The 107,844-nt window shown below is 41.2% G+C and overlaps 12 protein-coding genes across 31 annotated transcripts; 6 read left to right on the top strand and 6 right to left on the bottom strand.

The window, feature by feature from the left end:
• Positions 1 to 18,372: 18,372 nt before the first annotated feature.
• On the bottom strand, positions 18,373 to 24,175 carry LOC115770727 (RAC serine/threonine-protein kinase). Of its 3 annotated transcripts, none has more exons than XM_030716129.1 (7): positions 24,119 to 24,175; positions 20,800 to 21,650; positions 20,528 to 20,725; positions 19,503 to 19,892; positions 19,190 to 19,423; positions 18,981 to 19,127; positions 18,373 to 18,917 (listed from the first exon to the last, which is right to left on the bottom strand). In XM_030716129.1, the coding sequence occupies exons 2-7, from the start codon at positions 21,478 to 21,480 to the stop codon at positions 18,834 to 18,836; spliced, it is 1,734 nt and encodes a 577-aa protein (XP_030571989.1). In that variant the 5' UTR covers positions 21,481 to 21,650; positions 24,119 to 24,175; the 3' UTR covers positions 18,373 to 18,833. The 3 variants fall into 3 exon arrangements, with proteins under 3 accessions (XP_030571989.1, XP_030571987.1, XP_030571988.1); XM_030716127.1 differs by lacking the exon at positions 24,119 to 24,175 and adding an exon at positions 23,816 to 23,895; XM_030716128.1 differs by lacking the exon at positions 24,119 to 24,175 and adding an exon at positions 23,816 to 23,887 and having other exon boundaries at positions 20,800 to 21,636.
• Positions 24,176 to 24,305: 130 nt separating this feature from the next.
• On the top strand, positions 24,306 to 24,975 carry LOC115770728 (cAMP-regulated phosphoprotein 19-like). Its single transcript, XM_030716130.1, has 2 exons — positions 24,306 to 24,388; positions 24,451 to 24,975. Exon 2 carries the CDS (start codon positions 24,457 to 24,459, stop codon positions 24,835 to 24,837), a length of 381 nt encoding a protein of 126 aa, XP_030571990.1. The 5' UTR covers positions 24,306 to 24,388; positions 24,451 to 24,456; the 3' UTR covers positions 24,838 to 24,975.
• Positions 24,976 to 25,240: 265 nt separating this feature from the next.
• On the top strand, positions 25,241 to 63,791 carry LOC115770750 (unconventional myosin-XVIIIa). 10 transcript variants are annotated; one of them, XR_004018894.1, is made up of 18 exons: positions 25,256 to 25,309; positions 26,845 to 27,354; positions 27,419 to 28,225; positions 28,299 to 28,442; positions 35,107 to 35,511; positions 35,599 to 35,785; positions 37,400 to 37,566; positions 37,629 to 38,539; positions 38,604 to 39,207; positions 39,275 to 39,469; positions 53,288 to 53,422; positions 53,482 to 53,709; positions 58,664 to 59,029; positions 59,088 to 59,366; positions 61,354 to 62,312; positions 62,381 to 62,764; positions 62,820 to 63,114; positions 63,496 to 63,573. XR_004018894.1 is itself a non-coding variant. In XM_030716156.1 (18 exons), exons 2-18 carry the CDS (start codon positions 26,899 to 26,901, stop codon positions 63,493 to 63,495), a joined length of 6,402 nt encoding a protein of 2,133 aa, XP_030572016.1. In that variant the 5' UTR covers positions 25,256 to 25,309; positions 26,845 to 26,898; the 3' UTR covers positions 63,496 to 63,573. The 10 variants fall into 10 exon arrangements, 9 of the variants coding, with proteins under 9 accessions (XP_030572019.1, XP_030572021.1, XP_030572020.1 ...); XM_030716156.1 differs by having other exon boundaries at positions 62,820 to 62,978; positions 63,480 to 63,573; XM_030716155.1 differs by having other exon boundaries at positions 25,260 to 25,309; positions 62,820 to 62,978; positions 63,496 to 63,791.
• LOC115770753 (lipase member H) lies at positions 41,541 to 43,293 on the bottom strand. Its single transcript, XM_030716165.1, has 3 exons — positions 42,818 to 43,293; positions 42,487 to 42,736; positions 41,541 to 42,422 (listed from the first exon to the last, which is right to left on the bottom strand). The coding sequence occupies exons 1-3, from the start codon at positions 42,855 to 42,857 to the stop codon at positions 41,579 to 41,581; spliced, it is 1,134 nt and encodes a 377-aa protein (XP_030572025.1). The 5' UTR covers positions 42,858 to 43,293; the 3' UTR covers positions 41,541 to 41,578.
• Positions 49,198 to 50,978, top strand: LOC115770752. Its single transcript, XM_030716164.1, has one exon. The coding sequence runs from the start codon at positions 49,198 to 49,200 to the stop codon at positions 50,935 to 50,937; it is 1,740 nt and encodes a 579-aa protein (XP_030572024.1). The 3' UTR covers positions 50,938 to 50,978.
• A 2,513-nt stretch (positions 63,792 to 66,304) lies between the features above and the next one.
• LOC115770954 (NACHT and WD repeat domain-containing protein 2) lies at positions 66,305 to 74,589 on the top strand. The gene is made up of 14 exons (XM_030716422.1): positions 66,305 to 66,407; positions 66,478 to 66,887; positions 66,945 to 67,089; positions 67,151 to 67,376; positions 67,438 to 67,879; positions 67,985 to 68,185; positions 69,183 to 69,769; positions 70,641 to 70,902; positions 70,963 to 71,355; positions 71,407 to 71,720; positions 71,769 to 71,872; positions 71,936 to 73,060; positions 73,132 to 73,331; positions 73,391 to 74,589. The coding sequence occupies exons 1-14, from the start codon at positions 66,305 to 66,307 to the stop codon at positions 74,072 to 74,074; spliced, it is 5,196 nt and encodes a 1,731-aa protein (XP_030572282.1). The 3' UTR covers positions 74,075 to 74,589.
• Positions 74,113 to 85,123, bottom strand: LOC115770952 (protein mini spindles). 8 transcript variants are annotated; one of them, XM_030716414.1, is made up of 17 exons: positions 84,757 to 85,083; positions 83,147 to 83,917; positions 83,018 to 83,088; positions 82,861 to 82,962; positions 81,937 to 82,256; positions 79,362 to 81,874; positions 78,703 to 78,940; positions 78,124 to 78,644; positions 77,551 to 77,631; positions 76,868 to 77,290; positions 76,623 to 76,812; positions 76,293 to 76,546; positions 75,903 to 76,233; positions 75,663 to 75,848; positions 75,467 to 75,605; positions 75,175 to 75,353; positions 74,113 to 75,037 (listed from the first exon to the last, which is right to left on the bottom strand). In XM_030716414.1, exons 2-17 carry the CDS (start codon positions 83,833 to 83,835, stop codon positions 74,957 to 74,959), a joined length of 6,318 nt encoding a protein of 2,105 aa, XP_030572274.1. In that variant the 5' UTR covers positions 83,836 to 83,917; positions 84,757 to 85,083; the 3' UTR covers positions 74,113 to 74,956. The 8 variants fall into 8 exon arrangements, with proteins under 8 accessions (XP_030572274.1, XP_030572273.1, XP_030572275.1 ...); XM_030716413.1 differs by having other exon boundaries at positions 74,114 to 75,037; positions 75,175 to 75,377; positions 84,757 to 85,081; XM_030716415.1 differs by lacking the exon at positions 77,551 to 77,631 and having other exon boundaries at positions 74,957 to 75,037; positions 75,175 to 75,377; positions 84,757 to 85,081.
• A 100-nt stretch (positions 85,124 to 85,223) lies between these two features.
• LOC115770715 (methyltransferase-like protein 23) lies at positions 85,224 to 86,366 on the bottom strand. Its single transcript, XM_030716115.1, has 3 exons — positions 86,156 to 86,366; positions 85,926 to 86,092; positions 85,224 to 85,867 (listed from the first exon to the last, which is right to left on the bottom strand). Exons 2-3 carry the CDS (start codon positions 86,073 to 86,075, stop codon positions 85,250 to 85,252), a joined length of 768 nt encoding a protein of 255 aa, XP_030571975.1. The 5' UTR covers positions 86,076 to 86,092; positions 86,156 to 86,366; the 3' UTR covers positions 85,224 to 85,249.
• Positions 86,367 to 86,637: 271 nt separating this feature from the next.
• On the top strand, positions 86,638 to 89,891 carry LOC115770802 (inhibitor of nuclear factor kappa-B kinase subunit beta). Its single transcript, XM_030716224.1, has 6 exons — positions 86,638 to 86,811; positions 87,228 to 87,494; positions 87,595 to 88,793; positions 88,859 to 89,037; positions 89,104 to 89,520; positions 89,583 to 89,891. The coding sequence occupies exons 1-6, from the start codon at positions 86,700 to 86,702 to the stop codon at positions 89,614 to 89,616; spliced, it is 2,208 nt and encodes a 735-aa protein (XP_030572084.1). The 5' UTR covers positions 86,638 to 86,699; the 3' UTR covers positions 89,617 to 89,891.
• Positions 89,892 to 90,507: 616 nt separating this feature from the next.
• On the top strand, positions 90,508 to 91,558 carry LOC115770805 (protein takeout). Its single transcript, XM_030716228.1, has 3 exons — positions 90,508 to 90,665; positions 90,719 to 91,093; positions 91,153 to 91,558. Exons 1-3 carry the CDS (start codon positions 90,569 to 90,571, stop codon positions 91,461 to 91,463), a joined length of 783 nt encoding a protein of 260 aa, XP_030572088.1. The 5' UTR covers positions 90,508 to 90,568; the 3' UTR covers positions 91,464 to 91,558.
• Positions 91,559 to 91,593: 35 nt separating this feature from the next.
• LOC115770804 (protein takeout) lies at positions 91,594 to 93,780 on the bottom strand. The gene is made up of 3 exons (XM_030716226.1): positions 93,571 to 93,780; positions 92,112 to 92,352; positions 91,594 to 92,046 (listed from the first exon to the last, which is right to left on the bottom strand). The coding sequence occupies exons 1-3, from the start codon at positions 93,683 to 93,685 to the stop codon at positions 91,608 to 91,610; spliced, it is 795 nt and encodes a 264-aa protein (XP_030572086.1). The 5' UTR covers positions 93,686 to 93,780; the 3' UTR covers positions 91,594 to 91,607.
• A 3,250-nt stretch (positions 93,781 to 97,030) lies between these two features.
• LOC115770770 (GATA-binding factor A) lies at positions 97,031 to 103,814 on the bottom strand. 2 transcript variants are annotated; one of them, XM_030716183.1, is made up of 4 exons: positions 103,788 to 103,814; positions 99,496 to 100,095; positions 99,162 to 99,432; positions 97,031 to 98,076 (listed from the first exon to the last, which is right to left on the bottom strand). In XM_030716183.1, exons 1-4 carry the CDS (start codon positions 103,812 to 103,814, stop codon positions 97,403 to 97,405), a joined length of 1,572 nt encoding a protein of 523 aa, XP_030572043.1. In that variant the 3' UTR covers positions 97,031 to 97,402. The 2 variants fall into 2 exon arrangements, with proteins under 2 accessions (XP_030572043.1, XP_030572044.1); XM_030716184.1 differs by having other exon boundaries at positions 99,505 to 100,095.
• Positions 103,815 to 107,844: the final 4,030 nt, after the last annotated feature.

Raw genomic sequence — 107,844 nt, 5'->3', positions numbered from 1 at the left:
CCCGTGCCGCTGTCTGGGTCTGGTCAAGTGTCTTGGCCGCAGCTTCAACTACAGCTGGCTTCGGTTGACTCAAAGTGCAGTTAGACTTAGTTGCGCTCTCTCGCTTCTCTCTGCAATCTCTTCTCTTTGCAAGACTTTGCATAATTTTAATTTGTGGCATAACTTGTTTCGTAATTGAGAATTACATTAATTTTGTGGCAAGTGCGTGCGTGCGTGCGTGCAGAACTAGCTCGACGCTGTGGCACACAGATGGGACTGCTCGCACGGGGCTATTGAGTCATTTGGGGAAAAGCGGCAATAAATTGACCAAGATAAGCAAACGTATGCCAATATTTATACCACTTCGTGCTCGCGATACACCGTTGTTAGACGTTGTCTGCCGGCTGTCGAATATTTCTCTAATGATCAACGCGTTGATAGCTCGCCGCAAACATATCTATCTTTTATTGCACGCAATTTCCTTCCAGCACACAATTCGTTCTGCAAATCATTTCGCATTGCGCATAGACAAACATTTTTAGTGGATGCTGGCGGCGCACTCGCCACGCTCTTGAAGATAATCAGTGGGTAGGCAGTTAGCCAGCAGCAGCAGCAGCAACAGCAGTAGCAGTAGCAGCAGTGGCAGCAACAGTTGCAGCAGAGCTACCAGCATTGCAAAATGTGGACCTGGCACTTGCCAATACAAAATACCAAAGGACCGCAGCCACTTCTATCTGTGTTTCCATGGGGGCATTAGCATAAGTAATCAGAGTTTGTAAATTGCATGTAATTATTGTGATCGAAGCTGGCATTGCATAGCATCAAATCCAAATATATCTTTAACTGTCTGCCTGTCTTCCACGTCAACAAGGTACTTACAAAGCCAATCACTCAAATTAATTTCTAAATAGCTGATTGATTTCCTAAAGCAATAATAAATCTATGAGCTATGATCTAACTGAATTTACTGATTAAGTGTTTTCCATTAAATTAAATCTGGACGCATTAAAATCAATAATCTTAATAGTACTCTAACACGTGTTTCATAATAAGCGAGACTTTAACTTCGTTGAGTCACGAAGGGATCTGTTTAGAAATGAATTGCTCCTGATTGATACTTAGGTCCTATTATTAATTTCCAAATTCCCAAAATACTTAGTTCTGATAGACACCTATGTTTCCAAATTTAAATAACAAATGACTTATAATTGTGTGTGTAATATTTCACTTTATTGCTTTTATATCTTTTTCTGACCCATGTTGTTAGATACAATAAAAGTATATGTTAGAAAAAGACTAATCTCTATCATGGCTAACAAATAAGCGAATTTTTTTTCGGCTTCAAGCTTCAATCCACGGAACTTAAATAAGCGTAACACATTAATTCCAACCTTTGATTCCTTATCCGATGGACAACAAACTAATTTTCAAATATCTATATTTATAAACAAAAAAATGTACATTTAAAATCCTAGAGCATTGTTGATGGTAATCACTAAGAAAAGTATATATTCTGGTTGATATCATTTGCCAACACCTATATTACATTACTACATTTAACATATTATCTATATTAGTCTACTTATAAAAGATTAGGTCAAGCACATTTCGTTTTAAAATTCTTGAAAATTTCGAAGGATAATATCAAATATACCCAATCTAAAATAATCTGTACTTCTTCAAAATCAATAATCCTTAAAATACTTGTTAGAATTGTAAAATCCAAGTGTAACAATGGTAATTTTAAATACCTCACAGAACAATTTTAATCACTTAATACAAAACAAGAAGATAAACAACAACAAGCCATCTTGTTGGCTTTATAAATATACGTATTTATGTCTAGCTGATTAGTTGGAAAAACATAGAGATCTTAACTTGTTGAACTTCCTGTGAAGTGGTTACTGCGAAAAACCACAGAAACACACACACACACAAACACATAAGCATTCCACGCATACACCTATTTCGATATGGGCCAATTGATTTCATTGCTAATGATTGTTAACGGTTTCTCAGACACTTGCAGCGTCAGCTGCGGAAATCAGTGGTTACCAGGGAACGCCTGATTCTCTAACTGCCACAGGTGCAGCAGCCAAGAACTGCAAGCTCTACTCTACCCTACCTCAACTAACTTTATATAGACGGACACAGAGCGTGGCTGGCCAGTTGGGTAGTTGAGCAGTTCTCAACTAGCAGTTGGCTTGGCCGGTTGGATCTCCATGTGCACTGGTGTTGGTTTATCGGGGCAATGATTTGGCACACGTTTGTGTGTGGTTTGGTCGATGGTTGTCTGATTGATTGTGCATTTCGTTTATTGTCAGTGGCTGGGCTTATCACATCAATTGCAATTTGTTAACCATTTGAGGCTCCAGGCTACACTCGACTATTCGGCTTCACTACCTAAGCGGGCAGACAGAGGACCCAAGTCAAGTTGCGCACCTTCAATGCTTATGCAAGTTTTTCCGGTCTGGTCTGGACATGTGATGACTTTTAAGCCGGCAACTTAATGACCCTCGCGACTTAATTAAGGCCTAAACTAAAGCACTTTGATTGATTTACATACACGCCACATAGACAGTCCCCTGAGGGTTTTATATGTGTTATACAAGAGTAAGAGTAGCATGCTAAAGTCAACGAACAAGGGACGCGATTCCTGACGACTGCATAATTACCCTATAAGACTCAATTAACTGTAAATTAAAGAAAATGCTCGATTACATTATGGCTGCACTTAATGTCGCGTGTGATAATGGACCAAGCCCAAAGAACTGAGACTGAGGCACCGAGACACTGCGCCAGAGGCAGTCAGGCAAAGACTGCAGCGACGACAACGAAGGATGGAGACGAGCACGACAAGATCAACTCTGGGGTAAAAGCATTTTTTTTTTTTGCTTTTTCTTTTAACAGCCAGTCGAATTAGAGCGGGAAAATGTACGAAAAAGATAAAAGCAGAGAATTAAATAACAAGGCACTTAACGTTTACACTTAACAAGGCGACGCTGTCGAGTTGGCCATAAACTGGGGGGACTAAAATGCCATTAAGTGTCATTGCTCATTCCTGCGAAAGATTGATATCAAACTTTAAATATGCGTACCAGCGAATGGAAGAACCCATAATACAGAACAGAGCACAAGCTCAAAAATCAACAACAACAAGCACCGAGTCCCGAATCCCGAAACTTTAATCCCGATCTGCGCTATGTACATACCACAAACTGATGATGTTCGCGAATGCTTTAGTCCGATGGAGCTGCAACTCAATGTTGCAATCGCAGGTGGCGACTCTGGTAATGCGGTCAGTTCGTTAGTTAATCACATTACGAATAGCATACTTCCGTTACCGTCACCGTTATCGTGGTTGCACTGTAACGCGACACAAAGCTGGGCGGGCACACACAGTATCCTGCTAGGATCCTTGTGCTGTTGTTCTATTATTTTGTTGTTCTGTTGTTCGCGGTTGCTGTGCCACTGGCCGGTCGCACTTGGCCTAGACGAGATCTTGACAAAACTAACTCGATCAGCATTGATCAAACGCATTTCAACTGAAAGTCATGTGCCGGACGCCGGCGCTGCCGACGCTGCCAACGGAGCGGCAGCGATCCGCCTTGCATCCCAACTGCAGCACCACAGCTCACTCCCGATCTTCAAATGTGAGCAGCGTACAGAAATTTATGGCTGAGCTAGCCGCACCGCGCAATGCGCTACATGATGGGCCGCAGCTAATATATTTCGGTCTGTTAATGAATAGAAAGCCCCACTTGCACTCCCAAATGGGCTGATACCACATACTAAGTGGTTTTGGCCACAGATCAATCTGTAATGGCAAAAGAAAGTCGCAAATGTAGCACCCAAAGCTTAGGAGTCTACCAAAGGTTACTTTCATTAATGGTCCAAAAATGAACGTGAGAAAATATTATCTAATACTTAGTATTCAAAACAAGGCTGTTAAATGATCCGTAGTTTGGTTCGAAGTTCGAGTCAACTATCTGGTTTAAAGTGCACTATTCAAACATCCAGGCTTTGATTTAAAACTTGGCTTTTCATATTTTTTGTAAACAATTTAATATAATTTAAATTTATAATTCGACTGGACAGTCTGGTTTAAACCCAGTTTTCATTGAAACTTAAACTGTCTAGATGGATGATAATAAATAAAAATCATTGTATAATCGAACCGCCGTTCTTTCTCAAATTATTAATCGAAAATTAATATTAAACAAAAAAATACTTTTCTAAAAAAATATGATCAGTACAGGGCTAAGGCTAGAAAGTTAGACGTAAGTTAAAATGAAATTTCTGTTAAAAAACACAATTTGGAAACATCAATATCAATTTGCAGTCCGTATAACCCACATACTATTAGCCAAGTAGCGCATTACAAATGTGAAAAATCTTTTCACAGCAGCGTCGTCAATGCCGGCATCGACGTCGACGTCGACGTTTCAGCTCGTTTTGCTGCTTCTCATTTTGTGCATGGTTGGAGCAACAGTACAATCAAGTTTCCACCAATGTGAATTAAATAGTTATCCAAAAGAGAGGCGGCAGAGAGCTGGCCAAAGCCGCAGAACGTAGAACGTAGAACGCAAGAAATCCCAGACGTAGACCACAAAGTAATGGAAATATTGAGAATTCCTTGGCAGCTGTGGCACTACTGGCTCTTTTGACTGTGACTGGGATTTTGACTAGGATTGGGTCTAGCGCAGTTACTCAAAACGACCATTAGAAACGAACATTAGCAGAAAGAGCAGCACCGGCAGCAACAACAATCACAGCCACAACAACGACGACAACACTGAAAAAAAAACTAACGAACCTTGACAATTAAGTTTGCGCCACACTGACAAACCCAATTGGAATTCAATGTGCATGCAACGCCGGCAGCAGCCGCAAATGACGTTTGATGATGATGCTACCCATGCCCAGTCCCAGTCTCATCATTAGCTAGCAATACCGATAATGAAGTTGGTTAAGATATTGCCATACACTAGCGCACAACACAAAACACAAAACGCACACACTCACATACAATTGTATGTTTAGAGACTCGTCTCTAGCTGCTGTCGCTTGCTAATTCTCCAACAAATGTTTGTTTATTGTTGTTGTAGCTGATGTTGCTGTTGTTGTTGCTGTTATTGGTGTTGTTGCTGATGTTGCTGTTGCAGCATGTACATGTGTTGGTACAAATCGATGTGACGCCAACATTGACTCGCAACTCGCAGCCTCCTCGCAGCACGCTCGAAAGTCGCGTGTTGATGCGCCAGGTGGAAAAATCTCGTTAAAGGTCGTGTCACAAATTCTACCCCAACGCCAGCAGCAGCAACAACAACAACAACACCGCACAATGCGCATGCAGCAACCACCAAGTGCCGAAAAAATGCAAACTCGTGCCGTCGCTAACACAATAAATTTTCTCTATCTGGCCGCAATCTGGCCATAGAGCCCATAACCATTCAAGCTGCGTAGTTGGGTGGCCAGCAGTTGGTTCGCCCAAGTACTTGCAGCTTTGTTGCAACCTCCAACTGTTGCAAGTGGTAGCCGCAGCAATCACAACCCATTTGTCGCACGCCGTATTCGCTGGATTGAGATTAGGTTTCTAGCTTTGCAAGATTTATGAACTGGTAACTTTGATAGAGGTGAAAGGCGGTATTCCAGTGCTGCCAGTGGAGCAAATCAAGCAGTTAAATTTAAGAGCTATGCAAACATTGTAACACGCTTGTTTTAAGAGCCCTAATGCAGTTTCCGATGCAGCTATACACGGATATACATATAATATGTACGTATATATTCCAAGTGTGGAGAATAGCTCCGACAGGCAATCGTCTACTTACAGACAGATGAACATAGCCTTAATGACATTTTCTTTCTTCCCCTTTACTTCCTAATATCGGTGTAAGTCCAAAATTATCATTGTTCCCATCATCGGAACGAAGCTTGACATTTTGCACCTTTCATATGACATTATTGAATGTCTGAAAGACCGATGCTTTTCTGCTAATCAAGCTACTTACATCGAAACTTCAAATAAAAACATCGAGTTTAGCTAGGTTATTAGCCTAATCTATCACTAATCTAGTCTAGTAAAATAATAGATTTGATAGTCATATTACGTGCACATAAAACAGTCTCCTTCTGGAGCTAACCGAGCGAAAACATCTTCTTGCTCTGAAATATTTTTTTTATTTATATTTTGTTTTATATCCTTTAACATGTTTCAAATAACTTTTTTTATGCATACTTTTTATCACAACTGTGTATAAGGGTATATTGTATTTGTGCAAAATCCAAATGTATGTAACAGGCAGTAGGAAGCATGTTCGACCCCATAAAGTATATATATTCTTGATCAGCACCAATAGCCGAGTCGATCTAGCCATGTCCGTCTGTCCGTCTGTTACTTGTTTTGTTTATCATACTTTCGAATTTGCGTACGACGGGCTGCTGATGGAGATGGTGTTTTGAGTTTGTGAATTTGTATTATCTATTAAATGTCAGCAGAGTAGTTTGTACAAATATATGCAGTGGACTTTAATTTTTATGAGCACGTCTCCCCCGAGGATAGTCAGAACTATTAAATTCTGTAGTTTTATTGACCAAAGTGCTGCTCGACAGCAGGCCACGATATTCTTAAAACCTATAGCATTATGGCTTGTGAATCGCAATTATAGTACGTAAGTATATAAATATAAACAAAGAAAAATGTGCGAGGGTAGAACATATTATCAACCAAATAGGTTAAAACCCCGTTAATGCTGTTGTAGGGGATTTCTACCATTAGTCCACGAAATATGTTCACATGTAAAGTATTGTTATTCTACTTGTTGAAAGAATTTAGCAAATTAAGAAATGGGTTATTGCTTTTACCTTATTTCTCTATTATGTCAAGTCATATTAACAGAAGGGCATAAAGCTAGCTAGACGACTAGTTAAACTGATTAAGCTGTGAGCGACTGTTTTTATGCTATAATAAAACTTGGAATATATGAAGAACTGAATTCTGGTACCACAAGATTATTTTTTAGGACACTTTTCAAACTCGGTATAAAAATTACTATTATAGTTTTATAGAAACGTTCTTATTTTTGAAGTTTCGATTTATATTTCTTGCCGCTATAATTCTTTTAAATTTATTAAGTTCCAAAAAGAGCTCGAATTTCAAAGTGATCTAGATGGCGTATAAACCAATCAATGTTAAATTACCAGTTTGTCGATTTAGCTGGCAAGTGGGCAACATAATCAAATAGAACACTTTTAATTATGTTGATTTTAAGTCCAGCTATAAATTTTTCTGCAATTTTTTTTTTTGCCTGGACTTATACACCTTCCTTTTTTACGTCTTGTATCCAGACTGCAACTAATTATGTGCAATCATCCTGAGCCTGGGTCTTGTCGCTGTTATCTCAGTCGTTGTGTCTACTCCGATCAGCCGGGGGCCTTTCGACACGCCGGAATGCGTGACCCCAATTTGGAAAGAGGAGAAGAACAGAAAAGTGGCACAGGTTGTAAAGGGCAAACGGCCGAGAATGAGGATGTATGTGCATGTGGATTTGTGGGCTGCGATAAGCGATCACAAAATGAGGGATAACTGGTCAGTTAATGGATGGGTTCGCTATAATTGATGCCACTTTAAATTGAGCAAATGGTCGAGCCAGAAAGAAAGTGCGCAAGGGACTGCAGGCGAGGCTCCAACTGGTGATACTGTAACTGATGCTGCTGCTGCTTATGCTGCTGGTGATACTCAAATCTTAAGTGATATTTCACATCAACCTTTCTCCTGAGCCGCAAAAGCGGACCCGCCGGCCGTTAAGATGCAGACCAACCCAAGGCTATATGAACATGCATTAAATTCCAATGCGAACGTGTCCGTAGCTACAGCCTTTTAATCAAGCACATTTCGAGCAAGTGATTTTATTTCATTTGTTTGCTGTTGTTGCTGCCTTTTGTGCATTTTTGCTCACTGACCAATTTAACCGCTTGAGCACAAAATTTCACCGCAAGATCATCGCACTTTGCACGCAACCCAAACAGTCAAAAAACAAAACACAAAAAACAGTAAAAAAAATTTAACTTAAATTCCAACTTAAACTATAAAAAAAAAGTAAACGCCAAAACAAAAAGATGTTCCTGAGCTACGTCCCAAAGTTGGACATGGGGCATGTTTATGTTTATGTATGAGTTTGCACACATTTTGGGGCAAAAACTAAAAAAAAAAATAAAGAGAACAAACAGTTAGCTGGCTGGCATGTTGCAGTCTGCATTTGGAAATTGGTGCAACGCTGCGGTGCGCCTCTGAGTGGCACTCGCATGCTCCAATTATTTGGGCTTTGGGCAGTCCTGTCATTGGTTATATCACTCCGGAGCTGGGTTGAATGCACCCCAGAGCATTGCATTTGAAAAGCGCCTTTCATTAGCCTCTGACTCTGACGCTAATAAATTGGTAAAACGTAGAAATCGACTGCATCATAACGCAACACTCTTCCACTTGAATGATTGAACGATTGCATGAGCATAAGGCACACTCCAAATGCATCAACATCCACATTCACATCCATATCCACCTGGGCAATTCATCTGCTGCGACTGGCGGTTGCATGAATTTGCGCAAAAGCCTTAAAAATTAATTAAAAACAATTATTTAAAAATAAAATTTAATTAATTGCAATGTTGCATGAGTAGACACCTCGCGTATTGTTGTTGTTGTTGCTGGCTGTTGCCGCTGTTATTGTAACGGTGGCAGTGGCCTCTTCACGGTGCATCCACACTTCTTTTGACTGCAACTCACGGGTGGTAAAACTCATCGTATGCATATTTTCCGTCCAACGTCCGCTGTCCGATTATATTGTTGTTGTTATTCTTAGCTTTGAAATTCAATACACTGTGTGGCCTATATAAAATTATGGGAATGTTGAGCTATCCATGGCCATGGGATGTGCTCATGCTATGCTTCGATGCATGCCGCATGCCGCATGCCGGGAGCTCTGCAAGTGTTGGATTAGTGCATTATTAACTAATTAGATTGACTCTGGCCAATTGGCTGGCAGTTTATCTTTTGAGTATTATCAAACTAATCAATATCTATTCCTTAGTGTCTTATGCATGTAAAAAAAGATTGTTGTTCTTTGGCAGAGCCAGGACTCGAAGCATAGATTTATGTATGTGGCACATTTGCGTCAAGAACATACAAAATATTCAATTTTATTTCGAAATATATATAAATCATCTAGTAAACTTTCAAGCGTCGCAGCTAAAGTTTTTGTATACTAGGTTTTAGAACTACAAGATGTTCTAAAGATGGCAGAAGAAATCTTTATAACATCTTCTGGTAGGTAATAGTGTACTAGTTAAGGAATGTCATTATGTGAAAAAGAGACCTTAAACTGGATACCATAGAAGAGATAATACAAGGATGTGCAAGATAATGAACAGAGCTAAGTCCTTTCGAACTCACAGAGGTTTCATTTCGAACTGCTTATTCCATGCAATTTTTTCTTTTGTCTGAAATTGTTAAGACTCTAATAATATGCTTGAACATTTAATCATATATTATATTTTGTATTCGCTTTGCAAAAAGATGATTTATAATTAAAAAAAAAAAAACAATTTATGTCTAGCTTTTATAGTTTCTCAGATCGCAGATGCGCGATCGCACTTCCTTTTCCCCAAAAATATAAAAAATGCCAACAAAATTTGTTAATTTTTACACACAACCTAAAAGAAAGCAGTGGCAGTTAAGTTCTCAAAAAATAAAAATTAGCATATCTGTGCAACGTGTTGGCAATGAAGAAATTAACATGTTGCCACAAACTGCAGTTATGCATGCCCCGAAACAAGCGACAAGCGAGCGAACAGCGAACGGAAAAAACTGCGAACATCCCACGGGCAGCGGCAGCGGGCAACACATTTCAGAAATGCGCCCAAAATATGCCGAGAACAAGGAAATGTTTACTTTGGGCAGTTAAAATGCCAGGTCCGAGTCCAAAGTGACCGCTGGCCAATAATTGCGGCCCAGAAAGAAGGCTCAGTTGCCAGTTGCCAGTTGGCAGTTCGCTGTATTGGCCGAATGCTGTACGCATAAATTTAGCCTTAATTGGCTTTAATATTATGTTGTCAGTAAAAACGAAATCAGCAAACGCCAATCAAAAGCAACAACAACGAGGACAATCAGGATGGGAATCTGAATCTGGACACGGACAGGGACAGGGACAGGGAAAGGTAAAGGGTTAGCGAGTTGCCAAATGTGGCACGTTTTTGAATGTTGCGGTGTTGGGCTTAATCAGCGGTTTCCACGCCATTCCCAAAAAGAAAAAGAATAAACACACAAAAAGTAAAACACAGGGAAAGAAATATGTGAAAGCAAGAAACAGGCCCTTCCATAAGCCAGATGATTGTGATTATGGACGCGCTCCGACTGGTCACTCAGCAAACCCAACCATGTCAATGCGCCCAGCCCTTTTGGGGCTTTTTGGCGCATTAACGGCTAGGCCGAGATCTTCCAGCCCAAGTTCGGGTTCAGCTTCAGGTTCAATGCCACCCAATGCGACGTGCAATAAAAACGAACTACCAAATTTAAAAAAAAAAAAAAATAAAAGTAAAAAAATGGAAAAACGTTTATAAAGCAATTACCAACACTGCTCGTGTTTCAAACCATATGCAAGCTACCTAGCTGTGTGTGTGCGCTTGTGTGTATGTGCCCACCCTAGAGATGACTACGTGATACTTCTACTGGAACCTTATGATTATACATGTATCCTTCCCTAATCCCCACAGAACTAGTCAAACTGAGAGAACCAACAAATTATTGTATTTACATCATATTTATTGAAAATATAGACTTTTTTGACATTAATATAAATACAAGCAGCTAAAAGTCCTTGGATAATTATCAAATTAAGAAACCATCTATAATTAATAAGGTTGATCTCTTTCAATTCCTTAGTCCACTTGCTTATAAATACCATATACATATATTTGATTAACCCGAAATCAAATTTTGATAACACTAAACTTCTTAGGAGAAATGGTTTTTTTAAGGTTAGCATTAATATATATATTTAAATTTATAAAATAAAACTTCACTGCACAGATTAAGTAAATATAATAAACCCATGTGTATCTATGTACAATATTTTCAGCATTGTTTATATGAAAATAAAAACACACTAATGCAAATAATACTATTAGTTAGAAAATGTTTTATTAACGGTATATTTCACTCACGCACGCACGCTACGCTCATCTCTAGTGTTGTGTGGAACCTGTGCGGCCGGCCAATTGTTGTTATTGTTGGTGTTGTTGTTTCTGCTCACAAATGAGCTATATGTATGACCATGACTGTGGATAGACCTAGTCTAGCTATGTGGCAGTAACTACATCAAAAGTTCATTATACGCGCCCGCGAATCGTGACATTGCATAATGGACGCTGCAAGTGGCCAGCCTGCCGGCCGGACATGCAAGGCGCCGCCGCCGCAGCCGCAGTCACCGGGCCCCAGTCTTGGTGGCAGTCAAAGGTGGTGTGGTGTGTACACACATATATTACGGCAATGCCACACCTACTTGGGATAGGAGGAACGTCGACCAGGTAAGCTGAAGCGTTGACCAGGAAAATTGATTCTTTGACTAACGGACCTCAGTCTGGCGCAGAAGATCCGTCAGCAAACAACAGCTCATCAGCCAACAGGCAGGCGGGTGGGCGTTTACGGCTACCTCATATATTGGCCATGGTCACGGTCATATATGCCTTCCAGTTGCCCAAATCCGTCACAGATGGCTTCATGTCTTAACGCTGTCCAGTCTGCAATTAGAAACCTGGCAAATGTTTCCCCTTATCACCGCACACTTTTCGACATTTTTAAGGTGTGTTCACCGTTTTTTTTTTTTGGTTTTTTTTTCTGGCACAGCCTTAGCCTCGACTACATCCAAAGCTCCCAACCCATTCCATTCCTTAGCATCGCAGCGCCTTGTCGGCCAAATGTTTTAGTTACAACAAAAAAGATGAGGAGGAAAAAATGTGTACGAGCGTTTTTCTTTTTTAGGTTATCGCATGAAGCATGGACTCGTATAGCTACATACATATAACTCCTACATGGTTCTCTTTTTGTCATACTTATAATAAAGGCGTTCCGTTCTATGCTCAAAAAATGTCCAGCGTCTTTATTTGGCCAGTGTTGTGGTTGTTGTGTTTGTTGGCGCATTGTGCCGCAACTTGGTCAGCAGCGTCGGCCCAAATGGGAGTAGAACTACGAGCTGTTGCAATGTTGACCCGTTTTCCTGCCTGCAACAACAACTCGGAACTGGACCACAGTCCGACACAGGGGCAACACGGGCAACCACTGGCAAGTGGCGTTGACATGTGCAGCCATGCTTATCCGCCAGTTGTACACCACATCCATATCCAAATGCATATTAACAATTGTGGTCAAAGTTGAAAATGTTCGCCCAGGCAAAGTGAATGCTTTAGATAATCAAAAGCTGCTACCGAACGAGAAATGCATAATATTCTTTTAATAAAGAAATCAATTGGGCTATCAGCTACACAAAAGTGCTATAACATGTAGTAGAAAGTAGAAATATGCTAGTTAGCGAAAAATGATTAGATATGACAGAGCGAATGAAGAAGGAGAAGAAAAATCTATTACTGGCAGATAATCTGTGTGCAAGTCTGAATTGATATGAAAAATATTCAAAGAAAACTAAACCACTTATAATGTCTAAAAATCTGTAAGTCTTACGATTCATGAGAATCGCATAGGTGGGTACTATTTAAAGGAAGTATCCTATGCGAATGAAGTATCAAAATAGTGACAATAATCAGCATACACACATACCTGTATTTATACTTACTCGGCCATGCCCGACAAAGAATTTTTCCATTTTCAAAATATAATTATAACACTATATTTTCTTCGAAATTACAGCAGAGACTCTCAAAAGCTGTGCACAGGATACACGCACCCGGCCAACTAAAATGCATAACTTTCCCCAAACAGCCCATGGAGGCATATTCGAGCACGTTTGTATATAAGTTCGCATTGATTGGCAATTGGCAGCGTCGAACAGCTCAATCAACATCATGTTTCAACCTTAAAAGCCATAAACAAAATTGCAGCGAAATCTGCCAACAACTAAATACCTCGAAACAAACAATAATAATTGTCTGATCCAAGTCAACAAATCTCTGTACACCGAAAAGGAGTAACACAGCAATCACAGGCAACAATGCAAGAGCGTTTAGACGATGACGATCCACAAAGCAGCAGCAACAACAACAACAACAACAACATCAACAGCACAAGCAGCAGCAAAGGCAGCAGGGAACGCAGCGATCTCAGCGATCAATCAATCAATCATTTTCACTCAAATGCCGCTGTCGATGTCTTGCCCTATAGATTTCATTATGGTCATAACCATAACCCATAAACACTGAGACTCAGCCTGAGACTGAAGAGACGTGTCTTATACATCAGCTGCTCGAGCTGTAGCCTTCTTTTGCGCTTAGACATGGACTCTCCCTCTCTCTGTCTGGCTGCTATGCAATTAAATAAACGAAAGTTTTCATTAATTTCGATTGCAGCGACTGCAAGAGACGACACTGAGACCAAAGCTGATGTTGAAGCTGCTGCTGCTGCTGTTGCTGTTGCTGTTGCTGAAGTAGCCCCTCGCCGCGCTCTTTAAACAATTCCAATTCATTAGCGACGCTTTTGGGCCTGGTTGTCAAACATACCGGCGCGCTCAGCCCGTTTGCTGGGTATCTAGTCTTGGCCAACCTCTAAGCTTCAGTTTAAGACTGGCTCTGGGTTTGGGTCTGGGTCTGGGGCGTGCTCTCGTGCTGCTCATAATGTCTGATGGATGTGACGTGCTTTGATGTATTTCACTTTTTAGTCAGCCAACGGCTCGGGAGGAAGGAGCGGGCACTGGAGCTGTTAAGTGCCAGCACATACGAGTACTCACAAGTCTCTGCTGCCCAGTTGCAGTTCCATTGCCAATGTTGATGCTGCCGCCGCTGCTGCGGCTGCTGCTGCTGCTGCTGTTGTGCTGACCATTTTCTAGTTTGAAGACATTTTCACATTGCTATAAAGCAAACAGCTTAAGCCGAGGTGAAAATAGAAAAATCGTTTCGCAAATGAAAAGCGCGAAAAACGCATTGCAAACAAAGAAAACGAGACGCGGTTAGCGTTTCCTCACGCCCCGAACCTTCAATCTTGCTGCTAATACACTTAACAAAGGGTCCAACAACTTTGTCATAACTAGCTGCCAAGATATGCTATATGTTTAGTTATAATAATGATAAGTTTTTTTATCGTTAAAACTTTAGTTTTACCGTGGGATCAATTGGTCAGCCACATTTTTTCTTCAAACTAAATTTTAATCGCAAATTTCGTTATTTAATTATTCCCATAGTTTTAGACCTTGGATGAAATGCAGAACTTAAACTGATTTGGTCATTTTGATTTATCAAAAAATTATAAGACATTTACTCAAGTAATTATACGTCCTTACGAAAATGTTGTATTACAATTTTATAAAACGTCATAAATAATGCTTAAAATGAATAGTTCTGAAACAAAAATCAAAACCAAAACTCAATAATAGTTGAATTTTTGTAATTAATTATATAAGTTTAAATTTTCTTAAAATCATGAACATTTTCACCAATTAATAAATAAAATTGTTCGTCAAACAAGTTTATTGTTTAAATCATGCAAAATGTGCACTGGAATGTTAAATTATTTAATTAAAATTGTACTTTGGTAGAATATTTTACATTTTTGGTTTTGGCATTTCTCCAAGAGTATCTTCTCTTCGGCTTTTTGGCTCCGGCAATGCCTTGTGTTGGCCATTTCAGTTTTTGTCATCCGTCATAAGCTGTCGTAGCATTAAAAGGGAAAGCACTAATCGCACTTTTCCTAGCACGTCTTTCAAGGGCCTGGCCTGGCTTGGTCTGGGCTTGGCAGCTTAAGGATGCACAGCGCCCGGAACTGGGCCCCAGCCCAAGTCCAATCTACGTACAATTCAGGTATATTTTGTATACCTTGATTTACTTTCGCTTTCGTCAAGCTCGCGCTCAATTTTAATTTTGTTTTTTGTTTGTGGCAAGTGCTAAAAATTAATAGCTTCATGTCACAGATAATATATCCGCCTGCTGTCGCGACACACATTCTGTCTATGTCTATATACACATTTGCAATCGGTATACATATATATATATATATATCTGAGTGTGTGTGTGTGTGTGTATATATATATTCCTATGCACACACACATATGTGGATTTCTGTGCGTCTTTACACATTTAGCTGTTTGCTCGTTTGGGGAAAGCGGCGGCGGCAGCTCTCTGGCCTCCAAGATTGTGTTGCAATTAATCATCAGACAAAACGCATTGTTCGCGGGCGCACACACACGACACACACACAATACACACGCGGCACATACCTGGCACACACAGCGCGCTCCATGGACACCTTCAAAACGCGCCTGTCACGCACTCGCTGCGCTGCCAGCCCACCTTCAGGCTGCTCCCGAATATTTAAGTCGGTCAAGTCCGACATTTCGCTTTATTTTTTTATTTTGGGCAGCGCATGCTACATAGTTAACGCTGTCTTGACCCAATTTGCAACAGCCTGACGAAGATGCCGAAGCACGGGAATTGAGGTCTATTGCGTTACAAGCCTCCTATTACCCTGATGGGTGTGTCTTTCATTTTGTATCATCAGGGTTGGGCAAAGTTTAATTTACGAGCTAGGCACTCTCTTAAATAGAATATTTCATAGAATTGCTTTATAATCAAAATATTACTTGCATGCAAATTATAGTGAGTATTCCTTTATACTATTGGGCGGGAAATCGTTTAGTACATATCTGTACAGACATTGCAAATGCTCGCCCATAAAAACAAAGAAACGTGCCTCAATCATTTGTTTTTTTTTTATATCAAATATCTATTGTATGTAAATTTTATTTATGTATTTTAATTATAATTGTTTTTCACATGGTAACTTATGTACATACACATGTATATGGTATATGCATAAATCTATGTGTGTGTGTGTGTGTGTATATGTATATATATATTATTATTATGTATGCATATGCATATGTATGCGTAAGCGCGTATTAATTATTCATATCATAATTATGTAGATCGTATATTATCTACAGGTTCCTGTTCAGTTGTTGATCTTGTTTTACAAATAGATATTTTATCATTTTAATATTGTATTTTTTACTTTATAAATCAGCTTAAGGTAATTATTAAAACTGTACGAAATTACATTGCAAATTTCGCTTATCAAAAATTACAGCTAATCAATTTTAAGGTTTTTTCGTTTTTCATTATTTCGTTTCTTATTTGGTTTTTACAATAAAAAAAAATTAGGTTGCTCGACTTTATCTTCGGTCTGACACGAAATTTAGTCAAGTTTTAAACCAACTTTTTTTTAGAACACATCGTAGTTAGCAGTATACAAGTATAAAAGTCTAAAATCAAAATTATTGTACAAACAACTCATCAAAAGCAACAAACAATTTATTTTATTATCTTTGTGGGGCTGGCAAGGGGAAATGCTTTGATAGTGGGCACCGTGAGCTTCATCAGAATATTTAAGTGCCCCCAATGAGGGATCTAAGCCGAACAGAGGGTGATGATGCATTTGAATGGGGGATGGCTGATATAATTATGCCCCAATAGCTAATTGTCTAGGATGCAGCTACATATCTCAATCTTTGTTTCACTACGTGGTTATATGTATATAATAATGTGGTTGTTTTTTATTTAATTTTCCCATTGTTTTGATTAGTTATTATAAAAGCTTGCCGTTTCAAAGGCATTGGCAGATTTCTGTTGATTGTTTGGTCAGCTATTTGAATTTTCAGTTATTTGCATGAGTCAACGGAAATATAATTATATATAATACGAAATGCTTCTTAACTCAAACTAAGTATTGTACCTACAAAATTTGCATAGTAGAAATCGTTGTGAAGTCGTTATAATAAGCTTTGCTTATGTGAGTTTCCCTATGCGCAGCATGTTCGATCAATAATAAAAAATACATGGATCTCTATTTTGATATTTGCCTAGCTATATTTCTGATGTATCCAGTATTAAACGAAGCGCTCTATCCTCAATTCTGAGTTTGAACAATTTTGTAAACTGTGTTCCTCAATCAACACACATTGCCGCGTTAAGCAGTGAGAGATTGAAGCCCTCTGCATAACATCGTTTCATGAATTGAAGTGTATAAATAGTGTATATTAAGTCTTCCTAGTGTATATTAAGTCCAAGTCAGGACCTATGGTATGCCTACACGCAACTCTAGGCAAGCTTTCGGTTTGCCTCATCTGTTAATCGACTACTGGACTTTTTATCATTATACATTTTATATGCTAAACTCTAACTCACCTGTCCAGCTGTTCAGACTGGTGCCTGTTTTTTTAATGAGTTTTATTCACTTTGCCGATTCTTTGGCATTTTATATTTAGTTTAGTTGCAAGCCGCTTTCGTATTTTGATTTTATTTAAGAAAATATGTTTGACTTTTCTTTGTTTTATTTTAATTGATAAGTTTTTATATTGTATTGTATTTAGTTGAAATGCCCGAACATTATTTATTTTATTATAGTTTTTATTTACATTTTTAATCTTTTTATAAAAATATCATTTTTTTTTTACTTTTTGTAAATCTTCAATTTAAATATTTTTTTGTGTGTGTAGTTGCCTGATCTGATAGGTATTCAGAACATTACAAGCTTAATGGTTTTTTTGTTTTATTAACTCTGCAAAGCCGAAACTTAAATGACAAACATTTTTAGGTGTTATAGTTTTTAATTTTTTTTTTCAAATTCAAAAATGGAAATTTTTGTAATCATTTTTTTTTTTTGCATTTTGGTAAAAAGTATATAAATATGTACAAATATTCGTGTATAAAAAGCATATGCCATATATAAATTTCTTGGTTTTTTTTAAAATTATTTTCTTAAATTTTATTGGCGCTCATGCAGTTGACATATGGTTTAACGGTTTTCATGCGTTACTATTAGTTGTTGTTGTGTTCTGTTCGTGAATCAGAGGCAACTTTTCATTATATATAACTCGTAATTTTTTTGTTTTTTGCTTCTTTGGAGTATAAATAATGCGTATATTGTATGTTCAGTGTTTGTTTGTGTGTTTGTGTTTGTTGTGTGTGTGGGTTTGTGTGTGTGTGTTTGTGTATTTCGATTTGTTGCTTCAGTTATATAAGGGTGTATTTTGGATAGGTTTTTAAGTGTATAAGTGGGCTGTGTGTGTGTGTGTGTGCGTCTGTGTGTGTGTGTGTGTGCGTGTGTGTATGTGTGTGTGTGTGTGCGTGTGTGTGTGTGTGTGTGTGTGTGTGTGTGTGTGTGTGTGTGTGTGTGTGTGTGTGTGTGTGTGTGTAGTTGTTTAAATGTTTTACTTGCATTTAAAAATTAACTAATCACTTTAAACGTTACGCTTAAAATGTATTATTTAAATGTATATATAGGTATATATGTATTATCATATGTAGTAAACTATATTTTTTTGTTTCTTTATACACCGCGTTAAACGTTCTCTTATCTTCGCTATATGTTTTGCAATTGCGCGTTGCTCTTGTTTTTGCAGCTGTTGTTGTTGAAGTTAAGAAAAATAAGTTACTATCATTCAAATTATTATTATTATTATTATTATTATTATTATTATTATTGGTGTATAAACTTAGCGGTAGTAATTTATATCTGTTTCGCTCGCGATTTTCCCATTTATATATATTTATATATTATGGGCATAGGTGATGAAGCAGAACTAGATGTGTTTATTTTATGCATGCATGTGGGTTTGGGTGTGTGTGCTTGTAAACTTGTTCTATTGCATTGATGTGAGACTTGTGGAAGTACTTATGTGCGACGAGGTGCCCAACGTTGAGGCCATGTCTCCTTGATAGCTGAACTGTAAATTCAAAAAGGATTTAATTCCGTATCGAAACCAGATTTATACAAAGCGTAAAATTACCTGCGGGAAGAGCGGCTCTTCGGCTATGGAGCCTAATGGACCCGTGGGATCTGGCGGCGTTAATTCAACGCTTTCGCCAGTAAACTCTTCGTCAAAATATCGTGTGTCTGTATCTGATGTGACCTGAGGCTTGAAAGGCGGCGTTATCTGTGAAAAGTTAATTTATATTCGTTAAGTTTTTTGTAAAAGTATTTTGTTATTTGCTGTACCTTCTTCTGCACCAGATCTGTCCAATTAATACTCGCAAAAAATGGATGCGCTTGTATTTCCTTAACATCATCCTGACCGCCGCCCAAGCGATTTCTGGGATCCTTGGCCAAAAGACCAGATAACAGACTTTTTGCTTCATCAGTTATATTGCGTGGAAATTTCACATCCTCTACCAATATGAGCGTGAAGAGCACATCGTGATCGCGATTATAAAAAGGTAGGCGGCCACAGATCTGTATAGTATAGATAGAATATATATATGCACACATAAATTAGTATTTAGTATGATTTGTAATGTGTTCTCTTTCTCACCATCTCATACATAACGACACCGGTGCCCCACCAATCCACCGCGCGTCCATAATCATTATCATCTAATACTTCAGGCGCTAAATATTCCGGTGTGCCACAAAACGTTTTCGTTGTACGACCGTAGGTGATGTCCTCCTTGCACAGCCCGAAGTCGGCTACCTTTATGTGACCATCCTTGTCCAGCAAAAGATTCTCCAGCTTTAAGTCACGATAAATGATGCCCTGTGAATGCAAGTAGCCCAGCGCCGATATTATTTCTGCTCCATAAAATCGTGTGCGCTCCTCGGTGAATATGCGCTCATGACTCAAATGCCAGAACAGCTCCCCGCCATTCACATATTGCATGACAAAACAGAGACGATCGTTGGTTTGAAATGAATATTTCAGAGACTGCGAAAGAAGAATAAGAGTATAGTGGGTTTTCAATAGGTATTTTCAATCGATTAAAATAATATTCGCGATACTACAATTACGAAAACGTGAAAATCCCTTTGAAAATGAATAATACACAGATCGATCGCTTGGGCTTAATGCTATATGATGCTAAGCGATGATAATGCTATATTTCAGCTTCATGATTTAAGTAGTTCAATGTGATATAAAACCAGATATTTTTGGTATTATTTTTGTTAATATTTGTTTTAAGCCTTATAATACTTTTTATACCACATATTTATTTTGTATATTAATTTTCAACTTGACTTTGTTTTGGTCTGGGAATTTTAATATTTTTCCCATTAGGATTAACATACATATACTCTATACCGGTATGAACATACTTGTATGTATACGTACATATAATATATAAAAAATTCAGGTTTGAATATTTTTTGCTAGCTAACCTTTTCATCAGCTTGCGCCTTATCTTTGCTTTCATAAGAAACAGTTAAGTCATATGTGATTTTTAAGTGTCCAAACAATATGAGGTAAACAAAAGTCAACGGGGAATTCCCCTGAGTGAGACTTCCGATTTCGCTCTTGGGTTTTCAAGCAATTTTAAGTGTGATAGAATAAAATTCACTTACAATCAGAAACGGATGATTTGTTGACTTGAGCACACGACTTTCGGTTAATGTGTGTGCGACCTCATCCTTTTGAATGATGACCTCCTTTTTGAGAATTTTGATAGCGTACAATTTGGCAGTGGCTTTCTCGCGGCACAGGATCACTTTTCCGAATGTGCCCTTGCCGAGCACCTTGAGGAACTCAAAGTTCTCAAGGGTCTATTGAAAAATAAGAGATCAGCAGTTAATACAAGTATGCGAACAAAGGGATCTATAAATTTCCGATTACGTACCACTTTCTTGACGCCGCTGCTGTTGCGCGTGGTGCCCTGAACGGAGAACTGTTCGGATAGTTCAACCTCAGCGATGCCGGCCATGTCCACATCGCCCATATCTGTTTGGGATGAAGGCGACATGGCCGTTTCGCCCATTTCAGACAGTCTGCTGGCCACGTTTCGTATGGCCTCGGTCCAGGCCTGGCGTTCAACTTCTGTATCGACGGCAAATGTGCGCTCAATCACCGTCGTCCACTGCAGTCCGCGTATAATGAATGTGAAGGGCTTTGGCCGATCCACGGCCATTATCTGGCAGCCGCGTACGGTAAAGTTATTGAGCAGCTGATCCGACTGCGTGTTATCCGCCGGCCTGCTGCGATAGCCCATGAGAGCACCATCAGAGCGTAGCACAAAGTAACGTTGGCGCCAGGTCTTGATGTGCTCGCCGCGCTTCATGAGCCAACCCTCCTTGACGGTCTGTGGGCGAGCCGCCACAAAGGGCTCAATGGGGCTGGTGGGCGATGTGCCAGTCGCTGTCAAGGACATGATGGCTTCTGTTGCCGTCGCTATTGAATGCGGCACTCCAGTCACGTCGTTGTTTAACAGTGCGTCGCTCAGTTGCGTGGCGTTGTAATAATTGTTGTTGTTGCTGCTACTGCTGTTATTAAAATTTAAGCCCAAACGACTGCCAGTGGGCATTAACGTTGGCGTAGGCGTAATTGAGGCAGATCTTGTTGCGGCGCTGGCAACCACAGTCGATCTCCTCTGCAGCGCAAATGGTAGGTAATTCGTGTTGAGGCTGTTCCCAGTTCCGTGTGCACCAAGAAAACAAAGTCCGCACACCCCAGTCCGAGTCTACAATGAGGGCACTTGTTGAAAAACAGAAATAAAAATAATTGAAACAAAAAAATAAATAAAAAAAAACGGTTTCTTAGCATTTTAGCGAGTGCATAATGCAAATTTTTACAGGTACATATATGTATCTATGTAGATTCTAGAGATGGGCGCGTGACTCGGTATAACGCTTATTGTTATTTGCATTAAAAAAGAAATTCCCAGAAAGCTAGTTACCGACAAGAAACTAAATTAGTCGCAGGTGTCGGTTCTAGCGGTAATCTAATTTGCAAAAACTGAAAATTGCAGTCAAATTATTCTACAAAAACAAACGATATTTATAACGAACAATTATGGTATACTAAAGTGCATAGCATAATTTCTAGAGATTATTGAATCTGCTTAATGGGAAATTATATTATCTTTCGTGTCACGCAAAGCCCTCGACAGACACCCATCTCTAATATGCACATACACACATATGCATATGGGTATTTTGTTATTGTCTTTTGGCGTGTTTATGGCAAATTGCAAAGCCCTTTGTTGTTGTTGTCGTTTTTGTTGTTGTTATTGTTATTGTTGTAGGCGCTTGCGTCAGCAGCTGCAGAAGCAGAAGCAGAAGCAGCTGCAGAACTGTTGAAAATAGGATCGATCGTTCAAAAAAATAAAACTGGGCATTTACGGCATTTCCGTTCGCCGAAGGGCTGAAACGGCGACGGCGGCCTCCCTGGGGTCTCTCTCTTTCACTTAGTCATAGCGCGCCCCACATGTAGAGGCGCCAGCATATTGGCATCGCGGCTGTCGCAATTGTTGTTGCTGCAGTCGTGTTGTTATTGTTGTTTCTTTTGCTGTTTTAGCTTCAAACAAAATTCCCCGCAAAGCGCAGAGCGGGCCGTTGCGATATGAGCAAATTTTTCGCGATTGCATTTACCGCGAAATTAAATCAAAACAAGTCGACGGAACGCGGCTGTTCATGAACTTACACGCATACACACATACATATGTACATACATGCATATATGTATGTGCATATGTGTATGCATGCATGCATATGGGCAAGTGTATGTATGATTCTACATGCTTGCATGTCTCGCTTGCTGACTCTTGTGTGGCCCGCTAGTTGAGATCGCAGCGAGCGATAAAGGTGCGAGGGGCACGTGTGCATGTGTGTGTCAGAGAGTGCGGCAATGATCGCAACTGAAAAAAAAACATATTCATTTGCAATTTGCGAAAATGTCAACGCCGTGCCGTGGCGACCGCTGCCGGCTGTACAAATTTCGCTATCTAAAACTGTAAACAAATGTACATAAAATAAAATCGACAAAATACAAACACAGTTGCACACGTATGCATATACATATACTGATGTCTGTCTGCATTGCAAAGTGCGAGGCCGTGGATATAGGAAAGCGTGTAGGCGGACCAAGGGAGGTTGGCGAGCAAGACGCATTTATGTCTCGACAGACAATATGTACACACTAAATGTTGGGCTCTCTGTACGAGTGTGTTTTAATATATATGTATACATGCATATATACATATATGTATGTATGTTTGTGTAGGTCGGCGCATCAAGTGATCAACAGCAACAGCAAAAGGCTGCATGCCAGCTCGAAAGGGATTCAGTCCTCAAAGTGAACCAACACAAGTACATTCACATACACACGACACACACACACGCACACACACAATATATATACGCATTGATTTTGCATACTTGCATGCATGTTAACGACTTAATGTCAGAGAGTTTTTTCCGCCAGTTTTGATTGACTTTTAATATTGTTGTAAGACCAACAAGCTTTTAAGAACAAGAGAACAAGGCTGCGCAAGAGCCGAAACATTGATTCGAACCGGCGAACCGAACCGCAAGCAAAAGTTTTGAATTTGCAGCCTTGTCAGCAACATGTCTAGACACTAATACAGTTATCAAATGCACATACATACGAACACGCACGCACGCATACATATACCTATATACGTGAATATACATGCACGCAAACATACAGCCACACAGAGATAGATTACCATCGGGGGCAGACAACGACGTCGACGTTGACGGCGACCGCAACAACGACGACGCAACGACGACGAATCTGTAAGCGAGCAAGCGAGCAACAATAACAAAGGCCACGGCTGTTTATTGGAATTTGGCATAAAACACTTGCATTTTGCAGGCTACTGAAAATTTGGAACCCACCTATTCGTGCAAAAGAACCGACTTTTGCTTTTGATTTTTACTTCGCAAATGTAAAAGGCACACTCTGCTGAATGGTGACGGTGACGGCAGCGACAACTCACGTATGTTGTTTTTGTTTCTGTTGTGTTAAGAGTGAGTGTGTTGTGAGTGCTTGAGTATGTGTGTTGCAGACACCAGGCCACACACAGTTAAATACGGATTCGCCACACAATTGTTGAACTGATCGAAAGTTTACTTTTCTCCTGGTGCGCATAATATATTCATATGTTGAAAAAATATTTTTTCATAAACACACGCACTCACACAATTTTTCCATGTAGATGTACCGTTTGGTTTTTACGCTTCACTTTTTTAAGGCTTGCGATAGACGAACTCTGTATATGTGGTGGTCGGTCGAAAACGATGGTGGTCGGCCGATATGACTCATTGCAACAGTTAAGCATTCATTATGATGGGATGACAATCAATTTTATTCACAATTTTATATTGCCACAACAAGCCTTCAACAATGTTGAAACACAACATTTTTGATATCACATTGGATTAACTGTTTTTATTCTAACAAGCAACTAAGTATATTCTGTCAAATCAATTTTGAAGTCATATTGGTGTTACAATATTTCTTTTTATTACAGAAAAGCATGGATTTCACTATGAATAACGAAAGCGCGGCTAAGACGCCATTGAATTGCACATCTAAAGAGACAAATAATTATCGTCGTTTGGAGAAAATCGAGGAGGATAAACTGAACTGCAAATATCCAAATAATATACATGTGCCGGGTGGCCATTCATCATTCCTCGAGAAGCGTTTGCAAAAGAAACCCAAGTTCTTTGATTCTGGCGACTATCAGATGGCCAAGCAGAAATTCAACAGTTCCAAAGCACTATTCGATACCACCGGAGAGGCTATACCTACTCCGGAAACGGTCCCTGTGCGCAAATCTTATTATACAACCGAGGCTAGAGATTCGTCGGAAAAGCTGTCTGCCAGTTTTGATAGCGAGCCCAAATTAACATAATACTTCATATACAAACACCAGTTAATTAGTAACTAATTTCTAATTTGTGTTTGAAACCCATCGCTGTGCATGGGAATGTATGAAATCCAAATCTAAATCGGCGGTGATTCGTAATAAAGCAATTTAATTGTTATCTATGGCGTGTAATCTATATATCATTAGGATAGTGGAATCTGATCTTTAGGTTAATAAACCTGCGTTTCGCAACACTACTGTACAATTTTTAAATAAAATAAATTGGCACATTGATAATTTGCTGTTGTGTACACACTAACATTGTCATCGATATTGCTGTTGTTGCTATCGATATATTATTTTACCGATTGACTCCCACCTCTACCCAGCAGTTGTGTACACACTGGCCGATCGGTGGTCGTCGGTACGGTGAAATTTTGTAATTATTAGAATTTAAATTGAAGGCATTTGCTTATGCCAAGCGCGCAATTGTGCGCATTAAATAAATAGCAAAAAGGTAAAGCCTACAATTCTAGTGGCATTCATAAAAATGAAGTCACTGGCCGCGAGAAGTTTATTCATGACAAAACATTACCGTCTGTGTCTGTGTGTGTGCCTAGCTTATCAAAAGAGACAGAAAACTGCAAAAACAAAGGTGTTATTGACTTCGGTAGTGGCAGGCAACTTTCTTTTTTGCTTCTGGCTCGTAGCACTAACCGATTCCACACTCTGTGTCTATTGGTTTTTGCCGAATAAGCACAAATTAAATTGTATAAATAATAAAGCGCAGGCTAAGGCAATTGGGCATAAAATAAATCAGCTTAAAGCAGAGCAAAATGTGAAATGCAATCGAGTCTGGGGCAATCAATACAAACACAAATACAAATACAAATACAAACGCAAATACAACTGCAATAACAACGGGCCCCTTAAGTATTAAATTTGAGCGTGTGTGTGTGTGTGAAAACAAAACAAAAATTGTATACAATATGGAAAAAGAAAGCGCATAATTGAATAAATAATAACAAATGGGGGCGAGTCTCAATGACAAAAGCCACCGTTGGTTCCAAAGCGAAATGCAAGATAAACGAAAATATGCATGCCTGACGCATTGTTTACGCGATTTTGCAATTACACACACACGCACGCACACACGTGCAGACAGCAAGAAACAGTTAACTGTTGTGATTGTGGTTGTGCGGGTGCATTGGTCCCAAGGTTTCTTTTGCAGCGAAAGAAAACGAAAAGAAAAATGTAAAACTAACCGCATTGCAAAAAGGCACGCACAGCAGGACAGGGCAAATCAAATTAGCAGCAGACAACAAAATGTGCAAAATTGTTGGGCACGCCCTTGAACTTGCGATACTCCCCAACCCTCTTCAAAACAGGGAAGTGAAAACCGGACCAAAAGCCGAAGAGCACTTCGCTCAGGGGCTAAAAAATAATCAAATCGTTAAATTTGGATATTAACACTAAAATTCAGTCTCGCCTATTAATAAAACTTTTATTATTATCATAACGTTTTATATATTGATTTGCTGCTGGCCAACGATTATCAAAAATATGCATTAAACCAGGGATACCAAACGTGCTGGAAATGTACCAAAACTATTTGATTTTTATGCAATGGTACACTGCCCATTTTATTTCCACTATATATTTAACAAAAGTTTTGCAAATAGTAATAGCAAGTATATTTTAATAAAAGGTACCTCAAATCTTTCATACTTTCTTGAGAAAGAGAGAATCGTTCTACACTTCTTAACGGAATTGTAGTCTTCGGGATAGAGTGAGAATCCAATTGTCATTTAATGTTGTTCAATGCCATAATGGTATATGTCTATAAAAATAGCTTTATTTAATAGTTTTTGAAAATTTGTTGACAAATTTTAATTACACATTTGTTTCCCTTTCCCTTAGAGCCTTTTTGCTAGATGGCCCTTTTATACAATTTTAATGATATTAATTAAACCTTCAAGAATCTATTTTATTCTGTCTTCCCCTTTTGCCCAACTATAAAAGGGTACTATAGTATTTTCCTTGTGCTTACAGTTAGCTTTCTAAGGACTCTCACACACACACACACACATACACGTACAGAAAAAGATGTTTAACTTCATGAAAAAGAGCGCCGGCGATGAGGAGAAGGAGCGTCGCAAGCGTGAAAAGAAACTGCGCAAAGAGGCTAAAGGCGTCAGCGGGGGTGGCGTAACTGGCAGCATGAGCACCGACGAGCTGCTGCGACTGGAGGAAGTGCGTCGATCGCTTAAGATACGCGGTCGCCGCAAGGAGAAGGAAAAGCTGCCCAGCGGCATTACAGCCGACTACAGTGCGGATTTCTTTGCGGCCCTCAACGCCGATGCGCCCAGTGGTAATGGCAATGGCAATGGCAACGGCAACGGCAATGGAAACGGCGAGCCAGAGCAGGATCGTGGCAATGAGGAAATTGTAGCATCTGTGATGACACACATCGAAAGCCGCAGCGCCACCAATGGGGCTGGCATGGGCATTAATCTGAACTACGCCGAGGTCACACATTCTCTGCTCTCCGGCGGGCTAAAGGTGAGTATCGATTGGAATTCGAGCTTTCAGAGCATATTTAAATAAATTATTGATATACTGACAGAATCGCTTTTTGCCGCCGGTGCCGCCAAAGCCGCCCAAGCGCGGCATTTTGAAGGGGTCCCGCAGCAACATGACCAACGTGCATGAGGAGATTGTCTTCACCGGCAGCAGCGGCGGCGGCGGCACGCCCGAAATGCTGATGCGCAACACCTTGCAAAATGAACAGCTGTTTGAAGGCAACCGTGGCGGCGGCAGCGGTGGCTCCAATTCTAGCCAGCACGGCACCTCGTTCACCTCCGTGGAGAGCCTGCGCAGCGATGGCGACCATGCCCCACAGCAGCGCGCCATGACGCTGCCGGCGAATGCACGCTATTGTGCACCACAGACGCCCACACAGGCTGCCCATTTGCATGTGCTGACATCGCCGTCGCCGAGTGCGGACAGTCTCACAGATACCACAAACTCCTCGTTCGCCACGCCCCCATTCTCGCTCAGTCCCGTGGGCGAATCGCAGGGCATCGATCGCTGGGCCCGCGTGCATGCCTTTGAGGATGTGCAGCTGCCGTTGCCACCAGTGCAGCTGGTGCAGCTGCCGCCACCCAGGCAGCTTGTAATCAGGCGACAGAAATCACCACGCCAGGACTTTGGCTTCAGTCTGCGCAAGGCCATTTGCTTGGATCGGACCGAGTCACTGATGTCACCCATTTTCCGGCCCGTCATCTTTGCGGAGCCGGGTGCAGGAGGTGGCGCCACGGGCCTCTTGCCTGGCGATCGATTGATCAAGGTCAACGGCACGCCCGTGGGCGACTTATCGCGCGAGATCATCATCGAGATGATACGCAACAGTGGCGATGCTGTCACCGTTGAGGTTCGTAACACAGATTTTCGAATCCTTGCCACATAGTCACATTTGTCAAAATCCTTTGTTTTTCCACACCCAGGTTCAACCCGTGGCGGAGCTGGTGGAGCTAAGCAAGCGCTGCATGGCGCCCAGCACAGCCACCGTCGAGGAGGTCGATCATTCCATTAACAATGGCAACTGCAACACTTTGCGCCGCAGCGCCAGCAAACGCTTCAAGCGTCAGGTAAGATCACAAGCCAGGTCTGCAGCTCAAACCTAATCCATTAGCGACTTGGTGATTAATGTGAATTGCGGTCTGTAACATACACAAAATCATAATTGCTCGTAACTGTTCATTAATCACGTAATGCTCATACAATATCTCAAGTAAGACTGGTTTCCAAGAACCCATTAGTATTCACGGGTAAGGGTATTCACGTAGATTAGGTCAGGTTCAGATGGGAGTCGTTCAACCAATTGTTTTAAGGCGTGAATCTATATTTTCCCCTTTTACGCTAGCAAAAGGAAGTCCATACAGGAATAATGCTAGTACTAGAAATTCCAGAGGAGTCTTCACAGGAAAATACCGACATTATTTTTGGTGTTAAGGAACTACTCCTTATAACGATGTAACTCAAATGTGGATACAAAACAAATGTAACAAATGTAAAGCAAATTGAAAGTAGATTCTTTGGTTAACCTTGAAGATGGGCTATAGTAACTGGTTAAATCATTCAATTGTTCGTTCTTAGACAAAACTTCCTTACATGGAGTTTTTTACATTAACTATATTGATTTATATTATTCGATTTTCTTTTGCTCTCAGTGCTTAACAATTTAGGCAAATGGATTTTTATTTGTAATATGGTGGAGGCATACTTTTAACATAAATACCAAGCAAGAAGAAGCAAAATTATATTCAAATGTTAACTTCGTTAACTAATCTCACCTAAGCAATAATTATTGAGGCTGGTTAGGAAAGTTTGTAACTTCAATATTGTTAAAATTTACCTTTGTTATTGTTATTTTACAATGTTAAGTGTCACCAAATCCTACCTCACCAAATCTTGCTTAAGATTTTCATATATTTATGATTATTTTTATTTCCGATTTGAATTTTTGTCACAATTTTGATGTCCAAGTTTTGTTGCATAAGCTGACAAAACTCGCAAGTAGCAAGGTTTATTTTGCTTCTTACTTTAACAATATTTTCAAATCGGGATTTAGTCCTCGGGAACCCAGTATTATTTAATAAAAATATGACCAAGCTCTCTATATTTTGGAACAGTTGCCAGCGAGTCTAAAGAAAAGCCTACAAAATATGTCGCAGATAAATCAGTTTTTGATTTAAATACAGTTTATATAATCTCAAGAATTACGGCTACAATTCACACATAATTTGTTAAAAAAAAAACAAATAGCAGGTCATAATAATAATTATTTTTCATTGCCAAATCTCAAGCTATATGCTTCAAATTGAAAGCCAACTCCTAGATAACATGTTTTTTAGCAAATTTCGATCGAGGCCTAATGTACAGGGTAACTCACCGTCGAGCACTTGCAATTGAAATCCCTATTAACTTGTTGACTTTAGCCGCGGTTAGAAACGTGTTTGACATTTTTCACTCTGTTTATCTCTGTCGCAAATGTGCTGTAAAGTTGTCAGCACCTGAACGATCAGTCGGCTGAAATTCCAGGCCCAACCCTTTCCAACACTAGACGCAGCCCGTTTCCAATTGGAACTTTGTTGTTGTTGATGTAGTTGCTGCTCTTGTTGTCGGGCTATGTCATAAAGGCGTCGACATATTTGAGCGCCTTATTCACTTCATTCAGCAGACGAAAATAAAGCGATTTGGCAACACTGTGGAAAAAACTCGAACTGCATTTTAGTAAACATCATTAACAACATGCTGCATGGCTCCCCAACACGCTGCCGATACCCCAGACCGCCATGTGCCAGCGGCAACACGAACAGCCGCAGACAAGCAGCGAACATTGACGACGACGTCGACGCCAGCAGCAGCAGCAGCAGATTCAACAGCAGCAGCAGCAACGTCGACGGCAGCAGCTGCAGCTGTGTGCATTTTTCTACACCCACTTTAGACTGCGGCGGCTGCCTACACAAATAGCCGCAGTCGCGGTCGACGTCAACTATGCAGCGCTGTCTGCTTGCTTTAGGTTTTTTGTTTTCCTTTTTTGTTGTTGTTTCTCGCTTCGTCGTGGCTGTCGTTGGAGCAGTGCTGTCAGTACGCTGCAAACTCTGCCCAAGTTCGGTACGGAAATCGAAGCGCGAGACACCCACTGTGAAATTTCTATACGGGATTACAGCAGCAGCAAAGCAAGAGCAACAACTACAAAGACAACAAAAACAACAGCAACTTCAAAAATTCTTGTCATTCAAGCTGGCTTTAATAGTTAATTCATAACTCGCGTTGGATTCGCGTTCGTGACTCGAGTCTTGCATTTCAATCAATCAATCAATCGCTGATCGAACGATGATTGGCCATTTTCAGCTATTTCAATTGTCTCTAATGTCAAAGCGCTAAGTGCCCGAACTGACAGAGCCACACACACACACAGAGATAGAGCCACAATAAGATTGTTGAGTCTGTGTTGCGACTAACGTTTCCAAGGTTTTGGGCGCGCTCCAGTTTCGCACTTACTTCCCGTTTCACATTGTGCGTCTCTGGCCTGATCTTTGTGGGTCTGGTCATGCTCCAAGCACTGCTGGCAGCTGGCCATGACAATTGTTTGCATTTGGCTTAGATCTAAGTACTAGGCGATCACATAACAAGCACACATACACACACGGACCAACAGTCAAGCAAACAGACTCGCGCGTTTTTCTATTTTTTTTTTTATCATGTTTCTCAAGCCCAAGAGCTTTGAGCAAACGCTGCGCGGCGGCATTGTGCCTGCCGTGCCCGCGGCGCCGGGCTCCGGTCTAAATCCATCCTTTCATCGAGGCTGCACGGGCAAGGCTCACGCCTGCGGCACCAGCAAGTCGCAAAAAAACGCGGCCACGCCCATTAAATCAAAGACCACACCGAAGGCGCAGCGCAAGAACAGCATTAGCTCGGAAACGATCAGTGAAAGCGGCTCGGAGAACTCCAGCAGCTGGCCATCAACAACAACAGCGGCTGTCACGCCCACGCCCGCGTCGGCAACTGAGCCGCCGCCACCGCCACCCAAGCCACCGCGTCTGGCGGCCAGCAGGCAGGGAGCCAAGGAGGCAACTCCAATAGCTGCTGCCAGCCTCGAGCGCAACTCCATACGTTCGCGCAGCTTTCGCCAGAGTGGCAAGATCAGCACAACAGCAGCAGCAACAGCAACTGCTGCAGCAGCAGCAGCAGCAGCAACAACAACTACCGCAGCAGCAACGACAACCTCGATACGTCCGCCCTGGAACAGCTCCGCAATAGCTGCATCCAAATATGTGGCAGCAGCAGCGCCACCTTCGCCCGTACCCAATCTACGCAGTTCTTATCGACGCCGTCGCGATGCCCAAAACGCTGCCCAGCAATGGCCGGCCATCTGGGCCAACTCGCTGGCTTGCAACTACAAAAACTATGATGCAAGCGTCAGGCAAAAGGTGCGCATAATATGATTACACTCGACTACACAAAAACAGAAACCAAATGTTGACACGCAATGTTTTCTTGCAAATCGGCTGACATAAAGAGACTTGGGAGACTAACAAAATGTTTCAATAGCAATTAGGCCCCAAAAATTAGATCTATAGATGTCTATAATGAAATCGTCTGCAAGTATTTGAAGAACCGAATTCTGTTTGTATTTCTGTTTTTATTTTAATGCAATAACTATTGGTTGTGGCTACAATCGTGTTTTTGAAACTCAGATACTATATAGTTTCTGTGGACAATTATGGTCATCTTAATGAAAGCTAATATAAGTTTCTACAAAGGCTTATAACATTAATGTTATTTCTTCAATGATTTACGTACTACAAAAAAAATGTATTGAAAAATTAAGTTTTTGGGATCGTATTTCGCATATTTCTCTCAACTATTTTTTTCAGAATACGAACAATTTTTGTGTAAAATATTCTCTAGTGATCCGTTAATTATTTATAGTAAAGAGATAATCATTTGTGATTATTAATTGAAGTTTTCATAATACACAGTTTTCCAGACTTCTTAAATGATATATGAGATGATAATAGCTGTAAATTTTTGTCTTTAAAATAAGAACTTAATTGTTCTCACTCATATGTACTTTTGCACTCTCCCTTTGACCGCATTTCATATTATTTTAACCTAATTATTGTATTATCTTGAAATTTTCGGTAGAAAAAACCTAGCCTAACTGTCTGGCCTAAATTCTTTTGGTTTACTTACATATAAGGTGTCTAAATATATTCGCGAAGGTGGCGCATTTGTCAACTTTAGGTGTGTGGCTCACGCTTGAGGCGTGGCTGGATTTCTAGCAAACCTTAAAAATTAATATAGCGTCATAGCTCGTTATTAAAATTTGAAGTGTTTTCAGTTGTAGTTAAAGTAAAATATTGTAATGGGTTTCACTCGATTAAGAGTTGACCAAAATTAAAATCCTATTTCTCATCTATGTCGTTTAGTGTAGGAAAAACTTTCTTGCCTCTTATGACTCGATCGATGAACGGATCGATAGATCGTCGAACCGTGACCCAATGTACGATTTAGTTGTTAGTTATTTTATTATGCTCAGACTGTTGGACAAACGAACTGCGTTTGGGTTGGGAACAGGGAATGGGAATGGGACTGGGACTGGGGCCGGGACGGTGCGTGGGCAAATGCCCAGCTCATAATTTACGATATGGTCGTCTTGTCGCTGCATTTATGGTTTTATGGCTCACTACGCCGACGATGGCCGCGCTGCCCTGCCGAGCGGAAGTGTTCATTTACGCTGCCCGCTTTGTTGTTGTCTCTCTGTTGGGCTCCAACTTGGACAGTTGCATGCCGCAAAATAAGCGATAGTTTTAGATATGAAATCTTAACAATGAGTTGCGTTTCGTTTCGGTAAACCTTAGCATGAACTTAATTGGCGGCCTGCCCTCTGTTCTGCCTCTGTTCTTTTTTTCGCGCTCTATGCTCTTTGTCTCATATCTGGCGATGCCCTATACATGTTAATTAGTTGGGCCTGTCTGCACATTCCTTGTCTAATTTGTATATTTCATCAACTTAAACGGTGGCGGGTTCATTGAACCACAACTGCCTCAGCGATCGATGACTGCAGCTATTGATTGACAGTGGACAGACGCTTGTCAGTTCATTTTGTTTATAAAACTATACATGTGAATGAATGTGTATACAAATATGTGCGGTGCTTGTGATTTGTTGTAAATAAAATTATTATTGGATGGAGTTGTGAAAAGATCTTAAATCATACTCAGGTTTAATATATCAGAGTGAAATAGTGTTTAAAGTTGTCCTTCAGTCGAGCTGAGCATGGTTTAATCTATTGTGAATTATGGACACATACCATATTAAGTGCTTAAAGCTTTGTATATATAACTGTTAGAGACGTCTGAACAATTGTGGGTTCAAGGTTTCATAGTTAGAGATTCGCTCAAAATCAATATTGCTCAAACAAAAAAAAAAAAAGATCAATCAACTTTTTTAAGTATTTATATGTAAATATGTATGTATGTTATCTCATATGAAACAGAAAGCAAGTTTATTTCACGCTCCGCTGCAATTTCAAATAAATATTTGTAAGTGTTGCCCTTCTGAGTGATTCTCAAGAAGGCAAGTAAAGCTCACAGGTGTTAACTCTTTAACATTACATATGACTTAACAATTTGTGTTGCTCATTTAAAAATGTTAATTTGCGTGCTTGTATGTATGTAAGTATTCATGTATGTATGTGTGTATGAGTATGAATACTTAAAACAAATATATTTTTATGCCCTCCTAACGGGTCATAAAAAACCGAGTAAAAATCTACAATTTTCGTTGTTTTCCACACTATTATAATTTCAACATTTGTTGATTGTCCCACATGCCTACATAATTCAGCCAAACAGTTTTAGTTCTGGATATGAATGAATCTCGACATTTGTTTCCTGTAAACAACTTATAAATCGGTATATACTTCTGCTAGAGGCTGCACAAATTGCCGATCCATTAACTGCGCATAAATAATAAAATGGATCTAATTACGGGCTATTGAACCTTGCACAAAATTTTCATAATTACGCCACAAAGTACGAATGCAACAACAACTACAGACATCTATAAGTTAATGCAAAGAGTTGTATTTCCGACTGAGGGCGGTAAGAGAGGGGCGTGGTGTGTGCTGAGGAGATGCAGCAGATGCATAGATAGGAGCACACAAAATGTAAACTGCGTCGGCAGCAACGAGTAAATGCCATTTATAGCTCCAAATGTGAACTGAACGTGTTGGCAGCGCCGACGAACGCTGATGGCGACGTTGGCGAGTTGCATAACGCAGCCGCTCATCCACGTCCACGTCCACAGCCACATCCACACCAAGGCAGCTGCCTCGCCGCAATATTATCCACAGAGCTTGTCTAGCCCACTAGCATTTGCATGGGAATGGGACTCGGATTGGGAATGGGCAAGGGCATGGGGAAAGAGGCTGCCACTGGCAATGGGCCTCACTCTCTATGGGCTGGTAGTCGCGTCTGGGCAGCTAATTAGGATTTAGAAATATCGTCAAATTTAGAAATGCACAAAAATAAAACCAAAATCCACGAAAAACTGACGACGCGTGGAGGTGAACTGAGCTGAAGTACCATAATAAATGGAATAAATGCGTGAAAATGTGTGCACACAAACAAAAAAAACAGAAGGAAAGAAGTACACAAAATATCACTTGAAGTTGCGCCGCTAAACCAAAATGTTGACCCCAATTTTGTTTGATTTTTATCGAATATTCATATTTTGCAGAGCCGGCACGAGAATGGTACGGGCGGCATTGGCAAGAGCGCCAGTGATGTGGATATAACCGATGATGCCTCACAGCCGGAACGTGTGTGGTTGGTGCATCGTGGTGGCTTCACCGCTGCGCTGCGTCTGCCGCCCAATAGTGGCATGCCGCACGAGGAGCATAAGCTGAACGTGCGACTGCTGCACAATGGCGAACAATTGACCGTTGATGAGGATGACATCGAGAAGCAGAACGACGCCGCATTGGATCTGGCCGAGGACATCTGTGAGCTGAAGTATTTAAACGAGGCGTCGGTGCTGCACTGCCTCCGGCAGCGTTATGCCAGCAATCTCATACACACCAAGGCGGGGCCCACGCTGCTTGTGGTCAATCCAATGGCACCACTGTCGCTCTATTCCGAGAAGGTAAGACTGAGACTGGTCTGGTTTATTGGCCTGTACTGGTTTGATTTGATTTGTTTCGGCTTATTTATCATGTCTGCTTGCTTGTAGGTTGTATCCATGTTTCGCGGCTGCAAAACGGAGGACATGCCACCCCACGTCTACTCGCTAGCCCAGACCGCCTACAGGAGTTTGGTTGAAACGCGACGCGATCAAAGTCTAATATTCATGGGCCGTTCTGGTTCTGGCAAGACCACAAGCTTTAAGCATGCGCTCAACTACTTGGCGTTGGCTGCTGGTATGTCTAGACATTGTTGTTGTTGTTGTTGTCACAGCAGATATTGCTGCTGTGGGTTGGCCTCGTTTGTGCCACACCAAAATTCAATCTGGCGTTCGATTAACTCATTTGCATTTTGTGTTAAAACGCAGCTGCAATTTGTCAAGCCATTTCGCATTGTTCTATCATTGTAAAATGGCATAATTTAAAAATATTATGACGTAGGTTATACCATATATGGCTAAGTCGAAACCAAGACCAATCAAATCGATCATGAGTTGTCTATTGGGCTACATTTGTATTTCATTTATTTGATTATTCCCTACTCTTTAGAGCTCTTAAGCAAATTAAGATTTTTAAAGACTAATATTTTTATACCCCGAACCCATTGAAAATGGGTAAAAGGGGTATATTGTATTTATGCAAAATCCAAATGTATGTAACAGGCAGAATGAAGCATTTCCGACCCCATAAAGTATATATTTTCTTGATCAGCACCAATAGCCGAGTCGATCCGGCCATGTCCGTCTGTCTGTCCGTCCGTTTGTCGGTATGTATGAACGCAAGGATCTCAGAACCTATAAGAGCTAGAGACCTGATTTTGGATGTAGGTCCTCCTAGTGCCTGCGCAGATCGAGTTTGTTTCCGATAATGGATAACTTACTCCGTGTGCAAGCAATCGATAAAAATCGATATCGACATCATGTTTTTGGAGCAAATTGGGTAAATAATAAGAGCTAGAGTCACCAAACATGATATGTTGCTTCTAGAATATTATATATATATCAAGTATCTTTCATTTTATACCTATAGCCGCCTCCCCGCTACCACCGCAGAGCTATAAATCAAGTAAATAACCAAACTTATATTGCCAACCAATCTAAGCATCAATTTTAATGCAATTGACTTTTTGAGAATACACAAATATTCTATGGTACACTAAGATATACTGTTAGAAAATTTCATTAATATCGGTTAAGAGAAAACCAAAGTTATATGTAACTGCGCAATTGGATGGCACAGCTAGCGAAAACATCAAGAATTTGTGTATAGATGTACACACACACAAATTCATGCGCGTCTGTTTCGCATTCTTTCGCATTCTAACATTATTGTAATTGCGACTTTTTTCTCTAATGCTATTTAAGTACGTTTTCTTTTCGATAATACTTAATTATTGGTGTGGCTGTTAAGTAAAGGCATAGCAATTGTTGCGGTCTGTCGCAAGTTCGAGCCCTACCTTCCCTGCCAAGGGAACTTTTTTTTTTAATTTAACTTTATTACTTCAAACGAGCGCGTTGCGCGAACTGCACTTTGGCGATGGAATAAGAGGGTTCAGGGTCTAGGGAATACGGGAGCTCCCGACTAGAACCTCTTACTTGTTTAGGTTTCCATTATTGACAGAGTTAAAGGTATTACAAGGATATATCGCTATATACCCCTTTACGTGTAGCAATATAATGACTTATAAATGACTTAATCTTGAATATACAGTATTTTCTATTTTTTATTTTCTGTATCTAAAAGAATAAACATTATTTTAATAATAATTTACATTCAAATAGATTATTCACAACGTCTCTGACACGTTTTATTTACTCTACTAACTAATATTTACTTTCACTCATTGTACAGGTGCATACAATAATTTTATCAATGCGGAAAAAGTGAGTGCCCTGTGCACAATTCTGGAGGCCTTTGGCAATACGAAAACATGTCTCAATACGAATGCTACGCGTATGACGCAGCTGCTCAGCCTGGATTTCGATCAGACCGGGCAAATAGCATCAGCTTCGTTACAGGTGAGCCGAGTGTGTTCACATCTCAACTAGACTGCATTGCTCATGCCTCAAAATGGCTACAGGTTCTTTTGCCGGAGCGTCAACGTGCGGGACGCCGGCTGTCGCACGAGCACAGCTTTCATATTATGACGCGACTGTTGGCGGGCGCCGCAGGGCTGCTGCAGAAGGAACTGCACTTGGAGAACATTTCATCTGAAGACAGTCATCCGTTTATATCGCTCTCTCAGCGACTGGAGGATCGCCATCGGGCGGCGAATGACTTTTTGCGTACGGTGCAGGCATTCGAGACACTTAACATTGATGCAAAGGCCGTGCGGGGAATTTGGAGCATACTGGCAGCCATTTATCATCTGGGTATTGCGGGCATTACAAGAATGGGCACCGGCTCAACGGCACGAACTCAGTTTGCCAATCCGACAGCAGCGCGCAAAGCGGCTAGCCTGTTGGGAGTCAATCTGGAGGATTTATCGGCAGCTGCTTTTGGTCTGACGCAGCCCAATGCAACGGGCGGCAGTTTGAGTCCCTCCAAGTCGCCTACCTCAGATGGCGGTCAAGAATGGGCCTGGGAATGCCTAGAAGCGCTCGTCATTGGCCTCTACTCGGAGGCCCTGGCCGCTGTGGTGGCTCTCATTAATCGCCAGATCTGCACATCAGCACATACTATTGCTTCGATTATGCTGATCGATACGCCGGGCTTCCAGAATCCAGCCAGCTGTGGCCAACAGCTGGGCGCCACGCTAGCCGATCTGCGTCACAACTATTTGCAGGAACGCCTGCAAATGCTTTTCCACCACACAACATTGGTAGCGCCACGTGATCGCTATGCCCAAGAGCTGGTGGAGATCGAAATGGATCATGCTTCCGAGTGCCATCCTGGTCCACTAATATCGCTGATTGACAAGGCACCACAGAATCATGTGGTCCGCTCCTCACAACGGGATCTGCGCGAGCACGATCGTCGTGGTTTGCTTTGGTAGGAACTTTTATTAGTATTACTATCTATCTCATTTTAATCAATCTTAATGTTCAATTTGCAGGCTATTGGACGAGGAGGCCATCTATCCCAACTCGAATGATGACACATTCCTAGAGCGTTTGTTCTCTCATTATGGCGATCGTGAGCATCACACGTTGTTGCGCAAATGCGCCGGACAGCGTCAGTTTGTGTTGCATCATCTGCAGGGCACCAACCCGGTGCTGTACGCCGTCGATGGCTGGGTTCGACACAGCCGCGAGCATCCTGGCATACGAAATGCGGTGTCGCTGCTGCAGGACAGCAGCCGGGAGGAGATCAATCGTCTGTACATTGGCTCATTGACGCGTGGCTCCGGTGCCATGGTCTTTTGCGGTTCCTTCGCGGGTCTGGAAGGCACACAGTCATTGCGTCGCGTTTCCAGCATACGCCGCTCCTTCACTACGGCAGGTGTCAAACGCAATTCAATTATGCTGCAGGTGAAGTTCACCGTGGACGGCATCATCGACACGTTACGTCGCACAGGTACCCACTTTGTGCACTGCTATCTGCTGCAGCACAATGCGGGCAAGCATGCCAAGTATACCGCGAATGGCTCACCCAGCTCAGTTTTGGGTCAAGCAGCTACAGAGGAGGAATTGGTCAATGTGCCACTGTTAAGGAGTCAGGTGAGACAACGAGAAGCGATCAATTCTCAAAATGTGTGCTGACGTTTTACTCCATTACTCCTTTCAGCTACGTGGCTCACAAGTCTTGGAGGCAGCTCGCTTGCATCGTTTGGGCTTTCCCGAATCTGTACCATTGCTGGAGTTTGTGCGTCGCTTTGGTCTGTTAGCCGGCGATCTGGCGAGTAACAAAGATATTAGCGTAGAGCAAATACTCGCCGTCAATGAAATGGACGTTGCCAGCTATCGTATCGGACCAAGTCAGGTGAGTTGAATACTAATTACATTATATACCGAAATTCTAGAATTGGCTAATAAACTGGTTTTAAAAATAAGACTCAAACTAGGAAATCCAAAAAGAAAAAAAAGGTGGTGCATATAAAAATAAGGGAAAATGAAATAAAATATAGGTTATTGAAAAGTCAGTTAAAAATGTGATGCCCTTGGGAGATGATAATCGATATTCGGAGAAAAGGCAGAGCTATCGATTTAATAAACTTGATACGAGAACCTATATCGAATTATAATTGGTCCGATAATTATCAGCTCTTAATGGCTTAGACAGGCGAAAATGTTGCTCCCAATAAAATATACATTATTCTTAAGCAAATGTAAATGTTGGGTGGTTATGTTACTCGAGTGACACAAATAGTAGATCTGTGCTATATTTTAATACATTTTTAAATTCAATAAAAAAAATTGGATTGGAGCTTAAAGTAATCGGTTCTCTGTCGACATCTTTGTGGTGCATATGGTGAAATTTGAAACTAACTGATAAAAAATTGATTAAAAAAATGTAGTTTTGCAGCCTTGCACGAAGTTTTGAAAACTCCTTTCTCCTTCGCTATGATGTTTCTAAAAGATTAATTTAATATTTGTGTAGTACAACCTCTTAAAATCCTCTTCTCAATGAGAACGAACTATTAAACCTTTATTTTCCAAACCATTGCGAACAAACAATGATCAATATTAATATACTATTTCAAGTAGTGCCCCTAGGTACAATTAATGTAAGGGTATTTATTACTCGACACACAGATTAAAACTATTTTGTTTGTTTTAATGTTTGTGTCGCTAGTCTTCAACCAATATAAGTAAAATAATAAAATAAGTAATTGGTTCTTGTGATAAAGTGCAAATTTAATTACATACGTGCAGTTTATGGCCCGACAGTTTTTTAATCGAATTAAAACCAGTCTGAGCCGCACTTTTAAATGAACCGAATGAAAACTTCAAATGCATTAAAACGATGTGTGTATATAGTATTTTATTCGTTGCAATTGTGTGTATAGCTCCAAACTGCAATGTTTTGGAATCGCAATAATTATTTGTTTTACCGAAGCAATGGCTAACCAGTTTTTATGTATTATAAGCAAAACTACATTTAAAGAAGGTTAAATAGCTCTAGGCCTAGCTCGTGTTGCATTTGATACTGACGCATTTTGATTTTTAAAATTCTGCACTGAGTTTTCATTGCATGGCTTCAAACTAAAATGTAAAAGAAGTATTGGATATAATATATATATAATAAATAGAAATAAATAAATGTATGCCACATTATCATAATAAGCACCGTAAAGCGTTTTAAGATAATTAACATCGAACTGGAAACAAGGAAATCATAATAGAATTTACTGGTACCATTGAATTTTGCAAATGTGCTAAATACCATACCATAAACGTTTTAATTAATTCTTGTCTAATGTAGATAAAAATGTAAAAGATATACAGTTTTCCATATAATGAAGCTGATCGAATTACAATCGTAGATGTTATAACAAAATGATCAGGATTAGGACTATAGACTCATGTAAATGTGTAAAATACTCATACCATACACGTTTTTGTATCTACTTTCCAAAACGGTTCAATGCACTTGGTTGTAAAAATGCTTTAACAAGAGCTCAGTAGAGCCACGCATAAAACGCAATCTCATTTAAAAAGTAGGGCTTCTATAAAGTAAGAACAACTAGCGTATTTTTTAAAAATACATTTACTTTATTTATCATAAAAGACAGGAAAATAAAATTTTGCTAACAGGAACCCGTTTGTGACTCCCAGGATAGACACCTAAGTTAAGCAGGATGTAACATTTCGATAGCAAGGCACAAATATTCATATGACAGCATTCCAGTTGAATGATTTTCATACAATCTTTGACCAAATTGCAGTTCGAAATTTTAAAACCTGGTCTTGATGCTCACTTTCGGCCCAAAAGGAAGCTTCTGTAAAAATTTCAGCCCACACCATTTCGGCTGAGCGTTAATAACCAATCAGTCTGTTAGTCAGTCGGGACAAACTCCTTTATATATGTAGATGTACACTAAGTTCATAGATTACTTTTTGGTTATTCGCCTCTATTTTTGCGTGCATCTTATAAAAGCCTTCGATACGTTCTTGTGTTCAGAATAGTTGACGGCTTTGGAGGTCGTATGTGAACTAGACCATCGGCAATGCCGAATGGCGGCTGCTCCAATGTGCTGAGGTAATAGACACCCGCTTTGGGCACAGCCGGTTCACCGCCCATATATGCATCGGCGGCACAAGCCACTGCACTGGTGTATTTGCCGTTGATGTTGCAGCCACATGTGGCTGTTAGTATGCTCTGAAGTGAGCTGCAGCGAAGCGCACCAAAGATATTGGGCTGGCGCACAGACTCGGCAAAGTAATAGACGGCCGCAAAATGATCACAGGCAAAGTCAAACTCGGTGGCCGTGGCATTTGGACATTGCGGCTGTCCGCGGCCCCAGTTGGGAAAGATGGCGGCCTGACTGAGTTGATTGCCCTGCGGATTGCCCAGCAGCTTTAGATCTGTGTGTATGGACTCCACATAAATGGCGTCAGTGGGTGCCAGTCGCTCCTCAGGTCCCAGCCTAAGCTGTGTGAGACCCGCTGGATCTAGCGCAAATATGGCGCCCAGGCGTGCGGGTTGCAGCTGTTTGCCAGTCAGGCCGGCTACGTGACTGCCCGCACTGTGGCCCACCAAATAGATGTGCTCGTAGGGCACGCCCGTGTTGTCGTGCAGGAAGCGCAGAAATTTGGCAATACTGGCTGCAATCGATTGCAGTTGCTTGGACACACGATAGTAGTTAATGTCCATTGCCTGGCGGCTCCAGTCCACGATGATGACATTGAAGTTGCCACGCGACAAATAAGCATCCTTGATGGCAGCATTGTAGCAAGTGCTGCTCTTGCCCGTCCAGCCGTGTATGGAGACTCTGTGAATATTCATATTTTGTCAAATCCATATGAGGGATCCGTTATATTTCTCACTTAACCCACCTGACTGGCCACTTGCCGTTGAAATACGAATTCTTTAGCATATTCACATCGCCCGGACGCAGCAGCTGGCGCTCTTGTGGATTAAACGGCGTATAGAGATCATATTGCAAAAGGCTGGCTTGGGATCTGGGCCTTGGCGAATTGGTCAACCTTTTCAGGCTCGTTTGGACCAAGCCCTCTAAAACGGTGCTTATTGAAATTTCGCACTTGCCGCGCTCATAAGCAAACTGCCTTTGACCAGCGGCCACTTCTAAAAGAGCAACAACAGCAATACAAATATATCACAGATTACAGATTACACCTGAAAGAAACACATCACTGGCACACTTACTCCCAGCTGGCAACAGCAGCAACAAACACAACAAGTGCATTTTGAAAGCAATAAATAAAATGAAATAAAATTCAGGTATATTAAGAACCGAATCAAGTTCCAAAACTCGCGACAAAGCGTCAATTAAAAGCCACTTTTATTCAGCACAGCTCACTAAAAAGATCTCACAGCAGCGAATTTTTCTGAGCACGACGATCGACAGCTCCGACGCGTTACAAGTTCTGAGCTAAAGTATTGCAAAATTCTAAACGGACGCTGTGTTAAATACCATTATATATAGTGTTTTATAAAGCTAACAGCGCAGAGCGTGCTGAGGACGACGGCGCAATCGCATGCGCTGGACGTGGACGACGGCGCCGGCCGGCCGGCCTGCCGGCTGGTTGGCTGGTCGTCTGTCGGCGATAGCTCCACAGCTCGGTCACTGTCATGACAAGCGCCCATTTAAGCTGCAAACTTGTTGAGATTGAGCGGTTGCTGCTGCTGCAACAGTAGCAACAGTATGCAGTTAACAACAATTGCAGATACAACTAAGTAAGTGCAAGCAAATACTCGAGCACTTGGGCTGTCATGTTCAATTAGCTGCCAACTGGACCCTAGCCACTTCCGTTGCTTGAGCCTAAGTTATTTTAGACGGCTGTTCATTCTGACTGACGATTTCTTTTTGGCGTTCCAATCCTAAGTTTAGCAGCTCACAATTCACAGCCTAGCATTGGTGTGGGTCAATAGGCTTTCACTGTCTACGGCCAAGGGGAAATGTTGGTTCATTAGCCTGGCTAACGAAATTCATTTATGCGTTGCATAATTATATATATTAACAAGTCTATACATCTATAGATACACGCGTATATTTGACTTTTAAATATGTTTTATTCGGGTTTCTAGTTTTCATCGCCTTACGATTATTAACTTAAGACTTTCTTATGTAAGTTGTCCACATATAATTGGCCAATTATCTGGTCATTTTCAAAATGTTAGGTAATTTGAGTGTGAATTTGAATCATTAGTCATGGTATCCATAACTAATTTTATAAGTGCAAACACAGGTGCAATAGTGTACCTCGATTTCATTAACATATTCTTAATCATGTGTTTAAACATGGTATATTATGAGCATAATTTTTTTTATCAATGGTTCAATCCGAGCATAAATACTTTGCCAGCCTGTCTGGCGCCTTGTTGCTGTAGCACCTTTCAAATACTATCAAGCCGCATTTGAATTTTGGCTGTGTCATGTTTCATACTCAAATTCAAGCCAAGAATGCTGTTAAACGGCCAAACTAAGTAATTATGCATACAAAAACAGATCGTGAACCAAGTCGTTGATCTTTCGCTACGACCTGCTACTAACACTTGCCACTGGCCCGCCTCGCTCAGCAGGGCTTTCAGACACATTTGCGTATAAACTGTGTGAGTTTGGAGAATTGACGTTTCATCACATCTATGGGCTATGAGCTATGAGCACATGTATTTACACTTATTTAAGGTTCAGGTTCAGCAATAATTTCATATCGTTGTTTTCCAAACCATTTAGCGGATCTCTCAGGTCGTAGCATAAGTGTGAGACTTGGTTTCTTTTTACGACAGCGACATTAAAATGTTTGACTTAAACATTTGTCGCTCTTCCTCTTTTACTATTATTGTTGTTAATTTTTATAAACATATAACAGATCGTTCAACTCGTGCGTGCCAAGACATGTGTCGGTTGAGACTTATTACAAAGTTTATTGACAGGATTTACGTATTAAAGCAAATAATGCATGCTTATTACGCGAGATGAAACCTGTACATTATTGATCATATTGTTTTGTTAAGCTGTTTAAAGGCATATTGAATATTTTCGAAAGTGGGTGAGTACTGGGCTTACGGAGTGCACACGCATCTAAAATAAACTTCACCTTAAACTACAATACAAATCAATAAGACCTTGTGCAGTTAACAAGTGTATTCTTTAGCCCAAGTGCACTGTGTCACGCCAGTCGTACAGGGTATCTACTCGTTAATCAGCAGTATGCCTCATACTCTTACAGTGTTTATTCCACAAAGTAAATTAAGAAAACAAGTATACATCTTATGGGAAAGGGCAAAAGATTTATGCATTCTTTTCATTTTTCTGCTAGTTCGAATCACTTGAGACAAAAATAAAGTCCCAGTTCCAAATTAAAAGATAAAATGAATCTTATAAGCCTTGTTCTAGTATCATACAAATCAGTTAACTAAATAAATCTAGGTAAATATTTTTGTAGGCGCATAAATTACTCTTACCTGCTTACCTGCTAATTTGATACTAGTGTTTACAATCTGCTTTGCAATTTATATATTTGTTAATGTAAGTTAATGGTTCCCTTAACAGATTTTTGTAAGAGTTTTTGCCCTATTATTTATTAATTGCAAAATATAAACAAGCGTAGGTAAACCCACAATTATTGATACAAATCAATTTGAAAGTAAAAACACAGCACGCATCACATTTTGAATGAAACTTGCTTTTAATTATGAATAAACTTCCTATTTACGGTTTATCTTACTGGTTTTTAGGCTGTGTTCCTGAAGCTGGAGGCTTTATAAAACTTTGAACCCAATAGTGTATCACATGATAGACTTGAAAGACCAGTTGCATTATTATATTAGTAAACAGCGAATCTGAATCAGATTGGAAAGGCTAATTTGCAAGACAATAGAAATAGACACTCTGATATAAAAAATTCGAGAAATTCCTAAAATTTGTGATGGATTAAGAAAATGTATATGTATTTACTTAAATCACTTTTACTAAATTGCTTTTAATTTTTCTCCCATTATTTATTATTTTGAATGTTTTCTCAAAAAACTATGGAAGCTCGTATATTTTAACATATTCAAAAATGATCTCGTTTTACGAATTAAAAAAAAAAAACAATAAAAAAGTGATTTGTTTAGTTCTGCATATAAATTTCGAATTAAGAATGTTTATATCGAAGTCAACGTTCTTAAAAATCACCAAAAATAAAGTAGACGTTGAGTCATAGACATTTCCTCATTGTGAAATATTTAGCACAATTAAACGAATACTAATTTGCAACAGATTAACACATTTGATACTTATAATTATAGTTTTTAAGTTTCCTTTCTTAGCTTTCACTTTCTATTAAAATTTAACTGTTTGCATTTTTGTTTTTATTTGGTTTCTGAACTGTCGTAAATTGATTCTAAACTGCTGGACATGTGTGTAACTCTCGATGCTTCTTAAAGGTATTACTTACTAGGGCTCTGGCATGCGCTCGGTTGGCTGCTTGGTTGGTTTTTGATTTCCTGTTCTCATGCAACTGTGAATCCCTGCTTAATGCCGGTAGGTGCCTACAAAAACTGATCGCAATAAACTAACTTCTGACGTCACTTGTTGCAAGTCCACTTTTTTTTCTCTTCTTGGGTTTCTGTGCTCTGTTGCGATGACGCTGACAACTTTCACGGTCAAGTTCATCTGTGAAGCTCCCGCCTCCATTGTGGTATAGAATTCCGAGCTACTGTTGTTATGGTGTGTGTCTGTCGTTGGCTTGTCGAGCTATGGGTCCAGCCTCTTGGTCTGATTATGTCTGATGCTCAGTTGGTTTCCACAAATGGAGAACGCTGCAGCGAGGCAGGCAAATTATTTCATCGACGCATAATGTGGCCGGACAAATCCAAAGCCGTGTGCTTATCGAATGGCAATGAGAGTGCCAGATTTAGCAGCTGGCTTGGAGATAGTAACACGAACGGCAATGGCAACGGCAACGGCAACAGCCACAGCGATTATTTTCTAAACATCTTTGTGCAGCTTTGCGGCCAGCGGCATGCGGCAGACGATATTTGGCGTTTGATATTGCTAATCTATGGACTGGGCAGCAGTCTGTGGCTCATCGGACGCAGCGCACGCAGTGTACGTACCATTCCGAAACCAAATTCAATTTCAAATCCAAGTCCGAAACTGTGCCCAACCCAATCCAATCCAGCCGCGTGCGTCGTTTGACTTTCACCAAAAAATGACGTTGCGTTTGTCGAGCTGCGCGACCCGCTGCAACCTGCAGACAACTCGACGATCGCAGACAACAACAACAACAACCACATTTGTCCAATGCACATTAACATTTTTTCCATGCAAACGTTTAAAGTGAAATTTCCCAGCGTTCGCTTTCATTAGAAATGAATCGCGGTTTGTGTTTCTGTGTGCAGCTTATAACTTGCATAATATATGGAAGCGGGTTCTGTCAATGGGGCTTAAGTCCAGTGAAAAAGGTTTTCAAATTGGCTCGAAGCGAGAAAACACGAAAACTTCATTAGCGCTTTGACATGCAAGCGCCTGCCGACCTTTTGGGAAGCAAAAGGGGCGTGAACTTAATCAATTTACGCATTAATCTAAACCGGGCCAATTGGCCCTTTAGGCTAACTCTATGTAAACTTGTTTTCGATTAATTATGAAATAACAATAACCAGGAAGCTGCCTACATGCGTTTCTCAAAGCTGCAGTTCTTTTAATTAGTTACAAGACGTGTTTCTTTTTTAAACCAATTGGAAATTCTGTGAGACTCTTGTTAAGGTGCACAACTGACGTTAAGCTCCGCTCTTGGTCGCTTCCGAGGTGTACGTAATTTGATAAGTGAATGCGGCGAGCAATTTTAATTTGAATAATTAATAATTGACTCCAGTGCCAGTACAGACCGTGGACATTGCAATAAGGAAGAGCCACAAAGTTCTATAAATCATCCACTTGATATCGAATGTGGTTCAGACATTAAGATATCGTACTTCATCACTTTGACAATCGCCACCGACACTGACCATCGCAGCGCTCTTTCCATAAGATTTAGGTGTTTATTACTAAAGAGCTAAAGGCATGAGAATTTCGATTTATGAAATAAGGATAGTGGAATGCAATTCAAAGTGAAAGGATAAACGTAATTGATGATGTACAAAATAAGACAACGGAATAGTTCAAGATTTTAAAACACTTAAAATGGAAATGTCTTATAATTCAGAAAGATGCTCCAAAACTAAAAAGAATAAGTTTGGAGGACAGTTTCGAGCGGTTGTGAAGTTGGGCAAATGAATGGCTAAGGCAGGCCATGTTATTCCCAGGTCTTCGACGGTTCAAGCTTTATTACAATCTCATTGATCTTTTGATGAAAAAAAATGATATTTAAAAATCAAGTAATATTTAAGCCGACGAAAATTGGTTTTTATTAGTTTATGTCTTAGCTTAAAACAGATCTCAAATAAATTGATCTGAAATACAAGATGCATTTTATATAGTTATGTGCAGTTATTGTTCATATTGTAATTAATAATTTATATTAATTAATAATATAATTTAAAATTTTAATTAGAAAAAGTTTAGTTGAATCCATATCTGCTTAAATCAAAGAGTATGAATTTGTTGCTTAAAAAAAGATGTCATATTTAAGATTCTTTGGTGTTAGTTCAAAGTGTTTTCTCGAGTTTCCTGGGCATGCTGTTGACTCAATATAGAGTATAGTCATGCCTGCGCTAGGGCAGTGCAATAACCTTTTTAACTGACCACGGGCAAAGACAGATTCTATAGAACCTGCACATATATCAATATTTGTCATTGTCACGGACGAGCGTTAAAGCATGTGAATATGCTCTATGGGTGATTTAATACCCGCTGAAGTCCAATTGCTGACAATGAAAAGTTCAAATGGAAACATACATGAGATTTTTTACTTTGAGTTATACATAACTGGGATGATTATGATGTTAAAGCTGATGATGATGATGATGATGATGACGATGAGTATGTGTAATTGTTCTAATATCGCTAATGAGGAGAGCATACTATAAATCGAGCATATGACGACTGAACGAAAACAGATTTGTTGGTGCTACTTATTAGCATCGAACCTGCAGCTGCAACACGTTGCATACAGCTAAGATGTCTGGGCCGCCGACATGCCGCCTCACCCCACCATATGGTTAACCATGACCGCCACCAATTACGGTAAGCCGCGACCATGTCCACGGCTCTGTTTGTTGATAAGCCACTTTCGAATGCACAGCGCACTTGGCTATTGACTGTTTTGTTGCTGTTGCTGTTGTTGCTGCTGCTGCTGTTGCTGCTGGTCTGCTGGCTGTTTGGCTGCGTCTGGCGCGGCAAGAAATTCAGTTGCGCCGTTGAGCTCAAAGAGAAAACAACACACGAATTACGCGCCAAGCGCCCAGCAGCTGTGAAAGTGTTGGCACTGCTGTTGGTCAAGTGGCCACAAGCGGCGACCGCCAATCGAAAGGAAATTTCGCAACGACAACAGCAAAAATTATATGCACTTTTACTTGTTGCCAGTCTTTGCATCATCATCATCGTCATCATCATTTGCTATCATCGCCATCAATATCTCACAATAATTATTGTTATTATGTACAAGCACACGGTCAAATCAAAGCTGTCGCAGGTGCGTAGCACACCGCCGTTGCCAGCTGCCACGCCCCATAAACAGGCCCACGGCCTAGGCGCTGGTAAAAAATTCTTCTCGCACATACGTCACAAAATCGAGGATAATTTAACGCCCAAGCTGAGCGGAAAACTCTACTACAAGGGCAGCAAGCACACGCGCTCCATGAGCGCCCTCAGCCTAGTGGACAGCGGCGGCTGTGTGGGCGGCAAGTACACGTCCAAGACGACGACAGCAGCAGCAGCAGCAGCAGATTCGCCGACTTGTGCAACAGTCAGTGGCAATCCGCTGCTGACGTTGAGTAGCAGCGTTTGCAGCTATGTGGACAGCGATGAGGAAAGTCACATGAGCCTGAATCTGACACAGCAATCCCTCGAAGATGAGATCTTTGCGGAGCTGGAGAAGGTCGCACACGATGAGAGTAAACTGAACGAGGTGCTGCAGAGCTTCGATCAAATATTGCAGGAGTATCCACCAGTGGAGGACCTAGATTTGCAGCTGGAAAAGACATTGCCGCTGACGCTAACGTTGCCACCGCCGCCAGCTGAGTTCAGTGATCGCCAGCTGCTATCGAAATCACATAGTACGCTGAGCATGGCATCGAGCAGGCGACAGATCTACCAGACACCCGAATTGGCCAACTCGATGCTGTTGCGCCGCAGCGACTCCAGCGCGAAACAACGCTACAATTCTCTGTGCGACATCAGACAGTTAAGCGGCAGCCGCATACCCATATCCAAGCACTCTAGTCTGCGTTGCCTGGAAAAGACCAATGTCATGAACAAACCGCAGCAAACACAGCCACAACAGCAGCCAAAGCAGCAACGCACCAGATCCATGCTGACACTTAGCAGTCGCAACTGCAGCAGAGCCAATGCGGCAGCCAAAATGAAGCCGCTGCCGGCGCCACCAGGGTCTGTTGTGCCGCCCAAGCGGACCAACTCAACGCTGGAGCGTCGCCAGTTGGCGACCAAGCCGCCCAGACGTGCCAATTCGACATTGAAAGCGGCGGCCAACCGATCACCGAATGCGCACAGCGATGAGCTGTTGGTCAAGTGCCTGGCCAAGGGTCATGACCTGCTGCGTCAAGTGGAGAGCCTAAATGCCGGCAAACCACGGCCCAGTCGCGGCGTGAGTAAGGAGCACACGCAGTTGCTGCGACAAAAAAAGAAACAGCAGCTACAAAAGCTGCACTACGCCAACGAGGAGAAAGTGGGCAAACCCAAGCTAGAATCGTGCAAGATAATACCTCCCAAGCTGGGCGAGACCTCCGATAAAAATCAAGAGCTGCTGGTCAAAGTGGTGCAACAGCAGCAGCCGCCGCCGCAACATAAGCCAATAAAAGCTGTTGAACATAACTCAAACTCTGACTCGGATGACTCGGGTCACATAAGCAACACTGTGTTGTCATCGGCATCCAACTCCACCAGCAATTCAACTGGCAGTCTGTGCGAGTCTGAGGGCGAGGGCGAAGGCGATGTTGAAACAGAGCCGGCCAAAAGCTGCTGCAAGCCCAACAAAATTGCTCAGCTATTGCAAAAGTTTGAGGCCAGGTCGAAATGCCAAACGGATTGCAACCATATGATGCCAACGATGACGACGACTACGACCAAAGTGGCGCAGGTGCGGGCGGTGCGCTGCATACAAACACAGGTGGAGATCTACCCCACCTATATGAAAGAGGTAACTATGCAGCTGCACTAGCTAGCGACTCCCCAGCAAAGGCCCTACCATAACTTAACCACTCTATACGCTCCGGCTTTATCTATTAGTTACAAATATTTCTTAACTATTAACTGGAATAAATATTGTTACGAAAAAAAAACAAACAAACCTCTTTGCCGCTTATCTTCTGTTCTATATTTATATTTTATATTATTTAACACCTGGTTTTGGCTACTTGTTGCTTTTGTTTTTCGTAGTTTTTTTTTAGTGGTGGCCTCTTGTCCCGCCTCACCTCAGTCGTAAAACTCGCACATACACACCCATTTTCCCGGCTAGTCGCAATTTCACATTGGTTTACTTTCATTTTTGATCTACGTGCGCTGCATAATTTAAAATTTTGAAATAGTTTCTCGAAAAACGTCGCAAATTCAGCGAAACACCGTTGACACACCCCGCAAAGGTGCGTCCAATCCCAAGCAAAATCCAAAGACTTTCAGCTAACTAATTTGTAGTCTCAATGGAGGCTCGCGACTTTGGCTCGATTGCATTTGTTTGTAGAGAGTCGGGCTGCCTAATGGAATTGACGCTTTTGTTTATTTTTAATTTTCTATTTAGTGGTGAATTTTTATACCCTGTACCCCATGAAAATGGGTAATAACGGGTATAGTGGTGTTGTGCAAATCTTGTAAGAACCAGAAGAAAGGTTTTTTGATCCCATAACGTGTCTATATACTTGGTAGGTAACAATGATCAGATTGATCTGTCCGTATGCATGATTGAGCCAGTATCAAATTTCATTTCAAATTTGTTGTTTTTTGAATTATCGATAACTCGACCGAAATCGATTAAGATCGATCTAAAAAGATGTTATATGTTAAGGTTTTTGTGTAGTATAAACAATTCGGAGAAATGTTTAAGAATGTTATTTTTTTTATTGATGTGATGATATTATGTATATATATAAAGTACGAATGTTTGTAACGGTAGTTTTGGACTAGTTACAGGGTATCTGCGAGGCCGGCATTATTAACGAAAGCCCTCGTACTGGTTTTGTTCAATTTTTTATTACGTTCCTACCTTTCTGCATAGGTGTGCAAATTGGTGAGCTGTGCTCTTGTCCAGCTTCTTGCCTCTGCTGCTGTCAGCCACCTTGAACACCTTAACCTACACTTCCTTGAATTGATTAAATTTTGCTTTATTTGTAAGCGCAGCTGCTCTCAAACTCCACATACAATATTGTGACTATTTGAGCTTAGGATGGGGCTACTTCACTTTATGTATAAGTCTGTCAGCGGAAATCCATTTTTATATTCTGTATTTTGCCATTTTCTACTGCAAGTCTAATTAGGGTATAAATTGGATTTCTGTTCATGAATGTTTTTTGATATTATTGTTTTATGCATAAGCAATAGAGAAATTTGCAGCTGTCAACATCTGAAAAAAATTGATTATTTTCATCTAATGCCAAGTTGAATAAAACTCTTGCATTTCGTATTAATGTCAATCTATGGAGACTTTTCGGCTGCTTATGACAATACTAAAGGCACTTGAGTTTTTGAAAAAACTTAACTTAATTGCTTAAAATCTGTTAATAAACATAATTTTCTGTTTAACGAAAATGTTTGTTAGAAAGTTTGAGTTTTGATAGAGTTTATCTATAAAAATTAATTATTTGCAAAAATCATTAAACATATTTCAGAAATTATCTAAATATCGTTAAATTATTCGATTGATCGAAATATGATTGAAATATTTCTATATATTGTATTTAACTTATAAGAAAATATCATTAAATCATAAATTTATTTGGAAGTTCCTCACAAAATCAATTAATTTGATTCTTTTATTATATTTAGTAGGGTGGGTTACACATGATTACAAATAGGCTGTAAATATTTTTAATATGATATAATACAATATGCACAAAAATCTGAGTACATTTACAAGATGCAATAAGATAGATACACAAAATGTGGCATACAGGCGTCAAGTACCGAATCCATATATAGGATTTTTTTTGCTTTGATATGCGAATATCAAGGGTATATCTTTTATTTATTTTGTTTAAAATTGTGGTCTACATGTGGTTGTCAAGTAAGTTTATATGTATATGAATATAAACTCCATGTCCAATTAAGCTATAGAAATAATGCAAGAATAGCACAAGAATAAAACACCAATAAGAAATTTCATGAAAACAACAGACATTAAGAGAGAGGGGCATTTCTATATCGACTTTATGAAGTGCTAGATATCTTCTAAAGCACATAGTTTTACATAGTTTTTAAGATCAAGGATTTAGATTTTATTTACCAAAAAAAAAAATGTAATTTCAATTCAATAATTTCAATTCTTATTTTCGTACCATATACTTCTAATCATATTTCAGATACTTTTCCGTTCCGGTGTGCTCAATGAGCTGGAGGCCAAACGCGATGTGTTGCTTTCGGATCGCATTATACAGTTGCAGGCGTATTGTCGTGGCTATTTGGCACGCAAAAAGATGTCACAACGGCGTATTCAGGTGAGTTAAATCCCCCCAGGAGATTCCAATAAGCCTGGTCTACCATCTTGGCCTTACAGGAGCTGGCGGTGCGTTGCATTCAACGCAATGTGAAGGCCTTTTTGGCTGTGCGCGACTGGCCCTGGTGGCGTCTGTTGGTTCGTGTGACGCCTCTGCTCAATGTGCATCGCACCGAGGAGCAGCTGAAGATCGCTAACGAGGAGTTGCTCATGCTGCGCGCCAAGCTGGAGAAGATCGAATACGATCGCAGCGAAGTCAAGAACGAGAATCAAAAATTGGAAGCCAAGGTAAGCTATTTTTCTACCCATATCTCAGACAAGGCAAGACTTTGCTTCTAGTCTTTAATTAAAATTGCGCAGCCGGAGATGACATGACATGTGGCTGCTGCCCACGTTAGTTGAAATGACAACTATCTGGGGCGCCAAGATTTGGCTAGTCTTGTGGTGCAAACAGTTTGCAGAGTGATGCTTTATGTTCCGCTCGCTGTTGCTATGAATGATGTGTGTATAAATGCAGATATTTGTATTTATGTTTAGTTGCTGCACAGTGGAACTAGTTTTTGTAAAACTCATATAATTTATATTAATTAAACATTTTTGTAATTTATATTATCTGCTTTCTAATGAAAATTAAAAACAGATTTTAAGTTAGCCTCTGTTCAATTGATTTAATATCTGGGGCTCTTTGTATACCCTATTTTCACTGACAGGTCGACATTGATGTATGGCTTTTGCTCTATTTAAAATGAAAATATTTAAACAATTTTCTTTATTTTAAATGACAACAAAATGTACAGCTATGCACAGCCTAACCGTTGCAAGTGAAATGCTGGTTTTTTTTTTTAATCCTTAGCCAATTTGTCATTTTTTTTTTTTGCCAAAATATAAATGGTATACTTCATTTACTTAATATTGAAGAACATTTTTTATATATATAAATGAAGTAATATATATATATTTTGCATATTATTATATGGTGTAGGCTCAGTGCGTGAACCTAGTTTTTCAGATCCAAACAATTTTATAAACCATGTTTCTGTCCAGGTTTCGTATCGCCTTTGTTCGGTTACTGGTTTGGTTCATAGTAACTAATCCATTGGAGTTCAAACTTTTTGATTCTGTTCCATTTAATTATAATAATATCGTTCCAATAAAGAGCAGAAATTCGAACATAAATTATACAACGATGATATAACATGCTTAAAGTGCAACTAACCCATTGAAAATATAATGATAAGAATGGCCTATCTATCTTAAATAGACAAGGCAGCTGCTTTCGAACTATGTGTTACCATTTGCTTAGTAGTCAAAAGAAACCAAACAGAACGAAAGAAGCAACACGAACAAATATGTCAGTCGAAAATTAAAACATATAATTTGTAACCATATATTAAAGAAATTGTTTTGTTAAACATTTTTTTAGATAATGGCTGACCTTTTTAATTAAAATATTAATATCAAATTGCATCAAGGTCAAGCTTTTATAAATAAAATTAAATTGTAAGTATTGTAATTGTTATAATGTTTACGTTAAGCGTTTGAATGCTTTAATGCCATTGAAAACATCGTCTGGATTGTATTTGACCAATAGAATTTTCGCAATGAGTGCATTTCTGTGATATATACGATTGAGTTAAGACTGCGATCTGGCGATATTTCCGCCTCTTGTTTGGTTTATTGTAAAATATAAATAGCTTCTGGGCAATGCGTGAGTCCATTGAACACTGACTGGGGATACGTATTTATGTAAAAGCACGCATGTTTATGTATATGTATATTGGTGTATCTCTGCACTTAAGAATAGCGAGTTGTATATGTATTTTTAAATGCTGAGAAAAATCATTAATAATACTTTATTGTGCTGCTGTGTACTCGTGTTGCAACTTCGATCCACATGCTGGTCATTCATTTATATAAACGTTGAGCAAATCAACAGTTGTCTCGACTTATTAAATACATTTGTACATGTAAACATATATATTTATAAGTATATATATTCGAGATTATGTCAATACCGAGGCGGCCCATGTTGCAATTCTTTTGCCAGACGCTCTCGGGCTTTCTCTCACTCTCAGACTGTGAAGAGCAGTTTGCCAAAAAGCAGCTGCCCGGCGAGCTTTTCTGGTCACGCATCGCAACTGGCCGCCATTCCCAAAGAGATTCACTTAGTTGCTGAGCAAACGTCGCGACGCGAACGCCGGAGGCGCCCAACACCGTGTACCGTGCCGTGTCGCGAGATCCGTATCCGAATTCGTATGCAAATCTGAGTCCGAATCCGATACGTTTGCGTGCGTGTGTGCGATAGAAAAATCGGTGCCAAAAGAAAAGCAAGAAAGGGGGATAAGAAACGAAGCATATTGGCAATTTGATGCTGAAGCCAAAATAAATAGCATTTTCGCGATAAATTTAAATTTTTGCTTGCAAGCGATCTCAAGTTTTTGACAGCACGTAAAACCACACAAACCTACCCCCAGAACCGAAATACACAACCAAATCACAAAACGATTTAAAAACGAACTCAAAACGAATTTAACGAATTGGCTCTACAAATCCAGATTCAACCAAAACGAAAACTAAAACACAATTAAGCTCACTAACCCACTACTGGTTATTTCACCCCCTGCTCCTGATTAACACGCATCCAACCCGCAAGCTAGCCCTCCTTCCTATCCCCCAATGGCACCGCTGGCGCCTGTTGATGCAGCACTTGCTGACAGTGCTGACATTGCAGCTCCGCCAGCTGCCAAAGATGAATCTAAAAACGAATTAGAGTGTGAACCAGAGCAGGAGAAGGACACTTTTATGGCACGCGTATTGGCCGCCATGAATGGTATTACGAGAAACAATAACAACAGCAGCGGCAGCGGCAGTGGCTCCTCGCTGGGCACACTAAAGCCACCCAAGCCGCCCAGCAGCCAGGCACGCAAACAGCTGCGTCTGCTGCCCAAGCAGCGCGAACAGAGTCCCGTCCATGTGCTGACCAATGGACACAGCAACACCAATACACGCAACACACACCACACCAACCACAACCACAACAGCTACACGGCACGTGCCACAAGCCACAGCAGCAGCTCGCAGTCGCTTTCAACGTCCGGACTGGGTAATTACCAGACTAAGGACACTGAAAGCCACTACGAGATCTCGCTGAAACTGCCTCTTTCAACAGGCTCAGGCTCAGGCACGGCAACAGGCACAGGGGCATCTGGAGATGCTGCCATGGATCGATTGCGCCTGCTGACTCGCTCGCCCAGTCCAGCTTATTCAATTTCCTCACGCTGCTCGACACAGTCAAGTGTTTCGCGCACATCGCGCCTGGAAACGCCGCCGCGTCGCGTATTTCCGCAGAGTTACACGAAGGGCAGTGGCTTGGATCCGTATGAGATGCGTCAGCTGGAGAGTTCACCAGTGGTGTTTGATGCGAATCTGTCGTTTGTTCTGGGTTGCCAACGGCAACCGGTGCATCAGACGCTGCGTCCGACGCCCTCGTTCGAGGATCCGCGCACCTCCTCCGCCTACCTAAGCGAGAAGATACAAAACTTTCTCAAGCGCACCGACCACGTGCAGGAGGAATGGACAGCCATGGGACGGCGCACGCGACGCCACAACAGTAGCAGCAGCAATGCCAGCGCCACAAATGGAGTTGGGGGCGGTTACAGCAGTCGCTGCAGCACGCCCAGCGGCAGCTCGGTGTACTATGATGATTACGATACCATCTCGTTGATTGAGCGACAGCGCGAACGCAACAGCATGGAACGCTGCGGCTCGGTGGGGCGCACACGTTCCGCCCAAAACATATTGACCAAGGCGTTTCAGCTATCCAAACAGCTGCCGCACACGCCAACGTCGCGTGGCAACTCCGTGGCCAGAGAATCATCGTTGCCCACCACTGCGATGAATGGAGATGATGACGATGACGATCGCACCATACGTGAGGAGGATGACAATCAGCTGGATGAGGTAGTTGCTGCTGTTAACCTTGAGCTTGTCGGTCTTTTGATTTCTTATTTAATTCTCTATGTGCATGTGTGGGCAGTTGACATCATTTCGAATAATGACTCCGATCTGGCCATGTCTTGTCAGTTCTTGAGCACATTAATATAAATGATTCTTAAGTAAACATATGGTTGAAAAATTCCAATTCCATGCAACAACGCCGGCGCTGACATTGACTGCGGCATCCTCCGACATCGACGTCGAGGTGTTGCTAAAGTTAGCGTTTCACTTCAGATACTCGGGTCGATCTATTTCTGGATAACAACAAAATAATGCGTGAATCACGCCGCATGAATTCTAGAGGGACTTGGCGAGGGAATATTCCATAGATTCGTTTCTTGTTTTTAGAGGATGACATGATTATTGAATAAAATTTATTAGTACTTAAAAATGTTCTGATGCATATTTACGTTTGAAGACCGTATTTCACTGATCGAATCAAAAGATATAGATTGCATATATATGGTAGATACATATTGTCGCCTTTGTAACTAGACGGCGAAAAAACATTTTGTTATGAATTTTTTGTCTATTCTTGCGCCCTTAAATAAAAATTCACCTAGATTAAAATTAATATCCAATAGCACCTTTCTCCAGCTCTTTTACCTTTTACAAGTTTCTTATAGCTTAATAATAATGTACGCTCTCCAAGATTTTCTTCTACCCGCAAATAGTTTTTAAAAAAATTATTCAAAAGTCCCAATATTTTACTGAAATTCACCTAAACAATATTGTTTACCCCTTTTTTTATTTTTACCCTTATATATATGCATATGTATATATAACATTTATTTATATTATGAATATTTCAAAATTTAAAAATATTTAGAACCTTTTTTGAAAGTGATAAAAATTTTTATTAAATTAATAATTAATTTCTTGCCTTTTAAGGAAATTAAAATTGAAATTTTATCTTATCACTTTTAAGCTTCTTATTATGTTGTACTCAAAATTAATACAATTAATTTTTCTTTAAGAACTTTTTAATTTTTCCATTGACAATCTGTGGGTCGAGGTCATTTGCGCAACGCCTCTATTGCTCAACTTAGCATGCCGATAGGATAAATAAATATGTATTCCAACTGTTTATAAATATGCCATAGAAATGAGTTCAATATGAAACACGTAAAACAAAGATTTTTCACGCGAATTTCTGACGAACATTAGGAACTTTTGGCAAACTAATACGATTTTGCACATAGTAATGCCAAATTGTTTGATTTCCCTTCACGCTTCTCATTTGCAGTTATCCGAGCTGACCGTGGATCTGGCAGAGGAGCGTTCCACGGCGCATATTGCCACCGAGCGTCTGGAGGCGGAGACTGCTGAACGGCTGAAGCTGGAAAAGGAGCTCGGGGAGCATCAGACCAAGGTGAAGAACCTACAGGAGATGAGCGAGAAGCTGGAAATGGAGCTAATATGCGCAAAATCCGACTTGAATGGCATCTCTGAGGATGAGGACGTCGAGCACGAAGAGGGCAGCGGTGGTGTTTACAAACTGAAGTACGAGCGCGTAGCCAGGGAACTGGAGTTCACCAAGCGGCGACTGCAGACACAGCATGAGCATGATCTGGAACAGCTGGTCGGGCTCAAAAAGCAATTGGAGAAAAAGGTGTGTTGTCTGAACACTAGCTCGAAGTAACTTGATCTGAGCTTTCCCACATTCGCAGCTATCCGATGCCTACGAGGAAGTTGAGGAACAACGTCAGGTTGTGGGCCAATGGAAACGCAAGGCACAAAAGATGACTAACGAGATGAATGATTTGCGCATGCTGCTCGAGGAGCAAAATGCACGCAACAATTTGCTGGAGAAGAAGCAGCGCAAATTCGATGCCGAGTGTCAGTCCCTGCAGGATGCATCGCGCCAGGAGCGTCAGGCCAAAGAGCGCTACGGACGCGAAAAAGATGTTCTCCAAGCTGAGAAATTTACGCTCGAGCAAACGCTGGCGGTGAGTAAGACGAAACAGATATATAATACATATATACATGTTTAATGTATACAAAAGTAGCAAAATAGTACAGGCGAGACTCGAAAATTAGAGCATTGTTATTTTCTTCAAGAGTTACTTTTATTTGGGAAATATTTTTTGTTATTCTTGTATGCATTGCATTTTAAACTTATTGATAAGTAAAGAAATTAATATTCAGAAATGCAAGAAAAAACATACGAATATAATATATATCTATAGAGGTTACAATAACCAAGCAAACACTGTACGCGGACATGCTCTATTAGTGAAATCACGACAAGCAGAAACTTTGTGTTGCTCAGCGAAGTGGACAACCAAACACCTGGTTAATTGAGCAACAATTATCTATTACAATATCAGTCCAATTTAATTCGTAATTTAAATTGAGCTCAAAATTCCAATTAATGATTCACTTTCGATATTGCACACAACGTGAATCATATACATCACACAAAATAATGGCCTTGATTTGTTCCCTAGTTCACGCTTCCATCTCTAGTTGCGCAAGCAACATAAATGTTGCCAACATATGTTGCTAAGCAGTTGACAATGTTGCAGAACGCTTAGCACGCTTCTGGCTAGAAAAAAATCGCTGAAAGAGGCCAAACAAAAAATAATAGGCAACATTTGGTGCTCGAGAGCAGGACAGAATGAAAACTCAGGCAGGCAAGCAAACAAATCGGTTTTATAATCAGCTCCGGCAACAACAAGTGGCAGTGCCAGTTTCAGTGGCAGTGGCACATTCAACATTTTGCGGCAGATACAGATATATGCAGTATCTGAAGACCTACCTCTTTGAAAACTCGTTCGGCTTGTTTACCCACGCCGCTGGCCGACTGTCTGCCCGACTGACTGACAAACCATCTGCGTGTATACAATGGCAATTTTCAACTACCTGCCCACACCATATGCATGCAACTTGCTACACGCTCCACGCAACATACTCCCTGCCACATGCTCTTTCTTGTGTATTCTAAGAAGGTTTTCCTTAGATGCGCTCAGTTGAGTGCGATTCGAGTTCAGCTGAGTGGTTTTTGTTGATACCCTAGAAGAGGGTATTTCCATTTGCCACGAAAAGCGAAACACATAAAAGCAGGCCCCTACGAACCCATAATATGTTCTTGTCGTCGGATAGAACCACTATCTCATATAGCTGCCTTGTTTTTTAATATATTGTGGCCAAACATGGCTCTGTTCATGTTCCACACATATTTGTCAAATTTTGTCAACATCAGTGGACTTCTAAATCATATATCTTCAGAGGACAAATTAATCGAAAGAGCTTATCAAGATATCTTGTCATACCTTGAGAGCTATAATGCTCACTTTCTAATTTGGTGGACAATTTTTAAAGAAGAGTAGAAAACTACTATATCAATATCGAAAGTCTTATGTCCGCAAGGGTATTTAATCTTCGCTTTGGCAAAGATAGCGACTCGTTCTGGTTTTTCTTTTGTGGGTTCTCATGTTTTTATCGGCCTGTACTGAGGCAGTTTGCGTCACAAGTTTCTGTCTCTGCTCTTTGTGACTTTCTTCAGCGACGATCGCTGGCGATGACTGTGGTCGGGTCAGTGGTTGTATGGACGTCGAGGCGCGATAACTGGAGTACGTGCATACAGACAAACGCACATCTAAGGGAAACGACCAGTTCCACGAAAAAATAATAAAAAAACAACAACAATTATAATAATTATTATAATCATAATAAGTAGAATTTCGACTCGGGCCGCGTGATAACTGGCCGGACAGAGCTGTGCCCCGATTTTTTTTGTTTTTATATCCAATTCCATATCCATATGTGAAACAATTTACTCAGTGCTCGCTCAAGTACAGCCATGAGTATCAGCGCCACATGTGCAACTCGGTTGATAAAAGTACGTGCATTTGGTGGAACCGGGGCGGGTCGAAGCTATCGAGCGGCTTTCTCTGGTTTTTATCGGATTTGTAATTGATATTGTACTTGTAGGATACGCGTCTGGATCTAGAGCTAAAAGAGGAAAAGCTGGCCTCGCTGCAGCGTGAGCTGGAGGAGATGACCTTTGGCGGTGGCACTGAGGAGGAGTTTGCGCAGCTTCGACGCTCCAAGAACGAAACCGAGAGGCGCGCCAAGGAACAGGAGGAGGAGCTCGACGAAATGGCTGGGCAAATACAGCTGCTGGAACAGGCCAAGCTGCGTCTGGAGATGACCCTAGAGACAATGCGTAAAGAGGCACGTCGTGAGTCACAGCAGCGGGACGAGGAGCTGGAGGAGGTGCGTGGCAATGGCTACAAGAAGATCAAGGCGCTCGAATGTCAGCTGGAAACAGAACATGAGGAGCGCACGCTGCTGCTACGCGAAAAGCACGAGCTGGAGCGACGCCTCTCCTCAATGGAGGATCGCGATCGTGTGGATCGTGATGCCGAGGAAGCGCTTAATCAAAAGCTGCGTCGCGACTTGCGCAAGTACAAGGCGCTACTGAAGGATGCTCAGACGCAGCTGGAGCGACTCAAAGCGGATACGCCTGGCAAAACACTTATCCGGCAGCTGCGCAATCAGCTGGAGGATGCGGAATCTGCGCGCACTTTGGCCATGAAGGCGCGCCAGACAGCCGAAGCGGAGCTGGCCGAGGTGCAAGCCATGTTTGAGGAGTCGCATAGGGCGCGCAACGATGCCGAGGAACGGGCCAATGCGGCGCATCGCGATCGCGCCGAACTGCAGGCGCAGATCGAGGAGAACGAGGAGGAGTTGGGCGAGCTAATGAAGAAGTACAGCGCCACCGTTAAGCAGCTAAATGCAGAGCAAGTCAACGTATCCGAAACAGAATTCAAGCTCACTGAACTCGAAGCTGAGCGCAACAATCTCAAAGAGCAGGTGGCTGAACTGCAGCACAGACTCGATAATGTGGAGAACCTGGGTGATCCCTCCATTGCTGTCATGTCCAAGCGGTGAGTTGATAAACAGTTCTAATAAAAGAAATAGTTTCTTATGATTTCACATTTTATATTTTACACAGTTTGGAAATGCGCACAAAGGAACTGGAGTCACGTCTGGAACTGGAGCAGGCGACACGTGCACGTCTCGAAGTGCAGGTGAGCCGGCATAAGGAAGCGCTGGAGAAGCTGCAAAACGAAGTAACCCAGTCAAAGCTGCGTGAAATGCAGTCACAGGATGTGCTCAAAAAATCTCAAAAGAGTTTGCGTGACATGCGCGAGGAATATCATTCGCTCTCCAGCCGTGAACAAGAGTCTCTGACGCGTCGTAAGGATCTGGAAAAGAAAATGGAGGTTATGGAATCAGAGGGCACGGCGCTAAAGAACGACTTGCGCTTGGCGTTGCAACGCATTGCGGATCTGCAGCAGGCCATGGAGGAGGAGGGAGAGGAGGAGCTTAGCGAGAGGTAAACACGTATATATGCTCAGTAAGGAGCTAAACTAATCGGTTTATATTTGCAGCGAGGAGAGCATCAGCTCTGTGGGCTCCATTAGCGATTTGGAAGAGCGACTGCGACCCGTGCATGTCAAACGCAGCTCACAGCACTCATTAAACGGCCCCACCATCCCACCCAGCACCACACGCACGCTGATCTGCGAAAAGGACGACAACAGCCCTAGGTACGCTGATAACGAAGTCAACTCAAACAGCAGGCAGCACAAGCACTAAGCACCGTAGTCGCATTAGCTCGATAATACCTATATATGCATATGTATAACTATCACTAGTTAGCTAGCTAGCTACTTAGCTTATAAGGTCTGTTTTTGCCGGCTTATCTAATTAACATAATTACTTCATACATGCAAACTACAAACTACAAACCATGCCAACCACACATCCGAAACTGACCCAAAAAATCAACAAAACAAACGCCGCCTCCCGCCATCAACCAAATGCCAAACGAAATTGAAAAAAAAAAAAAACTAAAAAACAAAACAAACTCATAAAAACAAAAAACATAAACTAATATGCTTTGTAAATATGTTTATGCAAAAAAAAAAAAAAACAAAAACACATCCCGCCTTCCAAAATGCCTATCCAAAAACAACAACAAACAATGCGCCCCCCTCTCTTGGTGTGCGTGCGTATGTGCGTGTGTGTGTGTGCGTGTAAATCATTAGCTTTTTCTTATTGTAGAATAACAGTGACGTCGCCGTCGTCGCCACACATACATAAACTGGCACTGGCGGCTAAAGCCATACCGGACCAAAAACCGGACACGACATCTGCAGCATCCGCAGCTAAGAAAACAACAACAACAACAACAGCAGCAACAACAAGCGCAGCAGCAGCAACAATAGCAACAAAGATCCTGCAAAATGGACTAGAAACCGCTGGCTAAATACCCTAGAAACATCTCTATGCACTGGAGCTGCAGCTGTACGTGTTTCTTATCCCTCTCTCTCTCTCTCTCTCTCTCTTCTCTCTCCTTCTATGTAATATTAATTAGTTTTGTTTTTTTATTTTTATTTGATTACTGTTTAGTTCAATATGTTTAACTATTTATTATTGAAATATAGCTACATATATATAAATATATATAAATATAATAAACACAATATGTAATGCAGTTTCCATTCGTATGGAATCGTAGTTAATTTAATTTGCGCGACAGTCCCTATAAACAAGAACAAAAGTGATTAACATGTTTTATCCTTCTCGAAAAGAAACACTAACGTTTGATATTTAAAAATGAAATATAAAAAACACCTATAGCATATAATCCATTTTCCTATAGCCAACTTAAATGAAATTAGTTAAACGCGTTTCAAAATCATAGACAAGTATGCATAATATGCGAAATAATAAACGTTTTACTAAACTAAATTCAATACTTAATACATTTATATAAACAAATATCAACAGGCCTATGATCAATATTTTACATACAGCTCTCATGACAAATGCATCCGATAGTCAAGAAACATTAGCAACATTTTTCACATAAATCATCAAGAATCAAGAATATTATATATTCGTAAACAAAACATTTGCAAAATTAAATTAATCAGAAAAATACACATAATAAAATATAAAAAACAAACAAAATTTGAAAATAACAAATAAACATATTGTTATAAAAGCCAAGATTTTTATTTGTATGGGTTTCGTTGAAATGGAATGGTATGCTTTAAGGTTGCGGAATCACATTTTTTTTACGAAAATAAATAATTATTTTTTCGATTTTTTTTTCGATAAATTTGCATAGGATTTTGTGAACAACCTTTGCACAATAGTAGTGGGAGTAGATGTAGGAATTATCCTTTTGTTTTAAAGACTATAACTAAAAGCTCGAACTTAATTCTTTTCATTGTCAAAATGGATTTATTTTATAACGAGAGAGTAAGGATATCTTCAGCATGTTAAAGATTTTATGCCCTGTAGACATTCTACTTACGGGCTTAGCTGATCTTTATGAATATATCTTGGAAAACACTCTATAGACACTCATGTTTTCGACCGAGACTTCCCATAGAGTTATATAATAATTTATCCAGCTTAAGTACGGATATCTTTATAAACAAAAAAGTTCTTTAGATATGAACCTACTTTATTGCAGCTATAATAAATAGTATATATAACACATTTCACGACAAAATTATAATACCGTCCAAAATCGTTTAACAAGTGTAAGCAGTTATCATTGGGGTGCTCAAGATTATATATTTTAGCAGACATATACATACCCCCATAAAAGTGTTTTTATACAAAAAGTCAATTCCCCGCCGATCTTTACTACGATATGGTATAATATATTTTCAATTTGTTCGACCAGCTACCATACGGCAATGGATTTATCATTTACCATGGAGGTCGAATATATCTTCTTCATTGTGTTACTTATTTCGTAACAAATAGCTTTCTCTATTCCGTCCGTTAAAACAAATACTTAACCTTTTAGCACGCCAATAAATATCTCCGTTAACTTTTAATACGAAATTTGTAATTTATTTTAACGTGAAGGATAAGACTAAAATTAGCTTTGGAAACCACTACACTATACTACATAAATCTTGCGCAATTCTGATTATCTAATGGATCACATTTTCAAAAACCGATTGCTTAAAGTGAAGTACTTATAAAAGTTGTTGCCACGTGCCAGGTACTCAACTGCAATTGCTTGACCCCAAAAGCTAAATTGACTTTCGTCAAATGTCAGTGCAAGTATGAAAGGGCCTCTGAATTAGCCCAAATTGCACCACTTGCACCATTCATTGATTCATTCGTATAAGCACGCACGCCTCTAGGTCGAGGTCAATGATTGAAGACTTGAAAGAATTGTAAGACATGCCCATACCCATGCCAAGGTGAAGGGGAACAGGTGGTGTAGCTAAAGAAGTCGCACCCGCAACTGAAGGCCCATTAAGTGGCACCGTTTGTCAGCCGCGAACGACTTTGAAAGTTGCAACAACGCCAACGCCTGGGAATGTTTGGCAAGCACGCAACTGTCGACGTCACGGCTGCGGCAACTTCAGAGCACTTGAAGACACTTGTTGTACTTGTACCTTGAATAAAAACAACACGGCTATCATCAATCAGAATAGCGGCAGCTGTCAGCTGCAGATGCGACTAATAATAACCACTGCAACGACTTTCCAATCAAAACAATGCCCTCGCCGGGCCGCAACAAGTGTTGCCCGTGGCTACTGGGCTGCCTCAAGAGTGGGTGGTGCTGGACTACCTGGCCTGCATGGCCTGACAGTTGAGCTGAACTCAAAACAACCCGTCAACTAGGCGACTGTCAAATGCGCCACATATCCGTAGTTCGTAATATCGACCAAACAGCAGCAAGCAATATAATGTGAACTTTAAGCGACTTTCTGGGTCTCCGCTTGGCGCAGACATAGATTGGATTTCAACCTATACGGAACGTCCTAGAAAGAGCAGCACCGAAACCTGCAACACACATAGGTGTCAGTTGATTGGTCCATATTAAATCCAAATCATGGATGATCGCACTATAGACTCGATATTTCTGGGCTCCCTGGAGTCCCTGCCGCCGGTTAGTTCGAAGATTGTGCGTATTTTTACCAGCTCCACGTTTACGGGTGTGTTACAAACTACATGTGTTTCATCATGTGTGAGCTCTTATGTAATCGCGTATATTCCATAAAATAGATACCACAATGGAGAGAAACACACTGATGGCCAAGTGTTATCCCAGAATCAAGGACTATTGTCGCGAGAAGCACGGTCTCGAATTCCAGGTGGTCGACATGCGTTGGGGTGTTCGAGATGAGGCCACAGACGACCATATGACCACGGAGCTTTGCATGCGTGAGATCAAAAATTGTCAGCGTCTATCGATGGGACCCAATTTCATTGTGTTTTTGGGCCAAAAGTATGGTTACCGGCCCATACCCACATACATAGTCTCCTCGGAGCTGCAGCTGATATGCGAGGAGCTGACATCCATGGGCGTGGATCGTGCACTGCTCGATCTGTGGTATAAAAAGGACAGCAATGCCGTGCCGCCCATATCAGTGCTGCAGCCCATATCTTCGATATTGATTAACTTTAACAACAAGGTAAATTTTGACAGCCGGCAGACAACAGGCCCCGAATTAGCCTCATCTCTTTTACAGCGCGTGCCCAAGCTTCAGGCGGAGGATCAGGCCGTCTGGTGGGATACGCTAAACAAGATGCAAAAGCTGCTGCGTAAGGCCACCGCCTCGCTGGGCGCCAGCAATAAGATGTCCAAGGAGGATGTTCACAACTATTTCATGTCGGGTAAGTCGGGAGATGGACAATAAATACCGGAGATCAACTCCACTTTGTTACGTTCATTTAGTTACGGAGAGGGAGGTGATCAATGGCGTTTTGAATGTGAAGAATACCAAGAATCATTGTCTGGCCTATGTGCGCTATATAAACAATATCAATTTGCAAAACTTGAAGAAGGCCTCGCTCTTTGTGGACATTATTAATCGTAGCCTGGACACGGAGTCTGCCAAATTACTGAGTGACCTAAGGGATACGCGCCTGCCCGCCAAGATCGAGGCGAGCAACGCACAAAAGTGAGTAATAATATTATAATTTGGGTCGCTGCTTTGAGTTTAATGGCTGCTCCATTTCCAGATACACTGTGGAGTGGATTGGTCGTGAGGGCCTAGACATTGAGACGCACGAGGAGTATTTGAATCATTTCATTTCGCACTTCTATAAGAACGTTGTTAAGCTCGTGGATAGGGCCATGCGCAAAGAAGACTCCAGTGCACAGGGGCAGATAGTAACTGAGATCCTTCAGCATTTGCATGCTTGTAACAATTCGGTGAAAATCTTTTACGGCCGCGAAGAAAGTTGCGAACGTATCAAGCGCTATATGCTGGGGGATTCAGATAAGCCACTTGTCCTTTTTGGCGACGGAGGTTGTGGAAAAACTTCCTTGCTGGCCAAGAGCGCCTCGCTGGTAGCCAGCGAATGGTTTGCCGATAAGCGACCCATCAATATAATCCGCTTCCTAGGCACAACCCCGGACTCGAGCGCCTTGACGGCCACTCTCATATCAATATGCCAGCAGGTGATATCAATCCATTATTTACAGCCACAAAATGTATTCATTTAGTTTTTCTACTACCCTAAAAAAATATATATATTTTTATATGTATATATATGAACTATGCAGATATCGTACAACTATATGCTACCCTTTGAGAATATACCAGATGATCTTGTACCCCTAACAGCACATTTTAAGCAATTACTAACTTATGCTAGCCCCACTCAGCCGTTAACCATATACTTAGATTCAGTCGATCAATTGACGGGCACTCAAGACTCAAATAAGGTATCCTGGATACCAACGCGCTTGCCAGCCCACTGTAAGGTGAGTGCGAGGACTATCGCTGGGTTAACTGCTGTTCACCTAGCTAAATGTCCCCATTTAATGCATGTACTTACTACATACCATTTAATGCATGCCCCTTGTATATACATATAAGGTCCTCTTTCTACTGATTCCACTATGTACACGGTTAGATATCTGAGTTCTTGATTTTTTCATTATTTCCACTATTTACTCAACGTTTAAATAATTATTCTCAAATTAAAATTTTTTGATGGAAATATATTAAATTGAGAGCTAAGAGATATGGACAACATTTATAGAGATTTTGGAAATTCTATAACAAAATTTGGTTTTAAATTAATTACAATAAAAGCAATTTCCCAAGAATCTAAATTTCAAAATTTGATTCGGATTTCTCAGACTGCAGTATATATTTATAAATTCTCAATTTTTAGCCAAGTGGAAAGTCCAAGATTTTTTCCGTGTAATTCTAAGAATTGTTGCTAGCCGAAAACTCACTTTGTACATATTCTTGCACAGACAATCTAATCTGTAATATTTAAATTTTTTACTGTTTACCAATCGAGTCAAAAAAACCCAACTATATTGGAATGTCGCGAATATGCAATAAATTTTCTTGTTTCTATTTAAGCTCTATTAAGTTAGGCGCTCCTTAGTAAGCACTGCATGAAAATACATTTAAGAAACAATAATTTTTAGAATTATTTCCATTTTAAGTTTTCAAAAATTGCATGCTGCTCATATCAGGTATATGTACATACTATATATATTATGTATCAGCTAATATAACAATTTTCTATGGTTTTTCCAATCGGTGTAAGTTTTTCCAATTGCTTGACATGTGCGTGCTAAACAATATCACTCACACATAACACGCCAAATAACTTACTCTTGGCACCCTCACCCAAAACGACTCCCGTAATGCCGTTCTGCATGAGGCAAATACTGAAGTATCATATACTTCTACCCTATCTGCTGTGTGTGTGTGTATAAATGCCATTGGGATTGCTTACAGATCATCATTTCGTGTGCAAACGAACCGGCTAATCCGATTGTTTCCCATGAGTATCATGTGCTGTGCAAGATGATTGATGTGGAGGAGAACTTCATAGAGGTGACGGCGCTGGGGGAGGAGCTGGCCATGAACGTGATCAAAATGTGGATGAAGACAGCGTGTCGCGATCTGAACAACTATCAGTGGCGTTTGGTGGCCAATGCGATTAGCAAATGTTCCCTGCCCATATTTGTGAAGCTGGTTTTTGCCGAGATATGTCGATGGCGTAGCTATACGCGTCCACAGGAGACCCATCTAGCCAATACAGTGATGGACTCAATTATGTTGCTCTTTGAGCGTGTGGAGAAGCAGCATGGTCGCATCCTGGTCTTTCATGCCCTAGCCTACATAACGGCCTCCAAATCGGGCCTATCCGAAAGCGAACTTGAGGATTTGATCTCACTGGACGACAAGGTCTTGGATGATGTCTACCAGTATCATATGCCACCAGTGCGCCGTATTCCCCCACTGCTGTGGACGCGCATCAGAAACGATCTGCCCAACTACTTGAGTGAACGGGAAGCGGATGGCGTCAATGTTATGAACTGGTACTATTAGTGCGGGCTTTCTAAACATTCGGTTATGACTTGAAAAGGCGAGGGAATCCATCAAACGACTTAATTGACAGTATTTTTTGTTCATACTACTAGTTCGGAAAATGAGAAACTATTGCCATTAATCGCTTTCACTTTCGCATCCAATCGAGTTTTTACTCATTTGCATAGACCTATGTGAAGATAACGTCTTTCAAAAACATCTTAAAATATGTACATCCTATAAGTAGTAAATCGGTTACAAAGTTGTATTAGACATATTTTAATAGGTTTTTGAATATTTAGAGAACCTACTACTAAAAACTAGTGTCGAACATAAACTTGTTTTCGGAATTGCACTTTGTTTGTAATTTGTTAAATAGTCAAATATTTATGAAGAAGACACTTTGAACTTAACTTTTAAAAAATTGGTATATTTATATATCTTAATAGATATAAGAAGACAAACTAACCTTTAAAAATGTATCAAGAGTTATATTAATCATTATTATATAGTGTTGATATTCTAGATCAGCATCAACAGCCAAGTTTATATAGTCATGTCCGTCTGAGCGTCTGTCTGTTTCTATGCAATCTCTCAGTCTTAAATCTATATCACATATGTAGGTCAGTTCTTCTGTTGCAGGCATTACATACATATAGCTGTCATGTGAGCGATCGGTCGAAAACTAAGTTCTTGTATGAAAATCATTTCTTTTTCAAGCAGCATGGTCGCATCCTGGTCTGATATTTCGACCAAATCTAAGCCAAATCTTATCAAGATCGCATTAACCATTATAATAATACTATTTTTACTATTACTATTACTATTTTTGTACAAGACATAATAATACATCTATATTGTACAACATCATGTGCTCCACAGGTACCACAGACAGTTCAAGGACACAGCCAAGGAACGCTACTTTAAGAACATGAACATGGCCATATATTTTCATTCCATGATTGCAGATTATTATTTGGGGATCTGGGGCGGCGGCATACCGAAGCCGTTTAAGTTTACGGAGATTCAGAGACATCGTTTCGGGCTGGCTGACAAAGAGGGCTCCGCGGATCGCAAGGTGCCCATACAGCCGTTGGTCTTCACCAGCAAGGATGGCCTTTCCAAGCGTTACAACCTGCGTAAGGTATGTGAACAATGCCTATCCAAGCCAAAACCTCGCCTGACTCTGGCCATCTCCCTGCAGTTCGGAGAGCTGCCTTTTCATTTTGTGCGCTCGCGGCGCTTCAAGGATCTGTTCGAGCACGTGCTCTTCAATTATGAATGGCTGCATGCCAAGCTCTCGAGCTGCCCCCTGCAGGCGGTGCTGGCTGACTTCGAAGATGCCTCCACCAACACAGAGGACAAGGAGTCGAGGCGTGAACTGATGCTGGTGGCGGATGCATTGCGCTTGGGCGGCGCTATCTTGGCCATATATCCTAACATGCTGGCTCCGCAACTTATCGGACGTTTGCTGCCCGAGATTGGCGGCAATCCCAATATCAAGATGTTGCTACGAGCTTGTGATCGTAGCGGACCCAAGGACTGCGCCTTAATTCCGGTCAATCATTGCCTGCATACACCCGGCGGACCACTCAAGGTGGGTATAGAGTTGGTTTCCAATCGTAGCTTATTGGACTTCCTTTTGCAGTACTCACTGGAGGGGCATCAGTTTGCTGTGTTTGCCTTCTGCCTGACCAGCGATATGCGTTACATGGTCTCGATATCGACGCACTTCATTACCTTTGATTTGTCCACCTCTGATCTGACGCGAGATGTGAATCCCGGCATCGAGGGTATCATGCAGCAGCTGGTGCTTAGCCCAGACAACAAGTGGGCAGCTGCCTACTCCAACAACAATCAGACGGTGCTGCTCAACATGCTTTCCAGTGAGTTTGTAGTGATTAACAGTCCATTCGAGGAAAGCGACGGACCAGTTAGCGGCCTGTATCTGCTGAACCAAAAGTAGGTTGTCATGTGGTTGAATTTACCCAGGTACTAATCGCTCTTTAGCTTATTTATCATTTGCAAGCTGCGTTGGGCTAAATTTGATATGCGTGGCAATTTGGTGGATATATTTGAAGTACCGGGCCAGATTACGGATTGGGAAATCTTGAGTAAGTGGCTATTCCTACTGTTGCCTAGGGAACATCGAATACATATTTATGCTTTTCATGCAGCCATGGAATTCTTCAGCCCAAAAGATTACAATGTCATCTTCTGGTCGGGCTCCATTAATGAAATACGTTTGCGTTTGGACTCGTGCCGCTCAGGCAACTACTCCAATTCGGTGCACTTCTTCAGTGCTTTGGTCATGAACAAAGGACGCACGCGCGCCTATGGCTGTGCCAGCAACGATAACTTTGAAGTATCCGTCTACGAATTCACTGAGAACGAGGAAACTGGTGAAATATACTGGACCTACCTGGAGAAACTGCCCCGCTATGAGAATGATGACAAGGAAATGCTGCTGCAGCTGCGCTTGGATCAGCATCAGCACGATCGCATGCTGCTTGGCACCGCCGGCAAGGGCTTTGTCATCTGGGATTTTGGCAGCCAGGAAAAGGAAAGTGAGCGTGAACCCATAACTGAGGGCGCAATGTACCTGGCTCTGCCGCATGGCGTCAGGAACATAACCACCCGCATCATGCAATCGAATTCCATTATGGTCAGCTCCAAATTGGACTATGCGGTGGCTGGCGTACGCAAGAATCTGTACGTTTGGTGCCTCCACACCGGACAGCTGGCCAAGGTCTTGGATGCACATTTCGGACGCATTATACAACTAGAGCCGCTAACCATTGGCAATTGGAACAATTTGGTTACTTCCTCCATAGATCGCTCCGTAAAGGTGTGGAACATAAATAATATATTTGAAAAGGTTCACGTAATTGATCGTCATGAGCTGCAAATCGATGACATCAGTCTCTCCGAGGTGGATATAGCTGTGACGGTGACACGCAGCTGTGTTGGCGTCTGGGAGACGCGCTCCGGACGCCTGCTAGCCAAGCTGGCCGACAGTCCCTTAGGCGCTATTGTTACGCATGCTGAAATCACGCCAGACGGTCGATATATCATCTCTTCGGAAACGGGCAAATTTTTAATCTGGAATCGTGTATCCGAGCAAGTGGTTTATCGCGATGATCAGCCGGGCATACAGCAGATAACGCTCATGGATTATGGATATAAGGTTCTCGCCGTATCGGTGCCCAACATCAATCAGCGAGATATCATTGCGGCGGCGTCGGCGGGTGCCGATGAAGCGAACCGCTTAACGGCCATAACAACACTTCGTTCGATTCCAGGTTGGATTCAATATGAACCTACGAAACATATAACTTGAGAACTAACATAACTTTATACTTCTTTCTACCAGAGGGAAATATACTATTTCGCTTTGATTTTCCCATACGCATGGTGACTGGCATGCCGTTTCGCCAATCAGTTATCACAGCTGACAAGGCCTACATCATAGTGGTTACTTTGGACAAATCCAACAAAGATTGCCTGGGGGTTTATAGCGCCACAAATGGCGCATTCGTATCCAAAATACTGCTCAAGGGTTGTGCCATTAAGGTGGGTCAATCCTCTCTTTGTCCATTCCATATTTTATTCCATATGTACTGCAATTACAGGAGGTTTTCTCGCTGGTGCCCATGCCGCACAAGGCCAATCAAGTGGCTGTGATCAGCAGCGAGAAGGGCAGCATTATGGACATTAAGAGCAAGAAGCATGTCCGCTCCATAGCTAAATGGGGTGGCAGCCTCACACGGGATGGCAAATGCGGTCTATATGCCCCAACGAGAGGTGGCCTGGAACTACTAGAGCTGCGCAAAGGCACCACGGTAAAAACATTTATACCAAAGGTGGCCGAGGGCGTCTTCTCCGTCATTTGCATATTTACGGAAAACGATGAGTATGTGGCGTATTATCATAGCGGCAGGAAGACAATTCGCGTCTTTCGCACCGCCGACACAGAGATGTTAGCCAACTATAGGCTTCAAGCCGAGCTTACCGCCATCAAAAGCAGCAAAGATGGACGTGCCATTGTGCTGGGCACTGTCGATGGCTGTATGTCAGTGTTGGCCATTGTGGATCCCAAAAAGGAGGAAATGATGGAGTACTTGAATGAGCTGCCGTCGCGCGATGAGAACTGGAAGGCCAAGCTAGCTAAGATGAAGGCGCGCGTTGGTTTTAAGGCGGCTATACGAGTAGCTACCATTTCCTCGCGCTATGCCAGGCCCAAGAATGGCGAGGGTGACGGCGAGGATGAAGAGCTAACGGAAATAACCGAGGACATGGTGCCCGTGGCGGATTAGATGAAGTATAAATATAACATTTATTTTTTCTTTTGCATAAATAATGGGCATGGTACAAAAAATACGTGTACGTGGATGTGGATGTGTGTGTGTGTGTGTGTGTTGCGGTTGTTAATCTTGATATAGCTTAAGCTAAATAATTGTTAAAAAACAAAACGAAACTGATAGCGTAGTAAATTGTTTGTTATATAGTTACGAGCTTGCATGTAGCATATTTGTAAAGTTTAAATAATAGTTTTTCTTTTTAAATCGCACTGCGCGCTTCGGCCCTTTGTCTGGCCTGGCTTAAAACAATTTCAATTGGAAACAGCGACATAACAAGGTTTATACATAATATGTTTCGAGGAAAAAACAGTTTTTTATTAACACACAAATCTTTAACATATGGTAACTTGTATCAACTTGAAATTTTAATTCATTAATAGGATAAGCTTTAAATGATTGTAAAATAAGCAAGGAACTAACTTAACGTCATGTGGAACATACTAAAAATTGTAATCTCAACTCAGGCAATCGAAATACGAATATGCCAATACCAAATCTAACCCAGTGCTAATACGTAGATGAATTTTTGCAGTACATTTGTTAGTAGTAATTAATAATAGTAGGTATTGTAGTATGCAATTGTTACTCATTATTGTAGTTGTTGTTAACCTGCCTTTTCAAGTTTTGCTTCGATTTGTTATTAAAAATTATGATTATACCGATAATCTATAAGCATGTTAAATAATAAATTGTTAATGTGGTTTAAGCTGGCGCCCTACGTGCTAGAGAGCTTATCTCGTTGCTGCTCAGCAATAATATGTAATATAAATATATATCATAATCCGTAGCAGAACAGCTATACAGTGCTAACTAAATAGTAATACGGCTCGTCCACACTTATTGGGCATGATTTTCCTTTTTAATCTGCGCCAGTTTTGCCTGTATGTGCTGCAGGCGGTTGGGCGATAGTTCGGGTTTCTGAAGAAGAAAGAGAATACATTGTAGCTTGTATAAGGCAAAATATTTTAATCGTATCATTTAATTAACTATGATTTAAATCAATTATTCTATGAACAATTAAATGTAGCTCGTTAAGGAGTTCTGACCGCACCCACCTCACGACGGATGAGCGACACTTTCTGTGAGTTCATTGAGTTTAGGCAGAGATTCTCGTCGGCCACCCTATTGTCCAGTATATTGGAGCCATCATCCACGTTGTGCCGTGTGGACATCATGTTCTGTAAACGGTCCATCCAATAGTCTGGGTCATGCACGGCATTTTGATAGTTGACATCTGTGAGATAAGAACGTGTAGCAGCTGCAGATTGATCCATTTCATATACATGTTAGTAGAGAGGCGGGGGTGGTTAATAAGGATATTGTGTGGTACTTCTGGACTTAACTAACCTGTACGATTGTCAAGCGCCTGCGTGGAGCCTGCATTCTGATTGCGTTCGATTTCAGCGAGCCCCTCCTCAATATATTTATGGAAAGTGGCGCTAGAGCCTTGCAGGAAAGTACTAAGATCTATATCCGGATTTTGCTGCTGCAGTGATGGAAGTTGGTTTAGTATTGGTCTGAGCCAAGCAATACAGGAACGTACCTTAAAGTCATAAAGCTTTTGCAGGCCTTGCTGTTTGGTATCTTTGTCCGAAATCAGTTTGAAGATCTGCGATACTGTGTCATGTGTTTGATGCGATATCCGCTTTCCGCCAATATCCTTAGCTGAAAATTGCTGACGCTGCGGCGAAACACCAGTGCCGGACACAGTGCTATCCTTTTGGAAATTCTATAAAAGGCGATTTTCTCTAGATTAGGACATATGCACTGTTCGCAAGCTTACCTTTAAGATGCGTATCAAATAAGTGTGTAGTTCCGAATGTGTGGGTATCTGATTGAGATGCTGTAAAATAGCATTACCCTTCACCTTGGCCATGTTGTGTATTATCGTTTTGACGGTGCGCAGTGGCGTATCTGAAGGTCGATTCTGCCACCAGGTGCTGGGCAGTGCCAGCATGAATTCATGCACCTCCAAGATGACCGCATCATAGTTAAGTTCGTTGGAGCGCTCAGGTAGCATTTTGATATTGCGCCAAATGCACTTCATCAGCAAATCCGTGAATTTGGGCAGACCGGCAACGGGGCAGGTCTCTCTGAGCAAACGAATTAAGGCGCTGCAGGAGATTAGAAGAGTGAGCATTTTATGTCGAACTCTGTATCACGTTTCGCTTACCAGTATATATTTGTAAAGTTGACCTTGTCCAACACTTTGAGGCATATGCCATTTATTACCTTATTGTATTGGCTATCATCCCCGCTGGTCAGCTTTTGATCAGCCAGCAAATGGAGCAGCGATGACATGAGATTCTTAATACACGCAACGCTCAGCGTTTTGCCGAGAATATTGGCATTGAAAAATGTGTACAAGATGGAAAGCAATGGCTGATAGACAACCAGCGCCTGCGATAAGGGCAGCTGCGAGAGGTTCTTTAAGGAAAAAAAAAAAAAAAAAATATGCATAATGTAGGGTACATTAGGAGTTCAACCATCCTAATCGACTCACCTTTAATTGTGCCAGCACATTTTGTATAAATATTTCCTCGTAGTCGCGCAATACGGCCTGTTTTTCGGGTGCCTCAATAATCTCCGTTAGCTCATTGATGGCGGCACGCGCTTTAAGTGTGTCCGTGCTGCTGACTGCTTTGATGATCTTTATCAGCTGCGGATCATGCTTGGGCAGCACATCGGCCAGGCTGTATGGGTCAGCGATTAGAAAGAATTTCAATCAGTTAATGATTTTTAACCTACTTGGGAACATTGTTTTCCAAATGGGATTGGTTTGTCAACAAATGCTGCTGCGGCAATCGCATGGGACTGCGGTAAGGTGAAATGCCGCTGGCCATGCTGGGATTTGCCTGCGGTGATGTGGTTAGATTTTGCTGTATGTAATGCGAGCGCGAAACGAGCCGATCGAACTTATCCTGCGGATACTGAAAGCCGTCTCGTGTTGGTATGACCTTGATGGGCTCGTAGAGCAGCGAAATGTCCACTGTGGGTTGATCATGAAAAACCATTTGATCGACGCGCACCCAGTTTTTCTCGATCTCGGACATCACCTGCGGATCAAGGCCAAACGGACCTGTTGTCCGCTGCTGCGCCGCCTGCTGCTGTTGGAGCTGCAGTTGTTGCTGCAGTTGCAGCACCTGTGCGGATGGCGCCTGATCAAATGTACTGCAGAAAGCGAACGAGAATGTCAATTTATAAAAATATATGTGTGCCCAGCAAAGGGGCACTACTTGAAACATATACAATGATAGTATGGTAGCGACTGAAATACTTGCTAGAAATATCGAGACAACAAATGCAAATGTAACTGAGCAAAAAACATAGCACAAGCCAACACAGCAATAACAATAAACAAACAAATAAAGCAAAACAAATTGTGCGTGGAAACATATATATATATATATAAGAAAGGAACGCCACTTTACGCCTGTCGAGTCAGCGAGTGTAAGTTCCGCTCCGTCAGCTTGTTGCTTTGGCCACGCGCATTTAACTCTGGCTGTTGGCAGCTAAGTCACAAAATTAATAGAAAAGTAAATAAAGCCAAATCATACAAAATAAAAAAAATTAAGATTACAATAAAAAAAAAAAAAAAAAAACAGGAATGAAAATTACTTAAATTAATACGAATCGATTGACATTGATCGATATATTTTGTAAAAAATATGCCTCACTATTGCAACTGGCTCAATTTATAATTTTGAAGGCATAAGGGAACATAAATTATCACTATTATACTAAACACATATTTCAATATTAAAAAATTGAAAACCAAACATTTGCGAATTTAATTTCAATTTTAAAAATATTTAGACTGTATTTGGATTGTTACTTTCAAATAGTATTAACTCTTAATTTTGTTTGAAAAATCTTTTGAAACTCCCCATTCAAAGCAAAGCAATTTCCATTCCTGTAAAACTGTAAACAAGACACTCACGTTCTAGCTGAGCTCTAGATTAGTGCTCGATTGTAGTTTGCTTTTCGTGTTAAAATGCACTTACCCCTCTTCTTCGGGCGGTGGCAATTCGTCGCAGCCATTTCCCACAGTATCCTCAATTTCAATGCTGTCCTGCTGCACCACTTGAGCTGGCGGTTTGAGGCCAGTCGGCATATCTGCTGGCGCGGTTGGTTTTCTTGTCTTTTTGGCGCGCTTGATGCGCTCGTCCAGCATGGAAAGATCTTTCTCGTTAAGCTGACCAATTAACTTGTAGATCTTTTCACCGGCCAAGAAATATGCCATCACAATACAGTTGAGCGCCGCATTGCGCACAGAGTTATCGCGATCGGAGATTTGACGCGCTATTTCCTTGAGAGCCACCTGCTGCGATGGCTGGCAAATGCCCAGTCCGTAGTTCTCAATGAGAAATGTCAACTCGTCCAGGCACTCAGTGCGCTGGCGTGCATTTTTGGATTTAAGACCATCCATCACATACGAGAAGACTTTGGTGAAAGGATACAAAAGGTTTATTTGTCGTAGCACGCGACGTACGCCGTTTCGGACAGCATCCTTTGGGTCACCAATCTATTACACAACACCCAAAGTTTAGAAATAGGAACACAAAATTCGTATTGGAACTGACCTTCAACAACAGATGAGGTACAAAGCTGCTGCCCTCATTCTCAGCCATCATGTACTCCATTTCGACCAGCATCTGGAAAACTTGCGCTAGATACTCGAGACCCTTAATGAGCACAGAAGGGTTCGTATCGTAGAAACGCAGTGTCAGCCACTTGAGTATTAAATCGAGATTACAAATCAGCGCCTTGCTATTATTTGGCAAATCCTCGCTCAACTGTTCAATGACTTTCAAATGATAACTGCAATGCATAAAAAAGGTTGTTATAAGTAGCACTTATAAAAAAATAGATTAATTTATAAAAATCCTATTTTACATGAAACCCAAACATTACTAAAAAAACTTAAAAACTCTTCTGGAATAGCTCCAAACGTTAATTGTAAAATTCATATTATAAAGTCAGTAACAAAAATCCGAAGTGAATTCAAAGCGAATATCAAAACCACTTGCAGGAATACCATTAGGAAATATATATATATATATATATATATATATATATATATATATATATATATATATATATATATATATATATATATATACATATACATATTTGGGGATACGTACAAAAATGTCCGGTTTTAAAAAACGAATATAGATTAATTATTAACAACAGATTTAGTGTTGGTTGGCTATTATGGGCGGGCGCAGAGTTAACATACCGAAAGTCGTCGTGGAACATGTTGGCCATCATTGCCTTATTAACATTGGCTGTTGTCATCTGATCGCGCAGCAATTCCGTAAACTCCTCTCGTGGGGTCGTGAATGTCCATTTAAGTACGCGCATTTTTTGCTCATCGATAAGTCGTTGATTTTTGATGCTGTTGACCGCCAGCAGTGGCGACGTATCCACATCCTCCTCCTTTTTCCGAGAAGCAGCGGTTGTTGTTGCTTTGTCACCGGCGGCACCGGCTGCTTTGGCCGCACCCTGTTTTTGCGCCGCGGCACCACCCCCGCTGCGGACCACCTTCTTTGTTTCTTCGGGTATGGGCGCTTGTTGTTTGCCTTTGGGCAATGGCTTCACGGGCAAATTGGGACGCGCCTTCTCCAGAGCAGCCATGATGTCCTTCTTAGAGGCGGGCTTCTGTTTGTCTAGTGCACGCGCCATGGCGTCGAAGCCAAGATGAATCATAACGGCCAGCACAGCTTCGTTTGCGTTCTTGCGAACTTCCGCGTTACGATCACAGATGTGCGCATACAAATGCGGCACGATTGTGGTTAGCTCCTCTTTGGATATGGATTTGGGTGGCAAAAGCGGCATCTTTTCGGCCAACCAGGCCCATAGCTCGGTCTTGAGCGCCGGGGAACCACTTTTCAAGGCATCGGCTATCATTTCGCTCTCAAAGAACTCCTTGTAGCCCCCCTGTTCACCAAAACTGTTGATGCAATTGAGGGCCGCGGCACGTACAAAGCTTTTGCTGTCGCCTAGCGCATGCAGAAAACCAGGAAAGAGGACACGCACATGACTGCGACAGCCAGCTCCCATTGCTGTAGAGAGCTGCTCACAAATAGAAAGCGCTGTCTGCGCTATTTTTGCATTGGAGTCGAGAAGACGATGAGCGAGTGCTGGTGCTAGATCACCAATGCTCGACTTGATCAGCTTGGCCTCACTAATGATGGCCTGTAGCTTGGTAAGTCCCTCATTTCTTGTTTTCCAATCTTTGTCGGACATTTCCTTCAGTAGCGACTCGGTGATTTGACTTGAGATGTCAACACGTGGCAGCAAATCGGCTAAGTTAATAGGTTCAGGTGATGCCCGGTCTGCGCCATCCTCATCCTCATCTTCGTCGGCATTTGTGCTACTGTGCTGCACACCACGTATAGGCTTGGGCGGTTTTTCGCCCAGATTCTTATTGAACTCAGTTTGAATTTGAGACTTGAGTGCTGGTTTCTCGCCATCAAAGAATACCATCAATGCGTTGCCCATATACATGGTCATGGTACCCACCAGCTGGATGGCAGCGCCGCGTACTGTCGGATTTGTACTCTGGACACCTTTGCGAACATCCTCTATGAGCGTTTTGGGCTGGACTTTAAATCCAAATTCAATGATAGCCCTACTAATCCAGTTGAATGATTCTGACTGCACCTTGGGTGACTTTTGCTCAAGGGCAAAGCTCAGCACTTTGCCAACCACATACTCCAATTTAGTAGCATCAGCCAAAGCGGTGAGCACATCGGCGGCAGCACCTCCATTCTTGGCGTCAGCCAGTTTCTCCGTTATCTCATTGACAACATGGTCCACCGTGATAGGTGTGACAGGAAAATTTTCAGCGATACATCGTATTGCGTCCAGTTTGAGCTTGAGAACTTGAAAATTCATCTCCTTAAGGCCAGGCTTTCGTCCGTTAATAGTACGCACTAGAGTTTGAGATATGCCTGGCTGTTTAACATCATAGCTTGGAATGTGAGCTAGCAACTGTTCCATAGCCGCCAATCGATTTTTCCAGTTGCTATCAACCAAACCGTTCAGTATTTCGGCGGGCAGCAGCTCATCCGCCTTATCCTGAACCTCTTCTGGGGTTAATTCGCGCTCTGAAGCCATGGTTTTACCACCGGCTGCCTTGGACAATGCAGCCGGCGCTGCACCAGCTACAACTCCTGGTTTCTTAACTGTCTTTCGGGCACCTGTTGACGCTGGACGCGTCACTGGCTTTGGCTCTGTGCTGCCCCCGCTGGGTTTGGCTGTAGATGATGCTTTAGCGGCTGGCGCGGTGGCCGGACGTAGCTCCTTTTTCGGAGCCGTTACTTTGATTTTGATTTCGGCCTTGTCGTGAAACTCCTTGATCTTGCTCATCTTCAGCGGATCCACATCGACCAGCAGCGCGGCAAGCGCCTTCTCGCTCATTAACTTCATAAGCGTACCCAGTGCTTCGGCGCTGCTGTCGCGCACTGTGGGATCAGATTCATTTAACGTCTTGATCAGAGAAGTGGTCAGAAGCTTGACAAGTTTCTTGTTCAATGCCGTTGGCTGTGTGCGACATAGAGCACGCGACAGAAAGAGCGCCGTCTCGGACTTGACGCTCGGATTTTTGTTGGTCAGCGCTTCCACGATATGTTCCTGTTGTGCCTCCAGAGTTGTGGACGCATAAATCGAATCCATGGCCTCACGCAGCGCGCTCACCACATTTGGCTTCTTCTCCTTAAATTTCTCCAAAAGGGCCGGAACGCAAGCCTTAAAATATTTATGCATATGGATTACTTAATATATACTATATATTGTGAGGTTTAATTTACCGTGGCATAGGACGAAAAACGCTTGGAGAGACCTTTGGCCAGCATGGCCAGACATTTGCCTGCCATAGCCACAAGTACTACGTTTGAGTCCTTAGTAATAACCTTTTTCAATGCGCTGACCAGAGCGCCATATTCACCGCCCTCCACCTTAGGATTGTCCGTGAGCAGCTTCTCCAATGCTTCCAAGGATTCTTTGCGCAAAGTCCATTTCTTCTCGTCGAGTTTCTCGTAAAAATCTTTAGGCATCTTGGAAAGTATATCAACGGGATCAATAAGATCCATGGGATCCAAATCCTCCACGCCAGCTTCGGCATCGTCATCTACATAAAAAAAGTGCAACACACAAATTTTAAAAAATATACCAGAACAGGCATTGAAGATGTAACACATTTTTCAAAAGTGGAAGAAGATTGTGTATAAAAAATGTAATTTGTCTATATATTGAATGCGTTTTCCAGATGTATATACCCAACTGCCTTAAAACTACATCTTCTATATTTATTATATATATTCAAAGTATTAAAGAAATTGAGAAGGCGGGTCATACTGCTCGTACATTATATCAAAAAATGAATACATAATTGATGACATTTCTTTTATTATATGTATTTACTGGGGTACTTTTATATTTTGATTAAGATAAACAGGTCTTATATTTGTATTTCTTTTTCAAAATGTAATAAAATTTTTATTATTTTGGGCTGGATGGGCAATTTTTTAATTAAAAGTCCCTTCGGTCAGAATAATTAGCATAAATGTATATGTTCTGATATATTTTTAGTTATGTTACTAAAAGGCAACTAGAAATAAAAGAAAATATAATATATACATTAAAGATCTGAGACAATAAAATTTGCTCCTAATGTCGAATGCTAAGAAAAGTGTGTAAAATGTAAAGGGTTAATCAAGAAAACGAGAATATACCTAGGCGCGGGTATGTATACTTCGGCGAGCCATAAAGGCGTTTTTGACTTAATGCTTGCTTACGATATTTCTTGAATTTTCGGTTTGATGGTGGTGTATTCTCTGCTTACAGGTATATATAGTAGATAAAAATAATTAACCTAAGCATCGTCTTTACCATTGTACGAATCCTCCGTGGCGGCCTCGTCCGCAATCTTTGCCTGTTTCTCCTGCTGTGATTTAAGATATCTGAAGGTAAAGTAAATTTAGTTGTGGGGAGCTGGTAAGTCGAGCGGGTGAAACTCACCTGGATGGTTCAGCACGTTCGCCTTTTAGTTTATCAAACTCGTCCTCCAGCTCCTTAACGGTTACCTGCGGCAACGAGGCAATGTGCGTCCTCATGACTGACCCAATCCAGCGATAGCTTTCAACCGCCAACTGTTTGGTTTCATCGCGCACTGCCTTGTCGCGATCGGCCAAGAGTGGTGCCAGCTTTTTGATGAACGGCTTGACGGGGATTACCTTGGAGCCAAATTCGCGCATTGCTTGTGTTGTGGTTGCTACGCAGGCTGATACAATTTTTGGATTTTTATGGTCCATGCCCTTTACGAGCTCTTCCAAGACAGCCTCGTGCTTCTCTATCTCAACATACATGAGCGTGACCTGCACGGAGAGCTCTTTTGTCTTGGTCTTGGGCGCTGCAATGCATTTCTGGACAATGCCCGACATAACATCCCCAACAGTGCGTCCAGCTAAGCTGCTGTTTTCAACGAATATCAGCGCCGCCTCCAAGCCCTTCTCTTGGGCAAGGGCATTCGAATCAACAACCATTTTCTTGATGAGCCCCGCATATTTCGACCATTCCGGTGATTTCTCGTCGTCTAGCTCGCGAAAAAGCTTGGCTGCCTCCTCATAGCCATCGACACGCGCTTTCCACAGCTTGTGTACGCAGCGCTCCTCAACGGGTAACTTTTTGTACTCGGTATCCTCGGCCATGCCTGTCCTAGCGAGCTGTTTGTCCTCTCTGGTTGGTATCAGCGACTTGGTCTGTGGTTTAGCTCAACGAATACGCGACTAGCTAAAAGCGAAATATTCGATTGGTTTCAAAACTGTTTGGGAACTTTTTGATAGTTGAAATTGAAAATCAAACGCAAAACTAACTCAATCGAGCAGAACTTTGCTCTCAGCCAATGGTAATCAAAGTTAATGTTTCAAAATTAGGCTTAATTATGGATGAAATGTTCGGTAAAGGAATGTAGCCGACACGCTTGAGGAACGCTACTTGGAGAGGCGACAAATTTAAATGGGTCGCAATGCCATATTTAGAATTTGCCATCTTTCTGCTGCTAAATGCTATTCTTATGGCATAAACATTTATTTTTAACAATCGCAAGGATTGGACACTGGGAGCGCACCCATTATGAGCTCATAGTCCGCGCACTAATCAGCGGCAGTCCGTAAATCAGACACGTAAATAGGCACTCCAACCCTTAATAAATCAGCAAGTCCACAGAAACACGCAGAGCTTGCCAATTATAGTAGAGTAGAGTAGAGTATTTACCGGTCGTTAATATCATTTAACCTTTTTTAGATCTTTCTCTTTCTAGTTCGATTCGCTCTTCGCTCTTAGCGAGAGAACGTGTGAGTGACGCTTGTGCACTCCCTCGCTTTTTCGAATTAACGGATCATTATAACAGCAAATGTTTCTCAAAAAGCGTCATGCGTCAACAAAATGCCGTCGATTACCGTTTCTTTTCGCTGCTAATTAAATTTGTTTTTATTAATTTAAAGTAGCTACAATTATATCGCTAAATTTCAACGCATAAGGCAAAACCACAATCAACGCCCACAGCAGCCGCGGCACTAACAACAAAATGTGTTGTTATGCGCCTTAGTAAATTCTGTTGCAGCACCCACCATTAACATGTAAACCAAATTCCCAGGCAGCTGGGCAGCTGGAACAACGTAATGCAATAACTTCGATTTTTCACAGGCTCGTAGCTCGTATAAGGCAAGCACAAAACCAATACACGCACACATACACTTCCACTGACACGGCTTTGTAGCACTTAGCAAAATCGAAATATTAGGCTGTTCCGGTAACAACAAATAATATAAAGTGAACCAATTTGTTATTGGCTTACACAACTATCTTACAAAACAAAAAAGTGAATTTTGCGTGTTGTAAATAAATAATAAAACTATGCACAACTTTTAAACGACGACAGCGACGCTCGCTGTCTGTGAAATACTTGTTGACGCTTTTGTGTGAATGTCAATGCAGCATATTCTATAAGCAACGCTCTGCTAATCGAGGAGCAACTATGTTAAATCGATGCAATGAGTAACAGGGGATAACAGCCCGCGCATTAAAAACCAACTTTATTCTGGTTAATTTTTTGTTTATTTTTTACTCCACTAAGTCACCCACGTGTTGTGGCTCGATGAGCGTTATCTCTAGCAGGTGTATCGTGTGTCCACCCATGTATTCAAGCAAATCCACGCCGGACTGCTTGCCAATATCATCCATATTTATGCTCGATGCATGTAGTTTCCATTTCTTAAGTAACGCTTCTATTGACCAATCCGCGCTGCGCTCCTGGTATGTGAATATAAATTTCGCTCCACGATTGCGCTCCAACAGGAACGCCACAGTCACAATGATATCCTCAAATACGCTGGGATCGTAGAAGCAATCTGCCGCTATTATAAGGTCCAATGCGGGCAGCCGAAAAACGCTATTTAGCAACAGCCCCCAGCTTAGACCAACGACGTCAATGTCAACGCCTGGTTGCAATTGATTGGCTAGGCAGGATTTGCGTATGTGCGCTAGGGATTTGGGTAGAATACAATTGTCGCTGAGCACCACCTGAGCACCGCATTTGGCAGCCAGTATGCCGGGCAATGCAGTTCCAGCACCAAGTTCTAATATGCGCTTGCACGCAAGTGTTTGCCGACGCTCCCAAAGGAAGTAGGCGAGAACTGGGGCGCTGGGCCAGGTATAAAATGAGTAGGCTCCCTGTAGAATCTATATTTATACAGTTATTAAAAAACATTTGCTTGCAATGTTAATCTTTTTTATTTACCTCTGGTATTCTAATTTCTAGACGATCTACGGTTGTATCACCGCCGCCTCCAACGCTGCAGCTGAATACAAATTTGCGAATGTGCTCGGCGGTAGCTGTGGAAGCCACAATATCACTGTCGTCGCTGCTGCCGTTCATGTGAAAACGCATTTTTACACAAGCGGACGCTTTAAAAATGTTTTTTTATTTACAAATGGCCCTAACAACATTCAACACTTTTTGTTTACAACCTGTTTGCCAGCACTTTAGAGATGAGCACAAATCGTGTGAGCCACATTGGCGTCCCGCGTCGACCGCTGTTCCCAAGTAACACTTACACAGTCATAAGATGTGAGAAGAATAATTTGTATAAAGAATATAAAGAACATTGTCCTCAATTTGGCAAATTATTTGAAGTTATGCCTATAAAATACATTTTAAAACTGACAGAGCAGAGTAAAGTATCTGAAAACCTACAATATATTCATTACATGTTATATGTAAGTCATTAAATATCATTTTTTTAGTATGTTTTGTTTCTAATAATAATTATTAATTAGATGTATATAAGGTACGATTTGAAATTTCGAGTCCTGGGTGTTATAGCGTTTAAGTATTACTGTAACCGCGTGTCACACTTCAATTCGCAACTTCGCCCATCTCTAGATACAATCGATAACCGATAAATTAACTCTTGATAATTGTAGTTCAATACAACATCGAATTAGACCTGTTGCAAATGGGCTGTCGCTATTAATAAGTTGCCGGAAAATTGTATATTATAATAATATCGGCATGCATCAAAACGCGTTGCGCGTGGGTAACTGGGAGCTGAAGGGCATTCTGGGACAAGGTGGCTTTGGTGAAGTTAGGCATTGGATAAATCGCACAACAAACCAGGAAATAGGTAAGCGGAATATGTGTACGTGATTTCGTACAAAAATTATATACCTTTGCATATAGTATATATATGCACATACATACATCAATGCATACACGCGCCCAATACTAATGCACACATGAAGTGCAAGCCGATTCCTAGAATTCGCTGATTCAAAAATTAGTTTGTTTATTTGTTGCTGTGTTTGTGTTTGCCTCTTTGTCTCTCTCTCTCTCTCTCTTTCTTTCTCGCTTCCTCTGTCTTCGCCTCTTTTTTTTTTAATGTTAGTGTTTGAGCTGATAAGTCTGTGAAGGAAACCGGGAGAATAGACCTTACGAATCTTAAGTTGCTGCCGATGCGCTGAGTCAGCTTCGAAACTACGTTTTATTTTAAGCAGCGGCGGATATGCTTGACGCTTTTTAATAGTTTGTTAATCTTAACAGCCACCAAGCACATCAAGAAGCACATAAAGGATGAAACAAGCGCTGATCAGCAGCGTACTCTGATAAACCGATGGCAGCAGGAGCTTAAATGGACACTTCAGTTTCAGATGCCCTTCATTGTCGCCGGCGTTAGATTGGACGAGGATTCGGGGGGGTTCGTCAAGTATTTGAAAAGTCACCACATTTGGGACCTGCCAGTTATTATTCTTGAGTATTGCAATGGAGGCGATGTTCGCAGACTTCTTCAGAGACCGCAAAATGCTAACGGTGAGTCCCACCATAGGAAACTGCTTCTTTGGCTAGAGAAGCCAATATTATACATGGCTGTTCCGACGACTGCATGTTACAAACGTTTGACATTTTACAGGTCTTCTGGAGTTTGAAGTTCGCGAGATTTTAGGTGCCCTGCGACAAGCTGTTGATTTTTTGCACACGACCTGTAAAATCTGTCATCGCGATCTGAAGCCGGACAATATTGTGATACATCGACTACCCAATGGCCGTAAGCTCTACAAGCTGACAGATTTTGGTTTGGCGCGTGCTTCGCCGGAGAATACCATTCAGCAAAGCGTAGTGGGCACAAGACATTACTATGCACCCGAGGTGGTAGACACCGGCAAGTATAAGAACACGGCCGATTACTGGTCGATGGGGATCATTGCCTACGAGGTGGCGACTGGAGTGTTGCCATTTATACCCCACCAAAAAGCGTTCAATATCCATGTGAATCTTGAGAAGAAAAAGCGCGAGTGTATTGCAATAACAGAGAATCATTTGGAACCGAATAGCTTTCTCTTTCATACCCAGATACCCGTGGGTCATCACCTAAGCTTACCTTGGTTGGCACGACTGACAAGGTGGCTTCCGCTGGCCCTCGACTACAACTATTCACGACGTGGTGCTTTAGCGGCAACTGATGAAGTACAAAATGGATTACCAGGACCCGCCATATTCACAGAGATCGATCGTATGCTTAAGGTAACAGTACTGACGCTTTTTTTAGCGTGCAGCTTCAAACGCTTAGAATACGAAGTAACGCCCAGCACGACAATGGAGCAATTGGAAAGTTTTATTGAAAGAGAAACCGGATATAAAAGGCAGACCAATTACTATGTGTTACCCACGGGTCATCCACACAAACGCTTGACCAAGAGTACCATACCCATGGATCTCTATGTGGAAAAATGGTGCGATACAAGCGAAGAGTCACGGAATCCACCAGTCATGGTCTACATTTTTAACACCACGGAGAAGTGTCAATTTATGGAACCAAAAATGCCGAATGACCTTCAACATTTCATAACTTCTTCAAGCGATATGAAATTAGAAAAGTGGTTAAATGACCACCTGGTCTTGGAAATGCATCATGTGCTCAACAAGGAACATGATCTCGTAAGAATGCTACTATGTGGATTCAAGGAGTATGCATTGACTCTGGAGGACGAAATTCTCGAACTTCAGCCATTCGCTAAAGCTATAGAACAAGAAAAGGTCATGTGCTGCGGTGCCATACAGCAGTTTCAGCTACTGCTAACAGATGCACAAAAACAGCAAAAACTCTATTTGGTAAATACTGAAAAATAATTTCAATTTTATAATAAATAATGAATATCCACTGAATTTTTTCTTAGCCCAACAGTGGAGAGTGGCAATCCAATTTGATGAAAGTAAGCAAATATAAAGAAGTCATTACTTTTGTTGAAAAAGTCATAAATCATTATGAATCTACGTTGCGCGGAGTTCGCAGCGTCTGCATAACGGAGAGCCAAGAGATCAACGAGACTATACTTGGCAATGATATATATAAAATGTTCGTAAATAGTTATTTAATTTCTCCAATTTAGCAATCCTTGTTAACAATTTTCTTTTATTGCAGCAAAGATTTTCAGAGGAATTATCTTAACCGTGTTGACGCCATAACGTCCAAAGAGCTGGCTAATATAGCCATTAAATTTGCCCAAGCACGTCACGCTTTTATCGAAGACAAAAAATTAAAACATTTTCGCGATAGCACAAACTATCTGCATCTGCGCTATTCGAAATTAAAAGATACTCTAAATAATGCCCATGAGAATCTCATGGCGGTTCAACGTCAACTGCTGGCACAGCAATTGGAAATGCTGCCAAGTGCCCACCCAAAACAAGAGCAGCCCATGCATCAGCTAAATAACGCGATGAGCCGGCTGAGCTTTATTGTCGATAACGGCAACCACGAACCGGCTGCTAGTTTGGATGCTTTCGATAGTCTGTCCGCCGAGAATGTGATTGCCAAGGCGTTGAGCATCACCCAACTGTATGTAAGGCGATCTTGGTGTAGTGAGTACAATTAATAAGATACCCAACATATTATTTCAGGTTTGAGAGTGAGATGGACATCGATCGGGATTAGCTTCCTTAAGCATAAAGTGCCTTCAATATTACTGTTTGATATTAACTTAAGTCAGCAATACTTTTTATACTTAGCTACAATGCTTTAATTTGTTACATTTTATAACTGTAATTCGCAGTTGATTCAGTTTTTTTTAATTTGTTATAATTTGAGTCTGGCTCTTGTTGAACAAGCTTTATTTTAATTTAATTACGCATGCTCCACGTTTTAAGTTTGTTTATTATGTATATGAATTTATGTATGTGCGCTATTTGTTTCATTATAACGTTTAACTTCAATATTATTATAAAATATATATACTTTCATATCATTTAATGTTTTGGTTTTATTTTTATAATATCCGGTTGGCTGTGAAACATGATATTCTCGAACTAATTATATTTATTCACTTGGCAAACAATTATTTCTATTTAGTGGTAAACAGCAAGTCTGTTTTGATTTGTATATATCAGAAGTTTCCCAGAATTGAACTAGTTGTAATTTTGCGGCGAATTATTAAAAAAATCGTTATATTAATATACTAGGACAGAAATTGGAGAACAAGTTTCTCTTTTTGAATAAAAATTTTAAACATTGTTTATCTTCTACTTGACTTATAATCTTTTCGAGTCGGATTGGCTATATACATAAATTCTCTAATATGTGTGCATATCAATGGAGTTATATGAGTAGCTAAGCGTTATTCAGATGTACATATTGAGATGTATATATGTGAGTAGAGAAGAGCAACTCGTCTGGAAAACATCTGTGTTGGTGCGGCTTCGCAAATTTGCTGAGGATTGCAATGTCACGGAAAATTGCAAGTCTGGCAAAACTCAATGCGTCAGCTTCTGGCCAGCCGTTGGCTTCGCTCAGCTATAAAAGCAATGGAACAGCCGTTGCAATAAACAGTATACACTCGACTCCAGTGAGAAGTAAAGCAAAATTGATCCACAGCCAAGGCAGCCAACAAATGGAGAGAAACCTATTAATTACCCTCGTGCTGGTGGGGCTTACGCTTCAGGCAACCCAAACATTGGCCAAGCCCAAAGGAAAGTCGAGCAAATTGCGTAAGTATAAGCGATTTGTGTGGTCTTTTTCCAGTGATTCTAGCCATTTGCAGCTGCCTTTCTCAAGGTTTGTCATCGTGACTCTCCGGATTTAAATGTGTGTGCTCGTGAATCCTTTGAATCGCTCGAGCCGCGCCTGATGGACGGCATACCGGAACTTTACATACCGCCCATGGAGCCATTGCGTGTGCCCGAAATCAAAATGGACCAGGACTCCGGCGCCATTTATCTTCATTCGATGTATAAAAATGTAAAGATATCGGGCATATCGAAGCATACGCTAAACAATTTGTCCATCGATCCAAGTCAATTGAAGTTTACGCTGTCGTTGACCTTTCCCAAGCTAAAATTGGAATCGGAATACAGCATAAAGGGCAAGATCATGATGATGCCGATGCTCGGCGATGGAAACTGTCAAGTTGAACTAAGTAAGTTGGAGCGAACAATTGTTAACTGAGTTGCTTTTAATACCGATGTCCTTTACCAGCGAATATTACAATGGCAACGGAGCTGTTTGGCGAGGAGTATATGAAAAATGGTGCCAGCTATTTGAGGATCAAAGACATAAAGGTCAAGTATGATCTGGCGAATGTGCACATGCAGCTGGATAATCTCTTCAATGGCGACAAGGCGCTGGGCCAGCGTATGAATGATTTCCTCAATGAGAACTGGAAATCGCTTTCCGATGAGGTCCGTCCGTTGATGATCAAGGCCCTGGTGGATATCCTACGCGCCTCCATCGACAAATTGTTCGAAGCGTTCAGCTACGACGAACTGTTGCCCACAATGAAACAGTGAGCAGTAAACACAAAGTTTAAATAAACTATAGATTTAATCGTAGGTAGGTAGTAAAAACATTAAACTACAAGTAGCAACAAAAATGATTGCAAAATAAATTATATTTATAACAAAATCCCCTAAACTCACTTGTGGCTCATGTTCTCAGAGCAGCCACAGCTTGGTGGGCATCTTGGAGAACACATTGTTCCACAGGCCATGAAAAATATCGGCTAGCCCCAGCTCTAAATCAGGTCGCAGCTCTGCTATGACTTCGTTACCGTTCTGATTGAGGAACGCATTAATGGACGCGGCCAAGATCTCGTTGCCGTTGAATAGATTCTTTAAATGAATGCGCATGGCGCCCACCTGAAAGTTAACTTTCATCTCATCGATATGTATTATCTCATCCCCAGTTAGGGTCTCATTGTGGAGCGAGATCTTTGTGTAGACGGCTGTATGCACATTTTTCAGCGCCATGGCTACATCTCCACTGCCAACCAGAGGCAAGAGCAGTATGTTACCCTTTAGATTGTATTTTGCTCTTATGCGCAGGCGTGGTAGCTCCAGCTCAAAATTTAGCTGACGTCGCGCCAGATCCAAACTATCAAAAATATAATTATTGGCATCATTTGATTGCCAATTTGATACGACCTTGCATCTACTCACCTTGCACGCCGGACTGTCGCATTTGAGGGTCCACGTATGACAAGATTTTGAAAGCCGCCGGAAAGAACCAAATTTCCGCTGCCCTTCGAAACAGATACCTGATCAATGTTCAGCGGCTCGAAGCTCTTCACACCAATCTCTGGTATGCCAGCGGCCAGTGCAGGAAAGCAGCCCTCAAACAATTGGCGGAAGCATTTGTTCTCATTGGGATTGGAGCGCTTACAGGTTTGTAACCACGGTGCTGCGCAAAATAATACGAAAATATTTTTACATTTGAATTAAGTAAATTTACTTTAAATATTCAATTTAAAGGGTATTCACGATTTGTGATTTCCTAGATATATAAACTAACAAAAAACCCATGCATTCAAATTTGTGCTAAATTTACTAACTTTCGCGTTGGCATATGTTTGAAAATAAGAGTTCGGGCTGTTTACACATTTAGCGAACACGTCTAAAGAGTTAGCAAAGATTGCAAATTAAAAGCAAAACCTTCATATAAACATAATCATAAAAACAAGTAAGAGGTTCTAGTCGGGAGCTCCCGACTAGGGGGTACCCTGAACCCTCTTCTTCCAACATCAAATGCATATATATATTCCATTTTAGAAGCTATATGTCAAGTTTGGTGACTAGCTCTTATTATTTACCAAAATCGCCCAAAAAACAGGATATCGATATCAATTTTTATCGATTGATTTGAAACGGAGTAAGTTATCGATTATCGGAAACATGATCTGCGCAGGCACTAGGAGCACCAACATCTAAAATTTCAAGTCTCCAGCTCTTATAGGTTCTGAGATCCTTGCGTTCATACATACGGACGGACAGACAGACTGACATGTCTAGATCGACTCGGCTATTGGTGCTGATCAAGAATATATGTACTTTATGGGGTCGGAGATGCTTCCTTCTGCCTGTTACATACATTTGGATTTTGCATAAATACAATATACCCTTATACCAATTTTTAATGGGTTCAGGGTATAATTATGCTTACTTTACTAAATTCCAAGTGTGTTGAATAAATATTTGTAGGAAAATAAGGAATATAATAACAAAACCAATATCTTTTTTTCTATAAGCACAGATTAAAACTTTATACGGTTTGTTTAGATTTGCCTTATAAGTTTTTGTATATTTTGAAATTTTGGTTGGATTTTTGTAGGTACTCGTATTAGATCCAGTTTTCAGTTTGTTCACCTTCTTCAAACTCGACAACACTAACAGTTGCAGTTAAAAATATTTTAGTCATTCGCACTTCCGGCCTCGCACACAACAAGTCTCTTTATTAGTTGGTTCAGAGAGCACACAGAGCACAAAATATCAGGACGGTAACTTCCGCCAATTTAACTCTTTTTCTTTCAACTCAATTTAAACTTTGTTATGTTTTAGTTTAACCTGGTATCGATTTAATTCCCTATATTTATTTATTTATTTTCTATTATCCAATACTCACGTCTCTCCTGCAGTGGTGGCTTATCGTTTACAATTTCCCGGGTATAGGCAGTTGCACTTGGTATTAGATAAATGATACCGATAACACATAAGTTCCAGTTTGCTGTATGAAACATGCTTAACCACAAAATTATCCTGGCTGAAATAGCTTCCTTTATTTCTTAAATCAGCGTTTCAAAATCTATTTTTGAAAACTTGTCCGTTGTTGGCGTCCGTTGTCGGCAACGTTTCAAACCGAATTGCTGCGGCTGCCATGTGAAATGTTGTACGAAACCATAACATTAGTTTTGTGTGCAGTGTGGTTGTTGTGTGGCCAGCAGCGACCACTTTTTGTACACTTTTTGTTTACATTTGCACTTGTACTAGAGATTCCGCAACCCGTCGCTGCAGCAGCCCAAAACGGAATCCAAACTCGAACTCGACCCGTTTACACCCGCTTCCAACTGACCGCTGGAAACGTGGACGGTTGGGAGAAATGTCGTTTAATTGCTGTGATACCCTACAGTTGCTTGGGTAGCCATATAAAGCAAAAGCTGTTGATCCAAAATAACCAACAACAAATTAAATATATTTGTTTATTATTTATTTTTTAATATATTTATAGCGGAGACTTGTTTATGGTAAGCTAGAAGAGAAGTTTTATATTACAATATGAAAATGAAAGTGTGCATAGCATAATAATAACAATAATAATAATAAGCAAATTAATATATTGATTGATATTATTTCTTTCAAGTTTCTTAGAAGATCTCACATTTTGTTGCTCTGCATGAGGCTTAAAAATTAGAGTTAGTTTAATTACTCATGTTTTGATTTAATGATAGTATTTCAATTTAAATGTAGCGCACTCGACTAAGGCGACCATCATATTCGCTTTTAATCAACCAATTGTTGTTTTAATATTTGGATTTTTATTTTGTTTTGAATTGTACTTTCGTTCATTGCGTATACGCCACCAACTTGTTTTTTTTTTTGTTTATTGCGCCATACAAGACCTCCCGCTCGCCCGCTGCTGTGGCCGTGCCCCGCAACTGCCCTCGCGCCAGCTCCACTGAAGTTGTTCACCTGTTGACTACTTCTGGTATTACGCAGACAGCGCCACCGTAAGGGGAGACTCATTCGACGTCACACTGTGCTTGCCGCTTCACTGTCATGGGTGTTGCTTTGGTTTGGCTTGGGTTCGGTTGGGATTTGGCTTTGGGTTGGTTTGCTTCGTGCTTCATTGGCTCTACGGTTGCCTCCTCGGCCGGTTGCAAGTCTTTTGTTATGCAGTCACTTAAATTAACATTGTGCCCGATTATTTTGCTTTATCTTTGCCGATGCTTAAGATAAAATGTTGGCGTTTAAAAACATTAATATGCATGGGTCAGGTGTATGATTGAGTGTGTGTGTGTTCATTGTTGCATGTTCAGACCCAGACCCCCTGGCAAGGTTGGGATTGCGACAATAGACAAGTAGCTTTTTTCCCAAACATTCACCATTATGACAACATCTCTTCTTTACTCTCTAAATGCACCATCGCGTGCGGAAATTACCAAATTAGCCGACTGCTGTAACAATTTTTGTAATATATTTTTTGTAAGTTTTGTGTCCAGCCTCCATTGCGTTATCGCTGAAAATTATGGTCGCTTCCTTACCGGCTGCAAAATCAAAACTGTCATTACAGGCACGTCAGCTAGCATTAATAAAAAACTAAAAAGGGTTTCCCGTTTATTGCGCAACATTTATTTTAATATATTTACAAGATCGTCCGTTGTTTATTTTTATGTTTTTTTTTTTTATTGCGTTCCAATTGGGTCTTGGCGAATATTTTTATTGTACTGCATTTCGCAGCTGCATAGATATTATTTTTATGTCAAATTTATTTTGCTTTCAAGTGATGTAATTGTTCGATTTACCTTTTTTTTGCAATGTCATACTAATGTTTTTTATGTCTACAAACTAAATTACAAACATTTAAGAAAACCCAAACTGACTGCTTTATATATGTAAATAGCGAAAACACATGCATGCCTCAGTATTGCTTTTTGGGTTCAATAGCTTCGGCTCGGCCAATTTAATTGGATATTTATATGCAGAGTAGATGACATGAATGTACGTTATAATACCAAACGCCTATCGTGGGTGCCAAAAGTCGACATTGACCGATTAAAGTACCAGCAAATATATTGTGAAAAGTCCATTAAATAATTGAACTGTAATTTACGAGAATTTCATGAAAAAATAAATTAAAATTTTTGAAAAACAATTTAAATCTCTCCTCTTCATCGGCGCCCATCAAAATAAATGACAGACTCAGCTGCAGTACTGGGAATCTTATATTTACGACATCAAACATTCGGTATCAGATAAAAGTTTAAAGTTAACAAACCAAATAGTTTATCAACATACTTTGGTATATGTGGGGCATATTAATTATACCCTGAAACCATTAAAAATGGGTAAAAAGGGTATAATGTATTTGTACAAATGTATGTAACAGCCAGAAGGAAGCATCTACATAAAGTATATTTTTTCTTGATCAGAATCATTAGCCGAGCTGGTCCGTCCGTCCGTATGTATGAACTCAAAAATCTCAGAACCTATAATAGCTAGAGACTGACATTTTAGCTGTGGGTCCTCCTAGTGCCCGCGCAGATCGAGTTTGTTAGTGTTATTCGATGTTACTCTGTTTCCAAGCAATCAATAAAAATCTATATCGAATTCCTGTTTTTTTTTTTAGTTCATTCGGTAAATAATAAGAGCTAGAGTCATCAAATTGATATGTTGCTTTCAGAATAGTATCAAGTGTTTTTTATTTTATAGCTATCGCCACCTCCCCACTACCATCAATATACAAATATTCTATGGCACAGTAAGAAGTACAGTAGAACATTTCATCAAGATCGGCTAAGAAACACAAACGTTATTAAAGGAAACGTGCTTTGATGGTGGTGTGTATAGATGTTTGTTGTGAGCTTAAACCCTGCAGAGGAAGTTGTTTTTTTTTCTTTTTTACTGGTGGGACTGTTAAGTAGAGTTGGCAGTGTGTGATGCGGTCAGTTATAAGCTCGAACCCTGCTAAGGGAACTTTTTTTTTAATTTAGCTGCATTAGATGTTGCAATAAAAGGGTTCAGAGTATCCTCTAGTCCGGAGCTTCCGGAGCTTAGATTTAAATGATTTTTTTTAAAGGCCTTTGATTAAATTCCACGTATAACTGTCAAGTATTGAATGTGGAAGGTGCTTAAAATATCTGGAAAACGCGATTTTACCGAAATTGTAATTGAAACATTCTAAGTACAGAAAATGTATATAGCATACTTTAAGGAGCACGCAATCTTGTTGTGATTTCCTTTAAAGCATACCTTTCGGCGCCCACTAAAATATGTGTCTTATTGTGACCCAACCAAAACAAATCGTAAAATGTATCTTTTAAATTAATATTATTTATTTAAATGGTAATATGCATTGACTTATAAGAAATTCTACCTAACATATGGCTAAATGATCTATGATTGGGTGCGCATTGTGTTTGATATGGATGATTTATGCTAGTTAGAGAAAGAGGTTAATGCAAACACTTTACACATTGGTGTATAAAAATAAGCCTTAGCCTAACTGGAGACTTACGAAGTGGTTAAGGGATACGGAACAAGGCGATAAACAAATATTTGTACAAAACTTTCGTGCAGTTATTTACAAGCCATAAAAAACTAATTGCAACTTATGTAAAACTAGTTCAAAAGTCTTTTCAATACCATTCCAACGAGGCTCCAACGAAGGTGTCTGTAGTACGCTGTGTGTGTTGTGGAGAAGAGATCACAGTGCCCGCCGTCACCGCCGCCGCCGCCGCTCAGGACGTCGCCATCAGCTTGGCGGCCTGGATGACATTGTGCTGATGATGGTACCCAGCCAGATCGCTGGTCGCCCCACCAGCCATTGCCGAGGAGGCGGCTCCACCCAGGGCCCCAAACGAGGCCCCGAAATAGCAGTTGTTCACATAGTCATAATTGGTGGCACTCGCCTCCGTTTTGACGCCATATGCCGCGGCTGCTGCGGCCGCGTGTATGTGGTGATGAGCCGCCGCTGCATGGTGTCCATGCGAGCTGCTCGCCGCGGCGGCGGCGTGTAAATGATGGTGTTGATAGTGAGGCGAGGGCGTGCCATTGCTTAGTGTGGGCGTGTCTGCGGCATTGCTGCTGTGCGTCGTGTACGCGGAGGCAGCGGAGCTGCTGCTGGGCGTGTACAGCTGCGAGCCGGCTCCATGCAACTGCCTGGCACTCAGCTGGGATTGGTGGCTGAGGTGTTGGTGCTGCGACTGCTGCTGTTGCTGCTGTTGTTGCTGCTGGTGCTGCTGGGCGTAGTGTGGAAAGCATTGCTGATGTGACGGTGCCGACTGCTGCTGCGGCTGCTGGCTGTGGTGCTGCCCCATTAGGCTGCTGACCGCACTGCCGGCCAGCGAGCTCTTCAGATCCGTATGCAACTTGTTGAGACTGTGTCGTTCCAGGCTAAGCGTGGGCTTGAGATCTGCAAGTTAGAGAGAGAGAAAGGCATCATGAGAAATGCAAAAATTTAATCAATAAGTAAAGGGGATAAAATATAGCTTATGGCTGTCCAGTTATAAGCATAAGGCTACAAGCTGATTGTGTTTTACCGAACCGGTTTTAGCCGCGAATTACATTGCATTTAACCAACAATCGAAGCAAATAATTTTCCCAAACAAACAATCCGAGCCTTACCCCAAGTTGGATTATTGATGTGTTTATGTATGAATGTGTGTATGTATCTGTGTATGTATATTTCAATATCGAAATCCTGCTTTTTGGCCAAATCTGTTTCTGTTAAGGGCTTCTATAATAATAACATATTCAGATCAAGTATCTTACATTTTATAGCTACCACCACCATTAAAATGCGTGTCTTTTTATATCCTTACAGAGGGTTATATAACTTTGTCGTGAAATGTGTAACGAATAGAAGGAGACATCTCCGAACCAATAAATATTAGTATCAACAGCCGAGTGTCCGTTTGTATCTATGCGAACTTTGAAAAAGTCCCTCTTTCTGTTATACGCAGTAAATATATCGAAACCGGCTGAATCGGACCACTATATCATATAGCTGCCAAAGAAACGATCTTTCACTCCTTACTAGAACACTTACTTTTAGGATTTAACTTACAGGATTTAATTCTCAGATAATATTATATAATAATGTGTTATCAAGTTCTGTTGCCAATCTATTAAGCCTTACCTCATTATAATTTCATCTCTTGCACTTTAACTCTCCCTCTCTTTATCAGTATTCTCTTTTAATGTATTTCTTCTACTTTCTTCTGCTTTTAATCAAACCCTCTACTTCTTTTGTTTTTTAAATAATGTGTTAGTATAAAAGTCTTAAAAATTAATAAATTTTAAGATGTATTTAAGAGCCAAAACCGAAGGCGAGGTTCGGGACATGAACCGGAGCCACTGCACATATCTAGAATATCTAAATCTTTTGTATATAGAGTAACACTTAAATTTGCACAAGTATGATATAACTATTTTGTTTTGGACATTTTTAATCTGTACCGGGTATGTACAGCGAATTACACGATTCTGCTGGCTTACCATGCTCTTCCTTGCAGTCCTTGATGGTCTCCGTGGTAGAGCCCGATCCCGAACCAGTTCCCGCTGTGGAGCCACTGCCTGTTTTCTTGGGCTTTCGCTTGCGCGTCTGGATGCCATCCTTGCGCATGGCCAGTGGCCGATTGACGCCGTGTAGCTTGAAGTAGAGGCCACAGGCATTGCACACTGGCTCCCCATCGTTGTTGCGCCTCCAGAGCGTTGTGGTGCGAGTGCCACAGTTCGTACAGCACAAGCCTAGGCGACGCGTGGCGGTCTGTGGGTAACAAGCCGTAGATTAGTATAGATATGGATAATCACCGGAGTTGTGGCTACTCACTGCACTCACCAGTCGCTTGCTGGGCTTTATCAACGGCCGGTTCATGCCGTTCATCTTGTGATACAGTCCGCAAGCGTTGCAGAGATAGTGGCCGGTGCCGTCGCGTCGCCAGAGTGGTGTGGAGATGGCACCACAGTTGACGCATTCGCGCCCCTCTCCGAACTGAAAGTCCATGGCGCTCTCATAGGGGGAGGAGCGCTGAAAGCCAGTTGGATCGTAAGCGCTGCGCCAGGGCGCCATCATGACAGCTGCGTTCTGTGTATAGAACTGCGCCGGCAGCTGCGCATGCGCCGATCCAAAGCTATCCGTTGTCCAGGCATTCTGTGCCGCTGCGGCACTGCCGAAATGTGCCGCCACGTGGTTATATTGGCGATTGGAGGGCACATAGACGGGCGCATTGACCGCCTGCTGATGATGATAACCGGAGACGCTGGCAGCGCCCCCGGCAGCGGCCAAATCTGTGTAGGCGGCCGCTGCAGCGGCGCTGCTGCTGTGATACATCTTGGAACTGGCAGCGACGGCGGCGACCTGTAGCTGCACGTTGTGATAGTCGCCGCTCAACTGCGGATAGTCACGCGTTGACTGCTGATCCGAGGTCGACTGCAAAACAAATGACAAAATGCAACATATTAGACAAAAATAACAACTGCTTCTCTCTCCTGTCTGTCTTTCTCTCTTTCTCTCTCTATCCCTCTGCTGCCTCGTAACGGGCTTTTTCTCTATCTCAGTGCCACTCCCTCGCTCTTTGAGCGCGTTGCTCTTCGGTCTGCCAGGTGCTGCCATTGGGCGACACCCCCTTGCGAGTAGCCATTTTGGCTGCTGGCTCTTGCTGCAGTTCTTCGGATCTGCTGGGCCCCCTCACCACACACACGCACACACACACGGCCTCTCTTTCTCTCTCTCTCGCTCTCTCTCTTTGTGAGCAGAACTCGTTTTTTTCAACGGCGCCCTTTTATTCCATCTCAAATGAATGGCGCGCTGCATCTTCTGTGACTTGTCTCTATATCTTTGTGCATTTCCAGCACTTACAAATGAGTTTCTCCTGTATGCCGTGCGTAGGCTTCGCTCCGAATCTCCACAGCTTTGCACTTTCGTGTACATATATGTTAGTCTATACGTACGTGGGCATTGGAAGTAATTTCCTTAATGATGGCCATAAGTATTATATGGGTTGCATTATAAACACTATCAATATTATTATTCATAATTGTATTGATAGATAATCAAATTTAAGGGTGACATGAATTTATATATATGCTTTCCGTTCAGAGGCTTGGAGTCTGAAGAGGATAGGATTTTACCGCAGCAAGGGTTTTTATATAAGTGGAAAGTGTAAGAAAGAAGTCGTCTGCGTTTGCTTATAAACTGATAAATACCACAGTCCGACCTTCAGCATATCCATAACGTTAGCTTGAGATTCGAACTGCGATTCTTGCCTGAAGTGTATTTGTTTTCATTTTAGCCGGCACACTTTCAGATATTTAGATTTATGTAGCTAAAGTGAATTTCATATGCGTACACAACGCAAAAATTCGTTAGCATGAAAGCATCTCGAAATCATAAAAAAGGAGACACGAATATAGCTAGATGAAATACTTTCGATGTGCTTTATAGCCTCGAATGTATCTATATCCGTCTGCTGCAGATATTTGCACATTGTGTACATTTTCTTAAACTCTTTAATTACCCATTAATTTGGGCAAAGGTTGGGAGTAATATTTTTATAGTTTTTACATTTCAAACTTAAAAGATTAAAACAAAACGAGGTTTTATATTTTTATTTGCGTTTAAAAACGATCGTTTTGCATTTCCTCTTCACCTCTTCAGTTCCATTATGTTTCTTCACATTTGCATAGCTTTTATTAATCTGTTTTGTCCACTACAAACAAATTGTTCATTCAACATTTTTGCACCAAATGAAAAGCCTTCAAGTGCCGTAGTCTGATTTTCAATATGTTTTCCGCTTTCTGTGTTTTGTTGTTGCGGTTTTTTACAAAAGGTTCAATAACCAAAAGCAACGTCGAAATCTGTTTTTCACATCAATCTCAATTAAGGCGCCAATTGCATATTTTCTTATTTATTTATTTCGTTTATTCGCATTTGTGTATTCAAATGTGTATCTCTTACAGAGTTTGTGCTTACAAAATCCATTTGACGTCTTTATCTTATCCCAGAAATTTAATGCGATGATGTATGAACTTTTTAATTTCTGCCCATCTTTTCGAACGCAGCTGATTTCTTTCACATACGTTAGGACAAACCAGATGGCTGCCGGATTGAGTAGTGGGCAATTCGGACGCCTTACTTTACCTAGTAAATGTATAATAATTTTTGGGAAAATCTACGTAAGAACGTGAGGCATGACATAAATGTGAGAATTGAGTAATATTTTTTGTTAAATCGAGGAATTTCAGGAAACTCTTTTTAGCCGACGGCAAAGTGTATTTGTTCAATAAATCAATTTTAGTTATATATTTCCAATAGCTAAAAACAATGTGCGCAGTTCAAAACTTGTGTGTGAATTATATTCAAGAAAGTTTGAAAGCTCGAAATTTTTAAGGTTACATTTTTAATAACTGATTACTAAATTATTTCTATTTTTTTACAATGGGCAAAGAAAGCTGATTGTAACCCATTCTCCCATTCCCCCATTAGAAACAAGATCAATTGACGCACATTTTAACACAATTCCCGAAACGCCAAAGAAATGTGCAGCGTTCCACAAACGCATCTGATGAAAGGGGAAGAGAACAACAATTCCAGCCATCAAAGAGTTGACCACGCGTGCATAATGACGTCGCTCCCTTTAGAAGATCAGTCGATCAAAGAGAGCGCCGGCCGGTGCCAGAGCACGAAGCGGTGTCGGATCAAAGCAGCGGCGACCACACGAAAAATTGTCAACATGTTGCTGCCCTATGTATGGGAGCAGGGGTGTGAGGTGGATGCGTTTGGCCCAGCCAGGATCGAGATCGGCATGGAATCAGTTCAAGATCGCAGGCACTTCGAAGTGACTACAGAGGCGCTTTGGCGCTTATTAAAATGCGAGCCCAACAAAATAAAGGGCTAAGCCAAACTCAATGCCGTCGATGAAGAAGGTGAAGAAGAAGGCGGGGAATTCAAATAAAGAGCAATAAAAAATCAATTTAATAAAAATAAGGCACAGATCGGGAACTCGACTAGCGATCAACAGCAGGTCGGGAACGATGAGTAGAACGTTAATAATTTGTCACTGCAAATGAAGGAATAAAAACAAACAGAGAAAACCACTTGAGCGGCAGCCGAGTAAAGGAATAAAACCAACAAAAAAAAAAAAAAAACAAACAAGACAACACCGAAGAGGGCATCGGGAACACTTAGGATTAAAGCGGCGCTTTAAGTGGTTTTTTATAAGTCTCTCGGCTAAGGCCGTTGAAACCGGGTGCGCTCACTCACCCGGCCAGCGCCAGGTCTATGTTCAGAGGATCCTGTTTTAGGTACTCCTCTCTTCCCCCCACTTGAGCTGCACACACTTGACTCATTCATGGATGGATCGTTGCGGCTGGAATTGCAGTTCTCTTCATAGTTCTAACTAGCGGATGTCATCCAACGACTATAGAGTTTAGTTTTCCTGTAAACAACTGTGTTGGCTTATTGGCTTATTTGCATAGAGACATTAGAAACGATAAGTTTAAGCTGCAGGGCAAGCCAGACTTTTGTCAACAGAAATACTATTAACTTGGCAGCAGCACATAAAATAATAAAAGAAATATTTTCAATTTTAAATAAAAGCCTAAAGAACGAACGACTGCTTATGCATCTTATAAAATGGCTAAGGCTAAAAAAGAGCTATAAGAAATAGAAAAACCTCAAGAAGAATTATACTTTATAAACTGTATTTTTTGGTAAATTTAAATTTAAAATGATTTTCTAGGTAAACAATATGGGAATGTTTGGTCCTGGGATCTGTAATTACAAGCTTACTGGACTTGGACGTTGGGAAAAAGATGGCAAATAAACATATAGGTGATAAGGACGAATTTGAAGAATTAATGATAAACTCATTTTCATAAGTCTTTCTCTGGAAGAAACTTTAAATGCGTTTTATAATACTTGTAATATGAATAAGTGGATAGATACTGTCTCACTTTTTGAGCAATTTGCAAAACCTAATAGTTTTGTACATTCAGTTATTTTGAAGAGTCACGACTAAATCGAGGAGTTGAAATACAAATTTAAACAAATTATGATTTATTGTTGGGAAATAAAACGTGTATCGGATTATGCAAATGCTTAATGATAAAAGCTCAACTTACATCGCCATCACTTAGCAAAATGCCCATTATTTATTGATTTGACTTTTTGTACTGGTTTCTGTTAGGCAGCTTGTTTAAGGATTGATTTATCGTAACGCGGAATTGAAGTTCAAATTGTCACAACACAAATATATCACAGAAATGCAAAAATACGATATTAATTGCAACTGACTTGAAACTGTTCAAATTTGGCTACATTTGTTGTTATTATTAATATTGCTCGATCGATTGGGTTGAGCATTTAATGGACTTTGTTGTAAGCCTTTTGATTAATACGGCTAATAAAGCAATAAATATTCGAATTAATCCAGTTACGAGCACTTAACAGATTTGAGTTATTATGGCTTTTGTTGTTATTGTCTTTGTTGTTATTATTGTTGCTGTGGATCGCGGGCACAACGAACCGACTTCCTTGAGGCGTACAAACAAACTAAAAAACCGCCTCAAAGTAAACAAAAACTTAATCCCAAAAATCCAGTTTCAGTTCGGCGCTGCCGACGGTGACTGCGACGGCGACAGCGACGTCAACTTCTGCAGCGACCGAAAGCAGCGCCACGCAAAATCGAAGAGAAGTCAACGGCAAGCAACATAAAAAGTCAATTTCATCAATGGGCAGGCAACGCAGTCCGTTCCTCCGTCCCGCCGGCCACTCGTTGCCTCCGCGTGTCACTTGCAGGCGTCGCCTTCACACAAGACTCCGCGTGCAAGCGAGATGGAGACGACGCACAAGACTCCAGAGCGAGATGGAGATGCCGTTGGCTGAGTGACAGGTAAAAATTTGTAGGTGCATTTCAAATGCAGCTACTGCGACGCCGACTGCGCTGCCACGGCGCTGAACCTGCGACTGCGATCGAAACACACGAAATTAGTCAATTTCATGTAAGTCTTCGAAAATAATGCGCCGCACTTGAAACCGAAACAGGTTCCAGACCGAGCTACTTGCTCCTAGAACAGTAGGCACTCGAGTGCTTGAGTCTGCGTGAAAGTAATCCGCCTGCCGAGATCGATACCCGACCGGGCTTAGCTGCGCTCACCGTCCGTCTGTAGTGTCACCAGCTCGTTTCCCTGTAGCCGTATGTATCTGGGCGTGTGCAAGTGCCCAAACACTGTCCTTATAGGAAAGTGACCATGACAAAGATCGAAGGATCGCGAGAAAGATCAGAGAAAGATTTAATTAATTGACGCCCGTGTGTTTGTGTTGCCTTTAATGAGGGTCTATTTATTGTGATGTCGTTTATTGCAAAGTAGTAAGGGATATCAGGAGAGTAAGGGGTAAATGAGGAGAAGTACTTCTTGCTAATTTTCAGAAACATGTCACTAAAAATGATATATATGTCCATTTAAAAGGTGGAACAAGAAGAAGGAGCTATGTGTAATATTTGGAGAGAATGTAAATAAATTGCGTGCGGCTCATTAAAAAAAATACGAATGCCTTTAAGCAGTCTAGTCTAGCAGTATAAAACTGTATCATGATTAAATACTTAATACCGATATGATGAGGTGAGCGCATGAAGGAACGACGGGATCGGGACTTTTTTCGTGCGGGTTTCGTGCGATGGCCAGGCCTATCCCCAAAAGCATGAAAAATATAGGCACTATTAAGATCGTAAGGTCGTGAAGTAGCCTGATAAATAGCTACGAAAATATAATAAATATCACAGGTAATATCACCCCAATCTCTAACTATTGAAACAAATAGTTAAAGCAAACGAAATAAATATATATTTGAATGCATATCTCATATCAGTCAAAACATAATCAAAACTGGACGAAAAAAACTAAGGAGTTCTTTGCAAAAAGCCACAAAAGGAAATAACTTAGAACAGGGCCACGCTTTTATATAATAGTACAAACGGCTCGGTTTTTTTTAAGGGCATGTTTCCTGCTAATGTCGGACGGGCCTCCCGCATCCATCTCTATTTCGAAATATTAAGCAAATATTTGAAGGCAATCTGAATATATTTCTGATTACTGATGCATTACTATGCATAATACATTATTTATTATTATATTTCATACATTACTTATTATTCCTTGACATGCTGAATGCAATTATTTGAAATTGGGGATTGGTATCGCAAAGCACATACAAATGGAGTGATAGTAGTCAATGGAGATACATAAAAGCTACCTATGATTTCGGCGTCATTTCATATTTAAAATCATTAAAATGTCATTTGCTTCCACAAAAAGTTAAGACCGCGTTCAGCTTATACAAAAGATGTTCAAGTTACATTTAACAATAAGTTTTTTTTCATCGAATCGGGCATAGCTTTTAATTGTAACAAATGTTTTATTTTTTATTTCGAGTTTGTTCGTGTTGGATAAACCACTTATTCACTGACGCTCATATATCTAACAGATAGCCACAAGTGGGCCAAATCCACTCACAGCATTCCCGAAACCCATGGTGTGGATCATTAATCAAACGATTTGCCTTAGTTTCTGGCCATCGAAAATCACATAATTCACCCATCAAAAAGGTTCGTTGTCTGTTGGCAATCTTCCGCCCCGGCTGGATGGTGAACAAATTCTTTTCATTAAAATGCAAAAAGCGAGCAGAGTGAGTGAAAAGTGAGGCAAGTCAAATCGGAGAGAGAGAGAGAGGGCGAGTCCCTGGCCAAGCAGAAGGTCCGAAAGATGTCAAAACAAAAAACCGCAAGCCAGACAAGCGCATATTTCAATCGACGCTGACACATCCTGCTGCGCTAATGGACCTTAATTTGTGAACAGCTTTATATATCATGCGCCTGGCCGTTAATGTGATCATCCACACGATCTTGTTGACGATGCCCAGCCACCATATGAGGCTGGAACTGTTGCGGTGATTAAGTTTTATGACGTTTATCAGGCGCATACGCTGAAGGAAAGACCACGATATGCGCATAAGGCATGGCACGCGCTTTCCTGGAAACGAAAATGGAGCGATTCGCTTTTGGAAAACTGCCCGCAATGGAAATGTGAATGAAAGTAAAGAAACAAGGCAAATAGAGTGAGTTGGAAAACTCATTGATATGCATATTATTTTTACTGATAACAGCCAGACAAATGATAATTACCTTGGCTCCACTAATCCTGAATACCCTTTCAGCTGCCCTACCCGATATTAGGGAAAATGTCACCCGAAATTTCAAAGTGGCGTCACCGCCAATGCTATCCCAAGTATTCCATATGTACCCCGTCCGCGACTTTCTTCAAATGCTAAGCCTCTAAGCGCTCTAGTGCACTGCATTCGATTACAATGTCTGTTGATTGTCTCATGATTGTCTCGCTCTCTTGTCGCACGATCAATGTGGATGTGAATCGTGCGCTCTCGCTTTCACACGCTGTTGCCATCTCGCGCGCTCCTTCGGTAAAGATGAAAGAAATCTTTATTGGTTTTTGTAGTGATTTTAAGTGGATTTGTGGTTCGATTCTTAATGGCAAAGTACGCCGGCAACATCAGCATCAGCTTCAGCTTCAGCAGCAGCGGCAGCAGCACTCATCCACCTTCAACTCCACTCCGCTCTCAGACCCATGTCTGTGGTTATATCGATTTTATTCAAATTTGTATGTTTATTTCATCTTATGTGTAATTATGAGAATCTTTTAGATGTAGACGTAGCTCTCTTGAGTGTTTTAGGCAGTTTGAAGTTGTAATTATGGCGTTTTGATGTAGCAAATGCATTCGAAGTCTTGGGATTCGGAGTGTATCAAGCGATTTGTGGCATTTACATGCTGTTAGTTTGCATATTGAGAGTCAAACATGCAGATGAATGAAGTGTTGAGCTAAGTGTGTCTAAAAAGCTAGGCTTAGTTCTTGGGTAGACATTTATAATTCCAATATCCATAGTTGGCTCAAAAACAAGTTTCAACCAATTTCAGGATTAAAAAATAAAATTTATAATGCCTGTTAATACAGTTTAGGAAATATATGGATATGTTAAATTTAAGACTTATTATAGCATGCTTCAAATTATGTGGAGCAGGGAATATATATTCTTGTCCAGCATCAAGAACTGAGTCGACCGGGGCACGTTATCTGTCTGTCTATATGAACTCACCGATTTCAAACTAT

This window comes from Drosophila novamexicana, unplaced genomic scaffold, assembly GCF_003285875.2.
Source record: "Drosophila novamexicana strain 15010-1031.04,08,12 unplaced genomic scaffold, DnovRS2.1 tig00004560-arrow-pilon, whole genome shotgun sequence".
Taxonomy (NCBI): domain Eukaryota; kingdom Metazoa; phylum Arthropoda; class Insecta; order Diptera; family Drosophilidae; genus Drosophila; species Drosophila novamexicana.
The sequence above is the reverse complement of the archived record's forward strand: the minus strand, read 5'-3'. Positions and strand labels throughout refer to the sequence as shown.

Coding starts and splice junctions, on each gene's coding strand:
- LOC115770727 (XM_030716129.1), bottom strand. CDS start 21,480: ATGCCCACTGGCAGTCGTTTGGGCTTAAATTTTAATAACAGCAGTAGC. Junction 19,893..20,527: donor CAAATCATCCGTTTCTGATT/GTAAGTGAATTT, acceptor CTTCTTTCGCAG/TCTCTGAAATATTCATTTCA. Junction 19,424..19,502: donor GTGTCGTTATGTATGAGATG/GTGAGAAAGAGA, acceptor TATACTATACAG/ATCTGTGGCCGCCTACCTTT.
- LOC115770728 (XM_030716130.1), top strand. CDS start 24,457: ATGGATTTCACTATGAATAACGAAAGCGCGGCTAAGACGCCATTGAAT.
- LOC115770750 (XM_030716155.1), top strand. CDS start 26,899: ATGTTTAACTTCATGAAAAAGAGCGCCGGCGATGAGGAGAAGGAGCGT. Junction 28,226..28,298: donor GCGATGCTGTCACCGTTGAG/GTTCGTAACACA, acceptor TTCCACACCCAG/GTTCAACCCGTGGCGGAGCT. Junction 53,710..58,663: donor ATCAAAAATTGGAAGCCAAG/GTAAGCTATTTT, acceptor TCTCATTTGCAG/TTATCCGAGCTGACCGTGGA.
- LOC115770753 (XM_030716165.1), bottom strand. CDS start 42,857: ATGCACTTGTTGTGTTTGTTGCTGCTGTTGCCAGCTGGGA. Junction 42,737..42,817: donor GCTGCTGTTGCCAGCTGGGA/GTAAGTGTGCCA, acceptor TTGCTCTTTTAG/AAGTGGCCGCTGGTCAAAGG. Junction 42,423..42,486: donor AACGGCAAGTGGCCAGTCAG/GTGGGTTAAGTG, acceptor GAATATTCACAG/AGTCTCCATACACGGCTGGA.
- LOC115770752 (XM_030716164.1), top strand. CDS start 49,198: ATGTACAAGCACACGGTCAAATCAAAGCTGTCGCAGGTGCGTAGCACA.
- LOC115770954 (XM_030716422.1), top strand. CDS start 66,305: ATGGATGATCGCACTATAGACTCGATATTTCTGGGCTCCCTGGAGTCC. Junction 67,880..67,984: donor TCATATCAATATGCCAGCAG/GTGATATCAATC, acceptor TGAACTATGCAG/ATATCGTACAACTATATGCT. Junction 71,873..71,935: donor TACGGATTGGGAAATCTTGA/GTAAGTGGCTAT, acceptor CTTTTCATGCAG/CCATGGAATTCTTCAGCCCA.
- LOC115770952 (XM_030716413.1), bottom strand. CDS start 83,835: ATGGCCGAGGATACCGAGTACAAAAAGTTACCCGTTGAGGAGCGCTGC. Junction 82,257..82,860: donor GTATACATACCCGCGCCTAG/GTATATTCTCGT, acceptor TTTTTTATGTAG/ATGACGATGCCGAAGCTGGC. Junction 77,632..78,123: donor CCACCGCCCGAAGAAGAGGG/GTAAGTGCATTT, acceptor TTTGTGACTTAG/CTGCCAACAGCCAGAGTTAA.
- LOC115770715 (XM_030716115.1), bottom strand. CDS start 86,075: ATGCGTTTTCACATGAACGGCAGCAGCGACGACAGTGATATTGTGGCT. Junction 85,868..85,925: donor TAGAAATTAGAATACCAGAG/GTAAATAAAAAA, acceptor GTATAAATATAG/ATTCTACAGGGAGCCTACTC.
- LOC115770802 (XM_030716224.1), top strand. CDS start 86,700: ATGCATCAAAACGCGTTGCGCGTGGGTAACTGGGAGCTGAAGGGCATT. Junction 88,794..88,858: donor AACAGCAAAAACTCTATTTG/GTAAATACTGAA, acceptor ATTTTTTCTTAG/CCCAACAGTGGAGAGTGGCA. Junction 89,038..89,103: donor GGCAATGATATATATAAAAT/GTTCGTAAATAG, acceptor CTTTTATTGCAG/CAAAGATTTTCAGAGGAATT.
- LOC115770805 (XM_030716228.1), top strand. CDS start 90,569: ATGGAGAGAAACCTATTAATTACCCTCGTGCTGGTGGGGCTTACGCTT. Junction 90,666..90,718: donor AGGAAAGTCGAGCAAATTGC/GTAAGTATAAGC, acceptor AGCCATTTGCAG/CTGCCTTTCTCAAGGTTTGT. Junction 91,094..91,152: donor AAACTGTCAAGTTGAACTAA/GTAAGTTGGAGC, acceptor GTCCTTTACCAG/CGAATATTACAATGGCAACG.
- LOC115770804 (XM_030716226.1), bottom strand. CDS start 93,685: ATGTTTCATACAGCAAACTGGAACTTATGTGTTATCGGTATCATTTAT. Junction 92,353..93,570: donor GCCACCACTGCAGGAGAGAC/GTGAGTATTGGA, acceptor TATTTTGCGCAG/CACCGTGGTTACAAACCTGT. Junction 92,047..92,111: donor GCGACAGTCCGGCGTGCAAG/GTGAGTAGATGC, acceptor TATTTTTGATAG/TTTGGATCTGGCGCGACGTC.
- LOC115770770 (XM_030716183.1), bottom strand. CDS start 103,814: ATGGGCATTTTGCTAAGTGATGGCGAT. Junction 100,096..103,787: donor TTTTGCTAAGTGATGGCGAT/GTAAGTTGAGCT, acceptor TTTGTTTTGCAG/TCGACCTCGGATCAGCAGTC. Junction 99,433..99,495: donor GCAAGCGACTGGTGAGTGCA/GTGAGTAGCCAC, acceptor TGTTACCCACAG/ACCGCCACGCGTCGCCTAGG.